Source organism: Toxotes jaculatrix, chromosome 8 (genome assembly GCF_017976425.1).
Source record: "Toxotes jaculatrix isolate fToxJac2 chromosome 8, fToxJac2.pri, whole genome shotgun sequence".
Lineage (NCBI taxonomy): Eukaryota > Metazoa > Chordata > Actinopteri > Toxotidae > Toxotes > Toxotes jaculatrix.
The window spans coordinates 21,837,005-21,962,995 of NC_054401.1; the positions used below are offsets into that span (position 1 = coordinate 21,837,005).

Consider the following 125,991-nt stretch of genomic DNA (forward strand, 5'->3'; position numbering starts at 1 on the left):
CAGTTTGCATAATCTGTTTGAAATAAGCATTTGAAGGTCTAATCATCACTAAATCATATGTCAGGCAAGAGCGCCAATAAAAATAAATGGAGTGGTCAAGTTGTCATATTAACATTTAAAGTGTATTGATTAATGTCATCTCATGTCAGCAAGAAAACTTTTCACCTTAAATGTTTTTCTACCTAGCTATCATTAATAGCAAAGGTAAAAAGGCAGAAAACCATCCTTTCATTCATCATTCACTCTACTTTATTTGTGATGCATTTGCACTGAAACATTACAGAGTCAGCCTATTAAACTTTGACAGCTTGTGCTGCATCCACAGCCTGCAGGAAATGAAAGCTTGTTCAGCTACGTTTTCATAGCCTGTTAGATGAGCTTGACCTCTGTCTGCACTAAAACTTTTCCTCAGAATGGATGTTTCCAAAGCAGCTTCATTTACTCGGCACAAGTAAGAAAATTAAATCGTTCAAAACACAAACTACTTGTGTTCATTCACTTTGCTTTACTGTTGCTTAATGCTGTGCTAATTACAACCCACTACATTCATGATATCATCTAATATGATTTAGATGTTTGGCTAACTGCTGCATAAAATTCTCAATATGATGAAACTATTCATAAAGTCAGTTTAATATCTGATTGTGTGGTCAAGTATAGTTAAGTAAGGTGTGGGAACTTGCCTCTGTAGGAACAGTGATTATATAACAAACCAAACATAGTCGTACAGACATGTGCACGTGTCACAGGTGCAGTCCAGGGTTAAAAATTACCTACACACACAGTTTCAGTTTGTGCAGGCAACAAAAGCCAAAGTCACTGACGTGTGTGAGACGGAGACCTTTGCCCTTTAATCAATACAGTATTATTACTGGTGTTGGTAAATCAGTGCTTGGACTCTCTGCAAGTGTCTCTATGTAAAGTGTGTATCTGTTTCTTTTTGTGCATCTGTGTTAGTGTGTTTTCATTTGTGTATGAATAGATTATGACTGTGGGGGTGCACGTGTCCTTGAGTGAGTGAGTGTGTGTGTGTGTGTGTGTGTGTAGGTTGTGTGGCCATGTGTGAGCGGCAGCGCGTGTTGAACATGTGCTGGCGTTCTCAGACGAACAGCAGGGCTCTAATAAGGACTAGTCCTGGATGGCAGCTGGTAAACTCTGTCCTCAGAATAGGTGTCCTTTATTCACACACAAAGGAATGCAAATTAGTCCCAGTGCCGAGTGGACACTGAGAACGGATCCACATGGCACACACACTCAAACGCGCATTGAGAGTTGCACTGCAATGCAACTTCCCTCAATCAAAAGAAAAACAAGCAGGACTAATGACAAGGGCAACCCGCACAGCTGTTTTGTGTGCATGAGAGAGTGTGTGCGTGTGCGTGTGAGTCCAAGCACGTGCGACCACCAAGGGTCATTTTCCGCGATGACAGCAGAAAGTCTGGTAGAAGTCTCAAGAACTCAAACCACAAACACACACACACACAAATCCAGACATACAATTAAAGCACTTCATTTTAAAACCCCACCTGAGAACTAAGTATTGAGTACCTACTGGTGATATCATATAAATATCAAGTGCGGGTTTTCCTAGCAGGTCAAATTATGCCATTCTTCATCCTGCATTCAAAATTTTCCAATTTATCTTATTCGAATTTTGTTCCACATTGATTTAATAACAGTGTTCATGGTCTATGTTAGGAACCCGAGGCCTTGAAATGAAGTTGATGGGTTGAGAGAGAATACATAGATGCATGTTCACATGAGAGCAAATGAGCTTTTGACAAGGTATACAATATGTTTTTGTGACTGTTTGTGTGTGTGTGTACTTCAGGGTTCATTAAGGAAATGTGATGTCTCTACATTCTGATATATTTTCAGTGAACTGCTAATGAGTGATCTTGAAATCTAATATATAGCCTGAACACACAAAACGCTGTATGTCATTGAAATGTTCTTCGTATTACGTGCTTTAATCAAATTTCTTATATTAATAATGATTTAATCTATTAAGTGCAAAATGAACATGGTCACTTGTCGTTATCTCCTGCAGTTCCCGTCAGTTTTCATGGTTTTGGTTTTACGGCCTGAAACAGTTCTGTTTCAGCTCACTCTCACTCCTCTCATCAGCCTTGTTTCCAGCAGGCAGTTCTTTTCAGAGAAAACAAAAAACTCTCCACCCCACTGTGCACCTCCATAGCACCAAATGACATAATAGAGTATATTGTAACTAAATTGATGGATATTTCCAACTTGTTTTGGTGGAAACCAAAACAGAACTAAAAGAGAGTGAATGTTTAACTTAAATTCATCAGGTAGTCAGAAACATGACTCTGTTTGAATGATGCATGATGGTCAGACAGGTTTTCAAACACACCTCCACATTAGCCAAACTTATCTGGAAGAGAAGGCAAGTAGTACAATTATTCTACACATCAGTCATAGTTTACAGATTGTCCTCCCCGTGCAATTTTGACCCACTTCACTTGTTGTAGTTGTGCTTTCCTTGCACACAGTTTTCCGAAAGATGCTGACATTTCAGTGGCGCTAAGTTTTGTTTTTGCCTCCTTTGATGTTTAGGTTTGCAATTTTTAAAAAAAGTCTCAGACTTTTGGAAATGATAACAGATGTATTTTTGGTGATGAGGACAGATACACTACAGACAGATCAAGGTAGTTACCACACAAAAAGCCAACAAAGTTTCATGATTATCATTCAACTTTTTTCAAATTCTGGTTACATGTTAGGCACCAGAAAATTTGTAACAGTTTGTGACCTGGTGGTTTTGCCTGTCTCTGTAAACTGATGGCTTGGTTACTTGTTTGATTGCTTGTTTCTCATCATGCTGGACATTGTTGCAGTGTTTCATTTTCTTAAGTGATGTAAATGATGAACCACAGCTTCAAAAATGAAAACCAAGCTGTAATAAACTGGAATTCACTTGCAACAATGGAAAACAATTAGAGATTTTTCCTGGCGGTGCAGAGATGATTTTGGTGGATTCTTTCATGCCCAAAAAGGATCAGCGGATTCTTTTGGCAGATGTAGAAAGAGGCGTTCAGTGGACAAAAAAGTCAAAGCATTTTTGTAATTTTGGTGAGCTATCAATTTTTAGGGTGTCAGAAAGCCGCACAGGAAGCCGATGATAGGCATTTGTAGCATGGTGCCATATAGAAAATGATTTCAGCGTCCTGAGAATAGCGTGAATAGATACCCTGTCAGATGCAGCAGTGAGGGTGACCCAGTGCGAGGCCAGTCAGACATCAAAGGGTGCCAGCTGTTTCCTCAAACTGAGGGTTGGGGGGGGGTGGAGGAGAGGAATGAGTAGGGCTGAAGAGGAAGATTGAGATGACACGTCGGATCTCCAGGAGTGTCACTTTGTGTAATAGGTGAGTGGCGGGTATTCATCTGCCTCGAGAGAGAGAGAGGGAGAATACTCTACATGGACTTCAATGAGACTTCAGTAATTACTTATTACTGCACATATGGATGAGATGGGCAATGAGAGGACTTGAGGCGTTTGCAGCTCTCTATCCATCTGAAAACCACCTCCAGGGTGACTTCAAGAACATCCCTATAATGCTCCAAGACAAAAGTCTCATTACAGGTAATTATGGACTGCCTATATGCCCCCTCCCTCCCTCCTCTCTGCAAAAGCCCTCACTACTTTTATCCTCTCATTCAACAGGAGAAGCAGCCTGGGAGAGGGACGCAGGGATGGATCAGGGGGAGGGGAGGGGGCTATTACCTGGAAGCAGACACTGATCATGGCCGCTGACGCTTTACTGCACTTTCATTCATGTGGAGTGGCTCACTTGTGGGCAGCAATTACCGACCAATGGGCCTTGTGATGAAGTAGCTGGACTGACTGAGTGACTAGCTGCACTATTCTTCTTTGCTTGTGTGCACGGTATTGTCCTATATGCTTTTAAACAGAGTAGAACTAGTGGGTAAGTATATGAGTATGCGAATGCACTGTGTATGTGTGTGTACACTTTGCATGGACTAGAAATAGTCTGATTAAAGATTGAGCTTCCTCTGTTACAAAAAACACCCACTGTACTACAAGCTATGTTTTTTTCTGCCTAGCTTCATCATACAGTATCACACAGAGATGCCTCCATACTAACAATGCTAAAATTCAGAAGGTAATCACTGAAACTTCAAAATTTCATATAGATGCAAAACACTGTTAATCTACAATCTCATACCGAATATCCTGGTATTGTTCTTTCATTTTAAAAGCCCGTGTTGGTCACACTCAGCATGTACTGTACACGTCCCTGCACACACGCCCTGCTCCCCTCTCGCCATGAGATCGCCAGTGTGGAGCTGGTGCAACAGGCAGGGCTGTCATCCACAGATCAGAGGCAACAATGGCGCCTTCCTCAGCCGCCTTTGAATATGTCACTGTGGGAACAGCATAATCAACCCCGTGTCACCACCAGCTGCTTCATCCAGACCACATTAGAATAAACAACAGGCGAGGAAGAAGCAGAGGTATAAAGAGACAAGTGGGTAGGAAAGACAGCAATACACTTGTCTGCCTCCAATGGAAAGATGATATTGTTCTGGGTTATTTGGCCCACTGACAACACTGCGCTCCATCTGTGGCCGCTGGTGAATGAGGAGGCATGAAGGACAACTCGAGCCAGTAACTGAAGGGTGGAGGGGCATGAAGAACCTCCTCTGTTCATCTCTGCGGTGCACCACAGCCTTTGAGAGCAGACACTGGTCATGCTTTGTTCAGGGACAAGTGCTCAAGCCTATAGCATCTTACGTTAGTGTAGGTCTCTCCTCGCGCAGCTCACCTTACTTTTGGATGTACTTTTTCAAGCACATAAATGTGTGCAAGCATTTTGTTTAATATAGCGCTAAAGACTTACCGGTATATCCTTGGATGATAGATAACGGAGAAGGCAAGAGAAAGAGGGATGAAAACAGAAGCAGTCCAAGCACCATGACCACTAGAGAAACCATTGTTCTTCACAATGAAAGATTTCAGGCAGGGACATGTTTGACGACAATGGAGTGTCCTTGGAAAACTCAGACAGATTATGAATAGAGGTTTTGTCAAATATTTGACAAAGGGCCAGTGCTACCTGTACAGAGGAGGCTATGCTTCCAATTTCTCTGAGGTCAAACACAGGTCATCCTCAAACAGACCAAAATGAAACATTCTAAGGCGAACATGGCTCCAGAAACTCCACAAGTCAAACTGTGTTGAAGTCCCCTTACATAAACACTGAGGAAGTAAAATTTCCCACCAGGGTCACCCATATACAGCAAATTACATTAAATATAGGTTGTGTAATGCATATACCGCTCCCCATTCATCCCGTTTGAAGTGCCCTCTCACTAGCCAAGATCTCGTCTCATCTCCAGTACCTGTGAATTATACAAAATGATGCATTCGCCATTGATTTCATCAGTCCACTGTAGTCGCTAGTAATCCCATTATAACATGTCTGTTAGTACAATAGCCAGATATGGCCTGAATAAAGGAAGCCTTTCTTTGCCTTGTCAAAGGTAGGCTGTCTTCCAAATTACTTCTTCAGAAGTTAAAAGGCCCACTGCCTAATCAGTCTATTATACCAGACTAATAGATGACCAGTAATTGCAACTAATAACTTATTACTCATCTACACAAATATTCTAATAGCTTGTATTTAGAAGCCATTTTTTTCAATGGACATAGTGAGAGGGAGGGGGGTCCTATTCACAAGCCAGACAGACAGCAACACAAAGAAATACTCCCACAAAGGAAGCCTAGAAAGCAACCTGTAGCATGTTTTTTCTTCTCTTAGCTGGATTAATATCTAACCTTATTCATGGGGATGTGAAACCTCAGCCTCGTCTTCATCTCCAAAGCTGTCTAGCAGCAGGGCTTTGTTTGGTGCCCCAGGCCCTTTTGAGAGAGAGACGGCATGGGGAATTACAGATAATGTCCTCTATCCTCTCCCCCTGCAAGCCTGCTAGGCCTCAGACACAGAGCTCAGTGGGGACCAGAGGCGTGGACACACTGTACATGATTTGAGCCACAGCAGCCATTGTAGTCTCGACAGGGCTCACAGGTGGAAATGTATTCAGTCACAGCCAGGCCGCAAGGAATTACCTACGAGACAAAATAATAACGTCTAGTGCGCGGTACATGGTGTTCACATTTGTTACGATATCTGCTCATACTGACCATCAGCGGCACTGAGCAAGTGAAAAATGTAATCAGTTACATATCAATGAAAAAATAATTACATTACTTTAATAATTGCTTAATGTTATTATTTACAAAGCCTTCACATCCACAAGTCACAACTTTTGTATTTAACACATGAAAAACCAGATAATGGGACATTATGGTTTAATAAGCAGCCTCCCTACATTTTACTGACAAGCTAGCTGAATGTTAGACTGCGTGACTGCACACAGCATGTGTTACCAGTAGGTAACAATATCAAGCTTGCTGAGAACACACAACATATAGATGACAACTCTGTTGTATCAGGAGCTGTTTGTGTTAGGAGTTCTTTTGGCAGAGGGTTGTCTTTGAGAGACTTTCAATGGACCATCACAACCTGCAAGGCATCATGTGATCAATTAGGGTTGTAAAGCAATGTTTACTGCTGCCTGACCACTAATGGCTGTGCTAAGTTTCATATTGCATTTGCCTGATGGGCTTTATCAATGGCCTCTTCTACAGTTCAAGCTGGCGAGGCTGCCAAAAATTAGCCTTTGGCTGTTCCTGTCCACTGTGTGACTGTTGCCCCTCAGGCTGTTGAAGCAAAGGGGCATTACTGGGTTTAGTGATGTGAATTAGTGAATTAGTGAATTTCAAATTTAAATTCTTGACTCATGACAGAAAAAAAAATCACAGTGGATCACATTTCTAAGAAATGCATTACAATGTTACAGTAATCTTAGATTCTTAATCAAGTAAAAGTTACATGTTTAACAAACACATCATGGTGCATAGTATGTAAACACGCTTTGGACTGAATCGACACTTGGGGGGAAGCATCATTAACAAATATGTTTACTGACCACAATGCTCTGAGGATTGAATGGGCAGAGTACAATGGGTGTAGTTAAAGGGGCAGGACACACAAAAACCCACTGGGAGTATACAGCCCCTGCTGATCAATGACCTCATCCAGAGTCAGTTTCTCTTTCAAAGGCGGCGAGACCAAAGAGCAGTGGGGCCTTTTCAGCCCCGCAGATAACAAACCAACACCAGACATCCAATAAAGAGACTTCCACTTCATTTAAAAGCAATTAATATTCTTGGTCGGCCGGCGTGATCCCTTTGGTGTGGCAGGTCTGTACACGCCCCCTGCACTGTAATGGAGTTGACTGGTTAACTTTGAGTCTGTGGCCACAGTGTTGGCTGCCTGGGTGAGAGCGCTGATGCGCAGTGGGACAGAGTGTTTAGATCAGAGTGAATGGACCTGTCTCACAGCCCACTGCACCCCAAAGGAGCCTCCTCTTCTCCATCTCTTTCTCTATACGCGTCTCGCTCTTACCGTCTCTCTCTCTCTCTGTCTTTCCCGTCCTCTTTCTCTCCTCCACGTTCTCTCAGAGTCTATCATGGCTTTTGTTTCCTTTTTTTCCTCCCTGTCTTTCTTTTTTAGTTCTCTTCTTCAGTCAGTATGAATTGGCTTTCAATAGGAGCAAGGGTTTAAATAGTTTGCCTTTGTGATGTTTGATAATGATTGTCTCCTGAGGATGTGAAAGACAGGCTGGAGGGAAAAATATTTTGTTCCTTTAAGCACACGCACCTTTGCAAGAGGTTATCAATGAAGACAAATAGTTGAGTGACAGAGCTCACATATTACATACATACGTACATTTACTGTACATTTTCTGCAAATGAATATAGGGCGGAAATATAAGAATACAATCCATTACAACTTTGTAAAGCCTTTGATGTTTCACATAAAGTGTGGACTTACTTGTCTGACAAGTGTCTTCATTTTAACTTTTTGCTCCCAGCTGCTGCTTTTAGGTGAAGATCTGGACCTTTCCCAGTTGAGCAGCTGAGAAAAACACAACCTTGTTTGACATGGCATTGACACTGTGAGTGACAGACACAAAACAGTGAACACATACACTTGAAAGGAAATATAAATAAAGTCAATTCACTGTATTTAAAAGTAAAGAAGCCTTGGCTGTCCTCCTGTCTGCAGTAAAAGCAGATTGTGAATGTTAATCCATCCAGTTTTTATATTTCCCTTAACCACACAGGGATACTGTGAAAATACAAGAAGTAAGAGTGACGTGATGAGCTGAAAAAACCAACCAGCTTCTGAGGAGGAGTTAACTAAGTGATAAGGAACATTATTATTACCTTAAAAAACACCTTGATATAGTTCAGTGTTACATAAACTCTATCCATCCACAAGTATTTGGATAAACATTTTATGTTTCTTCAATGTGTATTAAATCACAATTCTGTATACCTAGTTTCACCTCAAAAACCACCATACCTAACTCACTGCGTAGTCTGTGACCCTGATCAGACACACACAGGAAGTTATAAAATTCCACCCTTTAGGCCTGGAAATCCCTTTTCTGTCGAAACCATTGTCTGTATGCAGAACATAGAGAGAACCAATATTCCTGTTTAGTAAACCTGAATAGGACCAAAATGCCAAATCCAACCATCCTGGATCCTGTGTTTAAATGTGCACTCCACATCAAATGTTCTGATGCCACTACCATCACTGTAGTTTGTTCAGTGTGAATAACAAAACCTCTTTACAGCTAATTATCAGCTCATTTGCAAAGTAAATGATAAAGTAAAGCAAGGAGTAGAAAAGATTTACTGAAGTATTTGTGATCATCAAAACTATAACACGATTTTCTATTTGGAATAACACATCAGCGCACAACAGATGTATTTCATGGTTTTCAGTTCAGACCAAGCAGCTACAGTAATTTAACATGAAACAAAGATTGACTGTTGAAGGGTTTGCCTTAAACAAAAGTGAAACCTCTGCTTTGATTTCCAGTCTTTAATGTAAACCTAGCACACATATGGTGTACAATAACACAGCGGTGAATATCCTCGGGGACTGTAGTGAGAGGTTTGCCGTCAAAGACCTTGTCCAGCAAGTTGAATGGTAATGACTAGTGCATTAGCAGTCACCTGGTTGTTTAGTAGGCTGAGGGTAATGGGAAAATCAATGGACCACATTTCAACACTGTTTTAGCTACAGACAAGTGAAAGATAAAGAGCTTTTCCAGCAGTGGAGCTCATTCACTCTCAGCACCACATATATCTTCTTAGCAATCAAACATCAAACACATAACACAGATTTATTGTCTCACGCCTCAGCAATATCAAATGGGATGTCAAGTTGATCACTTAACTGTTATTCTGTTATAGACTGGCATGCGCAGCCTGTTGATAGTAGCTTGTAGCTGCCCGAGGGCTTCAATTTAATCCAACTTTTAACCCGCCAGTTAGTCGATGAGAGCTAGACCTGCTACTTTTACTGCCTTTCACTTGTTTCACCCACTGTGCTCCACATCAATGCAGTTCTCCATCTTTATACTGAAGAACTGAGATCTATCACCACTGTACAGTAACAGTTCATCCCGATGAATTTACACATTTTCTAGAATTCATTTGGATGCCTCAGAGTGGCTGAGAAGTTAAAATATTATGGCTTCAACAATGCATTGCTATGTGTAATTATTTTTACTTTATTCAGCGGTACTGCTGTCATAGCAAAAGAACTTGCTCAACATTTTGAGAAATATGCTTGCTCACTTTCTTGTTAAAAGGTAGATGAGATCATTGATGTCCGTCCAGAAGTTACAGCCAAGAGACAGAAGCAGAGGGGACAGGGACAGTAAGCCTACCTCTGTCCAGAGGTTAAAAAAATGTACCTACCAGAACCTCTAAAGCTAAGTAACATGTAATATTTCTCATATATCTGGTTGCCTGGCCACTTCACGGTGAAGGCGAAGCTTCCAGTAAGTGATTGCCCACAGCCAAAAAATAGTCCTGAACATAACCCCCATAAAACCACAAATAGTTGTCTACTTTACTTGGTTTAACTGCTCCAGGAGAGCAGGCTGCCAGCAAGAAAGATGCTAATTCACACCCACTTTGTCATTATATCCATCAGGAGGTCCACATGTCTACCTCAGATGGATGCCTCACATACTCTACCCAGTTACTTGATGTGCCAATCCTTAGAAAGTCAGTGTTTGTCCTCCATACTAGTGTGTAGCCACAATATCTGCATGTATTTCACAAAATCTCTTTAGATGTGGGTTTAAATTGTGTGTGTGTTTGTAACTTGGACATGAATGGACTCCTGAGCTCACATGCCTGACTGCTTGATGTGAAGGACCTAAACAATAGGCATTTTAGTTTTCAGAAACCTGCGCAAATGAAAATTCATCCTCATTATTCATGACATCAAACAGGACTGGGGCCCAGAGCGGGCTCATTTGCAGCTGAATGTGGGAGGCAGCGGAGACGGTGGCCTGTTTAGCATGTGTTTGTGTTGCAGAGGTGGTGGAGGGACGGAGGAGGAAAGGGTACCAGTGGGCCCCAGCTGGTGTGCCACAGTCTCAACCTTCTACCTGCTGCTATCGTAACTGACAGGCTGGGCCACGATCAGGGACTAATAGTCTCTCTTTGACTGAAGTTGAGGCTGTGGACTCTGCCCACACACCCACCTCATTACCTTCATGTCTGCTTGTTTATCCATCTGAGCCAAAGTTGTCAGCTTGTTTCTTCTGCTGCTGTCGTTCATGTCAGCCTGTTTGCCTCCATCAGTGAGGGGGACTAAAAATTCCAGTACACTGTCCTCCCCAGCAAAATGCAGGGGAATTTTTTCCCTTAAAAAACAGTTCCTCTTACCTTTATGCTATAGGCAGTGAAAGGTAGATGTCCAGCTGTCCATCTTTATGTTTACAACTTGTGTCCCTTCCTTGACCTCCTTATATAACTACAAACAGTTGTGTGCATGCATGCCAGCATGCATCAGTTTCCTGTTGTGCTCCTCTGTGCTTTTCTTCTTGCATGTGTGTGTTTCGTCCCTCCCTGCTGCTCTCTGAAACCAGCTGCGTGTGTTTACTCTACCTGGTTTACCTGCTCCAGGAGAGCAGGCTGCCAGCCGCTGCCCTGTCACTTCACATCCACTCTGTCAGGCCCACATCATTGCCAGGAGGACAACACGTCTCCCTCTTGATTTATGGTCACTGTGTGTACAGGCCACTTTTACTTGACGGTTGTGTGTATGCGTTTGCCTGTACGTCTCACGCATGTGGAGCCATTTGTTCCATCTCTTTCAGCTCTATCTGACCAGTTGTGCGTGTTGACTCTACCTGCATTCATCTCCTGGTCTACCTGCTCCAGGAGAGCAGGCTGCCAGCAGCAGAGCAGTCACTTGCCATCATCTCTGTCAGAGATAAAACAGGCTGAGAAACTGAGACAAGCCCTCGCTGCCTCTCTCCTGGAAACATGTTTATTTTACCAACCATGCTTCATCAAATATCCGAGTCAACTTATATATTCATCTGAGCAGCAAATATAAATCTTGTGCTGCAGGCTAAAAGAAAAAAAGCAGTTTTTTTCCTGTTCAGAGCGGTAACAACATAATGCCATCATATTATGTTTACCAGTTCTTCCTTTGCCTTTGTCTGTGCTCCACAGTGAGAAAGCAGGTGCTGCAGTACACTGAGAAAGCATTAATGTTGCTGAAAACTATTCAATCTATTTCCTAATAACCAGTAATGACAGATGTTGTATACTCTACCCAGTGGCGTGGTCCTGGTTCTCAAGGAGAGTGTGCTTTTGGTTTTGAAGTTGTTATCCTTAAAAATGTCATCTTAAAAAACCCTTATTAATTTTAAAGATCCCCCTCAGGCAACATGTAAAAATACTCTGCTTTGAATAATAATTTGTGTCTGACATGATTTCTTCACAAATAAGTTCAGTTATCTTGTTGAAAAATTTCAAAATGATATCTACTCCTTCTCCCTCATTGAAAAATTCCTGACCTATGAATGTGCAAATGTTTTTTGTTCCAAAAGTTGGACTACAAGACACAAGACATCTTCTTCTACTTCATTTAAAAGCTCCTCTGGTTTTGGTTTGATTTGTCAGGTTTTGTCTCCCACATTTCTTCCTCCACCCCAAAACCTGGGCAAACAATACAAACGTTATCTGCATGGATAGATGCTACTAGATCTAAGGTCTATCACTAGTTTGTCAGGCGTTTGGTCAGGGTTAGGGTGACTGATGTCACACCCAGCCCTGCGACCCAACCCTGTCCAGGTGTACCCTGACTCTCACCTGACATCAACCAGGAATTGGCTCAAACCCTCCTTGCAGCCCTCAGAGGATATGCAGTATAATAAATGGATGGATGATTTCACACCACAACATAGTCAGTGAGAGGGGGAAAAGATAATTTTCTGTTGTCATTTTGTTTCTAGTCTCATTCAGCCAATTAAATACACAAACACATTTAAATGTGTCTTCTGTATCGCCTTCTATATTTTAGTACTTCTAATAGTTGATCTGTGTCTGAATAATTCAGTATGTAACATACATACCTCACAGCAAACATATTGTAAAAGAAGTTCTTCTTTTCAGTATTAAAGCTGTACTTTCTATCTTTTGAAGGGTATTTGTTGAATGATGCAACAATACATTTTATTCAAAACTTAATTTCCACAAGACTCTTCTGAACACTATGAGTTGAATAAATTCCTCTATGAAACATTCACATTTCCTTTTCAGCTCCACAGCACCCAGGCTTTGCAGTTCACATGTGACAAATAATGCATAAAGTATGTTACTGTTAATTTTACACAAAAAAAAGGGGGGGGGGGGGGGGGGGGGGGGTGTGGCGCTGAATAGCCCACTACTATTTGGCCCTGTTTCTCCATAATACAACATATGCAGTCTAACATCGCCTTTTTTTTCTTTTGTGATTTCAGCTTTTGTGTCCTTGCTGTAGTCATACTCTTTTTTTCTGTGCACATGCCAAGAACTATTGATTGGGTTATGTATGATGATTGGTTCAGTTTAAAATAGCTTCATATTCAGCCTTTTGCATTGAAAGAACATTTTAAAGGCTGCTACAAATGCAGATTCCAAATATTTTGAAGTGATTAAAGTCCATAAGACCATTTCGAATTGATTTATTAAAAATCGTAGTGATAACCTTATGCTAGTCATGTGAATGCAGTGAATAGCGTGTTTAGTAGTTTAAAACCTCGACATGAAGCTGGAATATCTGCTGTCTTTATCATGTCTCATCCATTTGTTGGTCAGTTTACTAAAAAGGATTCCTATGATCAAGGATACCCACACCAGGCTTTAGAAGAGACTCAATTGTAGCCTGGAAACAAGTCGGCTTCACTGCGGTGGTTGGCCTGCTGGTGAAGTCTGGTTTTGGATCAAATTCTAGGCTGGGAGTCAAACTATTTCAATCAAACTCTTTTTCCCCAATGTTCCCACTAATGAACGGCACTAATTGATTGAAAACGCTGGTGGGAGGGGATGAGCGAGCAGGGTGTTGTAGTGTGAGAGAGTGAAGGGGGTTTGAACACAAACAGCGTCTGGATCCAGGCCAGACCGATGCGGGGGCCCACAGTGGCGAGCCATGACTATTGTACATAGAGGACAGAATATAATACAGGGTACAGTGAACACAAGGGAGTGGACACATAAAGGGACAGTCAGCTCCAACCCTCTGAAGCTGCTCTCCCGCTGAGAGTGAAAACATTTTGTGGATCATTACAATAATTCCTGTGGGTTGAATCACTGTGTGCATTTGTGGTCAATTATAATGAGAATATGTGCATAGTATAAATTTTGGTGGCAGATTTTATCACACAGGACATCACACTGGGATTTTCTTCTTCTTGTGTTAAACTCAACATAAGCAAGGGAATCTGAGCTACCTAGAAAATAAATGCATCACATCACAGTTAACTTCAAAGCAAAGCATCTTTTTTATTTTTCCCAGATATTTCCTCACAACCACTCTAGCTTGGGCATGCAATCACTGAACTCCCCTGTTCAGAAGAGTGGGGTCAACACCCCCTTGGAAAAAGCTAATTTGTACGTTGGTATCTTCAATCACGTTCTTTCCAACACTATCCAAAGGTTGTGACCAGTAGGTGAAACAAGATCAAACAGCAAATCAAAAGCTTTTCTTTGTTGCTTGGTTCTGTCTTTACCACTGTGGGCACCTGACCTGTACTCAACCCCCACCATCCATTTTCCCTGCACTGATGGAAAAACCTCAAGACATCTGCGCTGCTCCACTTTGGGCAGCTGTTAACTGGGTGGAAAAGGCCACATTTTTCTGAGAAAGCTTCCACTCGAATCCATTGAGGTGTGAGATACAGTGCTTTTAGTACTTGGGTACCAGCATGTTAGATTTGTGTCCAAATTGTTGCTCATTACCACCACTTTCCAGTGAATTTTAGTGCTCCTGGTGTAGCTATTTTTGCTACACCAGAAAAATAGGCCAATTTCTTGCACAAATAAGCCACAAATAAAAGTAAAAACTATGCAGCTGTGTGGGTATTTGTGTAGTTTGCCTTGAAAATTCAAAAATAGAAATTTGGTCTGTACAGAGTCCAGCAGGTATCTGGTGAATTTTTTTTTTCTAACTTATCCACAGAAATTACCACATTACTGTATTACTTAGAACCACATTAGAGTAATATTAATAGTTTTTGAGTAATGGATTATATTTTGAAATTCAGTAAGTATTCTGAGGGTATGTTCACCTGTCACACAGAAGTAAGCTATTGTACAGTGTTTTGGTGAACGGTAGGAAGTATTTCCTGAAACGTTTTTTTGTGACAGCAGAGCTGAATGAGTCTGTTAGATGATGAGCTCCACTGTCTCTGCAGTGTGTAAATAGGGGGATGTAGTGAGCCATAAAATGAGAAATACAATTCATGCTAACCCCAGAGTTGTTGCATTTACAGGCTGCATGTTCTTCACTGGCTTGCTAACGTTACCTGCATCTTCGCTGTAAGGAAGTACCTTGTGGAGTGGTTACTAAATGTAGAAGATGTATTGAAAATGTGAGAAATGTCAGATTAATAAGATCCAGACAGAGGTATAACCCAGATAGCCTGAACACTACGGGAAGAAAAAGGAAAGAAATATGTGTGTGACTCCTCTTATAGGTGTGTTTGAGTTGAAGTGTTTTTCCAGTGTCACCACCATGACAATATATTCAACAGAAGTGACAGGGACAGAGGAGAATGAAAATAGTGGCACAGTATAGGTTGATTCTTTAAAATTATTACAAATGGATTCACTTTGCCACATCAAGGTCATACCTACCATTACTGCCTGCACAGCTTATAGAAATGAGACGGTCATTCACCAGCGGTCAATTTAAAGTATTAAATTGCCAGTGACTGTCATTGTGGGTTGTCTGCTCTTTATTTGTCTGTTGCACACAGCCAAAGGGAACTGTGTGCAAGAAAAAAAAAAAAACGAACGCCAGGTAGTTGTAGGGTGAAAGAAACTCTGCAACAGCTATCTGTCAGAGTTTATCTGAAAATATGACACAAAACATAAAGTAAACTCTAGCAGCAACTGAAATAAAGTCAACAGAAGTGAAGTCTGTTTTACTCAAGCCTATACCTATACTGCTTTAGATTTTATATTTGTTCGGATTATAATAGTGTGTGTAACAACTGGATTGAACAAAGACTCACAAACAGCAATGTCTTCACAGTATGGCAAGATGATCATACACAGGTAATCAGTCCTGAACAGCCAAACAGTCACAGTGTATCCGAAAGAGACCTAGTGGTCTATAGTGGCCTCCCAGACAATCAGGCATTGGAAATCTCTTTAATGAACCATCAACAAATGATTCACAGTGAAGGCAAGTTCTCCATCAATGACCCTGGCAGTGGAGGACATCGGTCCCACACGGTAGCGAGTACCAGGAGAGTGATGTTTTTCAGCCACTGTCTTGTAATGGCCAGAAGAGAGCAGCCTGGACCTTTCTCCACATGAGGTGATATTGGCACACCAGTGCCTGAGTGGATGGCACAGAAAATTCACCCTCTTGTCCCGGGTATAGGGTGGTTGGTACCCATAAATGCTCATACTTAATCTAGCATACTTAATCTATAATATCTATCAAGTCCAGAAGGATGGGTTCTCGGATGCCAAATATCAGTGGCCCATTTCCAGTTCTTGGATAATGTTCCGTTTGACAATTAGACTGGGGGTGAAAATCAGAGGAGAGGCTAGCTGTGGTGCCAATCATTCAGCAGAGCTCTTTCCAGAAGTGAGAAGAGAGAACTGGGGATCCTGCAGAAGACCAAAACATGATACATCATGACCTCTACTGTTTCCTTGGCAGAGAGAACTTAAGAAATGTTCAATTATTGCAACTGTGTTACCCTGAGAGGGGTCCAGTGGGAGTTGTCTGGCTGGGGAGAGGGCATCTGGTTTGATGTTCCTAGAGCAAAGTCGACAAGACGATTGAAAAACAGAGCCAGGAGTTTTATCTCTTTGCAGATGTACTCCAGGTTGTTGTGATCTGTCCACACTAGGAATAGTTGTGTGAAGAAAAGCATGGGGTGAACCTTATTGTCTTCAGGAAGGCACTGAGAGGAGACCACCACCACCCCAACATCCGAGGCGCTGACTTCAACTGGTTTGAGGGACCTGAAGTCCTTGTCGGTTTGGGGGTTCCATCAGTGCTTGATGATAGGGGATGTGAAGACATGAAGAGGTGCAGCTATAAAGTTGTTGTAGTCTCGAATGAAACATCTGTAAATTTTTAGCAAACCCAAAAATCTTTGTAACCTGCCATTCCATGATAGCACATACCTTGGCAAGGTCCATCTGGATGTTTCCAGGCAACAGGACTGCTGGTGGAATTCACATTCCTCAGCCTTCACAAACGGTACTTGCTGCACAAGCTGCACATCCTTGGAAAAAAATAAGAATGTCATCCAGATATACAAAGACAAAACGATTCAACGGTACATTGTTGACCAGGGCCTGGAACACAGCTGGAGCATTAGTGAGACTAAACAGCATTACCAGGTATTCATAGTGACCACTAGGAATGTTGAAAGCCGTCGTCCACTCATCCTCCTCCCTGATGCAAACTAGATAGTAGGCATTCCAGAGCATTGTAGCATTGTTTGTCCCACTCAGCTGTGGCCCTCTCTCATGCTCTTCCTATGAGGTCAGTTATCATGAAGGTGACCTGGGTCCATTCAGTAGGCAAAGACAGGGGCTGAAAATCTAAATTCATGGAGCAAGAGCTGGTGTTGTGGTCACTGTCATACCTTTCGGTGGTGCCAGTGGTTCCAGTGGTTCCAGGTGAGGAGATGGCTGGCTCTCAGACATAGTAGAAGGGGTTGGAGTAGTCCGTGTAGTCGCCAGTGGAGCTCAAGGGTTGAAGCTTGCAAGCACTTCTTGTGTCTGGGTGGTGAGTGTGAGAAGCTGTTACATCATGGAGGCTTGCAATGCACTTTGTCAGACATGAAGCTCCTGAACTCTGCAGAGTTGCTATTGATTTGCTTCTCTTGGGCCTGGAGAACAGAACAGAGAATGCAATTCTTTGCTAAGTCAGTCAGGACCAGATCCTACTTTAACAACTCTGGATCATAGATTCAGATGCAGAGCAGTACTGAGGAGACAATGAAAAGTTCCAAAAAGCAATGTCTTTACTGGATAGCAAGGTGGCCATGCACAGTTAATCAGTCCAGGTCGATGGGCAAAAAATCTAAGAGTCTAAAAATAAGGCAAAACCACAAACCATGATGACATGAGTTTAATGCTGGAGCGCAATGAACACACTAGGTAGAACAAAGACAATCTGGCTAGAGGACAGGGGAAAAAAGGGAGGTATATATATGACTTTAGCACCAGGGGCAGGTAAGTGACTGGAGGCAGGTGAGGATTATGGCACACAAGACACACAAGGGCATGAACTGAAATCACAGAACAAGTGGGAATTACAAAATAGAATAGGAAACAATATAGAAACGTTAATGGGCTGTTACAGTGTGTACCACATCACTGCTGGAGCCTGCTGGAGTCCACCACATCCAAACAGGAGGTGGCAACCCCCGCATTTCATTTTTTATATCAGTTTAAACAGTTTCTCAGGAATTTTCCTATGAAGATGAGTTCTCATATGATTATTTGCAAAACCATAAAACCCCCTGACCAAGCATTTTCAGAGTACGTCTTTTGACAATTTTTATAAATTTTTTTTTTTTTTTTTTTTTTTTTACCAAATTTTATCTGACTGGCCAAGCAACTGGAAGCTTCTGCAGATTTTAGTAGACCATGGCTGTGTTTTTTTTGTTTGTTTGTTTGTTTTTTTGTTTTTTTGTATTTTGTTTTGTTTTGTATTGTTTTATCTCAAAGTGTCCTCTGATCAGCGGGGATTTTATTTATTTTATTTTATTTGGGTTTTTTTGTTTGTTTTTTTACATCTGGTGTTATATGGGGCCATGCCGAATGTAACTAAGAGCAATTAGTCCAGTAGGCTCTTGTACTTAAGTATAAATTGCAGTTACTTGTACTTCAGAGTTTTCATTTTATGCCGTTTTTAATCCAAGTATTTATTTATTTATTATGCATGCCTGCGTGCTTGCAAAAATGTTAACATCCGCTCTGCTCTGCATGCGAACAGCAAAATGCTAATTGCACATTAATGCATGAGCGTTAATGATTTAATGATATAAATTATAATGTAGCAGTTAATAAATTATAGTGTAGAGTTTTGCACTGAACACTTTTACAGTTAAAGCTGTTCAACAGTGTGCTTACATAGTTTTGCAGGACTTTTATTCTTGTAACAAAGCATTTTACATGGCATTACTGTATAATTACATTGCAGCAGATGTAAGGATCTCAGTGCTTCTTCTACCACAGGAAAAAAGACATCGCATTATCATCATCATCATCTTATTATCATTATTATTATTGTTGTTGTTGTTGTTGTTGTTGTTGTTGTTGTTGTTATTGAAAGGCGAAGAATAAAACCTTGCTCTCCTCCTTCGTCTTCCAGTGCAACAGGCCCGACATCGCTGCGGATTTATTTCTGCGTCACAGCAGGAGGATGTTGCACTGTGCGAAAAATCTCTCTCAATGTACGTTTTTAAACCGACAACATTTTCTGGTCCATCTGTGCGCTGTCTATCTGTTCAACTTAGGGCTGATTTTGTCACACACAGCGTGGACCATCACGGCCCGGTGAATTATAGGATAGTCTTCTAAATCTAAATCACAATAACATGAATGATCGGAGACACAGAAATTAAAAACCTGAATAAATAAATAAATATTTGCGTACATATTCTACTGTACAACTCTAATCGAATTTTACAAGGAAAACATGAGGATTAGCGGTGTTATTACTACTGAACGTCTCATTGTTGGGGGGAAAAAAGGAACAGCTCACAACAACTCTTCTCATTTTTAAAATAAATTTATTCAAAAACCAATGATTTAATGGACAGGAGTAAAATATTGTCCTCACAGACAATATCACTTATAAACAAACGTATACAACACGTCTCCACTCAAATGTGAAATATCATACTTTACACTTCTTTACATGGCCTTTAACTGCAATCAATACATTTTCTTACTCTAGAAATAATTCCTTAAATAAACTGGGTGCTGCTGCTGGCTGCTTCTTTAAGAACAGCATGCCTCCGCAAGAAAGTGCAAGTTTAAGTACAGTGTGTTATTCAGCGAGGCGCAGGGATTAAGAGAACTTTAATGAAGTGGTGAAATGAATCATTTCGACTAGAGTAATTGTTCCGCAGCTGATTCGTTGAAATGAAATGCCCATTGCTGTTTTTAAAGTGCAACTAACAGTTTGGAAGGGAATATGGGGATATTGCCAATGCGCTGCGCATTGTCATTCACAACAATAAAATTAAAATAGAAAAAAAAAGAATCATATTCTTTTGCTGCTCATAATTTCCCACAATGTGTCCATATCCAGTCTGATGGAATGTAATGCTTTTTTTTTCTTTTTTTTTTCTCCTTTTTTTTCGTTTTTTTTTTTTTTTTTTGTGCGGGGGTGGGGATTTGGCTTTTTAATGAAGTGGCTTTTTCAAACTTATACGTCTTTTCTGCAGGGAGAGGCTTATTTTAAAAAAAAAACAGTTCTGGTACAATTTTTACACTGCAAAATATATCTAACTTAAGAAGTCATTTAGTTTCATATTCAGCCTTGATTTTTTTTTTCCTAAGAAGCGACTGAAGATGTCTGTGAGGCTGGATTGGATCATTGTTCTTCTTTTGTGTGCAGTTGTTTTGCTGGTTTTGTATTAGTGTCAGGATTTGAAACGCTGCAAATAAAGACAGATTCCTCCGTTTGCATCCAAAAATATGAAAACAATTGCGGTAATTTGCATTTCAAACAAAAGAAAATGTCTGAAACACGGGCAGATTTTGTCCTGTGTTTTTTAAGCATGGTTGGAGAAAGCACGTCAAAACCCAAAGGCCACAGATATTTTTTTTTCTTCCTAAGCACTGAGACATTGTTGAAGTGTTCTTGAGCAAGACACCGAACATTTTACCTGCCCGGTTGCTGTAAATAATATCTAAACATATGGCCAATTTTAGGTAAATGTGTAAAAAAAAAAAAATCATTTTCTGTCATTTTTTTCTTTATGTAAACCCAAACTAAAACTTTATTTGGGGCCACATGTCCCCTCTTAGTTAAACAATAATATTCTAATTGTAAATTTATGATCAATTTTGAGATTTTAGTGCGTGTTGTGTAGTTCAGACGAGTCTCTGTCTATAATGTAAAAATTGAAGACCTGATACAAGACTAAATGACATGTTTTGTTGTGTAAGCCATTTAAAGACAACGGACAGTCTCTCCATGGGCATGAAAACATCTCAGTCATTATTTTTGCTGGACTCTTGGTCGCTCTGGTCGTCAGTGAAGCACACGTCTACATCACTGTCATTGTCGCTCTTTTGCTCTGCGTCCTCGAACAGGCCGCCCGGTTTGTCGTCCAGTTTCTTGACGGTCTGTCCTGGGTGTCTGGACTTGACGTGCCTCTCCAGGTCCCGCCTCCGCACCAGCACCTTTCCACAGAAGTCGCACCTGTAAGGGGTGTTTCCCTCAGCGTGGAGCCGGATGTGTTTGTTCAGGTTGCTGGGGTCTCCGAAGGGCCTGAAGCACACCTTGCATTTGAGCGGTTTGTAACCTGTGTGAGTCCTCATGTGGATTTTCAGGCCGTATTTTCTGGAGTACAGCTTGCCGCAATACAGACACAGGTGTCCCTTTTTCGGTTTACCAGACCCGGGGTTGCTGGTGCCCCCGGCAGGTATCGAGTCCAGCCTCGTCCGGTTCTTCTCCGCAGCGATTTCGGACAGCTGTTGCGTGTGCATGGCGATCTCCCGATCGATGTTGGTGATGGAGCCCAGGTCTTGGCTCAGTGAGGGCGCACCAAAGTAGGACATGGACTCTGGGTATTTGAGGAGGTTGCCGAAGTGGAATTTCAGCGGATAATAAGGTGAACTGTACAGGAGTTCCCCGTTATAGACAGTGAAGGGCATCAGTGGGATGTTACAGTCTCCCCCATAAGTCTTTACACCGTCGAAGTGAGGGAGCGAGAATCTTTCGAAATGGAGTCCAGGGGGCATCTGGGGGTAACGGGACGGGGACAGGCCGGAGTGCATCCGACTCTCTACGTGCTTAAAAGCCGAGGTCTCCTCCATGTGAGGCAGCAACGGGAACCCCCGGATAGCGTTTGTGCACGGCACCATTGGAGATGCGGGGTCCATAATTGCAGGTGCGCATTTTGGAGGATGGTTCCCTCCTCCATTTAGAGTTTCGCCCACATTGCGGATTGGTTTCATGTTCCCAATCAGTTTGCTGAATCCCAGACCGCTCAGCTTCCCGTTGGCGTCCTCTCTTGCGGCCTCCGCGCCCGGGACTTTGGAGACGCCGGTCGGCTTGAAGGCAGAGCGCACACCGGGGTGGAAGCCCATGCTGCTCAGTACTGAAGATGTAGCGCCCAGGCTGAGGAGCTGTCCTTGGTTTCTGGCTGAGGTAACGCTCATGTCGAGGGCCCTGTCCTGCTCCTCAGAGCTGCTTTTCTTTGACAGTCCCGCTTTGTTTAGAAATGACGAGGAGGACACTGCCCGCCTGCCAGAGTCTGAGATGGAGGAGTTACTGTGACCGCTCCTCGGAGAGGTGGAGGTGTTGGGGATGTCTCCAGACTTTGGTGACCTGCTGAATGTCTCGGTGCCTCTGGCCTGCTCGCTGTTCACAAACCCCCGCCCGTTGCTCAGAGCGCAGTGGAAGTGGACGTGGGCCTTGAGTGTATTCGGGTATTTGAATATTCTCCAGCAGTACCAGCAGATGTAACGCTCCTCACCTGTGGAGACGACAGCAAACATTGTATTAATGATGAGATGGATGCGGATCATTACCTGACACAACACAGCGTAAAACAGGTTAATACTGATGACATGACAAATTACATACGTATATTTCCGTGCGTAAAAATGTGAGGCCCGTGCGTAAAATGAAAATAACAGGTTTGGCAACCTGTAGAGACACGACCTGTGGGCGCCTACAGACAAGGACCACTCCACTTCTCCAAATACCACCATAACCACACTCAACATGCGCACATCAACTGAACAGAGGGTGATATAAAAGACAGAAATTTTGTACCGTGTTGGCATCAAAATCGAGAGACTTTCATGTGAAAACATTGACATTTTTAATCGTTTTCCCCTGGAAAATGTCTCCCTAAAGAGAAAGATTTTCATCAGTCACCGCCGCACTTCACCTCATATTTAAATTTGGGCCTAATGGATATGATCCGTTTTCTAAGATCTGGTGCCAAATGGTAATAGACCCAGGGAGCCATCTTAATGACCCCCAGTCGAGCACTCAGAGGTTAATATAGATGTAATGATTTTGTAATCCTCATACGGGTCATTGTTTATGATCGTCATCAAAAGAGCAAACGCCCTGCCCAATCTGGCGCTCAAAAACCGATGCATTGAATGCGGGGGACTTTCCCTCTCTGTGCTCTTTCCCGTGGAAGTGACAGCAGCTGTTGCTTGAAATCGCAAGTCTCCAGAAACAATGGCGCCGGCCCATCTGTTGACGCCTAATAATGGGAGCGAGCGTATGTCCAGGAGCGCACACGGTGTGTTGGGCCGGAGAATCAGGGCAATATACACCCCACATAAAAGTTAGCATTCATTAGGCCACAATACCTTAACGCACCCACCTAATTCACCGTGAAGCACTTGTTTTTGAATTTATTTGCTTTTGACTGGCTACATGAATATTAATGACACCATGGCATTTGTTAACCTCCGTCTCGTGACTGAATCACCAGCCTCTTCTTCTTCCACGGTCACCCAGACACGTCAATTTCTGCTTTTAATAGCTTTTTTTTATTCCGTGTTTCAAGCACCGTAATTACTTGATCACATTTTTGTTCTCGACGCAAGTTTGATATCACTTCAAGCTTCGCCGTTTTGCTTTTACGTGTATTCAGAGGGTGAAGAGACAATTCTAACTCCAAACAAAATGTGTAATCCAAAATCATCGTCTCTTGAAGGAATTTCCTGCAAAGGATCAGTTGATAATAATCTTTTTTTAAACGGATTAGTTCCTGCTGAGCGGGTGTTTTGCCAAGATTAGACATTAATCCCCAAGCGCAAATTACAAATCCCCAAATTATAATTACAGCCCAAACAAATGGATTAAAAGTCCAAACAGAGGCCAAAGACAAAATTCAGCCAAAGGAGAAATCATTCAAAAAAAAAAAAAGGAGGAGTGATAAATAATATTGACATTGGGCCGCAGTGCCTTGATTGCGTTTTATATTTCAGGCCCTGTGTTGTTGATCTAATATTCCTACTGTGCGCTGAAAAACAAATCATCTCTCTTCATCTCTTCCAATTTGACGAATCAGGCTCAAACCTTTTAGTTTTTTCTTCCAAAATAATACATTTCTAAATTTTTCATTTCTCATATTTAAGCTATTTTCAGAATTCTATATTAAATAAATTAATAAATGCTAAACATAAACGGATGCCTAAAGGAGAAAAAAAAACATCCAATTGATCTCTATATCTGAGCGATAAAGAAGGGACATCACGGGTATTGGCAGTCATTTAACTGTGCAGTGATGGACCCCTCAACATGTCGATGACACGGTCAGACCTATCTGTAGCCTGTAGCCTGTAGACAGGACTGAAGCTCTCCTGACACGAAATCTGAGGCTTTTGAATGGCCTATTGAATTTCGTTTCACTAAGTTAAATAATAATAATAATAATAATAATAATAATAATAATAATAATATTACGCCCCCCCCCCCCCCCATTATTAACAGTCTGATTTACCTTTCTCGTCGTGCGTGGGAGTGGCCGTGGTGGGGATGTCGTACCACTGGGCCAAAGCGTTGGAGTACCAAACACTGAGCTCCTCTCCTGCGGGGATTTCTCTCAGCACACGGTAAAAAATCTTAAAAAGGAAAATGAGGCTGGAGTTAACTGCAGGGTCTAAATGCGGGTAAAATAAATAAATAAATAAAAAGAACATTCAGAAACTGCACTAGGTTCATGTGTGACTGGGTGAGAAATTCACCTGTCCACCAGGTAAGTCCGACACAGCCTCCAGGTTTTGCTCTTGACTGTTCCTGGCGGCGCGGATGAATCCGATCCAGTCTGGTACGGGACACCCAGACTCATCCACGAACTCCCCCCGTACCAAGCGGATCTAAGAGAGGACCAGAAAATGAAACGGATGAGAACGAGTTTCGGAAGTGGCCATACAGACTGATAGGAATGATGGGAAATTTGAACGCAAAGGCCTTTTAACATGTCCCCCCTGACAGAAAAACAAAAACATGATGAAATTAAGTAGTTAGAAACACATTTGGCCTGTTTTACAAAGTGCAACTTTTTACAGTTTCCAAATGTATTAACACACATATTTACCGTCTTCAAGCTTTTTTTTCTTTGTATACGTTTTATTTAACGAATTCTGCTTGAAATATTATCTCTGAAATGTTGACTCTGGTAAAGTACCTGGAGGTGTCGCGCCACGCATGACCAGAACGCGCTTAATGCGTCTTTATCCGCTCGGCTGATAATTTACTAAAGAGAATGACACACGGGCCTAATTGAGTTGATATGGGAAACGAATTTGAGGAGTGTCAGAGCGTTTCTAAACTGTTCAAGGACATTAAAGATCGAAGCGTGACATTTGACACGGAGATTGCACCTGATGATCGCCGGCAGCCCGGGGGCCAAGCATTTAGACGCATCAATCACAGCCGCTGACAGCTTCAACAATAACAGGGCGCGGTTATAGATGCACTCACAACAGCAAATTGTTTACCGCTGTTCATGTAAAATAAAAAAATGGAGAAAGTATTTGAAAGTTTGTTGGGGTTTTTTAATGACCTCTGAAGACTTTTATTTTCAAATTCTTCGCTCGACTGGCTTTAAAAATATATATATATATATGTATGAACACCGGGCTGCTGTTAATCTGAATAATTCCAGTCCAATAACACGAATGCAGTTTGTTTGATTTCATCTTTTATCTTTATTATACTTAGTGTTTGTCTCAGCCCCCAGGCACAGCGGGGCCTCGCACTCAGTGGCATCTTTCTGTGGCCGGCTTACATTAAAATTAAACGGCTCATCGGGATAACGGGCCCGCCAGGCAGTGAAATGTGAGGCGGCTGAGGGCATGAAATCCCACACTGCGGACCCAGGTCGCCCATTAGGCCGGTTAAGTAGAAGCACAGACTGACAAGTCTGCCACTAATGGAGCTCAATTATTTCCAGCGTGACAGGCCAAACCAATTAATAACCGAAGGCCCGATGGAGTTTGACAGTGCAGCTTTAAAATATAAATCCAGCCGGGTCATTTTTAATATTATACGATCTTAAATGTACAAGGTTTAAAAAAAATGTGTTTAGATATTTAAGGAGTTATTTTTGTATTTAGAACTTCGGAAAAAATATAGACTAGTCAAAAAAATATATATATCTAATTCTCTTTTCGACTACAAGGGTTTGATTCAGGTTTGGAATAAGTAAACTGGTTAAAGATTAAAGAATAAAAATATTGATTAACCCTTTAAAATGTTTCAAAATAAGACGCATCATTTGGGCTGCATAAAAACCTAAAATTAAACCCATTACTTCAAGGTAAACATGTTTTTAAAAATTTACTTGTTTTAAACATACCTTCTTCTTGGGTCCAGCTTCCTTACGATCCGACACGTACTTCCCCAGTTTGAAGATGCCCGGTACCGGTCCTATCCGGAGCCCGGCCGGGATGCTGCAGTCCGCAAACACACTGACGGTGGTGGACGCCCTGGTGGCTTGCATGGCGTGGGGTGAGATCAGAACCATGAAGACTGATGGATACCAAAGTAGGAGAGTGCAGGGAAGGAGGAAGAGGAGGAGGAAGAGAGGAGGAGAGGATGAGGACCGGCCGATATCCGCCCTCAAAGTGACGCGGTGGCGTTATGCTCTCCTGCTTTTCTAGTGATGGTGCAAGCAAGGTGGCCCCCCCTCCACAACCTCCACACCCCTCGACCTCTCCAACTCAGGATGCAAGTGTGTGTGTTGGATGGGGTGGGGGGTGTGCGGAGAGGTGATGCTGTGCTATGTTAGGTAGTTTAAAGGGGGAGGAGAGGCGGGGGAGCGGTCCTGAGTTTGCAGCGAGTAGGAGTGCGTGCGCATGTGTGTGTCTGTGTGTGTGTGTGTGTGTGTGAGTGAGTGAGTGTGAGAGATTTGGGCTCTCCCAGCAGCTGTGAGGAGAGGGAAAACGGGCCGGCCTGGTCACATGGAGACTTTCCCTCACCCCGCCGTATAATGAATTGCTCCAAAACGGTCAAGAGACACAAAGGACCAGGCGACCTTCCCATCCCCAAAATCCAATTTGTCAAGGGCAGAGAAAAGAGGGTGCAGAATCAAAGGTCCAGAGCGACCATTAATCCTCAGCATGTGGCTTTGTCCTCCAGACAGTTCCGATATTTTAACTGACAAATCCACTGTATAATTTATCCATAAATCCTCACCCTTTTCCATTCTTTCCTTTCAAGCCAGGTTTTGGAAATCAGTGGCTACTTTAAATCTACTTGGCTGGCATTCTTTGGGTTTTATATACTTCAAAGCTTCTTTATTCTCCCTCCTCTTTTGTGTCCTTACTTTAACAAAAGGAGCAGGAAAGTTTAGAGGACTTGTTAACTTCTATTGACTCTCGGCGTGTGCCGGGTTGAGATCAGGCAGGTACTGAAAAGGCAGAACCACCAGTAGGAAGAAAAAAAAACCCAGAAACTAACCATCACCATCTTCCCAACGCTCACTTACAGACGCACTTGTGGTTTTCTTGTCTCGTCTTCCTCATTCAACACGTTTATTCCGCTGCGTGATTCTACAAGAAAAAGGAAAAATAACAGTTACACAAATCAGTCATGATATTCTTCTTTATAATTAGGTAATTTAACTTTATGTGGTAGGTCATTCCAGTAATTTATTATAATGAAAACAACAATAATTATTATTATTATTTTCTGGAGAGATGTTTCCCCATAAAATGAATGACCAAGAAATCGAGCAGTGCTGTAAAAAATAGGACAATTTTCACATTACAACATGCAGCAAATGTCCAGCAGAGATGTTGTGTATGTGGATTATTAAAATGCAGATATGTAAATAATATTAATAATAATGATATCGATAATATTAGAAAAATATATATTTCAGTGAATGTAGTCACTGTAAATCCATCATCACATCCCAGAGACACCTTTGATACAGGAATATCACACCAAATGTTCTGATTAAATGATTCATATTGATTTGACTAACTGACTTGAGTGACTTGATTGAGCGACTGATTTAAAAAAAAACAATGCGTACAAAATCTCCAAAGTCTCTCCAATGATTTTCACAAGTGAAGAAATTTTTTTGTGCATTTTTTAAACACTTCATTTAAAAAAAATAGTTTGTCATTTCAAACAGAAGTTTCTCAGACGGATCATTTTATTTAATCCTTCAGTTTGTCTGTAAAGTTCAAACTTGCTGAATATGGAGATCTCTTGTTTTATACAGTCTAGATGAGGAAATAAGAAAAACACTCAAATGTGACATTCGACTCAAAACCTTTTTTGGAAGAACTTTGATGATGAATTGTAACCTCATTCAGATAATCATATACCTAATATAATAAGATTTGCATTTCAGACACAGGACTCTAATGACAAAAGGATCCAAAAGCCTTAAAATTGATTCCCTTGCTGGTTGGCAGACAACACTCAGGAGGCTGAGTATTCATGGCATGACTGAAGGGAGAGGGAGCCTCCAGCATGTGGATCTGTGCAGCAGGTTGTTTAAAGTCGTTGGAGCCTTTTGATGCTGCAGCGATGAGTCTGAACAGAGGAGAAGAACAAGAACCTGTGGGTCATCAATTCAGACCATGAACACGTTAACCTCTGACCTGTCCGCGGTGGGTTCTGAATCTGAATCAGGACAAGTAGCACCGGCTTGTGATATTAAGGACTGCAAACGTCCACGGTTGAGGCTCTTGTTGTTGTTGCTGTTGTTTTTTAATGAATCAAATGAAGACTAAATGAGCAAACATTCAATAACTCTACACTTCAGTTTAAATCAACGAATTAGGTTTATTAGAATTTATTGTAGATTTGCTTTTTGTTGCGCCTCAAAAACATCTAAAAGCCTCAGGCGGTAAATATAATAAATATGCTGTAAACAAACAATTAATACACATTAATCTCTCTCCCACTCTCCCTTTCCCTCTCTCTCTCTTTCTCCCTCTCTCCTCCCTTCGCTCCTTCACAGTCAGTCAAAGAGCCTGAACGACACGCGAACAATCTCATCAATAGGCGCAATGTTTGCACCCGGCTGTGCTGAGGGGTTATTTATTAACGCCTCGGCATTTGCGGCAGGTTCCCATCCACCCCTGCGCTGCTTTAAAGCCCCGCACTTCTCCACAGTGAAATGAATTATTCTCCGAGGAAGGGGGGAAAGAAGGCGAAGACGTTTTCCTTTCTGTTAGCGGAGAACTCGCCGGGGTGAATCCCCGCTCCGCTGTGCGCTCCGGAGCCCCGAAGAGCAGTCAAAAGGCTCGGTGTCAGAGTGAAAGCAGTGTTGGAAGCAAATGGGATGGAAAATTAAATGAAATTAAATGGCTTGAACGGCGTTATTGTCCCTCCTCCTTTTTTTTTTTTTTTTTTTTAAAAAAGACACATTAATTACATGCTTGGATCTTTACTCTGGGACAATATTGCGGAGTCAATCAACAGCATTTTGCATGTGCGCTTCTCTTAAATGAACTCTGCGTCTCTTTAATGAACTTAAATAACGACCTGAGAAGAATCGGAGTTTGGGAGAGGAGGGAGACGTTTTTATGGGCGGCCCTGCCTGGCTCTTGCCAGCCTTTTTGTTTTTTGGGGGGGGATTTGAGCTGTCTAAACGGTGGGGCTCTGATTTAACTGGTTGGCCATTAATGAGCCATGAATATAGAGGAACAACCTGTCTGCAAAGCAACGCGGTTAATACAGAGAGCAATGCCCCACCAGGGATCACCATTCATGCACCCTGACTATACCTCAGGGGTGCCAAGGGTTCACCACCACCTCTCCTGGACTGGTTTCAATGGCCTACCATTTAAGATCCCTGAGCTGAGAAGAAAACACATTTTTTATGTCGACCCATAAACTTTGTTTGGGCCTATTCATGAGAGCCCAATCATTGTCCCACTTAGCAATGTGGCCTATTTCTCACAGATTCCCACGTCTTAGAAATGACTTTGTATTTGTCTAAATCCATTTATTTCTCCACATGTAAGCCAACACCTTCTGTACCTCTCACATTCATTTGGTCACACTTCTTTTAATTAAAAAAAAGAATAAAAAAAAAAGAAAAGCAGACTTAAAACCTCATAGTTTTCTGGAGCAGCTTGAACTCTGCCCGGCAAAAGAATCTGAACTTGTTATTATTCCTTTCAGATCTGAGCCGCTCTCGAAACAGAAAATAGGCTTCAGACAGGCCCTTTTTATTCCCTTTCTTCGTCTTTCTTTTCTTTATTTTAAAACAACCCCGCTCGTGTTTAAGGTGTTTTACTTCTCTGAGAAACCTGGGGAAAGACGCAAGCTGCACCAAAAGGCAGACCAGCTGCCTTGATGCGGGTGGGACATTTGCGACGCGTTTGAATAGTAATTATGCTTGTATGGGACTCCCACCAGATGACATGATTGGGATTTTAACCCAGACTAATATTCAAAATCGCATTAGAGAGGAGCCGAATAAACGGCACCTGATTCAACGCTGTTCATGCGTGATTTCATTCAAAAATGCCTTCTCTCCCTGTTTTCCCCCCCAGAAAGGGGGCTGCACCATTTCGGTATTCAAAGTCTCCCTAAGTTTTTGCGCCTGGCTTTTTCAGGCCACATTTCCCTGACTTAAACTCACTTTGTCTCGCATGAGAAGACGCGGATAAAAGCGCGTGAAGTTGCGTGAATTGATATGTTTCGGTGTACCTTATAAATTCATACCTTTTCTCACTCGAGCGCCTCAGAAAGAAAGTGTCACTCAGGCCGATTCTCTCTGCTGTCCAACGCATTTAGCAGGAGATCTATTTGAGAAGTTCATTCCTAGGCAAATGTATGCAGGCAGGGCTCTGCGTGAATAGAGCAGCGTGTCAGCCGACCCTAATTGGGATTTAGCCACCCAAAGCATATGCACAAAGTGACAGAAAATCGCAGGTTTCAAAGAAAGTCCCAACTTTTGCCCTCTTTGGTGAATATAAGGAGCTCTTTCCCTCGCCTCAGAGTAAAACGCCATTTTTCTCATAAGATGAAGGTTAGTGACCCAGTTGGCTGTGCGGTGTGTTTCTGCAAACTCAAAGTGGGAGCAAAACAAGGAAAATGGCAAAGAGCGTGTTTAAAGACATGTAACCTTGACCGGCTCATATGTTTGAATAAGGTCAGATATTTTAGCCGAAGTCATGGTTATTACCTGAACAAGCATCTGAATAATTGTATAACTTTTTTTGTTTTTTTTCATATAGTAAGAATATAATGATTTTTAAATTAAATTTTAAATTAATGGAGTTTTGAGTTTGTTGTTCCGATCATTTCACAATCACTAATTGATAATTATTATAACAATAATAATGACAATAATAATAGTAATAGCAAAAGTTGGTTAATTTGCATATTTTCTTAAATTAAAAACTGTCACATTTCCTGATTAGATAGAAATGTAGGCGAAATTTGAGGAAGAGCTTTTTGCCTAATCTCTTCTCGTATGTGTGAATGCTAAATTCGTGTATGAAATTAGCAACTGTACGTTTTATTTCTTTATTTCATTGTTTTAATGACCAGACTACGCTTCTCTTTTCGGTTGCGTCAGTTTTTTCCATTGCTGAGGACGAAGCACCATGGAGAGCTCCGCATTCCACACACACGCGCGCGCACACACACATACGCGCGCGCACACTATACAGTTAATTATATTGATAAGAAATTCCATTCCTTCACACAGACGAGAAGCGCATTTGTCTCCCTGAACTTAAACCCAAATATATAGGATGAAATTATGTATAAACACCGTTCGGGTCGGATGCACATTAATAATTTGCGGTAACAATATGTGATCTAATGATACATATGGCCGGCTCGCGGCTCCTCATTATATCTCCGATTGACAGTTTTAGGTTCAAACTAATTGTATCCTGTGTGTTCGGGTGGGATGAGCTTGTGGAAGTGATGCCCGAGAGAAATATTGATTATTTAATATGAATCATCCGCATAATCATTATAAAAATAATTTACAATGCAGTGATTTGGCTTTAAATAAGCTGCTGGTGGTGTATTCTCTCCCAGACTAAGGTGGGCTTAAGGTAATTATAGTTTCTAGTTTTTATTTAATTTTCCTTGTTTTACATTAGTTACTTGAATCACGTGTGGCTAAGTTAAAAAGTGAGTATTATTATTGATTAGTTATTAGTTTTTGTTTTTATTTTATTTTTTAGATTAATAATGTAAATACCTATATAGATATTTTTGCCTTTCTGTTGAGTGGGAAATGTGTTTGTGTTTGATGCACAATGTGTTAAATCAGGAAATCCAGTCCAAAATATTCTTGTAACAAACACTGACTGAAACTGTTCATGTGAAATGAAAAACATTCAAATTTCTGCTTTTTCCCCCGTTACTTTGGAAATTTCCATTTTCATCAAAAGCACACACACACACACACACTTTCAGGTCCCACCACACGTAACGTGGAGGCATTTCACTGTGGAATAAGAACTGTGGTTGTTGACCTTTAGTTGACTTTAGTCAGTTGTGTCCCATTATAATAATAATGACACAGTAATGTTATTGCTGCCACAATAACGCTGGTCCTCTTCCTATCTTTGTTGCAGTTTTTGTCAGAGGATTGGTGTGTTGCATCTTTCTGCTCTCAGCCCTTGAGCAGGACACTGAGAGTGTTTGGCATCTGCTGGCCAGATCCAGTCGCTCCCAATCAGCAGCGGGAGGAAAAGGTGTGGATGTGGATGGAATGAGGACAGAAAACGGCTGTGTGCCGTCAGTCTGCTGCAGAGCAAAATTTGACTGACGGATTCCTCAGCCCTCCAGAAAGTGTCAGGGCAACCGACTTGACCCTAAGGTGACTCTGTCTCTCTCTTTCTGTTTTGCTTTTCCTCCTCTACTTCCTTTCCTTTTTTCCTCTCTTTCTCCCTCCGAGCCAAAGCTATGAACACAAGTAACATCCCCCTCAGTTGAGCAAAACTATATTGTTTTTACCAGCATTTCATGGAACTAGTATTGGATAATATTTAGTGTTCTTAAAAGGCTCCTCAAACAAAAACCTAAAAGAGACATCGAATCAAAGAAGGACAAGGTGAATAAATGCTGATAGCTTTATTTGCAGTGAGTAGAAAAAAGGGGCAGTGTAAACCCTATGAGGTGAAGGTTTAACTTTGTAGCAAAGGGTCATTCATGGTCATCATGTCCAGGGCAAAGGGGAAAGGTCAGTGCCCAGACATGGGGTTTGGTCAGTGCAAAGCTCAGAGGGGCGTGGAGGCTTAAGGGTGAGAGGAGGTCACTTGGGAATTTGTGCTGCTCAGTCAGCATCAGAGTCATCGGCTGCACCGGTGATGGTGTAGGTTTGTTCTTGGTGGTCCATCTCCACCACGTCACCTTCGTTTTTGACTGTTCTGTCGGGGAGGAAAGAACAAAAAGACGGCCAAAAGAATCGTGTTACAACCTTTAGGTAGCTGTATGCTGGGTCTAACTCTGTCATAAAGCAAGTTAAGGCACTTTAAGTCATTGCTTCTTAATCAAGAGTATGTCTGACTTTATTTTCTGAGTCTGACTGCTGTGATAAAAATAGGCTTTGTTTAAGAGAAACTGAAATGATACCTGATGGTACCTTTACCTAATGAGCACCGTCCTCCTCTCCGTCAGCTCCACAGCCTGCTCCGCGTAGGCCTCGATGTTGCCATCATATCCATCTGATCCATATTTCATCTCGGCACCACTGGTGTCATCCACTCCACCTATCTTCCCTTTTCCACCAGTGTCTGACAATGCAACGCCTACATTATCCCCACCAACACCCTCAGTTCCTCCGATTCCACCGCCCATTCCAGCAAGACCCATTCCACGGTCTTTGCCTCCATCCTCGCCTATTCCTCTACCAGGTCCATCACCCTTCCCTTCACCTACCCCACCATTTCCTCCTCTGAGCCCTGTGTCAGCGTCACTGATGCCACCTAAACCTGTGGAGCCGCTACCTGTACCCATTCCGACACCGCCCATGCTGCTGTTACCCTTGCCTCCAGCACCAGTGCCTGCACCTCCAGGGCCCAAATCAGCCCCTCCAGGCCGAGTGACCCCACCTTTAAGTCCACCAACTCCTCCAGCACCCAGTCCACCAGCACCAGTGCCGACACCGCTCATTCCTTCAGCACCAATTCCTCCACTACCTCCACCAGTACCCACACCCCCAGGACCAGTACCTATCCTTCCACCTACACCTCCAGCTCCCAATCCATGACCACCAATCATGTCTGCCCCACCTGCCCTACCAGCATGACCCATCCTGTCATCGGTACCTCCAGCACTCATTCTTCCACCCAGTCCTCCAGCAGCACTGCCTGAACTTGCACCCATACCTCCTGCACCCATTTCTCCTCCAGTGCCCTTGCCTCCAGTGCCTGCACCACTACCTCCTATCAGTCCACCACCTGTTCCACCTGCACTGCCCATGCCTCCTCCACCAAAGCTTTTCCCAGCACCAGCGGTGCCCATGTAAGAGGTGGTAAGAGAGAGAGTTTGCATCATGCCAGACAGCCGCAGGTCCTCTCCCTCAATCAGTTTTCTGCAAAGAAAAGACAAACAATGACAAAATTATTACGTATATGATTTAAAATAGATGGCACCAAGTCAATTTTCAGGTTGCTTTTCTTTCACCTGTAAGTTGTGATCTCAATCTCCAGAGCCATCTTGACATTCAGGAGGTCCTGGTACTCACGCAGGTGCAGTGCAATTTTCTCCTTAGTGGATTTCAGCTCAAGCTGCAGGGCCTCAATCCGAGCCTATTAGGTTAACAAAGCCATGAAATTACCTTCCAAGTGAACCGTTGTAGCGGCTTTGTGTCTGCATGCATAAAAGTGAGCAGTGTGTGCTCGTGACTGACTCTGGTGTGATCAGGTGTGCGCCCTGCAACTACATGAGTCTCCATTTACCTGCAGTTCTTCCAGTTCCTTCCTGTACCTTTCTTGCATCTCTCGGATCTGGGCCTCAAGAGCTTCATTTCTGGTTCTCAAGGCATCCAAGTCACGTTCTTTGCTTTGGATCTGGAGATATCATAGCAGATTTATAGCCATTCAATATTGATTCTTAATTAATATTCACCCATTTATTTTTCACTTTTGACACTCACGTCCTTTTTGGCTCCAGCTATTTCTTCTCTAATGCCTCGAACCTTATCTACGTGCCTTGACGTCTTCTTGGTTATATCCTCAAACTTGTTTTTATACCATGAATCCATCTCCTACAAGTGAAGGAAGAATTCACATAAATTAATTTGGAATACAGAGTGTTTTGCTGAATTACCCTGGTGCTGACGTGTGATTATTGTACCTGGAGATTTTTGGCTGCAATGTCGTCATACTGGGTTTGGATTTGTTTCAAAGCAGCTGCCAGATCAGGCAGGGTGAACGCACTCTGAGCCCCGACGTGTGCTGCATAGATTTGTTTCATGAGCTCATCTATTTCCTGGGGGAAAAAAAATCTTTAGAAATCGTCAAAATTAAAGACAAACTAAATATGTAGTTCTTACATAAAGATTTCATCCACCTGTTGATGAACCCGTTTTAGGAATTCAATTTCAACCTCCAGTTGCTCCAGCCTCTTCTCCAAGGCAATGCGTGAGGAGGTGGCTTTGTCAACATCCTGAAGAGCACACACCATGATCATCACGTGGCTTTACGACTATAAATTAATATGATGAAGATGGAGATGGATTTTCTAATTAAATGTAACCTACTGGACGGAAGGCTTCAATGTCTAACTCAGCTTTCTTCCTCAGCTCCACTGCCTCTTCATATTTGATTTTGATTGCCTCTAGTTGAGCAGCTGTGGACTCCTTAGCAGCCAAGGAAATGTCCTGAAAACCAAGAAGCCATAAGTAATATGCTCGTCTATTGGATTTGAAGGTGTGTGCAAGGGTGTGTGCAAAATGCAGATCAGCCTCTTTTGCATTTTATATTTTAACTTCAAACCTGAATATATCTATGTATGTGTGTGCGCGCGAGCACGTGTGTCCCGTGTCTCTGCAAATGCATAATCACGTCATCTCATCTGTACATATAACATAGCTGAAGACAGCTGTACTCCATGACACCTTAACACGCTGAGGCACTTCTCCATTTGCCTGCCAGAAATAAGCCTGTTAACAGGTAAGAAACCTTGAAAACACCAAGTTGACGTCTTGTATCATTGCTTGGATGGATCCTCTGCAGATTAGTGAGGTGTAAACCTCGCCAGAAACAAAGAATTCAGTCTTTCTGCTCTATTGAGCATCTGAAATGTGAAAAAAAAGGAACAGAAGCAATGTTCAGCTTGAATAATTCTGTCTCACCCGCTGCACTCTCATCTGGTCAGCAATCTTTTTTAGCTCCCTCAGCTGTTCCTCATACAGGAGGCGCAGACCTGTTGGCTTCTCAAAGCGGTTCTGGTAGGCCTCTATCTCTGATTCAAGCAGCTTGTTCTGCTGCTCAAGTGATCGAACCTGTGAGCACAAGAAAACCTCAGCTGTAATATTTCAAATGCACCTGAACCAGACAGTATATTTTTCCTGTTCATGTGCTCAAAGAGAGGAGAATAAAATGCCCCTATTTTTCAAGAAAATATATTTTTAGCCTGTTGAACTATTCATTTGCACTGATGGAAGACATACAGTGTAATCAGTGTGAATGCTGTTTTACCTTGTCAATGTAGACGGCCAGTCTGTCATTGAGGACAATCATCTCCTGTCTCTCACTCGTGCGGGTGTTGAGGAATTCGTGGTTCTCAGCAGCAGCCGCATCCAGGTCTATGGCAGGCTCTCCACTAGGCCCAACGCAAACCATAGCTCCGGCACCCACACTGAAAACACACATCCATACTCATTAACCGCAGAGCCACATACCTCAGCTTTGAAGGAGGGAATATGAGACATCATGAGACAATGTGAATGTTTTGTGAAATAAAAATGGCTAGTGGAAGTTAAATTTAACTTGCATATTATTTTTTACAACAAGCTCACCTAAGGAAATACTAAGCTGACTGTATAACCTTCTTACTAATAAACCTTACATTAGTCCATCTATAGGGACTGTTCTGACCCAGCTTACCCTGCTCCAACCACGCGAGACCTGCGTGCAGCGGAGACGGTCCTTCTTCCCACTGACTCCACACGCATGCTGCCAGTTCGGGCTCTGCAGGAGTAGCCGGCGGAGGCATGACGAGCCTCTCTCCTGGTGGGGGATGGGCTGGACACCCTGACCTGATGGGACAAGCTGCTGCTGTCCTCAAAGTGACGGCGGTAGGACGAGATCCTCTCTGGGCTGCTGCTCATGGTGGCGGCAGCGACTGTGTTTCCTCTGATTCTCCGAAGGGAAAAAAAGAAATACTAAAACAGAGCCTGTCTGTGGTTTACTGAACTTCACTGCTGCTCCAACGTCCTTGTTTGCACTCTCTGATCAGCAGCTCCTTCTGAGGTTTTATACCCCCTATTGCCTGTCATGCCCTTGCTCTGTCCAAGACAGCCCAGTTCATGAGCCAACACCTGTGGAATCTTGAACCTCTGCACTAATACAGACTTGACCTGCAGCTCATATATTTGTCAGAAGCTTGTGAGGAGCAGATCTGGGCTGAGATAGCAGCTGATGGCATCAGTGGAAGGTTCAGCTATTAGTCTCTCTGCAATATACAGAGTCTGATCATGTATCAGTGTCCCTTTCATCCAAACCAATAATGGGCTTTGCTGGGATCACGGTGCATCCATCTCCTCAGAGTCCACCACAGCACTGGGCAGCAGACAGTCAGGCAGGCATGCATGCAGGCAGGCAGGCAGGCAGGCAGGGTCCGGTCGGTCATAGCAGCCAGTAGGTGCATCACTGATGTGATCTGCTCTGATGGGACGAGGGACTTTAATTGAATGTTGAGCAGAAGCTGGAGGGTGACCTGATGAGGCTGCGACTGCAGAGGAACAAAGAGCCTTGGCAAGATTTGACATAAATTAGTACTTATTAGTCTGGTTTGTTTTCAACATATTAAAACTGGAGTATGCAGAAAAAAGAAAATGGAATTAAGAGGGAAAATATGGAGGCAGAAGAAAAGGGGGAGGGAGGGCTGTAGTCTGGAGTTTACGGTTGACATGGCACGGTGATATGAGGGGAGAAAACAGTGGTCAGGCCTGTGCAAGGCAATTCTTCATTTACACTTACAGGGTCACTTGGTCAGTAATCCTTAAGGTTTACTGTAAACATTAACTGCCAGCAACAACTTCATAGAAAACCTAACAGTCAAGTTTCACACGGAGAGAAAATAGAAAAAAACAAAATATAACCTGTCCTAAGGCCAGATAACACTGGCAAGACTTAAAAAACCCTGTCAAATTCAACCTCTAAAATGCTTTTCAATGTATTGTTCTTGTAAACTCTGCCTTGATGGATTGAGTGAACATCTATTCTTTTCCATTGACCTCAGATCTTGCAGCAGTGTGGGACTTTTGGGAAGAGGTGGAAACTTTCATTCATGAATAATTCATCTGCACTAATTCTCTTCGTGTTGCAACCAAATAATATCAGGAATCACTGCGGTATTTTCATGTGGCACATTACAGTATTTACTGTCTCAGCTCAAATGCCAGCACCACTCCAGCACCTTCAACATTTCATTTTACTTTACTTTCATAAATACATAAAGCTTTGTTATTGCACCAAATAAGGATTTACCTTTTATATTTTATGTATAATACAGTGTTATGTACAGTACGTCCTCCCATTTGGTGATGTTACTTGTGTTTTAAGTCAATTAGACCCAAGAGATGAGTCACTTCCAATTAGACCTCTTATGAAATGTGGGAGGGATAGGGCTGCAAATATGCGGCATATGAAAATTCACTGTATTCAACCAGATTTTACAGTGGAGGTCTCTTAGACCCCAAACAGGAGAAATGATTTGATTTGATTTGTGAAACAAAGCATCAAGTTTATAAGTTATTTTGATAAATTAGATAAAGTCATTAAGTATAAAGTGATAAAACTATGTAGTATGTTTTTTAAAGAGTGCCCAGGGTCTATAGGAGAAGAATTAAGCCAAAAAATTAAACAACCAATACAAGGGGGCATGGGCATGCTGTCTTTAAGAGTCATTCATTACATCTCATGTTTTCCTAATGTAACAGGCCAGATGAGAGGGTGAAGTTAGACTCATAGATCTGCTTTAATAGCTTAATCTAAACAATCGTGGAGGATTCCCTCGCCTGCTTGGATAATACTGTTTAATACATGCAGAAATAGTATTGATTGACACGTCTGAGACAGATTATTTACTCAAGCATCAAGAAAGTCACTTAGAGGTCAGTTTCCTATTCACTCATTATCAACAAGCTGCTTCCAAGCTTTGTACTAGGATAATTTATAAACCTCAGCTCAAGCTGTAAAAGGGGAGCTTAATGGGGAACAAGGTCCATGGCCATGGTCGACATAGAGGCATTCTTCACAGCTGAAAACAAACACATTCATTATCATGGCTGACGAAGGAACCTGTGACTGTTCCATGGAGGGTTGGTGGCAAATTCATAGTGAGAAACTGTGAATATTAAACATAGCCCTTCAGTACCATAGATCATCTCAGTCCCAGCGGCTGTCACCTCAGCAAGCCTGTGCAGGCCTATTTATATCACAAATTATCCAAGTGAATGTCTGCTTGTGTCATTTTTATTTGACCACTGTTAATCAAAAATGTCACTTTATTTACTGAATGACGTTGGCAACAACTGCATCCACTGCTGCGTCTACAAGCAGCACGCTATTCAGTATATACATCAACCTTAAAGCTTCATAATATGAAATAGTCTCAATAACTTACAATAATACACAGTTATGGAGTCATTTGCATAGTTAGTCTGGAAACAAAAATTTTAGCACATTCTGTACATTACCTATTCATAACAGGCATTGTTTAGAACAGTCATCGGTTTAATGTGTGTTTGTTTAGAAGTTGTACAGGCTTTATAGGTACTTCTATGTTGAAACAAGTTTACAACAAATTTCAAGTCATTTTACAACAGTGTTGAAAACCTTATGCAGCAGAAGTGATCACTGATATGTTGAGCCCTCTGGTTTCAGTCTTTGGGATTCACAGATGAGGGAAAACAACTTAAATCATTGGCTCTTTAAACAACAACAACAAAAAAATAATGTATGAACTTTTTAAAAAGCCTTTACAAGACTCGTCGTTATGCACTTCCACTTTCAAGTTTGATAAATTTTTAAAAAAGAGCTTTAAATAATGCTTTATCTCTTCGGTTATCCCTGGATCACTTATGTTGTTCATGCATCACCCAGTCTTGCCATCCACCCGAGTAATGCTGAACACTGAAAAGGAGAAAAACAGTCAAAAGGTAAACAGAACCGTTGCATAAACAGAGAAGCATCAAAAATAAAACTGCATTTGTGTTTGACTTAACTTGTTCACACAGTAATACACTGCATTTTAAAATTTCAATGTTGGCTTCTTAAGTTCAGTATGTTTTTCTCTCCTTTTCAATCAGATACCGGAGATTTGATATTTGGCATCTTTCCAAAGAGCACTGCATGATGGGTTGGCATTATGCAACGACAGGGCAATAACTTCCAGCTGGTGAGACTTAATGCTGTCTTGTGATGAAATATAAAAGTTAGTCAATCACTTAAAAGTCAGCCAGCATCAGCCTTGAATCTGTACTGCTACTCTCACCTTTATCCAGACTGAAAAAATATTAACTTTAAAAAGAAACAACACAATATCTTGTTCATCGTTTTCCATACATGAGTGTAATAATTCAATAATTTGTGGAACAATGTGTGACAATCAATGATTTTGACAGACATATGCCAAATAACCATGTCTCACTCTCTGTATCCCAGCGAAGCAGCTGTGTTGAGCGCGTTCTTGCTCCGGACTCCTGCCAGACAGGTGAACACAATGTTATCTGTCTGCTGAGGCATTTCACCGCCATACTTTTCTTTGAACTCTTCCGGACCCAGCTGGAGGGCAGTGTTCACCTGTCCCACTGCAAAGACAAAGGAGGCCAGACTGGTCAGGTGGTAAATATGTGCAACCGGGTAAAACAAAACATTAATGGGTTTAGTGTAGTAGTAGGAACTGTTGTAGTAGTAGTCTCGAAGCATTGTAACTACATTTATCAGGATGATTTATGGAAAACCATCAAAAAAATGATGAAGCAAATTCTCCTTAATATCAGGTTGTCTGCAGGGGTCACCCATACTGAATGTAAGGGTTATGTAAAATGTAGGGAATATTGCTTTTGAGTGAACTTACCACAACAAAGGCTGAAGCCTATTACTCATCTCTAAAGGTTAATGTATACTTTGTAAGACAGACTCTATGATTTAGGACATTCACAAATTTGTTCATGACCAGCAGACAACACAAACTAATGCTACATTATGATAAAATGAACCTTCATCCCTGCCAGTACAACTCCGCATGGTGTATTTAAAGTCAGAACAACACTCACGGGGAACGTTTATGGACCCGGGGATGAAGCCGTACTCCCTGAGCTCCCAGGGCTCTCTGACATCTATTACTACAGCTTTCCGACCGGCCAGGAGCTGCTTCAGCTGCTCGTAACTCACATCTGAGCTCGGTGGCGCTGAACTGAACCTGCTATAGAGCAGCAACTGCGAGACTGAAAGCAAAACAAACAACTTGTCGTTTTATTTATGTACAAAACATGATAGTGAGTCGCGAGCTAACGAGCTGACACTCACATAGGCAGCAGATAAGCGAACATAATGAACAGCGCTAAATATAAAACTCACTTTTGCAACCAGGATGAGTGCTGACAAGGCTGGACACAGAGCCTCGTCCTCCCGGGATAGAAGCGCCTGGCAGGACGGTGCTGTTCCATAACAGCCGCGGGACAATCCCTGCAAACCTCCAGCACCTTCTGAGAGCCATGTGCGATTACTTACACTCTATATTATACTCTATATCAGGACTTCGTCAACATTAACCCGTAATTTCGCAGTAATACTGCGTGTGACAACTATTTAAAGTCACACCGATACGGGCTCACCCTTTCGATAACGACCTGCGCGTGCGCAGTAGTACGGATCACCTAAAGGACAAATATACTCTTTCCTTTGACTTCGTGCCAAACTCAGCCGCACGTTATTAATCTGATATCGCAAAGGTCAGAACATTGTCAACATAAATGAGCGATATGTGTCCTGGGTAGTGCAAAGTAATGCACTCAGGCATTATCAAAGACATAGTGTCTGATGCATTCCAGGTCGTGGGAAAGACGGTGAAGGTGGAGTTTGTACAGATCTGACTATAGATTTACTTTAGAGTAGTGGTAATTGATCCATGCCCCCGTGTCGCTCTTAGAGGCAGCAGGCAGCTACTTCAGCCTCCCTGATCAGTAAACCAACAAATTACCAGACGTATCTATAACATCACCGATGATGTTGAAGTGAGCCATATCTATTTGTGTTCAAACTACACCATCTAAATGAATGCTTACTCTTATGACACGAAAGGATTGAATTTGAGAATGTTGATGATTTCACTTGCTTCACATCAAATTTTCCCCGAAAGCCATAACCACACTGAACTCACACATGCACTGAACCCCACAGTCTATTCCCCTGACCCCCCGGATTTCCTTCCTTCTATCCACTCACTGTGCAATATCCGTATTCTGTGCAATACTCATTAATGTGCAATAACCCATACTTGAACTGTGCACCTTACCCCCCCTTGTATTTTTGTTTTTTTCTCTTCATATTGTTGTATAGCTTTCCTTTTACATTTTGACTTGCACTAAACTTATTTAATTTAATCTTATTTTATTTTATTTTATTCTATTCTATGTTGTATATTTATACATGTTGCACTGGAGAAGGAGATGCTTTCCATCTCGTTGTACATGTAAAAGATGTCCAATGACAATAAAAGGCATTCTATTCTAAATAAACCGAATGACTTGAGACAACACTTAATAAAATTCAGTTTGCAAAGCAGCATACCTGTTCTTTTTTTATTTATTACCTGTTCGTTTTTAATTATTTATGTATTTTTGTCTCAAACAGGCTGATCACACTGTATATGCACATATCTTACAAAACACCGGAAAAGCTCTTGAGTGCAAACCTGTAATGTGTCACCTCCTTTGGTTAGATTGTCCATTGTCCCTGAATGCAGCATTAGGCCTAACTGAGCTGCCGTAGTGCGTCACATGTTGGCTAGCGTTGCCAGTTGATGCTACCGAAAGCTTGACAAAATTTAGAAAGTCAAAAACGAAGAGTTATTGAGACACCATTGTGTTGTTGCGGGCACCTTCTTTTGAGATGCCGTAATATCTCCGTGTATCGTTGGATGAAACATACCTGTTAATGTTTTATTTATTCTGACAGGCTAATGTAGCTAGCCTGTTTGCTAGCCAGGAAGATTTGACATCCACTGTTGGCTTCAGGTTAGCTAACACAGTCAACACAGGAGCTGAAATATAGAGGTGAGTTCATACTACTTTTTCTCCAAATCCAAATATGTAAAAGTAATTACATCGCTGTTTAAATTTCTTAGATAAACAATAGTAAGGCATTTTATATTCAACTAAACTGGACGGTTGGGGATAATTGAGGCCTTTTAACCGTGTTCTTGCCCATTAGCAGGTAATTATTCTTGATGTAACCATCACCTTTCTACTGAGTGTCTGTATTTATTCTCAGTGATTACGCATCCCCAAAGTATTTACAGAGTTACACGTTTTCTACTTCTCTTGCTTTCTGTACAATGATTTTTAAATGAAAATGAGAAGTAATTGACAGCTCTAAGGATGCTCGAGGGTCGTCCCCATCTCTATTGGGTGAACAGTTTAGAGATAGATTCAAACATGACACCACAATTTTAGGACAAGGGAGCAGGATAATCAGCTTAAAACCATAAAATACCATGGTCAGGCCAAGTCATTCACCTGACCTCAGTCCACCTGAGGAGGTGTTTCTGGGGGTTTGTGCTGAAATTCAAATGCAACTTTAAAGAAATGTGTTGCTGTACAAATACTTACGGACTGAATTGTAGCTAGTTTAAAAATATTGCGTGCTACAACTAGTGCAATGACAATTTCACTTATTGTTTGCTTAATTCACGTGTCATTGTTAAAATAGTTATACTGTGGTAATTACATTTTGTGTAGTAACACCTATATTTATCCTCCATGTTCACCTTTAGAGCTCCAGATGCGGCTAAAAGACCCTTTCTCTTTGAAAGCCGCCGATATGACTAAGCGGACTAATAAACCAAGGAAACCTCGAGATGAAGAGTCATCAGATGAAGTCAGCGGTAAGTCGCTGAAGCAGTACTGGGCACTAGACTGTTAAGTTTAGGCTGTGCGATTTGGTAATTTGGTATAGCCCTGTGGATAGTAGTGGACAGTAAATGGGCTTAACACTTTAGTTAAGCTCAGAAAGTAGGATATGTATTTATTATACCCTATAGTACTTTTTGTAAAAAAAAAAAAAAAAGTAATGTACCAAGTACATCCGTTAACTGTCTGTGACTGTTTCTGTCATTGGACACACAACAGTAGTTTCAGATGAGCAAAACTAATGTTGTCATTTTAGTCTATTTTGTCAATCTATGAGTTATTACACACTTGTCCTTCTAAATCACAACAATGATCTTATGTTCACCAAAAAAAACTCATTACTCTAGTGGAATATCCTAAACAATAAATGAATCTTGTAATGAATAGACTATAAGCTTGTTTTTGGGGGAATATCCCTCCTTGTACGATTTTCTGCAAGTGCTGCGAACATTGTATCCCTTAACAAAGGAAAATTCCTCAGAAACCCAAACTGGTCCCTAAAAGATATTGTGGAGTAAATTTATCATTATAGTGTATTCCGTTTTTTTTTTTTCAATCAGGGTTGACTTGCCAGCATGTGAGTAAGGCAGTGGACCTGAGCTCAGTGAAGAAGTCAGTCCTCTCTAGCGTGTGGTTGGTGTGCTCTGAGTGCCTAAAGGAGAGGACCATGATCGATGGAGAGCCAGCAGCATCACATGACATCCTGGTGTGCTTAAAGTGTGGTTTCCAGGTGAGATTTGTTTTTACACCCCCCGATCACGATCAGGCAGACCAAAAGTGACCACACCATCAGGAGATCAATACATTGAGCTTAGTTCCCTGAGAGATAGAAAAGCAACTTCATCACAGATATGAAATTTGCTAAATAAAGAACACAACACTCCAGTCATCTGAAGGACTCTCAAAAGAAGGCTGTCTTGTAGTGGTCTCAGAGGACGAGAAGCAGTCTCTAAACCATTTTTCAGGAGGGGGAACAAGGCCAAATGCTTGGTGTGGGCTAAGATATACCAGTACTTCACAGTGGATGATTGGAAAAAACTCATATTTACTTATTCCAAGCTTGAGATTTATGGCAGCGACAGAAGTGTGTATGTTATGAAACAAACAGGACAGAGAATGATACCACAGTGTGTCAAACAGACAGTGAAACATGGTGGTGGGAATATTCAGGTCTGGCCTACTCTGGAGTTGATCACCTGACCTCAACCTCACTGAATATCTATGGGGGCACTTGGAGGCTGAGAGAGCCAAGCATCCCATGACACCACAAGAAGCTCTTTGGAACATAAGCAAATCATGCAGGGTTAATATGAGCTGCCATCAAGTCCATGCAGATTAAGTGCTGTCATTAAGCAAAACGGAGACAAACCAAATGCTATTTTAAAGATAACATAAAATTAAATACCTGATTATAGTTATCTGTTTTGAAATTGATTTACATTTTTCAAAGATTCAGCTTTTCACTCAAATTGTTAAGCTTTATTATCATCTGTAAATGAAATGGACCCCACTGTATATATTATTTTATTTTGTATTTATTTTTTGATCATACATATATGCAGACAGACATTATCAACCTGGAGCAAGAGTATTGTCAATATCATGGTCATTGAAATTCTTTTGTATATTTAATTGGTTGTATATTTAGTTGTGAAAGGAAGTGTTTACTGCTCAGTACTGTGTCAGTCACCGGTATGTTTTGTGTGACTGAGAGATATAACAATAAGTTGTTGATCCATGAATTATTACACCAGAGATCACAGACAAGTAGTCATGATTGTTCCCTTTGTGTTTCTTTCATTAAAAGAATCAAATAAATATGATAATGATATATAATAAATAATGGACATGTGTACTGTGGGTCTGAGGATGCTTTGTGCTGGTTAACAAAGATTTTTTAATAAGAATTTTGAAATGAACTATCTTGCAGGGCTGTAACCAGTCGGGGATCCAGCACGCTGTCAAGCACTATCAAGCTTTTCATCCGGAGTCTCACTGCATCACCATTAGCTTGAGCACATGGAAGGCCTGGTGAGAAACCTAAGAGCTACATTCATTGTGAACTGGAATGAAAAAGGAAAGACTGCATACACTGTCACTGCTAGTCAACTTGCACTGACACGTGTCAAGATGCTGAAAGTGTGTAGACTTACATAGAGAACAATAGGCGTACTGCATTCACTGTAGGTGTGTATCGTGCTAATGTTGTTCTTGATCTTGACTACCACAGTTTTAAGGGCAGTGTCAGTTTTTGCACCTGCATGTTATTTTTCTTCATTTTCATTGTGTAAAGAATTTTTTTAACCAATAACCTGGTATTAAATGCTTTTTCACTCCTTTGTATTTGATGATGATGCTTTTCCACTTCAGCCAAGTAATTGCGTTGTCAAATAATGGTTCATTTCAACATTAGTTTCTTGAGGGCTATTGAATTCCACAGTAACTTAAAGCCTTTCTGCATCTGTCTATGACCCTCTCTCATTATAACAGGTGTTTTGAATGTAATGAGGAGCTCTCCACTCACTGCAACAAGAAGGCTTTGGCTCAGTCCCTGGACTTTTTACAAAAGCACTCTGTCAAGGCAACATCAGGTAAGGTGTAACATTCTGGAGGTTTGGCCACCTACTGATGATGAATTAAGCTTTTATTGGACATGTATGTCCTCAATGCAATTTCAGCAAGGCAGAAGTCAGTTCAGGCGGAATTTTATACAAACAGTCATTTAATTTAGAAACCCTGTCTTCATCACCAGCCACTATAGCAGGGCTGGTATTGTTTTTTGTTTTTTTTGTTTTTTTTTTTTTGTGTGTGTGTGTGTGTGTGTGTGTGTGTGTGTGTGTGTGTGTGTGTGTGTGTGTGACTGCGCTTCATTATGGCAAAATGTGGTCCTGGAGACACTGTTGTGGGAACTACTGTTGTGGGAGGTGGTTTTGAGTGAGTTGGCAGGTGTATGTGGACAGATTTTGTCACTGTGATAGTATCACAGCTGTGCAAGATGCTGTCACGAACCTTTACATGTGTGTAGTTGAGATCCAAATAAAGACTAAGTTCAAGGATGGGTTTGGTCTGGCCCATTAGTACTGAGTACATGTAATAATGTAGTAATGACTACTGAGTACTAATGGGTAGTAACACCCACATGTTGATGGACATTGTGGCTGGTGTGATGCCATCGCAAGATGGTTTTGAGAGGAGCCCCTTTTCATGCCTTAAAGCCATACAATTACAATACTGCATCTTTGTGGCTGTTACTGCAAAGTATTAAAAATATATATACTTCATGATTTTACCGGTGAGTAATATGCATGATATATGTACATATATCATACATATATGAAAATCATGAAGCTTTTGAGTTTAAGGAGAATTTTAGTTTTGTTGCAGTAGGTTGTGTTCATACTGATGTTTGGCATCATGACTGCCTACTTTCAGTCTTATGTCCTTTCACCTTACTCGGGCCACCTGAGCCCTCCTCTCTCAGTCAGTCAACCATATATGTATTACACCCCCACTGCCTCTCTGTACTTACACATACATTTGCCTTCTGTTGCTGTCTTCCTGTACCTCTCCTAGTTTGTGCTGGCATGCTGAGAGGCCTCCTCACGGGCTGTAGCTGATCAGGGCGGTGGGCATCATCACTTTTAGTCTCACGGAGTGCCTCAGCTTAGGCCCCTGCCCGGTGCCTAGTTGCCAGTGGCCAATGGCCAGCCACCCAGGCCCTGTCAGGCTGGTCCACCCTTAGTCTCTCAGCCATGGCTGCAGAGTTGTGGGTTTGATGCTGCAGCAGTCCCCCACCCTCACCCCCACCCTGCACGTCGCATGACTGCACACATTAGAGGAATTAGGCGCTTGAGTGATGCTTCCCGGCTGGGTTCCCTGAAGAACAAGAGCAGCTGCGTGGGGTTCAGCCTCTGTTCTGTCGTTCTTTGTCTTTCCATCACTATCTGTTTCTGTCCCTTGATTCCTCTGCCGAGCTGCTGTATGTCTCACCACCTCTGGGCCTGTGCGCTGCACTAGTGAGAGCCAGGGTCCTCAACAAGTCAGAGCGACTAGATCCTAACAGCTGAGCGCGCTAACTCTCAGTGGACACACACAGATACACATGCACAGAATGTTGAAAAGAATGTTCAGCTGAAGCCAATACGCCTATTTTCTGTCAATCTGTATTATATGTTTGCTGACCATTACAGGTGATTTTAAGTTCTAGTAATAAACTGTGTCTAATGGTATAATGAATCCTTTGCAACTGAGAGCACAAACTCTTTCTGGAGCAGATTCTGAATAACTTTAATTTTCCACATACATTACATACCTGAGGGATTTTCACGTTCTTTTAGTGTAATGTGCTTTGAGAAGGCCTCTGTGGTTTGTGTAATATTTCAGGATCAAACAGGACCTCCAAGAGTACAAGAAAAAAATGGAAGTATTGAGAAATTAGACCTAAAGTTGTTTGACGTGCACATTTTCGTTTATATTGAATGTTGTTTTCCGGGTGATGCTGCATTCATCTGTAAATTCATACATACCAGCTCTGTGTGTGTGTGTGTCTGTGTGTGTGTGTGTGTGTTTTGTTCTGTGGGTCAATATGTTGGTGGAGCTGCCCTTTAGTGCGCATGCTGCCAACCAGGGGTCCACTGTTGGTGGGAAACAGTCTGGATGAGCTGGACAGTCGCTCCCCACAGCTGTCCCCTTTGCCTCTTTAAATTACCTGTCACCTTTCTTGCCACCCAATTGTCCCACACCGGTCGGCCAAATGGGTATAGAAGCGGGCAGCCACTGTTGCAGCAAAATAGGCGGTTGTCGTCTGTTGAGGAGCTTGTGAAATTGCATTTCAGTGTGAAGGCCAGGTTTTCAGAAAAAGCTGCTGTTGTACTGTTTTTCCTATAGACCCCAAGCACAAAAGAGCCCCAGAAAGGATTTTTTTTCAGAATCCATAATAATTTTGCACAACAGCAGCTCAGGGAAGAAAGAAAGTCGATTAACTGTGCTCTCTCACCATCAAGGCCTTCAGCTCAAGTACCAGAGTCCCAGTTAAAAGCTAATTGACCTCAGGGAGCTAGACTCCAGCTTGTAACACAGCTGGGGAGTCTTTGTGGAGCAAATTAAAATGTTGGTTCTGAATAGACATCAGAGCTCGTTTCTCATTGGAATCTATCAGTTCTTTCTTGTTTTATGTTACTTATTGTCATAAATCATCATATTACTGTATCGATGTGTTGCTATAATATACATATATTATATATATATTTTAACATATAAATTTTCTTTTTTGTTGCAACATTTACAACTTCGATAATGAAAAACTATGCTTTATTTTGATGTTGTAGGTATAATTTAAAATTTGATTGCCAGTGTCTTAAGTATATGGAGACATAGTTTGTAAAAATTGTTATTCCATTGATTTGATTCCCAGCACTGTGTTTTGAGACAGAGGGCGTATCTATTAAACAAATGACTTTCCCCTTCGTTCAGATAAAAGTAAAATAGATAATAAAGCAAATAGATAATAATAAAATAGATAAGCAAATCAAGCAATTAATCTAAATTTGTGTATGTGGTAGAGCAGGCTAAAAATGGCTTAGAAAATTATAATATCTGGATATTTTAAACCCTTTTACAGTAAACAAGCAGTAAATATCTCTCTTTACAAAAGATTTAGGGATTTTTCAAATCAGAAAAATAATTTAGACTGGATCCCTATAAACATTGTTTTATGTATATATAATAAAATATAAAATAAAATAATGTTAATTTTATGTGATATATTTATGTCTACTCTCCACTCAACTCAAAATCAGGTTCTGGCAAAAACACTCATATGGCCCTGCAAAGCGCTGTTACAAATAACCAACACTCGAAATCATCAATGTAAGATGTCAGTCACAGCGTGGAGCACATCTGTTGTTTTTCAGTTTCCTCTCAAACAAAGAATTGTTCTTTTCCTCAGAGTTCCCTCATTCCCAAAATGCAAACACAATGACATACCTCCACAGACAGTTACATGCCGCTCCTGACAACAATGAAATGCACAGTCGAGTTGCACAAGTTTGGTAAGAGTTAATTAATCCCTCCTCTTCTCGTGTGACACTCTCTCGTACACACATACACATACCTACACCTACACTTTATTTATTTCACCTTTGAAAGACCATTGACGTTCACCATTTCCACTAAAATTGTTGAAATAGGAAACAGTTTACTGTAATATGGTCTGATGTTACTTTCGTGTCAGTCATAATCACATTAAATGTCTGGAGGGTCCGTTTTACACCTTGTACATCAAAGTTCCACATTTTTAATAACATGAAATTTTTCTTCTTTTAGCCCAATGCTGACCACATCCTGTTTTTTTTTCTTTGGCTCTGAGGTGTTCAGTTTTTTCCTGGTCTCAATTTTTTTTAGGATCAATATCCCCATTGACTTCTCCTTTGAGCGACCTTGGTGAAAGGCTGAAGTGGAGCACACAGTGTTTTGTCATCATTGCACTTTCATTCACCTGGTTTCCTGCCTCGGGTTGCTGATTCTGGGAACCGTAATCTTACTGTCAGTTTAGCTGAGCTGAGTCAGTAGCCAGTAAGATGCTTGTCCCCTGGTGGTGCTTTCATGGAGGTAATCAAGGGTGATTTTGTCTTTATTCCCACCACCGCACATGAAAGTAGGCCAGATAGTGGGTAGCAAAAGCTGTGTTTATATATGAGTGTGTGTGTGTAAGTAACATGGCACTGGGTTCTCTTGGCCTCAGATGGCAAGGAAACAGGCTTTTCATGCCCTGCAGTCACAACAAATTAGCGAATTAATAAGACATTTGGTGTTGCCTGGCCTTCCTCTTGACTGCCTGCTCTGCATGAAGGGAGCTGGCCTTGACCCTCCACACTGCTGCACTATGAGTGAACATGGGGGCATGAAGCCCACTGGCCATACAATTTGATGGTTTCTCAGCCCAACTGTGAACCACATTTTAAAAAAAGAAAATTTTTTTTTTTGCAGATTCTGACAGATTCATGCTTTTGTCTGGATTATCTCAGTAAAATATTTACAATATGCTTGTTAGACAACAAAATGCCAGTGTGTTAGATGTGATTCACTTGTAAATTTAAGAAAGCAGCAAACATTGGTGGAAAGGAAACTTTGAAAGAATACATTTTGTTTATGGCATTGTTTCATCAGCTTGAATTTTCTTGCATCAGGTCTGGTGTTGGCCTTTCTTAAAGCTTGACAGAATGTCAAAAAATAATGCAGACATAAGCATGACAGAACAATCTTCTGTGAGAGATTTCAGCTAAGCTTGCTCGTTTTTTTTTTCTTTTTGAAGTACTCTAGTACTGTTCTCTGTAAAAGTAAACAAGTCCCATGTTTCTTTGTGTATCTCTTGTGTGAAAACGAGCAGGGAGTGCAGGAGGTGTTGGTGTACATGCATGCATGTGGATGAGCCTGAGCACCGTGATGCTTTCCTCTACCCTGGGGAAAGGCTCCACAGTGTCACTGCTGCCCATACGCGGTGGCTGAGCAAGGAGGGCCAGGTGGTGGTGCCGAGTGCAGCACAGTCAAGCGTGGACGCAGCGCATGCTGACATTTGCCTTCGCTGACTGCTGCAGGGAGAGGAAAAATCTGCTTTTCCATATGCTTGTGCTCGTTGCAACCCTTCCCTCCACCCACTGCTCCCCCACTGCCCTCTTCTACCCCCCTCTCCCCAGTCTCAACCAGATGGCTCCCTGAACATTGTTTACCTTGGGTGACGGTCCCAGATGCAGAGTGTGTCCGTCGGCATCCCCATTCCGCCCAGTTAGTTTCCTCATTCCTCTGCTCCCTCTTAGCTCGAGTGTCATTCGTAGCTCTTAGACCCAAGTTGCGTTAAGTCTGTTGATTTTGGGTCTCTGCTCACAAACACCATAACAACTAGACACACTCATTTACACACTCTTTCTTTCTCTCAATGACTTTCTCTTTGGCTCAGTTGTTCACACTTGCATAAACACATCTTTTCACACCTTCCCAGCGTCACACCAAGTCCAATAGTACAGTTTGTTTTTTTCTGATCGGGGCTGCAGTCTTTCCCCATCTCCGCTTTTTTCCATGCATTGTGTGTGTTGACATATGGGAGCTCCCTTACGGCAGCATATTGAAGATGGAAATGGGCTTCCAGATGTTGCCGGCACAGAGGGCCAGATGCATTTAGCACCACTGGGTGGAGCGCCACAACAGCATGTCGTCCCAGCAAGCTGAACCTCGCCCTTGTCTTCTTGACCCCAAAACAACCCACAGGACAACAGGACAATGCTGTCTTCATTTCTCATCAGAGTTAAACATTTTTCCATTACAGCAATGTAAATTTAAATCAAATCTGTTTGACAGAAAAGTTGCCCTTTTACATAGACAACTTTTGAGTGGAATTTGATTGAGTGTAAAAGGCAAATTGCCAGGCCACGAGTAAAAAGCCCAAGGTTCACATTCCACCGACTGTGACCAGGGCACTCCTGCTAATGTCCTTGGCCTTGAAGAGGAAAAGCTGTAGGTTGAATAGCTTTTTTAATAAACGTGTTGTGCAAAAGGAGTGGTTCTATGAATTGAATATGTGCCAAGGCAAGGCCATTTGTGTGCTGAGGAGAAGAACGGTGAGAGTAAAGGTGCAGGTTATGATGATGATGATGATGATGACGGTTTACAGTTCAATTGAATTTCCTTAGCTTGGACATGAGCAGGTTCAGACCAGTGATCTCTCTGCTGGCCTTCTCTCTTGACTGGCTTATATGGGTGAAGTACCAATGGACCAAACTCTTTTTGTGTTTACCAGCATTCAGTTGATTACTCTACAGCCTGTAGGCCTTAAGGTTTCACCATCAGGCCCTGCAACAATTTGCCATTTTGTGCTAACATGTTTTCAGGAACTTGTATTTTTATTTACTGTACAGTAGAAAATTCACTTAATAATATTCTCATTAATATGAAAGTATTGTTTATGCTTTGGTTTCTGCGATCCAGTCGCGATGTAGCAACTACTGCTGTGTATTCAAGACTGCTCCAGACTGCTGCTGAAAATGAATCAGTTTGCAGTGTAAAAACAATGATATATATATATATATATGAGTATAATGTGTACGTTGTCATATCTGGTATTTAAAATGTGTGTGTAGGCTTTTTAGTAAACCAATCTGAAATATTTATGCAACCTTGATCACAGGAATATAAAAATATAAAAATCTGCTCTGACAGAGAAAAGAAAAAACAAAACAAAGCCGTAGTCTCAGATGGGATTTCCTATCCCAAGAAAGCTTTAAATCTGTTAAATTAATGTTAATTAACATGTCTTGTGTGCATGCCAAATGTGATACAACTGATCACCACTTGTGGCTGGCAAGGTCCAAACATTGATCATGACAATGTCTATAACATCAATTTCTATGCCTATGACATCTCTGTAAATACCAGTAAGTTACTGTGTTAGTGCTATAGAGATCAGATGGACCATGCATTACTATACTATACTGAACTTGTCATCCATTACGGAGCACACGAAGTCCTGCATAAAGCCGAGTGTCTGTGCTTTTCTCGATCCGTCAAACGTCTCCAATATCACCTTGAGTGAACAGCTCTTTTTCTTAATTTGCACCTTCTAGAGCAGCACTTCTTCCATTCATGGCTTCATTCATCCCCTTACCTCAACTGTAAGTCCATTAGCACCACCTCCATCTCTTCATATTCTGTCTGAACATAGTGCCATGGTGTGTTCGCACATATTTTTTCTTCTTCCCTGAATGCAACTACCAATTTTGCATAGAAAACAAAAGGAAGTGGCGGCAGGACACTTAGAATGTGGCTCTTTAAAAGTATAATGTCCTATCCAACGCAGTAGTCTTGAAATAAAGTTACCTTTGTAAAACTTAAATGCCCCATATTTGTTGAGACTTTGTCAGGGAGGTATTTCAACACTATGACAGTTTTTATGGCTGTAATTTGTAGTTGTTGTGCAGCAGATTCCGTTATATTAGAATCACATATTTTGTTCTACAGTTCATTGAATTCACAGTTGTTTTCCTGTAGGTGCTGTGTATGTATCTGTAGGCTGTTACAATATGTAGTGTGAATATTAGGAATATGAGCAGATAGTCTGTATTAAATTACACAGACTAAGCAGAAAAAAAAACAGCTCAGTTATCTACAGTTTTTTGTACATAAAACACTGCTCAAAGCTTTAGTGATTTTTTGTCTCTATTATGGCAAAATACAAAGTTTAGCTAAAGGTGAAGTGGCCATTATCTCTGTGCATGAGGGCTTGAACCTCTTCTACTCTAATTCTGCATTTCTAGGATTCTTCACTAGTTAGTAAAACAGTAGCTGCTAACATGTATTGTTAACATGTTATTGGCATTGAGTCATCGTGGTGTTAGATTTGTTGTTACAGCTACAGTACCTACTCTCGTCTGCCCCCAGCAGATCTGTATGACACTGTTCAGTTCTGACCATCTGTGTCTTCGTTGCTGTTAAAGGTTAGTTTTCATTGGTGATCAGGAGGAACAGCTGGCTCTGCAGAGCCATCTCTCCAACCCCGGCGCCCACCCCTCCCTCGCTAACCAGCGGAAACTTTTACAGCTGTCATCTGCTTTCCCAAATGACCCAGCTTTCCTTCCAGCTGCCATCCCAGCACCCTGCTCCCAGCCCCAGTCTCGCTTCATTTTGTGTCTGTATCTAGCTGCAATCCCAATTTAAGGGAAGCTGAAAAATTTCCAGCTGCAAGGCCAACTTCCACCCTCAATCTCAACCAAGTTGTCAAGCCAGCCACCATCTCACCTGCAGCTTCAAGCTTGGCTGCCAAGTCTTGGTACAAAAATAACTTAGAATTAAACGCCAAATCAAGGTTTAGTAGTGAAATCTCTTGTCAGTTTCAAAGACTGTCGGCACACTGTGACCTCAAATGCCAGGCTTTTTTGTGTATTTCTGCTGCTGTGCATCACAGACCTGTTTTCCTTCTCTGTGTTCCAGCAGCATCACCCAAGTTCATCAAACTGCGAGAGGAGCCATCAGATTATACTGAGTTACCCAGAGGCAAGAGTCCAGTCATCAACAGCACCCTGGTTCCTGTCAAAGGCATCAATAACCTTGGTAACACCTGCTTCTTCAACGCTGTTATGCAGGTTAGTTATTACTGTTGGTTCAAACATAAATATTTTCTGGACGTGTTTGCCGGAACAGGGAACAAAGCAAATAAAATGAAATAACAGAGAAACAACAGAGAAGTAGGCGTGATAGCAGGTATCTGTCATTATCAATCTGAAGCATGACGCCATTTTAAAGTAGATTTCTCACTGCAGAGAACCTGCTTGCCAGTCATAGCTTGATCTCTAAAAACCCTCTGATAGCCTAATGAGTCACAGCGATTTCCATTCTAACATGGCAGTATGAATATGTATGCCTTTACAATGCATCAACACTCTTCGGCACTTCGTAGGAGTCTGGCCTGTAGTAACCAGATGATGTTCTTACAATGACTGTGATTGTAAACAAGCTGGACCTTGAGATCATTTTGAAGTATATTCAGTTGCAGCAGTAAACACAGTGCTGGCTTGGACACATTCACCTGCCTATACATGAGTGGCTCTCAGTTGGTACAGAGCACGTTCACCATACAACACAGCTATAGAGCCTCCCCAGTCTTTCTCTGGTCGTGTCATGGTGACTGCAAACTGACATGCCTCTTCAACAATGAAGCTGTTTTTTTCCGCCATTTTGTTAATCACCCTCAGGGCCTTCCTCGTTGATTGAAATTCGAGTGAGCACGCTTTACATGCTTTTCCCTCCCTCTCCCTGTCTGTTTGTATTGTCTCCTTGAAAATTGCAATCTTTCTGGTGAAAACACATAATTGTCAAAGGATGAGCTGTGTCTGCGTTCACAATGCCAGCTCCATTGTGTGTTTTCCATAGCAACTGTCTTCATTGCCAGGATGTGACAAAACAAATATCTCTTGAAAGGGAAGGAAAAGATGCTTCTCTAACATGAAGGGACAATGACTGCTTCAGGCCATCTCCTCACCAAGGATCTTCTCTACATTTCAAACTCACAGATCATAGATAGATTTGAAAGCCTCTTTCAGAGTAATGAACTCACCACAAGTTTCTTAAATCCTGCTAAAATGGAGATAACATTTCACAAGGGTATTTTAATTGACCACATTGAATTTCTACAAACTAAGTGCGGATACAGTTTCATATCTTTGAAGGATTATAACTTTTTTGTTGCTGATATTTCTTTCTTGCCTAAGAAATTGTTGGTGGGTCTTTTCATTTGATGAACAGTAAGATCAGAACATATGACCAGTTTTATGTGCCACTGATTTTGTGAATGGTTTTCAGCTGCTTAACATTTGTTGGTCTTACATCATCACCTGAATAATACCTTTCCTCAGTGCCATTCAGTGCATAGTTAATGGTTAATTCATTGTTATTAAACATTGAAAATAACTGTATTGTGTCCCCACAGAACTTATCCCAGACACACATGCTCATTGACCTTATCCAGGAAGTGAAGGAGAAAGGGTACAAACTGAGGATCTGCCCCCCTGTCGAGGCCAATCTGGTATAGTTTGCTAGAGCATATTCTTTTCCCCTCAAAGCTCAGTCCTCTCTAAGCCGAACCACAGACAGGACAAATTCTAATTACTTTGCTTTTCAAATGATCATCATATCTGTCATGTCTGTTGCATTCGTAATAATAAATTAATTGAAAATATGTAAAGACCTTTTATTCTAATGTAAAAATTTAAGAGAACTGTTTTTCAGATGTTTTTAGGTAAACATCATACATATTTAAATAGTAAATACACTATATTCACTCCGAATTTTTGTTGACCTCCACAGTTCCTGCCATAACATCAAATTTCTAAACAAATGTGATTTGTTTTCATTTTGTCTCCACGTCTTCCAGAGTCAGTTGACGGTAACACTGCCCAGTCCAGAGCCCTTGACTGCGGCCATGTTTCTCTTCCTTCAGAGCATGAAAGAACCAGGGAAAGGCCCAGTTAATCCCAAGATCCTTTTCAATCAGCTCTGCCAAAAGTAAGGCTCTCTTCTTTGTACCAGTTGCTACTTCTGTCAACCTAGATCCTCTTGTTTGCAAGCGCTCATCCATGGAAAATGTATGGGTATCCTAACACAAAGCTTAGCTACCCTGCAGGTAGCTAAAAAAAAACATAAAACGTACAGTAAACTGATTTATGTTGTTGTTGTGGGACTAAAACAGAAGTGACAGTGTGAAAGATACCTGCAGCACAAAGTGGCAACAGTTTGTCGGTGGGAAGTTGATGGTGTTTTCATATCCTATAGAGGACATAGGTTATTTAATAAACATTCAGGAGGTTAGAACAGCCATGATCCGCTCACTTTCTACTCTGTATGCAAATATTTTATCTCAGGGTCAGTGAAGTTGTCAGACTGTGCCGTAATTTGTTACTATTGCAGTTCCTCATAATGACAATGGCAATGTATAACACAGGAGCCACAGCTTTCCTCTGCTTTCATCCCCTCACTGTGGTGGTGATCATTTTAACCAGCCAGACCCAGGTAGCACCTGGTCCCAGCTGAATGCCTTTCACGCACTTCAATCTCAACATACACTAAACACACTAAGAGCGGTGTACCTTGGTAAATGCCTAGCAGCAGCTAGCTATTTGTAGCTCTTTATGCTGCTTGCCACACTGATGTGCCACCTGTGTCATGTTTGATCCAGAGCAAGGTCTAACAGGCTGTTTGACAGGCAGAAACATGGCTGTACTTTTGTGCACTGAACACTTGTTTTTCTCTCTTTTATGAACAGTGTGAATGTTTGGTTGGCTGGGTTCTTGTTTGAGCATGGTGCACTGCTGGTTGGGTCCACCCTGTGTGTGTGTGTGTGTGTGTGTGTGTGTGTGTGTGTGTGTGTGTGTGTGTGTGTGTGTGTGTGTGTGTGTGTGTGTGTGTGTGTGTGTGTGTGTGTGTGTGTGTGTGGGTGGGTGGGTGGGGGGGTGGGTGGGGGGTGGGAGGCTGGGGGTCTTGCACTGTTTAGTAGTGCAGGTGGGTGACCAGGGTATTTAATGTTGGGTGACTGGGTACATCTCTGGTGTGGCTTTGACAGTTATTCTGGTACCTAGCTTTCATCAGACAGGCCTGTGTGTGCGTGTGGGAATGTGTGTATGAGGACTGCCACCTCACCTGATACCACCTCACCCTGCAACACACATGTAGGCAATTGTGCGTTCAGACAGCAGGCATTGCACACACCTTTATGCACTCACATGCATCTAATTTTGAGTAGAGCTAATCTATTCAACTGACATGCATTTGAATAGAGAGAAATGAATTTAAACCTAAATATTCGTACAGTAAATGTAAATATGAAGCCTGAATATTCACTCTGATAGAAAACAAAATAAAATGGGAAGAAGAGATTTCAAAACAAAAAATGCGGTGCAGCCCATTAAAAAAAAATCAGCATTTTCTTATTAAAAACAAAGTCACAGTTATAGAGCAGAATCAATTTGTCTATTGACAAAAAAAATGATAACTGAAATTTATATAGAAAAAGCCAAGAAGTGAGTACAGCTGTTCATCACTTAACGCATTCACGGGAGCTTCAAGCATCCATGTTGATATTAGGTGATAAAATTCTCTGAACATCTTTAGCCAAGAAGTCACCAGTGGTGGCTTTGTTCTGTGCGACCTTGTTAATTTCTTTAAAAGAGTTCCTGCTTCCAAATAGTGGTAATGAGAGAGCTGAGCACTAAGAGGGAAAAGACACCAACAGGTAAAAAATTCAAGAATTGCTGCACACCAAAACGTCTGCATTGGATCAAAGGTTCTGACTGGGAAAGTACCAGAAAATCAAGACTGACAATGAGTGGGATTTCTTGGTTCTCAAACAGACTTTCTGGTTTGTAAAAGCTTTTTCAAATTTTCTCTGAGCAAAAATGCCAGTAATTCTCTGGTCCCAGCTTCTGACATTTGAGTATTTTCTGCTCTTCTTTGTTTTATATGACTGTAAATTGAATATCTTTGAGATTGGACTTTTTATCTGACAAAACAAGCAATCTTGAAGACATTACCTTGGACTCTGGAAGCTTGTGATGAGAATTTTTCAGTTTTCTGGCATTTTAAACATTTAATCAGTAAATCAAAGAAAGAAAAACAGCAGATTAATCGATAATAATCACTAGTTGCAGCCCTTTATAGGTATGGCGTTTATAGATACTGGTGTAAATGCTGTACTTGAGTAGCTGAACTCCTCCTTCACTCAAGAAAGCCAGTTTGCTTTGTTTCCACCAGCCTGTGAAGCAGAGATGTGAGAAATGTGGCAAAATGTTACCACTGATAACTTGTAATCTTGCTTGTTTAACAGTTTAGAAGAAATCCTGATTTCACTGATTTCAGGAGCTTTTTTCACGAGAGCAGCTTTTCGCATTCGGGGCTCTCTCTACACTATCAAGGTCTTACTCACTTATACGCTATTCCCTCTAACATCCACAAAGTGTACCGTACATGATTGCAGTCGGATTCTGAAGCAGCCTTGAGCTCTTACATGTATCTCTTTTAGACTCCTCCACACAGCAGCTCGTCTGCATTCAGTCAAGTCTAAAGCTTTGAGGTGAAACGACAGGGTCAAGAACTGCTCCTGTTTACTGAGACATTTTTCTCCATTGTAGTGACCTTTATGATGGCTGTATTCTGTAAATATACCCTGTCATCCTCACTAGCCACTGCCAGCTCTTGTCACTCCAAGAGGGTTGGGTCTGCCCTTGACCTCTGTGGACTGAGAGCGCTTTTCCATTTCTCTTTCACTGTCTTACCCTGTATGTTTGTGTTGACAGGCAGGTTAATAAAGCTTTCTGGCTCAGATAGGGGCCAGTTTGAGAGTGAATGTGCAACACTGGAGCCCTGCTGAGCTCAGTTTTGTGCGAGTGTATGTGTGTTTCCGTGTGTGTGCACATGCATTTGACCTCAACCAGCTGAGTACCCCACAGCCTGCCTCTCCCTCCTCCTCCTGCCAGCGGAAGTGGTCTGGTCTGTGCTCGGACCCATGCCAGGCTATGTGGGTTGGATGGTCAGCACCACACACTGTATCTGGTGCCAGGGAGGGTCTCAGCCTGCTGCCTAAGCTAGTCTGGGAACAAATGGCATTTAATTAATGTCAAAAATATTTACTGAGAACATTACAAGTTATTATTACTATCACTTATTTGGATGCACTCTTCATGCATGTCTAATGCATAAACTGGACAAAAAGGCCACACAGAGCCATTCATCTACATCTGCTTCTCTCAAGGACTGATTACATTTTCAGAACAGCCACTGGACTCTTACATTACAAAAAATGAGAAGTGACCTGGCTCTGTTCTCCCTCCATGTGCTGTGTATGGATGTCCACATACCCACATCTTTCAAATATTGTTCATAGGCCTTTATGAGAAGCCTTACATCCCTGATAGAAATTGCAGAGGACAACAATGGATTCCATCTAGTGCTTCAGTGTCCAAGACACATACACACACACACATACACACACACACCAACATGAACACATGTACACACATCCACACACAAAGAGGCAGCGCCAGCGTACTGGTCTGCTGAGGAGGAAGACCTCTTTCAAGTTGAAGAAAGGAAGCAAATATTCACAGTTGGTTGTAAAAATAATACAAATATTGGCTTGTGCACATTTGCTGAACCGAGAGCTGCAGTCCAGAGATTCTAACTTTACAATCTGATGATTCAAGTCCATTCCCTTTAGTCTACCTGTGAATGTTTAGAAACCTGAAAATAACGATGTTGATAACCCTTTCATGTTCAAAACAGGAAACATTAAAAACCTGTGCAGATGAACATAATTTGATAACAAATACATTATTTTAAAGGAAGCTGACCGTGAATCCTCTTTTAAGGCTGGTGCCACACGCTTCATAGCTTGAGACACTGTTAGTGTTGTGCATAAGTTAACTTGTTGAAAGTTGAAAATTACTGTCAAAGTTCAAATGAATTTTGGTCATGTCTCAGTCATGAAAAAAACATTGCAGCTGGAGGGAGGCACGCAGCAGATGCTTTTTCTCATTTGTCAAATGGCCAGATTCATAATAAAATAGAATAAAAAATGCCAGCAGAACCAGAAGAGCTTATTTCTTGACTCCTCTTAAAATTGAATATTTTTAAAATCCTTTTGTACAGTGTGAAAACATTTTTCTGAGGAAACAGAAGTTGTGCTAGGTTTTATAGAACATTTCATTTGATGTGTAAGTGTTAATGTGAATTATAGGATCATCTCAACTGAGGACTTAATGTTTGAATCTTGACATATCACAAATGATATGATTTTATCTGGTGACTGTCAGCACCAACTGAGAACAAATCATATTCATCATCAGTTCAACAGCTGTAATGTTTTTATTGTTGGTAAATATAAATTAGGCATTAGTTGAACAGATAGTTGCATTATGAAAATGTCGCACAAGTCAACAGTGTTGTTTTATTTTGTTAAAAATATTCTTTGTCTTGTATTAATTCAAAGCAGAAAATTAGTGAACTTCTTTGAATATGTGTCATCTATTTTACATAGGAGTACTTAGTCAGGCTAATATGTGTATAAAACACATTTTCTGAACATATTATATTACTGAGGCAGATTTCTGTCATTTATGGCTAAATGCTGAATGAATTTATTTTGTGAACTGTGTGTGGGCGCATTGTGTTGTTCATACATGTGTGTTTTTGGGGGGGGGGGGGGGGGGGGCTTGTGTGGTCTTGTGTCTGGTACTAACTCATCCGGCTGTTAATTGTGTTAGCACCGCAGCTGTTTGCATTGGCCAGATTGAGAGCAGTGCTACAGGGCCCTTCTGCTTCTCTCCACTGGGATGAGCTTCCAGACCTCCTCATTCCCACTGATCCCAACCAGGCTTTTCATTTTTTCTCCATATCACCCTGCGCCTGTTTCTCCCTTTTTTTTCCCCGTCTCACTCATTTCATCTCATACTCTGTTTGCTTTTATATTTCTCTGCGTGTGTGTCTCTCTCATGGGAGATTGACAGACTAGTTAGCGGAACAACAGGGAGACATTCCTTCAGATGCTGTTCATTTTTAGAGCTGGCGAATAAATGGCATATGTGCTCCCCACCATCCCCACCCCTCTACCCAACCCTCTCCATGTGTCTGCACGAAAAGGGCATAAGAGATGGAGATCGTGTCAGCATGTAGGAGTTTAGGGGGGGGTTGAGTGACATTTGTCTCCTCCAGACTTCCTGGTTATGACCTGTGTTGAGGGCAGGTGGTTGGCCCTCTGTCCCCCAGCCTTGGACATCCATTCTTGGACCACGTGTCTCAAAGAGATGATTCATTTTATGTGAATTCTTTCGATACGTAGGATTATGAGTGACATTAATTGGCTACAAAACACTTCAGCCAGATTTCCTCAGCATAAAAAGATTGTAAATGAGTGTACTTACCTATATTGCAATGCTTTGCATATTATACATACATATTATACATATATATAAAAGTTCTGTTACAAAGGTTGTATGAACAAAATCTGTCAGTGTAAGATTCAGTCTGATCACAAATAAATTTACAGCAAAAAATGTACTCACTGTACTCACTTACTGTGTTTGCCCATCAATATAAATTGCTCTGAAAAGACATCATGGATGAAAAAGGCATAAATAGCTATAATGTAGAGGCATTAATAAATCATTATCAGATTTGTACCAGCCATCTGTTTTTCAAAGAACTGATGATTCCTATCCATTTTTAAAAATGTCTCATCAAACAAAAGAGGACATGGTCTTTGCCTTTTCAAAGTGAGAGGCAATCTGTTAATACTAGACCCTGAAGACCACTGGTCATGAAGTACCAGTACAGGGCCTCCAAAGCGCATACACCCTCCCGAACATCATCAAAATTTAACTGATGGCTTCTCTAACTATAAATATGGCCTTTCGCTGTGGGTTGTGCCTGTCGGACCAACCTGTCCTGTGGTTGTGTGGCTGGCTTGGCCCAACAGGTTGCAGTGGCTCTAGCCTTGGCTGCCCATCTGCCCCTGGCATCTGTCCTCACATCTGCTTCGCCATGGATGGCCAAGGGACGGACCCAAGGAGAGCCTCCCCTCTAACCACTCTGACATTAATGTCAAGGATGGATGTCCACCCTGCTTTGCTATATGACTGCACAGCAAAAAATCAAGGAAATAAATAATTTTACAGCCAGCATGGTGGAGCTGTGGTTTAACTTCTCATTATTCTTATCTTTGGTATGTACAGTCCACTTTGGCCTTGTATTAGACTCCAGTATTCTCTAGTAATAACCCACTGGAACAAAGGCTATTCATTTTATTGGACTGTTTCCATTATAAGAATTTCTGTCAGCATAAGTTATAAAAATCTGTAGAATCATTGTAAATTGAAGAATTATAGGAAACATCATGAAGACAGGATCTGATATATCAATCACACAACTCATTATTGTAACTGAGTCGTTTGGAGTTTTTGTTGGGGAGGGGAGTCATGGTGAGCTCAATTATATCATCAGATGTTTCATTCATTCATATTTATCAAGGTGCAGTTTAAGCTTAGTTAAATATTTTTTGGGTCAGCCCTTTAAATGCAAGTGTCTGTCACTGACTGAATAGGTCAAAACCTAGATTTTACACTAACTGTGTACAATCAAGATAATACATGGGGACAGTGGCTACAGTGCATACTCTGCTGTTACTTTGATTACATTTGTGCATTTATTCGGTGCCTTTTTAGCATATATAATGATTTGACATCAATAATTTCTCACTTTCCGTTATATTACATACTGAGCTTACTGAGTACATTATTTTATATTGCGTTTGTGCCTTTTCACAACAAATTCTTTCCACATCATTAGGTGTACAGATGATGTAAAGACAAATGTAAAACATGTACATATTCTGATACCTTTCCCTTTCTTTTCATAAATCTTTGTGTCTCTATTGTTCTTGACTTTCATCTGTGTCTGATCTTGTTTTTCCAGAGCTCCACGCTTTAAGGGCTACCAACAACAAGACAGCCAGGAGCTTCTGCACTATTTATTGGACTCCATCCGAGTAGAAGAAACTAAAGTGAGTTTATATACAGTCTAGAGTTTACACATATGCCTGTATTTGACCTTTGATGGCTTTAAAGCGGCATTTTCTCACATCTTTCGACGTGTTCTTTCAGTGTTTGCTGACAGAAAGGTCCTTTATATCTCTAAAAAGTACTCTTGTATTTTAAGTTTCTTTGCTGGTCCTTTCCTACGGAGCCCGCCATGTTGTATAGCCATGTTTGAGCCTTTTCGTGTTTTTGCTTTACCTGAAGGCCACCGTAGGTTCTCTTATACGCTTGGAAAGGGAACTAAATCCCACATACTGTTCATTTAAATTAGATTTACCAAATTGTATTTTATATTTTAATTTAGCTTTTTTCAAATGATGGACTGGATAGATGGAAGAACATTATTGTGTATTCTGGACTGCACTCAAAAATGTATAAACTAGAACAACACTTTGAGAGTGCGGACCTCCGCCAAGTCCATTGTCAAACAACATAAAATTCAGATACACAGTGAATGATCTGCCCCAAAATTTAATGAGTTCTTCAATGGTCCACATCCCATCCCTCCATTAAAGCCATCCCTGATTTCAATCATAATATATACATAATGTAATACGTGTTTGTGGGCGGCTGTGTGCACTCACATAACCCAGCGGCTCTTTTTGCCTGGCTTGCCAGTTTTTGTGTTTTAACCTTATGGTGCCATGTTTGGCCAGAGAACCCTGAAACCCCCCCGTCCCAAACCCTTCACAGGGCAATTAGGAGACCCCACAGCAGAGCTGGCCCCCGTGGCCCCACCAGTGGCTCCCTGAACCAAGGAGGAGAAGTTAGCGGGTGTGTTTAGTGGTCAGCCCCAGGCCCAGGAGGGGCCACAGGCTGGCCTCCACTGCTCCCATTCAAACTTGTGAACGCTGACAGTTGTGCCACTTAGAGGACTTGCAAGTGGCACGACCGGCATCATTGTGTGATCTTGGGAAACCCACAGCTGCTGAATGAGCTCCAGGGCTGTCCCATTGTGTTTGAGGGTCACCCACGGCCCCCTCCTGCACACACACACACACACACACACTCATCAGCCTGTCTCCCAATCCAATCAAGGAGGTATGGAGGGAGGGGGTACAGCCTCCTCTATTCATTGACTCAGAAACTCATTTGTACATCCAAGCTCATTCAGAGATACAGTGACATTTTAGATACGATGTTGAATAATTTTTTAAATAAACACATACATTATAACAAACGTATTTTAGGAGTATGATTAATAAAGCTTCTGCTCAAGCTTTGGGTGAACATTACTCAAACTTTTTTTAATAAAGCCAGCAGTAATTAATCTGTATCTTCCAAACTTGGAGAAGGACAATGATCGTGGATAGGTACATTTGAAGTAACACATAAATACAGAACAATAAACATACACACACTGTCCTGTGTGAGTGTGTGTGTGTGTGTGTGTATCAGAGAGAGACTGGTATTTTTACAGTGGGTGGTACCAACCTTTTAGAGGCCCTAAGTGTTTGTGTTCATTGGCCATTAGTATCAGAGATCTTAATATGCTAATATGGCCCCAGTCAATTATCACCAATTAGCTGAGACGGTAGGTATTACTCTCCCAGGGCATGGACTGTCCTTCTTCGCCCATCTTAATTTTAGTTTCCACCCCTGCACCCTTTCACCAGTAACCCTCTCCAACCTCCCCCCCGCACAGCCCCCCCTCCAACAGCTCCCCCCTCCCACAGCCCATCCTGTGTCGGGCAGTACACACTGTTACTCTGGGGAGGGAGACAGGGTTGTATGGGGGTTACTGGTAATTAATTAGTAGGAGACCTCAGCCTGGTTTGACTGTGCTGGCTGAGTGGGGTGCAGACTGGCTAGGCTGGGATTAACAGGGCTTTTTGACCTAAATAGCCAGTCCAGTGCGTGGGTCCCGGGACAATGGGGACTGACTGGTTTCGACCGCAGACACAGACCATGGCCAATTATCTATTGATTGGTGCTTTACTGTGGCTGTGCCTCTTCACAGCTCTCTCACCAACATACTCACTGACCATGTCACCTTCAATAAGAGTGCCCCGCGAAGAACTTATACACACACACAAACATGCACAGTTAATTATGCGATTTACGTGTTAATGTTTTTAGACAAGCACAATAATTATTTTACACTAATGATGCTTATAATAGGTATACCTGTCAATCTCAGATATTGGCTGGACTGTGATATGTCAGTAATGGATGTAATCGAGAGAATTCAAGAAAAAAAAAAAAAACCCAACACAACCCATAGAGTGAAATTTACTTTAATTTATATAATTACTTTTGCATTAATGAATGTCAATTAAACTCTGCATTGTTATTTTTCTGTTTCTTTGCAGAGGGTGAAAGCAGGCATTCTCAAGGCTTTCAACAATCCCACAGAGAAGACAGCAGATGAGGAGACCAAACGCCAAGTCAAAGGTTGATATGCACACTGCACCAGACAGATGGCCAAGATCAATAGTCCCACCTTGTGGCAGTTATTGGAAATACAGCTCAGATATTAATGAGGCACTTGAACGTGCAAATTTTGGCTATATTATCAGGGAAATCATTTTATATAAAACCTAATCATCTGACTCTAACTTCTGATTTATTGGCCTGTGTTTTGCCTTTGACACTCAGAATTAAGACCTTTTTGACATTAAATTTATTGCAGAATGAGTAATATGACAAAAATGTTTTAGTGGAGTACATTGACAGCTAAATTATAGTGTCTAATGTTCATAGAATGAATTAAGTAAAATTTGAAATGTATAATTGGTGATTAAAAATTGTTCAAATATGTCATTGTGAAAAATTTGTCTTTCTTTTCCACCAGCATACGGGAAGGAAGGTGTGAAAATGAACTTCGTTGACCGCATCTTTGTAGGCGAGCTGACCAACACAATTATGTGTGAAGAGTGTGAGCATGTAAGTGTGTGTGTGGGTGAACTGTAGCAAAGGACCTGAATAGTCAGTATTAGTCAATCAGGCATGTGTATTGTCCTCAGTGGAACACATATGACAGCAGGGTTGACACGTTCACAGTTTGTTATGAAACCTTCTCAACCATTCTCTCTCTCTCTCTATACATTTTTGTGTGTCTGTATACATAAGTATATACACAAATGGATAAATGTAGTTTTTTTTTGATGTTGTTGTTGTTGTTGTTGTTGTGATTGCTGCAGGAAGCACAAAAGATTGCCAAACAATGTCCAGCAGCACTGGCATTCACCATTACAGTCAGAAATTGGCAGATATTTGTTACTGGCCTGAAGTGAAGATCTCTACTAGCTGTCAGAGCATTTCTCACTTTGATGCGCACAAAAAAACAGCTAAAAAATAAGTCACAGGGAATTGAACAGAAATCAACAGAGCCATAAAAAACAAAAAAAAGCACTTAAAAGACCAGCTCGAACACCAACTGTTTGCTGCAGGCATTTACAATAAAATGTGGGAGCTCTGGGATGTTAACAACAGAAATCCCACTATGCAAACTACAATATCCTTGAAGGTAAAGAGTACCAGGTGTGGAGCTGGAGAGGAAAAAACAGAGAAACACACATCTCCTCTTGGATCTGTTAACAGCTGGCTATGATTTTACCTGTTAATGAAGATCATAAATGCATATGCTGACACTGGCTTACATGTGATTCCTCTTTCAGATCTCCACTGTGAAGGAGGCTTTCATAGACATCTCTTTACCCATCATAGAGGAGAGGGTGAGTTGCTACGATTGTCCATAAGAAAACCAGTATAAATAATGCTAACACAGGGATACAGTACGAGTAATGCATTAATGCTATAGTTTGCATTTGTTTGCATGCTTCATGCATGTTTTCACTGATAATTCTTTTTTGTTGTGCTCAGATGTCAAAACCTACCAATCCTAGTAGGCTGAGCAAAGGCAGCAGGGAGCAGGACGCCCACATGGCTCACACTGACCAGGTTCTGCCTGCAGTGCACTCTGTCAACCGAAACACCAGGAAGCTGGGTGGACAGGTAAGGGTGTGTACAGTGTGTGTCTGATTGTATTTGTAAGTGTTTATTGGTACAGTAGCTGCTGTATCTCCTATTCTGTGGAAAGGGTTTTTCTTGACTGTTCACACTGTCATACTATTTTTTTTCCTCTGCCTGTAAACTGATGCACATAGATATATCTTTGCAATGTGCAATGCTGGGACCACATGAAGACATCTCATTCACTCATGTCAGTTTCCGTTTTTTTTAAACTCTACCACCAATAGAAATACAAGGTAGTTACATGTTAAATGAAACATGGTGTAATAGTGGGTAAGATAGTAGCTGATCATTAATCAAATTTTATATTTAACCTCTGAACAGGGTGTCTGCAGGATGTTTAAAGGTATTAAAAGTCAAGCGAATATCAATGCCTTTAAAAAATATCAAAACATCTTAACTGCCATTTCACGAGGCATTCATTTTGTAGCTATTCTTTCAATGTAATAGCATATTTGTTCAAAGAGTTTGTATGATAAACAGTTGCGTGAATCTATTTATTTATATTGCTCGGTAACGTAGTGCTGCACAGAGCAGCTTGAGCCAGGCAGGAAGTCAGACACGGGAGCAGCAAAGAGCATCTGGTCAGTTAAAATAAAATAAGTCAAAATAAAACATTTGTGCAGACTCTGAAACATACATGTGCACAAGTTGCACAGGGCCCCGCAAATTTCGCAGGGATTAATGTGTCTGTTCTCCTTTCTCCAGAAACAACAGAGCAGGAGGGCATCAGGCTCTGTGGAGGAGAAGGGAGCAGGCTGCAGTGCGGAGCGACCAGAGGAGGAGGGGGTAGCTGGTGGATCAGCTCGTGGTGTCACAGTCTGCAAGATGGCCACTGCCGGCAGCCTATCAGACGGCAGTGAAAGAGACTCAGGTGCTCAGGACAGCAGTAACGACGCTGACAGTGAGGCCTCAGAGAGTGAGTGGGCCCCACGCACCTTCTCCTCCAGCCACGGGCACGGGCACATGTCCACCCCATCGTCCACTTCCACCCTCACTCCATCCCCTACGCCCGTCTCTGCCTCCTCCCCCTCGTCGTCATCCTCCACAAGGCAAGGCGGCGCTGTAGAGCAGCTAATTACTGCAGTGTCTAAAGTCAACCTGGGCTTCAGTGGGACTGGGGACTGCTCACCTTCCACGCATTGTTCGCCGGAGGAGCAAGGAGAAACACAGTCACGAGAGAACCTCCACCATCAGCACCACCAGGGAGCCTTCCAGGCGCTGTCCCACAGTTACACACCCAGCTCCAAGGAGTGCTCCATCCAGTCCTGCCTCCACCAGTTCACCTCTGTGGAACTGCTGATGGGCAACAACAAGCTTCTGTGTGAGAGCTGCACTGAACGCAGACAGAAACAGCTGCGCAAGAGCAGCTCAGCTGGTAAGATAAAACATCTGGAACCCCCATGCAAAGAGCTATGAAGATGAACAGCTAGTCAGTGCTGTCTACCTGCAGATGATTCATATGGTGCAGTTTCACTTCAGATTATTACCAGATCACACTGTATGTCTGATTAACACCTAACAGAAATGATGAAAGTGATACACCTTTTGAATATCACACTCTCATTATGTATGGGTTTGGTAGTTGGCTGTGAAAAGTTTGCGGTTTTGTCCTTAGTTTTGTTGCGACTGTAATCAGCCAGTTTTAACACAACAGAATGAAATGTTTTAACAGTGAAACCTAATGTTTCTCTGTATGTTGTTTTGTTTGCATAGACAAGAAGACGGAGAAGATTTACACCAGTGCCAGGAAGCAAATGCTGATATCCTCGCTGCCTCCAGTCATCACATTGCATCTTAAACGCTTCCACCAGGTTAGTAGCCACACTCAACCATTTCATCACTCTCCATTTTAGCCAACATAAAGTCAAATACCGTTATATTTGATGTAGTTCTCTGTGTTTTGGGGTTTTTTTTACATAGTCTAAACAGTGATACTGGGTCATGTGTTTTTGCCTAAAGCCCCAAATGGAAGTTTGCTGTAATTCTGTGTTTGTATTTTAAGGCAGGGATGAACCTACGAAAGGTGAACCGCCATGTCGACTTTCCTCTGATCTTGGATCTGGCTCCATTCTGTTCAGCATCCTGCAAGGTATTAAACAACTAATCAAAGGTCAATTAATATACTTTGAATTCTGAGAATATTGAATCTCCTCTACATCAAACTTATGATTGAGGTTTTTAAACTCTCTCCTAGAGTTAGCACTGTTTCACTTTTACCGTGCTTACGATTTCTGTTATTCCTTGCTTCAGTTAGTTCAGTGTGTAATGAATGTCCTTGGTTGGTACAGAGTCTGGAATCTTCTTTCTCTGTACCTTTACTTTTTTAGCTCTGTTTCCCTCCTTACTAATCTGTTTACTCTTTTGTGCTAGAACCTTGCAGCCGGTGAGCGTGTCCTCTACAGCCTGTATGGGATTGTCGAGCATAGCGGCTCAATGCGGGGGGGTCACTACACTGCGTATGTAAAAGTGCGCACCCCCCAGAGGAAAACAGAACCACACCACAGGAACCTGTCAGGTCAGGGTTCAGCTCTGTTGAGCTTTTGCATCTGTGTGTTTGTGTGCAAGTTCATGAAAGCGGTCAGCATTTGTGCAGCAAAGGCCTCACTTCTTGTAAGCTTTGTCCTTAGATGTCCTCTATGAAGTGTATAGAGACCTTTGTGTTCTATAGATCCATGTTGTTTTCTCTTCTTCTCAAGCAGTGTCGGTTGTCACGGTTGTCCTTGCTATTAACAAACTATTATAATTGGAGACATTGGTTGGAGATGACAGAATGTTTGAACACTTCATAATGACTGTTTACAGACTATAGTCTAATCATGTGGTACAGTATCTGCCTTCTGTAACATCTACATTATCACAGCTTTGTCTTTTATCATTTGTGTCCATTCTCTCTGACGTTTCTTCTCCTCGCTTCACCTCAATGTTGTTTAGATATACTTTACTTAAAAGTATTAAGTCTTCAAATTGCAAAATTCTCAGTTTAATTAACTGATGATGAGCCAGGTCGACCAGTTTATATCCACAACAGCATCTTAGGCAAAAGCACTTGTTTGTATTTACCTCATTTGGTAATGAAGAGTGACAAAAATGTGTATGAGGCTGTTTTTTCATGGTCAGCTACTCACTGCTATTTGAATTGTCTAAATGACTAGTCAGATATTCCGTGTCTGAAAACTTTATATAGGCTGAGATGGTTTATGGACAGCATGTCACATTTTCTCCCTACATTGATGGCCGTGTTTGTGTTGTATAACAAACATGTCAATAAGTCAAATCTGGGCCACAGTGGCTGAGTGATATACAGAGACACCTGTGAATCAAGTTGGCAAACATTTTTCACTGTAGAATGATGTTACAATCCTGTCCAGGGGAAATGTGAGCTACATAAAAGAAGGTCTCCTTCCCTCCTGGCTTCCCAAATCAGGCCTTGTGAGACTGGAAAGCTACAGTTTGCTCATTTATTACACAGAATCTTATCTTCAGGGTGAACCCTCGTCAAAATCACAAAAATAAATCCACTTTCTAATAGCTATACTAACCTTCCTACTAAACGGAATAAATAAAAGAAGAAACAAATAACACAAAGTCCTTAACTAAAAATGTACAAAAGAAAAGGGTGCATGAAAGAATAAGGCCATTTACCCATACAGCTCCCAGTGGAATATAAAGGCAGGAACGATGGTGGGACCCAGTTGGCAGCAGACGCTTCTTTAGCTGCTTCCACGCTACGAGCCAGTCCATCTAAACCACATGCACATACTCACACACAGGCAGAACATTGGTAAGGTTTGTCTAGGTCCATCTTTCACGTGGGATCGCATGATTTGTTCTAGCTCTGTTGTTGAAGAACCATGCTATGAGAGCTCTTCCATATGTCTGTGCCTTGGACAACATTGTGTACCCTCAATGGGGATGAGCACAAAACAACACTTCCTATTTGTTTTTTTTTTTTCTTTATTTCTGCATGTTTTTATGACATCCCCACCCCAAGACAAAGCATAACACTAAAACATTTCCATTCTCAGCTGAAGTTTTGTGCCCCGTGATATTGACACTTTTTTTTTTTTTTTTTAGGGGCGAGGGAGGCCAGTGGCAGCTCCCAGGGCCAGTGGGTGTATGTCAGCGATACCACTGTTCAGACAGTACCAGAGTCACGGGTACTCAACTCTCAGGCATACCTGCTCTTTTACGAGGAAATGCTGTAAAGTGACCAGTAAAAGTAGTTTTCCCTAGAAATCTGTTTTGCTCTGTATTGTTTGTACAGCCTGTACTCCTCTTACTGTATCCGTGAGTGGATGAAGGGAAGAAAAGGGAAAGACTTCACTGTACACTCACGTCTGTTACAGGAGAGGAATGGCCATTGTGCCATTTCTGCACAAACTCTAAATCTCAAATTGGCACTTTTAAATATTTTAGATATATAAAATATTAACATCAGATTTTTTTTTGCTTTGGTATAGCCCTGATTTGCATACATGTTTCTATTATAAAAAATCCTACCCTTTAAAAAGAGGTTGGGCAAAGAGAGTGTTATTGAAGCTGAGCTGTTCTAAATTTATGGTCTGTCTCTGTCACGGTCACGTGTCTGAGATATAAACTGCATGAAGGAGTTTGCTACAGTAACTAACAGGAAATAAGCAGAATTGTTGCATGCTAAACTGTGCTCAGCACTGACCAGTTGATGTCAGTAGTGTGTGTGTGTATGAATGTGTGTGTGTGTGCATACACACATGAATGAGTGAGTGAGTGAGAGACAGGAGAATGTAGTTTTAAGGTGCTGTGTGTACCATTTTCACATCAGTAAACGACTGCCAGATTAAATCGGGACAGCTGGTGTGATTAACGTAAAAACTCAGGACCATCATAAAGAAGTCTGGCTCCTCCGTCAGCAATGTGAAAAAGATTTCACATTGTGTGGCACTGGCTCTGATTTGGTGAGAAATGTGCTTTATTATTTCTGGTAATGGCAGAAAAATAAATTCAGACATGTTTGTCCATCTCACTAAGAACATCTGATCGTGAGGACAAGCAGCAAAATCAGTCATGACAGTTTATGGGAAATGTGGTCATACATTTGAGAAACTCAAGCTCTAATGGTGTTGCATAGTGGCTAGTAATTGTCTCAGCCTTGGCCCTGTTTATTTGTGAATAATAATAAAAATGTAAGTTATCGATTGAAATTGCTGCACACAGCACCTTTAAAGAGTAGCACAACAGTTATTTTACAGCCTACTTTAAATGGATTGCTGTTGTTTTTTTACATCAGAATGTATAAATGTAAGACTATCAGTCAGTTACATTTGCCAAAGACGGGTTTTGCAGCTGCATGTCAGAGCAGAAAATCAAAACCAAACAAACAAGGAGTTTACTTCATAGAGTTTCTTCTTCTTCTTTACATTTGTTCTTTCAACATCATCAGTATGGTTCTCGAGTGTCGTTGCACTAACACACTCGATGTTTATCACCCTGACAAAGCACCTTGTTTGCCTTTCATTGTGTTCCAGCTCTACTGTAACTCTGTAGGCACACACACGAACCCATTAAGATGTTTGACAAACAGACTGACTTTTTATTCCCTAATATTGTCAATAAGGTTGAGCAAATAATAAAACTGTATAAGAAAAAAAACCTTGAGGGCTTCAAGCCGTATTAGAAAAACATCTTTGCTGCGATGTGCATGGGTTAATGTTCTAATGAATGTATTGCCTATTCTTGAAATGTTTGTCGGATTAACTGTTCATCTTTTTCTATGAAAACATTTTAGATGAAAACATTTTTCTTGCTTGTTGGACATTTGCCAAAACAGCAGAAGGGAAAAGGTTTAAACATATGCTTCAGAGTTTAGAGGTTTGTTGTTTTCTTTAGAAATGAGGACAAATTCAGTGCCTGTGCTTCAGGTTTAAGAAACCTGTGCAAGGTGAGAAGAAAATCATATGCAGAGTCAAAGGCAAAGAGGGACATGTGTGGCATATTTATGTACAGTATAACTTACTGTAAACAAAAATAATAAAGAGTATATGTAATTGTACATACTAGTAATAATACAAAATCATGGTGCTTCAGGCCAAAATATCGAATTTAATTTCTGTTTTGAAAAAAAAATAAGCATTTGGAATGAGTATAACTACATACTGTATCAAAATAAATCTAATTTATGGACTGAATATTTTACAGGACTCGTCCGTCTTACTGTTTTATCCTCTCTTCTGCAACTTCACTTGTAGACGAGCGATCACAATGGATTTTGTGTTTTGTGCTTTGGAATTGATGTGATCCTGTTTTTATTCTAAGCAAGACGTTGTCCACCGTTGCTCTCGGCTGTCATTGCAGATCCCGGGGTGCCATATTCAGCTTGTCTTTGCCAGTGATCAGCCCTGACGGGTGCAGAGCAGCACTGCTTCAGAACATGTCGCGAGCTGGTGAAGAGGAGGTGGGTGTGGAATCAGGAAAAGGGCAACGTCTAAAAACATCGCCTTGCGCGTCCTCTTGTTCCCACACGCTGTGACATCCGAGTCATGCTGCTGGAACATTAAAAGCAGGTTGTCAAGCCGCCACCAACAAAAAGATCAAATCTTTTCTGAAATGTATTTGTCCACTGGAGGGTTGACTTTTTGCTGTAGGACATGCTGTTGAAGCATCAGATGTGATTTAATCTCAGTTAATGAAAAGCACCCTCCCCCCTTGTGTGAGACAGTTGTAAGAAACTAATAAGGTGGTGCTGTAATGCTCATCTACCAGCAGTGGAGGTTAAATTTTGCTGCTCTCACCATGCGAGCCCCTGTCACTGTCAGTCTCACCTACCCTGACACCAAAACCACATATATGCATTAACACACAACACAGTAAACACATTTTTTCCTCATGTAAACATCTACAGACTTAGACGGCACATGCCTTAGGCTGTGCTCTTCACAGTGCATACACATCAACAATACAATCTAACACCAACATGGTACATGACAGAGAACTGAACAACACCTGCAAATAACCCTACATTATGACATAGTATGTGTATTTCAGACATGTTTTAGGAAAACAACCACACGAGGCTCTCCACCTAACACTGTAGTTACAAGCTAAGAAGAGGCTCCATATTTTACCACAGCCTTTTTGTTTAAATCACACACGTCGGTCTGGCTTTGAAAAGTGGTAAACCCCCCCCCATTTTGACCTGTCGGTCGAGGCAGATGGCCGCCCACCCTGAGCCTGGTTCTGTCTGAGGATTTTCTTCCTGTTGTGCTTGCTTGGGCTTCTCTCTATAATGTTTTGGTCTTGGTTTCAAAAGCAGAGTCTGGTTCTGGGCTGAGTGTTGTCCGCTGGCTGATGGCAGTGTGGGTAGAGGAGCAATGACAGCAAGAGTCTGTTTCTCTGATTGGTTCTCTGTCCTCCTCCAGGACTGTTTTTTGTCTTTGCACCATCAACCATCTCTGCTGGCTGGGTGCAAACTTTTCTTGGTGTTCAGATTTGGAAACACTTTTGTCTGTGACTGAGCCTGAAACAGCTCACAGATCTCTTATGGTGCTCAGCACCACTGCTGCAAAGCAGTTGAGCGTCTTCACCAGGATGTCTTGGATAGACAGGACCATGTTGTCCCAGAGGGAGATTGGAGGACAGAGCAGTGGAGACCCAGTTCTGAACTGCTTTTGTGACTCCAACAGCCATTTTACTGAACTGCAAGGAGAGTTTACAAGAGCTGATGTGCCAGCAGATCTGCAGAGCCCGGTGGGTTTTCCTGCTTCCTCTGGATGCTCTCTGAGTAGTAGTAGTAGTAGTAGTGGCAGCAGGAGCATTACTACATGCATATAATGTATTTGATATAAAAGATGACATCACAATATCAGGCCTTTCATACTGGATCAAATGAGAGCTGAAACATTTGCTTGATTAACTGATTAGTTAATTAACAATCAGGATGTATTTTGATAATCGTTTAGCACATTTTTAAGCAAAAGTGCAAAAATTTCTCCACTCAAATGTGAATATATGCTGTTCTTTCTGTTTTTCAGGCCAGGCAAGATAAATCTACTTTCTGTAAGTACTCAGATTAAAATGCCTTATAAGACCCGCATCCCTCCCCGTATCCAGTCTACTGTGCATTGTTGACAGTACTTCAAACAGCTCCTGGTGGTTACCTGGTCAACCACAAATTTTTGATTTATTTTGAAATCATATGTCAGTGGAAATAACAACGATCCTCTGACTAGATTTTGACACAGGGACCCTCTACGTCACAGGCCCTCATTATGAAGTAATAAAGCAGGGTCTATCTTAAGGACCTCATCATGTCAGTGCCACTCAAATAGCGTTTAACTTTGTTAACAACCCAGTACGTTACTCTTTGGTAAGAGCTTAGGAGAGGAATAAGTGCTTATTTTCTTGCATGTATCTGTTTGTTTGTAAAAAGGCCAAACCCTGGTTTATATGTATCAGACGGGTACAAGCAGACAGTCATGCATTTTTTTACTGACAGCATCATTTTAGATTTTAATTACACCAATCACCTGACTGACTGTAAAACACTTCTTTTAGATGGCTCAGCTTCACTGTGCTCATTATCACCAATCTCGTCAGTGCCTGGAACTCTCGCGGTGTCCATGATACCTTTACGTGCTGTTCGTAAATTCTTACTTCTAAATGAAGAAGGCTTAGGGAAAAGTAAAACCCACTGGTTTTAGGAGAAACCACCTTATCTAACCAGTGTGGAGGTGGTTGTAGGCTACAGGCTACTCTTGAGGCTACATATGCTTTTACAGTAGATAGTAGATTTTGTAAATGTGTTAGTGACTAATTTACACATTTTAGACTCAAAACTACACTACATGCAGAATCAGAGACCAGATGGAGAACCTCTTCATCTTTCAATTTCTAGAACTTTAAACTAGTCGCCCGTTTGTTTTAGAATACAGGCAGCGTCACGAACTCATTACAATACATAAAGTTACAATATTCCCGGCAGTCTCTGAAGGCAGCAGCAGTGCCTTGGTTAACACTTCCTTCGAGCACCTCACCAGGGTAGCCATTTTGATTTGAATCCGCAGCGCTGGAGAGAAACTGTCTTGAAAAGGTGGGGGTAATGTTAGTGAAAGCACAATGCTGATATAAGTTTCCTTCATGCTCTCCCATTAACACTGAATGAAATTTAAATGTAAAGGCATATTTGTTCACCAGGTAAGAAAATGGTGCTGCTATGTGTTGGTGTTCTTTTCTATCATAGCTAACGTTAGCTCACGTTAGCTTGGGTGAGCTTCCTTCGTTCACAAACGTATGACCAGAAGCAGAAGAGGTTGGGATTTCACCGGCCCTGAATTTCATTTGAAAATCACGAGTCAGTAGATTTTCAACATTTCACAGCGTCATTTTCCATCCTTAACAGTGGGAATGGTCTCTATCTAACTGGACTCGCTAACACACAGCTAGCCGGTCAGCTTGAGGTAGCGTTAGCACTATTACCGAAGCTAACGCTGACTTTTTTTTACCTGCCCATTAGACTAGATGTGTAATGTTAGTGTAATGTTACAGTTCATAAATTGCACTTGTCGTGTCAGCAGAAGAGATGCTAAGTGCTCAAATTAAAATCTAAGTGTAGCTGGCCTGGATATTTCAGGTGTAAATCCAGAGGAGAGTGATGTGGGACCAGGGAGGACAACCCTGGCCGCAGTGGCCTCTGAGCCAGCAGCAGTGGATGCAGTCTTTCCAGCACCAGCAAGATCCAGGTCAGTGAGTGATGCACATGCACATGAAAGCATTTTTCTCCAAAATAAATCTGCAGGTCTTCTTTGCATATCTCAAACAGCCTTGATAATCAGACTTTAATTAGATCAGTAGCACGTTTTGTATGGGTATATGTTCAAGTGTGTATGTTTAGTTTTATTTTTTGGCTTTGTGCAGGTCAAGTGGACTGGGCTGCTCTGGCACAGGCATGGATAGCCCAGAAAGAGTCGACAGGAGCAGAGCAGCAGGCCATTCAACCCAATGGCCAGGATATCCCGGGCCTTGAACCTGTCGGACAGAGCAACCATGGTGCCTTCCAGGGTGACCCAGCATTTGGCAGAATGTGGCAGCCAGGTACACAGTTATGCACTAGAGCTGAAGAAAGTTGTTTCCCTGTTCCTCACTTACTTTTTTCTTATCTTTTGTTTTACAAGTTTTAGGGTGTTGTCACAATATATGTTATCTGGTACACTAGCATTTTTTTTTATTTATTTTAACTTAGTGGTGGTACTGTATATGTCTGATTCGTGACCCTTTGTTTTGTTTCAGTTTGATGCTTGATGGTTCAGTTACATAAGAGTAATGTTGTATAAAGTGCTTCTCAGAGTTTATCCTGGAAACTTGAGTTTCTTCTACTGACAACAAGTGAGCAAGACTGTTGTTTTCTTGAATATAAGATTATGTAAAGTGAACATCACAGACTAAGTTGTAAAGTAATTTCCTGGGTTATAAAACTTTTTGTAAAAAAAAAAAAAAAAAAAAAACAGTGAAAAAATAAACTGGATTTGCTACGAGGTAGACAGCTAACCATCCTGAGTCACAACAGCCCTGTAAACTATGCCAGGTCCAACGGTAATTACTTACGTCAAAGTTCACGGGAATGTCATGACTCAAAGCGGCTAACATAGCCAGCTATCATCTACATGTTTTTTCATTTAAAATAATTTTGTGCACATTGCAATAACTCAATTTTCACAAAGCAGACTTTTAACACATCATGTGGCCCTAACCGAACCACTTGTAACAAGTAACCTCTGCATAGACAATAACATTTAGCATGGATGTACATGTTAACTAAGAAAAGCATAAATGCAAAGATAAATCTCGGAATTTTAAGAATCAACATTGAATGACTCAAATAAAAACCATAATCAGAATTTTAGACATGATTTGAAGTTTAAATATAAAATCTCTCAAATCTGAGTTGGTCTGGGCATACGTTGTCATGTCATAACGCAGAAATTCACTTTGTGGTTAGATGAAGATATTCATATTGCACTGGCTTTTAACAACTCTTTAATTTCCGTACGTGTGCAACAGAATGGGGAATGCACGGACAGCCCCCTCCTCCTCCACCCCCTGACCAGGCCTGGATCCCCCCGGGGTCAGGACCGATGGATGTGGTGAACCCCAGCGAGGACAGCAACAGCCAGGACAGCGTGGAGTTCAACTCTGAAGCCCACCACGGGGTTTACCCCCAGAACAGCCATGGGTATGGGGCACAGCCCGACAGCTACGCCATGGCCCCCATGGCCATGAACCAGTTTGATTATCAGGTATGCAGATGCCACAGTAGAAACTCTTGAAGCGTTTGGGTTTTAGTGTGAAAGCCAAGTAACACAAGGAAGGAGCAATCCGTAAACACTGTGCCGGGTCCCTGCATCTAGGTGTATCAGTCATTGCTTTCTTGATGCGGTGCAGAGGAAAGTGTTGGCTTGTTGGAGATCCAGCATGGTTTGGTTTCATTTTACTTGTTGATTTTGTTCTTTTTTTTTTCTTTTTTAAAGCAAACAGACTTTCTCACAGCACAGTTAAGAATGATGGATGAATGTCAGCTAAAATAATCTGGGGAAAGACAACAACGGCCCAGTGAAAGCCACATGGTGGCAGTAACAGAACCTTCTGTGCTTGAAACGTCCTTTAATTTTCAGTTTGTGCTTTCTCTCCACAGCATGGAGCTGCTTCATCCTTCGCCCCCACACCCGCGGGCTTCCACTCGCCATACTGGCAGGGTCCTCCTCAGAACAGACGAGATACCAGACCACCCGGGTTCAGAGACCGGCCCAGATCCCCCATCCAGCTTCCTGTCAAACAGGAGGCCCCAGCACCCCTAGGTGTGTATGTTTTCACTCAGCAGGCAGCATTCATTTTATTTCATTCATGTTTTGTGCAACATAAAATAATGCTCCAAATTTTATTGACTAAGTAGGAAAATATTCTCTCTGCTGCCAGCAGCTATTAAGTCAGAATGCTGTGAATCACTTTCAAATGATTGTACTGTTATAACATTAGAGCTAAAGCAAGTAATTGATTAACCAATTAATTTATAAATTTGCACAAAATTAATGGAAACTATTTTGTTGGTAGATTAATTGTTTATTTATTCTTAATTTTTAGTCAAAAAGGCAAAACATTACCATGGTCCCTCTTTCCTGTTGCTCTTTTCCCAAAGATTTGCTGCTTTTCTTTTTCTTGTGTGATATTACATTGAAAATCTTTGGACAACATAAGCAATCTCATGACATCATGTTACACGTCAGGAAACTCTAATGAGCAATTTTCTGTAATAAAATAACCAAGAAAACTATTGTCAGCTTAACTGTTCAGTAATATAACTGTTAATTGCAACTTATATAATTATATAATGTACACCATATACTATTTTATGGTGAACCAGTACACGGGTGATTTTACACACTATTATAAACATGAGTGTAAAAGCTCAAAAAGGGTTGCAATGAGTAACAATGAGTGAATAACTCCTTTTTACTTTTGACTTTCATCCTCAGATGCTGTAAAAAGACGCACACTACCTGCTTGGATCCGTGAGGGCCTTGAAAAGATGGACAGAGAGAAGCAGAAGAAGCTGGAGCGAGAGCGAATGGAGAAGGAGCGTGCAGAAATGGCAAAAGATGATGGCAAAGAGCACGAAGCAGACAAGGAGGGAGATGGGCCACGTGTGCCCCGCAAGAGCAAATTTGTAAGCAACCCATTTGTGGCCTTGACCTCACAATAGTTTCCTTAGAAAATCAGTCCACACTCAGTGTGTGTTGTGTTAGTGTTGAAAGGAGTCATGAGCACACGTATCAGAACTGTGGCAATGATAGCCTTTACAAATGATGTTTGCTTTGCTGCTTGACTGAAACCCGGTCTTCTGTCTGTATCAGGACAGTGACGATGAGGGGAATGATGACAATGACGATGAAGAAAAGCCGTCCATGAAGAAGGAATTTTCTGGCCGGAGCCCATCCCCTCCCGCAGAGGACAGCGAACCTGAAATGACCGAGGAGGAAAAGGAATTTCAGCTGGTCAGTTTGGCCATTCAGATAACTTTTTACTTTGCATGTACATTTTTGTTGTTGATCTATTTTTTGAAAAGGTTTATTGAAAATAATATTCCTGTGTTGTTGTTTTTTTTTCCTTTATTTTAAGATGATCATCACCAAAACACTTCTGACAGAGATCCTTCTCGAGGTGACGAATGAAGAGATCCTGCACGTGGCCAAGGAGACTCACCGAAAAGCCACTCGAGGTCTGATTTTGTCTTTTCCACTTTATGTATCATCTATGCTTGTCACCAAGACATTGTTTGATGCTGAAGAGAATCCATTTTGTGCATAATAATCTCTTTAAATTAGACTTAACTGTGCCCCGTAAACTGGGGTGATTGAGCAGCAAACATGGGAGTATGTCTGATATGCATTTTCAACCATTCTCTGCTAATGCATCAGCAGGAGAGAGAGCAGAGCAGTGTTTCTCACAAACTGTATTTGAAAACGAGTTCATCGTGGTATTGAAGGTCCTGCTGAAAGACTGTATGACTGAGTAAAGTCTCAGCATTGACTCTGACCAGCAACCACACTGAAATATATATATATACAAGTGACTTCCTCCATTGAAAGAGACTGTGCATTAGTACAGATTGGTTCTTTCCCTCCAGTCCGACTGTTTGACTTGGATTGTGTGACAGAAGTTTGTTTGTTAACCCTCTCTCTTTTCTCCATTTCTTTGTTTTGTTTTTATTTTTATTTGTTTTCTTTTTCTCTTGTTACCAACGGCAGCTCTTGTGAATAGTGCTTTATCTGTGACCCCCTTCTCTAGCGACTCTCTTGCCTTTGAGAAAATGGCAGTATGTGTTTTAACATGTTGTTCCTGTTGTTGATGTGAATCAAAGCTCCTGCAAAACAGCTGGCACAGTCAAGTGCACTGGCTTCTCTGACTGGTCTCAGTGAGTATCCCTTTTTCTGTCACCGGGGGGGAGGGAAGGAGATTATTTTTAGTTTTTAAGTCATGGCGCGGTGTTAGAAGGTACATGAGAAAAGCTGTTAACAAAAGATAAAACATCCAAATGCGTCCAGATTTTTTTAAAGACTCATTAAGAACTGAAGTGTCATCCTGCTGATTGACTTGGGGTATAGTTTTGCACTTTGATGTTAGAAGCATGCGCTCAGATATACAGTATTTATATTAATATTATTTCTTAAGGGCCATATGTGTGTACTAGTTTGTTTTTAAGGGGGTTGTTAGTGTGAAATATAAAATCATACAGGATAAAGTGCCTTTCTGTGGGATTGGAAGGGACCTGGGGTTGGGATTGAGTGGTTTCAGAAGTGCGAACCTGATTGTGAGAATGGATCTTGGTGGAAGGATCCAACACTCAACAACCTGGGGGCTCTGTTATGGCAGGCGGGCTTGGTGACTATGGTTCAGATGAGAGTGAGGATGAGGATGAACGCAGCGTGCGAGGGTCAGAATCCTCCGACACAGATGAGGAGGAGTTACGCCACCGCATCCGGGAGAAGCAGGATGCCTTCCGCCGCAAAGAACGGGAAATGCAGCAGATGCAAGAAAAACAAGCACAAGAGGCACTGCTTGCACGTGGTAAGACAAGATGTTTACACTAGGAACACACCACATAGCCTCACTCTAATGCCTCAAAATGTTTGAATCTGGGGTGAATTTATTATTATTTTCACTTATTTTTCACTTATCATAGTTAATTGGCTTTCTCTGTGTCTGTTGAATTTGTTATAATAATCCAGCAACAAAGGAAGATGTTCAGACTTGTCTGGAATTAAGTTGTGACGAGTAGTTAAAGTTAAAAGGTCCAAACTGCCGACTTGATCTCATCTTTAACGTCACTTAAAATTACAATCAGAATGAATGTGGGATTTACAGAATGTTTAAAATCATAACAGTGTCTGACGTTTCCTGGTTTATTTTTAACCTGTGCCCTTTGCTATTTGTTTCCACAGAAGAGTTGGCGAAGGAGAGATTGAGCAGAGAAAAGGGGGAATATGATGAGGGAAAGGCAGAGAATTCACACAAACAGGAAGTAAAAGAGAGGGAGGCGGAGCCCTTGGTAGAGAGGCGTAGGTCCCGTAGTGAAAAGGAGGGTAGCGAAAGCAAACACTCGGGTAAAGGGAAGGAGCGATCAGGGCGAGGTGGCAGTGATTCCCCGGCCAATGGTCACAGCAGCAGCTCCCCCTCCACCTCCAGCCGCAGCAGCAGTCGCTCTTCATCCTCCTCCTCTTCTTCAGTATCTTCCCGTAGTTCCTCTCGATCCTCCTCCCCACGAAGGAAAAGGAGGCGTAGTCGCTCTTCGTCTCACAAGGCGCGCCGCCGCAGCCGCAGCCACAGCTCCCACAGGCATCGCAGTGATCGCAGCGAGAAGGGCAGGGACAGGAGGAGGAGCAGCGCTGACAGATCAGGCCGTCACAAGAAAGACCGCAGTGATTCCAGGGAGCGCAGGAGTCGCAGGAGTAGGTCCAGATCCAGAGATAGGGGCAGAGCCAGGGCCAGAGACAGCCGCAGTCGCAGCAGAGACAGAGAAAAGGAGAAAGACAGGGATAAGGACAGGAAGAGGAGCCGAGAGCGCAGGGACAGCAGTCATAGTCGTAGCAGCAAACACAAGCAGAAGGCCTCCAGCAAAGACAGAGAGAGGAGGAGAGACAGGAGTCGTAGCTATGAGAAAGATAAGAAAAAGAAGGATAAGGACAAGGATAGGGAGAAGGAGTCTGATAAAAAGAAAGACAAACCAAAGGCCAAAGAGAAAGAAAAGGAGAAGGAGAAAGGAAGCTCTATAGTAACAGAGGAGAACGGCAAAACAAAGAAAAGGAAAGAGAGCGACTCATGCATGGACTCTCAGAGTGACAAGCACTCCCGGCAGGATAACAAAGCCAGCAAGAAGGGCTCCGCCAAAGCTAGCAAGAGGCGCTCAGACTCGGACTCAAGTAGATCCCCTACCCCTGAAGTTAGCAAGGAAAAGAAATCTAAGAAATCCAAACGTAGTCGCTCAAGGTCGACGGAAAAATCTCACAAGTCTGGTAAGAAGGCAAGCCGCAAACACAAGTCTAAGTCACGATCAAGGTAGTATTCGTTTTTTTCTCTTTCTTTCCTACTGTATGTTCTCATTGTATGTCTCAATGTGATTTCTCTGGATTCCTTTTATCAATATACTTTCAATAACTGAAGGAAAATTATGAAAATTGTTGCCCGAGTATTTTGAAAAATTGTCAACTGCAGTCACATCTGCTTTAACCGTGTGAAGTCAAGTCAGATGTAGTAAAGAGTTTTAGTGCATAATGAGGGTTTTATCTATCAAATGCAAATTAACCATGCTTCTTTAGAATCTGCAGAACAATTTTTATGGAGATGGAGATTATATATAGTATTTCACGCTCTGGCAGTATGTCTGGTGGGAGGGGGTATTTGTGCATGTGTGTATTGTATTGTATAGTCTGTGTGGGTAAGTGTACTTGATGCAGGATTAATGTTGTGTCCACGCCTCTCTTACAGGTCAGCATCCCCCTCCCGTCGTAGCAGACGCTGAGGAGCACAGTTAACCTCCTGATCTGTGCACTTTACCATTTTAAATTCCATGAGTTGAACAGGCTTGTCTCATTATAGAGGCAGTTGTGTAGGTGAACCCCCTCTCATACATTTCTTTCATCTTTGTAAATATGTTGTTATTTTTAAAGTGTGACTGAAGAACAAGACATTTTGAATGGTAGGAGTTTTCACTTGTTATTATTATGCAAAACTTAATAAGATTCGGTGGACACTAAAAACCCAAGTTGTATCATTTTAAATCGTAACAGGATTAACTTTTTTTTTTCCCCTCAAATATTATTGTAAAATGTCCAATAAAACAGTTTGTTCCTTGTTTTGCCTTACCGTGTCTTTCATCTTAACAGGAAACCATGTTTCTTACCTCTTCATTCGGATTTATAATATTAGTTTTGTAAGTCAACACAGGATCTGCTGCTGCTGCTGTGTGTCCTCTTAATGGTTCATAGTTCTGGGTATTTACCACGTGATTAAGAAAGAAAATACTTCAAGGTCATAGGGACTACATGTCTGAACATTGCATCTTCACATCAGTGCAGCTGAAGGGTTTTCAGATATAGTCGTAGGATGTGTGGTTCTGACCTTTAGGCTCCTCAGACAGAGGTCGTTGTCACACAGATCTGGTGAAAGTGACCTGAACTCTCTGAGGATGATCATGAACCTGAAGGGAGGATAACTTGTTACAGGAAACCAGTAGCAACAATGCCTGTACGTGAAGATGACATTTATCATGGTCTATGATACAACCTAAGATTAAAATAATCAGTTGAAATGTATTACACAATAAAATCGCCATATATAATTTTTTTTTTCTTCAGTGATTCGCGATTTCGTTCCTGTTGGTGTCGTGTTATTTACCATAAAAGCCAACAGAAGAGCGTTTTTCTGGTTAACTCCTTTATTGTCTGGCCACAGGACTCTCTTAACTTCCTGTTCTAGCGTACCGAACGTGTCCTTCAAAATAAAAGCACATGGACATATGCAATTCCGCCACATCTCCCCTTTTCCTTTTAGAAGAAGAAAAAAAGCATTTGAAGCCATACCGGTTTTATCCAACTATAATAAACTCTCTCAAACTCTTATGCCTTCATTAGTTGAACTCAAAACATCCTTCAGAACAAACTTTTCTCCATTTCACCCACTTATCCAACCTCCCCCAATTCTTTTTTTTTTTTTTTTTTTTTTTACAAGTCCAGTCTCTGAGGTTTTATCACCACTCTGCCAAACCTAGTTCTGGTAGGGACGGGTGCACATATCTTTTGAGTCTGGTGTGGGGACTGAAGGTGACCCGGTGTGTTTTGATCAGTCTCAACTGGCGGAGTAGGTGTGCAGGGTGTCCGACTCTCAGGAACAGTCTCTGGCATGGGAACAAGATGATGCCTGTTGCGCCTAATGGTGCCTGTAGGACTGTCCACTACATATGAGCGGGGTGTGGAGTGGGCTGAGACCACCGTGCCTTGAGTCTTGGTGTCGGTAATCCAGACTGGCTGTCCTGGCGTGAGGTGACGCAGATTCTTCACTCTGTGTCTCAAGTTGAATACTCTTGTGTCTTTTATCTTCCTTTCTCTGTCTTTCTCAGCAACCGTTTCTCTGTCTGGGAGCTCTGGGCTGAGTAGAAAGGGGTGCTGGGGCACTGGTGTACGAAGCCTGCGTCCCATTAGCAGTTGAGCAGGACTGTAGCCATTACACAATGGCGTAGCTCTATATGCCAACAGAGCGAGATATGGATCTTGAGTTTTCTTTAGCAGTCTTTTCACTGTCTGTACCTGTCGTTCTGCTTCCCCATTGCTTTGAGCAAATCTTGGGCTGCTCGTGACATGTTTGAATCCGTAGGCCGCTGAAAAGTCTGTGAACTGTTGGCTGGAAAACTGTGGGCCATTGTCACTGTAAAACAGTTCTGGGATGCCGTGTCTAGAAAAAATGGACTTCAAGTGTACAATCACATCCTCTGAACGTGTTGGTGTTAGTTTAGCAATCTCCACAAATCTTGAGTAATAATCTACTACAAGCAGATAATTGCAATTATTTAATGTGAATAGGTCTGCTCCCACCTTTTGCCACGGCCTTTCTGGGAGCTCACTGGGCAACAGCGGCTCCACAGGATTAGTGCGTTCTCTGATGCAAGTGGTGCAGTTTGTCACTAGTTCCTTCAGTTGGCTGCTTAGGCCAGGCCACCACACTGTGTCTTTAGCCCGTTCTCTGCATCTGGTCATCCCTTGATGTCCCTCATGAAGGGCCTGTAGGACAGAGCTGCGCATCGCTGTGGGAATGACAAGCCTGGAGCCTTTAAGTAACAGTCCATCATGTACAGTAAGTACAGCTCTTTCTGACCAGTATCTTTTCACTGGACCTGTGAGTTTACTGTAGTCTGGCCAACCTTTCTGACAAAATGACATAACTGATGAGCAAACACTGTCTTCTTTCAACTGATCCCTCAGCTTTGCGATGTACGTTGAGCTGGCTGGCATGTTGTGGATTACCTCATCAACATAGATGTTTGTCTCTTCCATGAGATCTTTGTCTGTCCTCTTAAAGTTTGACCTAGTGGTGACAGGTGCCCGTGAGAGAGTGTCTGCTGTATGTAGCTCTTTGCCAGGTGTGTGCGCGATAGAGTAACTGTACCTCATCAGCCTAAGTCTAAATCTCTGGATTCTAGGAGGGAGCTCTGTTAGTGTCTGGTGACCTAGCAGGCTAACAAGTGGCTTATGATCTGTCTCTAGGACAAAATGTCTCCCAATAAGGAAGTCTCTGAATCTTTCACATCCCCATGTTAATCCTAACGCCTCTTTTTCCACCTGAGCATACCTCTGTTCAGTCTCTGTCATTGAACGTGAGGCGTATGCAACGGGCCTCCACTGTTCTCCCTCTTTTTGCAGAAGGACAGCACCTAGTCCATATGAAGATGCATCCGCTGACAGTTTCAGCTCTTTGTTGGGGTCGTAGAGTGTCAGCACTGGAGGTGAGGTGAGATCGTTTTTTAGCTGAACAAATGCATTTTGTTGTGCACAGCTCCAGATCCACTGATTTTTCTTGGAGAGAAGGTCTCTCAGTGGTTTGTCTTTCTCTGCCAGTCCTGGGATAAATTTCCCCAGCTGGTTGACCATTCCAAGGAAGCTGCGGACTTCACCTACATTAGAAGGCTCTTTCATGTCTCTTACAGCTTTTGTCTTGTCTGGGTCTGGCTGCACACCCTCAGCAGACAGGATGTGGCCAAGGAACTTGACTTTGTCTCTGCTCAGCTCACACTTCTCCATATTAAGCGTGATGCCGGTTTCCTGGAGCTTGTGCAGCACTGCATGAAGCCTCTGGTCATGCTCCTCTTGATCTTTTCCCCACACAAGAACATCATCCATGTGGCAGACTACTCCCTGCAGCCTGTCGAGGATCAAGGACATCCTGCGCTGGAAATGTTCTGGAGCAGAAGCTATGCCGAAGGGCAATCTGTTAAAATAAAAACGTCCAAAGGGAGTTATGAACGTTGTGTACCGTGCTGACTCTGGGGACAATGGAATTTGCCAAAACCCTCTATTGGCATCTAATTTGCTGAAGAGTTGAGCTCCTGCAAGCGATCCGAGCGTCTGCTCTACAGAAGGTAGGATATATTTCTCTCTGCAGACTGCTTCATTAAGGCGGGTGAGGTCTACACAGATGCGCACTGAGCCATTTTTTGAGGGCACTGGAACCATCCCTGAGCACCATTCTGTTGGCTCTTCCACACTTGAGATGACTCCCAGACTCTGCATTCTCTCTAGCTCCTCCTTAACTTTACTGAGTAAAGGAATAGGGACACGTCTTGGTGTCGTAAGGGAAAAGGGAATGGCATCTGGCTTAAGCTTAATTGTGTATGGCTGTTGCAACATCCCCAAGCCATGACAAAGTTTTGGATAGGATTCTGCCATCACTTTCTTGTCTATGCTATCTAGTCTGGAGACAAGGTTAAGCTTCACGCTAGCTGGCCTGCTTAACAAAGCTATATTTAGGTCTTTTATCACATACACATCCTCTTGAATCACCTGCTCTCCCTTGCATAGTGACTCTGTGTATTTGCCTATGACAGAGAGTGGTGTGCCACCTGGGCCAAAAAGTGGTCTGTCTGTTTCCATTAGAGGGGAGTCTCTATCAGCGATGGAGTAGTATGTCTGGGCTGGAATGGCTGAAACATCAGCTCCTGTGTCTATCTTGAACCTCACTTTGTGGCTTCTGATAGTTAAATCTGTGTACCAGGGGTCTGTGCCTGCGTCCACTGAGCCCAGGAACAAGGGTGTATCCTTGCTATCTGTACTGGTTTCCACTGCATGTACTGCTTTGGCTGACTTGCAGACTTTACTGTAATGTCCCTTTTTTCCACATGTGTGGCATGTCACCTCTTTAGCTGGGCACTGCCATTTTCCATGTGCAGGGGCTTTTCCACACCTGTAGCACAGCTGGCGATCGGTTGGTGTTTTTGACTTTGTTGTCATGTTTTTATGCTGAAATGATGTCTTAGGTGTGGGTTGCCTTTGTTTCTTGTGCTTTGCCATCACTGCATCAATTTCTCCTTTTGCTTCACCCCTGAGATCTGTTTGCTGTCTTTTGATCACTTCCGACTGCCGTGCCATGTTCACTGCCTTTTCCAAGGTCAAGTTTCTGTCTAGCTGCATCCTCTCTGCTAGACTTGTGTCTCTGAGTCCCACTACAAGGCGGTCTCTTATTAACTCGTCGTGAAGTGCACCATAGCTACAGTTTTCAGCTAAGGTATGCAAAGCAGTGATGAAGGAGTCCACTGTCTCATTAGTCTGTTGTACTCTTTGGTTGAATCTTGCTCTTTCGTATATTACATTTTTCCTAGGCACGAAATATGTTTCAAAAGCGTCTTTTACTGCTCCATACTGTTGTCTCTGTGCGTCGGATAAAGCTTGGCCCCGTAGGATATCATCTGCTTCATCCCCCATGCAGTAGATTAACGTGTTTACCTGGTTAGCTTGTGAGCTAAGATGCAGGTTGCTTGCTAGTCTGAATCTTTCAAACCGCCTGATCCATCTTTCCCAATCTTGGGGTTTTGCAAAGTCGAATGCTTCTGGTGGTTGAATCGTGAACGTTGCACATGGCGGTGGAGTAGCAGGGTCGGCTGCAAGCTGGGGAGCCTGTACGATGGGAGCACTCGCGTCGCCACCGTCGGTCGTCATTTTCTTTTCTTTTTCGATGTAAATTTGCAAAAACCTTTACTCTCCCGCTGCCTTTCCTCTGCTTCCTACTGATATCCCACTTCTGACACCATGTCGTGTTATTTACCATAAAAGCCAACAGAAGAGCGTTTTTCTGGTTAACTCCTTTATTGTCTGGCCACAGGACTCTCTTAACTTCCTGTTCTAGCGTACCGAACGTGTCCTTCAAAATAAAAGCACATGGACATATGCAATTCCGCCACAGTTGGTACCAGCGACTTTTAGTGTCCGACCAGTAGGAACTAAAGATGTGTTTCGTTTCTGCCCGAGCAGCAAAAGTCGAAGCACTTAAGGTCCCATTGGCTAACGTTGGTTAGCGAACGTATTTACACAGTCTAAATACAGAACAGTGTAATGTCATGTACTCTAATAGGTTTGGCCGCCTCGTGTTGGGCCTGTACAGCCGTAAACGGACCGCTGTCTGCGGGGTGGTCCGGAGCGCCGCGGGTCGCAGCCTGTTCAGCTGGACCGCGGTGTGTAAACAGCGGTCACTGAGGCTGCAGAGCAGCGTCTGTCCGTGGATGCAGCACCGTGGCACGTCCTGTCAGTTCAGGTGAGCAGCGAGGAGGGTTCAGGAGGACAGCAGTACCTCTTTGTTCACGATGCTGACTGTGTCCCTGTCTGTCTTTCTTTTTTTCAGTATTCGGTCAACGTCCCAAACCACAGTGGACCCCGATGAACTGAGGAGGTTCCAGTCACTGGCCAGAAAGTGGTGGGATGAACAGGGAGAATTTGCAGCTCTTCATGCCATGAACGACCTGAGGGTGCCTTTTATACGGTGTGTGTCTGTATAGAAAATGTGTTTCGATATTTACCATGTTTTTGCAATGCGAAGTGGTCAGAGTGGTGATTGATTGGCAGAGGCATCGAGCAGTTGTGGCAAACTATACCCTGGAGCAGACCCAGCCTTGTGGGGTTTGAGAGGCCAGAACACATCAGGAAGCAAGACAAACTGAAAGCGACAGGATTCCTTCACACATCAGCACATTTTCAGCCACCCTTACTCTGCGTATGTGAATGTTTTTGGGGGGCTGGCTGCGGCTGTTTTGATTGATAAGATCTGCTGTTGGGGCCATGCATGATAATCATTATATTACTCTTCCAGACAAGAGTCCATTGGTGCTCCCCCCCTTCCCCCTATATGGTCCTGTTGGCCATGGTGATGGGTGTTTATGCTGACAGTGTGACAGATCCAGTGCCAGTGTATGTCCTGATACGGCTCTGCCCTGAGGGTGTGTCTAAATGAGATGTAGCAGCACTGCTGCTACTGTTGCTGCTCTACCTTTAGACTCTGACAGTCTTACTGTGATGTAGTTGGTGCTGCTGTTTCCTTGATGATGGTTGTAAAGACGTGCATCTTCTTCATGAAGCCATTTGGAAGAAGAAATTAGCAGTTATGTTGCAGTGCTGCTCTTCTGGGTAGTGTCAAAATAAGGAGTATTGCATGTAAACACATGTTGCATTGATACAGTGGTCTTTATGCTTAGTAAGAAGCCTGTAGTGGTTTGCTATCTGCAACTAAGAACAACATCTTGTGTTTAAAAGTAAAATTTTAAAAGGTTAGTTTGATTTTATTTATTTATTTTTTTTTTTTGGCACATTGAAACACGTTGAAAGAAATTGTAAAGTATTATAATATTCACATAGTTTACCATCAGAAATTTGGTTTTGATTTGGTTTTAGGCAAATCTGATTTCAAAGGAAAATGAATGACACGTAGAAATCACAAAATAGATCTTTTTTATTTTTAGTTATTTAAAAAATATTTAGTTATTTAAGTAGTTAATTAAGTAGGAATATTTTTTATCTTTAGCATTTCTTTCCATAATACTAATAATGGTTTATCATGGGTACTCAGTCCACTCAGGCTGTGGCTAAGTAGCTTTTGTCGTTGTCTTTGTGTGCAGTGGTGATGTGAGGACCTAGTTAGGTGGATGTCCGCCAACATCTAATCTTCTTTCCTTCACTGTTTGCACGAATGCTCTTGTACTGCAGCAGAACTTTAATGAGGATGATGGATAGCGAGATCTTAGCCTGTTCTGCATGTTTCATGCCTGAGGCGGACAGCCGTTAGACAGCGTGTGAGGGGAGGAAGGAAGGTAGGGAGGAAGGAGCAAAGCACCAAGGTAGGGTTTAATATGTAGCCAGAGGATAATTTGTGGTTGTCAGCTGCATGACGCTGACAACGGGGGTTGTTGTGACCGAGGTGTAAGGAAAATGTGGAGATTGTTTGGGTCTCCAGCGTGCCGTGCACCTCAGTATGCTAAGCAGCATTATGTTGGCTGTGGATGCTTAAGAATACACGCATCTTCGCTTCAGATTAGACTGCTTGTGACCGTAACATGATGGGTGAGTGTTGGACAGCAGGAGGAGGATGTGAGGGGTTTGAGAGACGTTTTAATTTGAAATTTCACCTGCCTCGTTTACCCTTACAGAGATAATCTGCTGAATGTGCACAGAGCACGTCACCCTGGAAAACCACTGGCAGGACTCAGAATACTGGATGTCGGCTGTGGAGGAGGCCTGCTCACAGAGGTAAAGTGTGTTTGTGTGTGTGTGTTTTGTGAGAAAGGCGCAGACCCAGTGAGAACAAAGACATGTAGACAAAAATATCTTTTCCCCCTACACATAATGTCCAGTTGCAATTGTTTCAATTGCTGCCTTTCACGTCACACTCAGTCTTGTTTTCCCAGATATCTGGAGTCTGTTTCAGTATAGGATTCTGCTTTCAGTGCATTATATTTCCAGTCCGTTCACATACATACCAGCGCCCAAATAAACACTTAAACGTCAGCCCAGTTCTCGTTCCCTTTTGATGTGACTGGTCACGGTGTGGTGGATCGGACAGTCAGTCGTTTACAGTTGTTTATCTGTTTGTTAGTGTTGATAGCTGCGCAGTGAGGACAGAGCTCCTGTCTCTGCCTTCATTTGAACTGAGGATATACCAGCTGTGTTGTGTGATTTGGGAAGACAAAATCAGGTCCTGTTATTTACATGGCTCCGTCACCCAGGCTGTCATATTCAGACACACACACACACACACGCAAACCCAAAAAAAGTGTCTGTTACAATTTAAACTGTGGTTGTGTCTCTGGCTGTCTTGTCACTATAAGTCGTCCCATCAGAAGGGATCAGCTGTGGGAGGATGGAGATCGGCCCCTGGGCACACACGTGCAGCTCTCAACACAGGGATGTGTTTCTATGTTGTGTCCAGAAGAGGGCACTGTAGTTCACATCCAACCATGATATTTATTGCATCCATCATGCTGTTAATTGAATAATGGTGCATAAAGCTGTGAGAGTATTATTATTTAGCTGTGCAGGGATGATCCTCCACCAGTTGTGTTGTTTATTTTCACTGTCACGTGTTTATATCTGTGCTTTAGGTTTAAATGATGGTCTTATTTTGTGGATTAGACCACAAAAATATTCCATAAAGGTGGGGTGTCAGTGATGATTTCTCCAAATACAGGTACATCACAACATACCACTTTTTTAAAATTGCTATTGTTGATTTTTTTTTTTTTGGTCCCAGGGGGCAATGTAAGACACATGTGAGCAGCATGACATGGAAAACAAGACACTAAAAAATAGAACAAGCTCATTTTATCCAGCAACGCACTCAGACACTCCTGATGAACTGCTGAGCTGCAGTTAATGGCCAACTTAACTTCACAGGCAATACTGAGTATATTTTTAAGACAGCCACACAGAAAGTTAAATGATTTTGAGTTTATCAAGCAAAACCTAAAAATGTGTATAAGAATCTGGTGGAAAGTGTTTTATTTTTAAACATGGTCATGTGGAATGGGAACCTGAATTGTAGGAATAAAGTGAAATTGCAGACAAAAGTAAAATAAAGCTGGTTAAACTGTGTTGGAAGCCACAAATTCAACCAGGAAAGAAAATGAAGGAAATATAAAGAGCTAAACTTTCCAGGTTGTGAGTGAGTGAGATCCTTCAGAAAAGCTGGAGACAACAAACTGTGTACAGCAAGTCTGTGCACCAAATGCAGTTCATTTGTTGAATGTTTGGCAATTGTCAATTATTTTTAACAGTGTGGTGAAGCCAAAGAGAGTTTTCCAAAATGTGTGCAATAAAGTTTCTAACTAGTCAGACATTTAAAAACAGTTTGATGTAGAATACGGCCTGCTTTAACTTTCTCCACTCCCTCCCCTTCCTCCTGTCCTCTCACAGCCCCTGGGTAGGCTGGGGGCGGATGTATTGGGTATAGATCCAGTAGAGGACAGCATCTACACCGGCCAGCTACACGCGTCCTATGACCCGGACCTTCGTGACAGAGTCTCCTACCAGGCCTGCACCTTGGAGGAGCTCTCAGCTGAGGGGGAGGAGGAGCAGGGAGCAGGCCATTTTGATGCCGTCGTGGCGTCAGAAGTGGTTGAACATCTGGCCGACCTGGAAACGTTCGCCTTCTGCTGCAGCCACGTGCTGAAGGTGTGTCCTTTGGTAATGAGTGTGTTTGTGTTTTTCCTCCCAGCTGTTAACTCATGTCGGATACTTCTGCATCAATACAGTATGTGTCTGTATGTTCATCTGAGCGTATGCTAATGTGCATATGGTGATTTTGTTGTGTTTGCATCAGTCGTGCATCGCTGGGAATTGGTTAGCATGTGTTTTTACGTGTGCGGTTTGCATTAAACCTTGACGAGCTTCAGTGAAAGCTGTGCATCAATACTGAGGCCAGATGATCATAATCTCCTAGGTCAGTATGCCGGCGTGTTAAGAGGGAAAAAAGACAAACTAATCTTCACTTAATGCCTCTGCATTCGGCTTAGGCACCACTGGGCTTTCTCTCTCTCTCTCTCTCTCTCTGGCCCAAAACACTCATTTTTACTCATTTTCCAAAAACAACTGTAACATGTATCTTGCTTCAGGGCACTTATGCAGGGATGCTTTAGTATGGATTCTTGTTTTGTTTCAACTCATTTCATAGAAAAAGAACTCCACTCTCAACCTTTTATTTTCCATCCCTTCCGCCTTTCTCTACCAGTCCACCCTCCTTCTCCCTCCTTTCCTTGAAACTGTTAATCGTGACCGAGGTTGAACCTTGAGGTTGGGCAGTGTAGCTTTCCGGTCTCGTGTACTGGACTCTGTCCACTGAAAGCTCTAAATCCCACTCTATAAATATCCTGGTGACTCAGGTAGCAATGCACCTCACCTGTGTAGAAAATATTTGCAGGGATGTGTTACCTCCGCTAAAGCAATAATCCAGGAAAACAGCACGTCTTTCATATTTCATTAACTAAAACGGTCCATTTTCTCTGTGTGCAGCCTGGCGGCTCACTCTTCATCACTACCATTAATAAAACCAACCTGTCATACGCCCTGGGTATTGTTGTAGCCGAGCAGCTGCTGCACATCGTTCCCAGCGGGACGCACGACTGGGAGAAGTTCATCAGCCCAGTAGAGCTGGAGCGCCTCCTGGAGTCCAGTAAGTCACACACATGATAAAACACATTGCTTTGTTAATAATAAAGAGCAAGAAGGGTTAATGGTCAGCACAAGTATTTAAGAATCAGAATGACTCATGGAAACACTGCAGTCAGACTCTGACTCGCTCTGAAATTTGTTTCATTCTGCTTTAAAAATCGAACGTCTAAAGCTGTTTTTGTTTTCGAAAAACCCATAATTTTCTTTACATGTTCACCCACGTGTTTAGTTTTGGGGAGATTACAAACCATAACAGGTGTTTTTTAATAACAGCTGGAGTAATGAAAAGGTTTGCTCCCCATAAGTTTAAACTGATTGTTGGATTGTTTTTTTTTTTTCCCCCAGAAGAAAAACAAATTGCCCGTCACTGATTGGCTCATCAGGAGCAGCAGGTTAAATCAGGAATAAATATGTTAATGAGAGCACCAGATCAGAATTTCATCATTTAAGGGGCAGGACTCCGTGTCCTGTCCAAATCACTAAATTTGAGTTTAATAAAGCAAAATGTAATTGTCCTCTCACATAAACCACATATCACTAGTCATTATTTCTACTTATGGACTGTGAAGTAAATGTACATTGATGTTGGTATTTTACATAATTTAGTTTAATTTTAGAAACTTCAGAGGCTGGAGTTCAGTGACGTTACCAGCCACTGAAATTAGCTGCACTGTTATTATTATTTCACATCATTGCAGCAACCAGAGTTGAAAATGTTCTGTTAAAGATATATGTATAAAAACTAAGGAAACGTTGGCGTCTTCTGTGTTGTGTTGTTGCTCTAATCCCTCCAATCTCTTCATTCTTTATCAGATGGTTTCTCAGTGCAGTCTGTACAGGGAATGCTGTACAACCCAGTATCAGGAGCCTGGAGCTGGACAAACAGCACTGCCATCAACTACGCCCTCCACGCTGTCAAACAGAGGGATGATCCCGAGCCAGGTCAATCTGAGGAAGGTGGCCCCCACCCAGAGGACCACACTGGAGCTACACACAGCTGAGCCACAAGTCTGGAGAACAAGTCAGAAAATGGAAAACCAAAAAAAATTAAATAAATAAACTCAGATGTGTGGAGTCTTAACTTCACAGAGGCCAGAGGCTGTGATGGAGCGTACGAGGCGGTGGTTATTTAAGGAAAGGGACAAACAGCCTTGAGAGAGAATTAGAGATGTACTGCAGTTGCTGGTTTGGGCTCGGAGTGAGGATGCATTGTGTTGTTGGTTTTCTGTCGGCTTTTGCTTTACTATGAGCTGGAGTGTTACTAATGGTTTTAGTAGTGTTTGATGAGCTGTGCAAGGCGACTGTACATCCTCTAATTATGTAATTCAGTAGCAGAGCTGTGTAACCAACACAGCTGCACAGTTCACTTTGTTCACGCTGATCATTTTCAGTATGTCCCGTACTGAATCAGCTTAGTGTTTCATTTGGATATTTTGCGATTGGTCACATCCTTTATTAAAATGATCTTGTTGTGAAAGCACAACAGCGTAGAATCAGATTTCTTTGGCTCTGGCTTTTACCAGCAAATATGATTTCATGATGATTCTGGCTGCACATGCAAAATCCTTTTTAGATGCTAAAGCCTGTAGAAGCTGTGTCCACATGGGAGAGGGGACAGTCACTTCCTCTGGGATTATAATGGGTTTCCTGTGCAAGAATTATATAACACAAATCATGCCCATGACAGAGAAAAAGTCATGCTTACATGATTTTATTAAAGAGACCAATAACCAGGTTGGAAGAGCTGAGAATCATATTGTTCCCCCAATGCAGCAGATTATAAAACGGACTGAGGAACACAGGGTGTATTGTTATACTTTGTAGAGATGACTGCAGAGTATAAGACTGATGACAATCACCAGTGTATGACTATACTGTATTTATAATAAAGAGACACGGGTAAACCCTGAGAAGGCCCAACATATTTCACAGTTGTCTGCAGGAGACTTATTCCCACGCTAGTTCAGCTGTCTACAATAACAAACACTGCTGCTGTAATGCGCGCTCCCCAAAACCGCGGGAGTGCGCGCCTAACTTGCAGTAGCCATGGCTGCAGTTAAGTCTTTGATGCACATCACGGTGCGAATGATTAAATGTACACAGCCGGTTCATCCCGTCTCGCCTCAGCTCAGCTTGCCTCGTTGACCTGGACCGTGTTGCACCTGTTGACCGACACAGGAGACGGGATTTCAGTGGCACGGGCGGTGATGTAAGCTACAGCCATAGGACCTTTACGAAATCTTCTTTACTCCCAGGTTGTCTCCATCCACCCCTCGGCATGCTCGGCAGACAGGTTCACAGCACACCTGGTGGATTAACTGGACACGATGAACGTCTTCTTACACTTCCGAAGTTGCTCCAGAGTAAGTTCCCGTTTGCCTTCGACCACAGTCGTGCATTTTTGTCCTGTTTACTTTTACTAGTTATTTATCAGTTGAATATTAAAACAGTTTCCACCGGCAGCACAGATGATCTGTTTCCGGCCTCGGACGAATTAAGGCAAATTAACAATGAATTTAACAGACGTATGTGTTCTCTTATGCATAGTTTTTATTGGAGCATAGGCCTATGTGTTGAAATGTGATTACAATCTGTTTACAAGGATACACCCCAATAAGGCTGTGTTATTTATTTATGTTATTAGTTATTTATTTGTAGTAATTGAGCCTATAAGGATTAAACAAATCACGGATACAGACTGAAGCAGATCCAGTAAATAAGCGGGTGGAGTGAAGACAGTTTCTCTCTGGACCACAGGCAGTTTAATTTCTTTTATGAACGTTTTAACAGTTGTGTCGTCATGTTGTGTTGTTGGCCAATAGACTGTGTTTATCATGGTGAGCCACTGGTTTCACTGGGATGCGGGGGGCTCGTCAGGGCGGGGTTACTCTGCCACTGGAGTAGACAATAGGCCAGCCACGTCAAGTTACCGGACTTTAACACATCAACACCGGAAGTTGTTCAAATTCATCTTAGAAATAAAATAAGGACAGGTATTATATTAATGACATATATTAAGTGTTCTGTTTGTTCAAATTGTCCCAGCTCATTAGTTTGTTCAGCCGACTATTGTTTATGATGTATCCAAGAACAAGATAAGAAGGAAGACTCTTAACTCAAGGTCCAGTTACTTGCACTTTACAGAACTTTCAGAATATTTTCACTATCAAAACTATTTTGGAAAAGGTAAAATATTTTAGCTCTGTAGTTTTTTATTTGAACCTGTTAGAATGAGTAAATGTCACTGCTCACAGAGACAAGCAGTAACGCCCAGTCTGAACATTTAACATTTAAAGCTGAAACAATTTGTCAAGTAATTAATCAGACAAGTGTATGATTAAAGTGATCATTGTTATTGTATTTTGATTTATTTTCTAAGCAAAATGAAATGTGATGATCTGCAGCTGATGATCTGCTTTGTCTGAAATGATAGTAAACTGAATATCTGCATTTTGAATCATGATTATGTGGCTGGTGGCTCATACTCTGACATTTTACTATTCTGACATTTTATAGAAGAAATAATCAGGAAACTAATCTGCAGTTTAACAGTTAATGAATCCCAAAGAACAGAAGTTAACTTTCTGTCACAGTGGGGGGGTATGCGGTCTGTACTTTAGGAGTTTAGATTAGTTTTAAATAACTAAACTGGTTCAATAGCGGAGGGTTTTAAAATTGTAAATTCTGCTTAAGGAATATGGGGCCAGACGTCAAAATAGCGCTGCAACGCAACCCAAAATAGACATTTATTTTGAAATGTGTGACCGGAAGTGGGGTTGTTGTGTTTCTGTCAGTCTTGACGCTGATCCCTAAAACCTGCATAGGAAAGTGAAGTGGGCACTGAGCATCATTCCGGAGACTGGTGTCGAAATGTTTATGCCTTCTGATTTTCTGGAGGAGTATTAGCCACACCGCCGCTATGCCGTAGACAACCTGCCGGGCGTTTCGATGATGCCTAACGGGGACTGCTGCAGGGAGGAAGCGGGGTGGCTGTAACCGAGGGAGGGAGGATGTACTGGGCTGCTGGCTTCGCCTCTTCCCGGCCGTGTGTGGTTGAACTCGGGCGGAATCACAGCCTGCCCCTCGGGCTGTGCGCCTCCGAGCAGCAGCAGTCTTTGTATGGCTATATCATTGCCTTCCCTTTGCAGGACTACGGAGGCATCATGTCGGTTCTGGGCTCGGACTCCTGGTGGAAGAAGACCCTGTACATCACCGGGGGGGCCCTGCTGGCCGCTGCAGCCTACCTACTGCATGAGTTGCTCGCCATCAGGTAGGGATGCACAGCATGCCTGATCTGTTTGTCACCATCACATCTGTTTATTTAGCCTTCAGAGCTGCGGGTGTAATTACTAATCACACCTGAGGACAGAGTCGCTGGGTTTATGGGCTGTAATAAAAACCATGGATGGATGGGTGTTAGAAGTGCGCCTATGGGGTGTAATTTCTCTCCAGATCTCGCGGTGGTTGCTGTGGTTTCACTCCCTGTTTTCCTCCTTCCAAGGACGCGACAGTAGGTGGAGGGGAAAAAAATAATTAAAAAAAAAAAAAAACGAGTCACGCGTCCGCTCGTGTGCCAGCTCTCGTGCCATCTCCGTCGGCACCTGAGCGTGTCTAAACCAAGCGCTCTCCGGGCGCTGCGGAGTCACACCGACCTTTAATGAACTCTGCTGTTGATTACACATCTGCTGCTTAGAAATAACGCAAAAACACACACCTATATCTGCAGCAGTACTCTTCGGTGCAGGCGGATGAATGAGATTTGATCAGCCTCTGCGGTGTGTAAGTGATTAACTCGGGACTATTGTTAGAGCAGGGGATGCGTGCCTGTCAATGGAGGATTATTTTTGGGCCGGGCCAGTGCCGGGGAGTAAGTACATCCTGTAACAGTGGCCTGGTAGTTTCTCCTTTCACTCACCCTCCCCCATGATAATCTGCGTAACCTTGCATTTCGTGCAGAAACGCTGCTGCTGCTGCTGCCGAATCACGTGCAGGCTACTGAGGCTGGACCCGCAGCCTGCCGGCATCATCTGTTCATGCCATGTGATGTGTTGTTGGCTCTGGCAGCAGCTTCTGCCACAGTGGTCTGCTTTTGTTCTCTGTCCCTTCTATTAGAAATCCTTAATGTTCGCGGGGATCTTTAAGTGGCTCTTCGGGGAGATTTCAGCTCCACAAGGTAAATGGACAGAGTCCTCACAGAAAGGACAGGATGCATAAGACAGGTCAGACACAGTAATGCAGTGCATTTGGAATAGTTTCAGCACCACGTGAGTGTAGAGAGCAGCTTACACAGTTCTGAAATTGTTTCAGCACCACAAGATACGACAGCAGGCACAATGGTGCATTTCTTAGCCTTTACACAATATGGAGTCTGTGGTACAGCTACACAGGTGAACATAGGGTTATATCTTTTGAAAACCAGCTCTCCATCATGAGAAAAACAACAAACCACCACTGTGGTTTGTTGTTTTTCAAAACCAAAAGACAAAAAGACCCAGCCAGTCTACCTCAGCATCGGTTTTGTTGATATGGGCTCCCACTGCTGTCTATGTAAAAATAATAAAATAATTGTAGTAATAGTAATAATTATAAAAAATTCAATTTACCATATATGTATGTGTGTGTCTGTGAGTGTGTTTATGTATGTATATGTTTATGTATATGTATATAGAGAGTAAGTAATGTACAGTATCCTAAATGTCATCAGTTCAAAATCATGTTTTAAAGCAATTCCCATAAAAGTATAAAGCTGGCAAAACAGCATTATGTCTGTTTTATTGAGCTGTTAAAGAAGATCCAGGGTCTCCAGGCCCACAAACAGAACCTTACAGTTAAAGGAGCAGAGTTAAACAGAGCAAAGCAACAGTCAAACAGTGTTTTGATGAGTTTGATCTCCAAATTCATCCCCATTAGATTTTTCTAACCATTTTACACATAGTTCTAAAGATAAGAATTGAAAATTAACATAAGGTTTACCAGTGTGACCGCTTTGCCTATATATTATAATCTTATCATAAAATAAGTTGAAAATTAGAGTAGATATTGCCAGACCACTGTGCAGTTATATTAAATTATTCAAATTGAAAGAGCATTGGCCAGTGATAAAAGAGAAGCTAAACAGGGCAGAAGGGATCTGTCTGTCTGCTAGTGCTGCTTTGTAAAGTTTCCTTTTACCCCATCCTATGTGCTGCATGAATAACATCTGGTGAGAAACACGTTTAACGTCACAGATCAAACTCTATTTTTCTTTAATACAGCAGACAAAGCTTCAACAGGTCACATTTCCATGGTGTGATCAGGAAGACTATAATTAATTTGATTTTTTGATTCATTTCTTTTTGATTTGTTTTGTTTTGTACATGACCTATTTTATATCCTCCTTCATGGTAATTATAACAAAGAAATCAGTGTTGATCTGATCTGATCTCAAATGATTCAGTCCATGTTTTGTTGTTTTTGTTGCTCTGGTGTGGCCTGGCACTAATAACAAAGGGACACAGTGACAGCTCATAGTGTACATGCATATTGGAACAGTTATTACAGGGACAGCAGGACCTCACGTCCACATCCATCCAGGCAACACATCCGGAGCAAACATCACTTATACTTGTTTGTGTTCCGACAGTAAGTTTGTGTTCACTTCCTGCAGTTGCAGTTACACTGTAGCTGTACAGCTGCTGTGATTGGAAATGGACAGCATTGTGTCGGCTTCAGACTGGAGCAGTGTGATGACTCATTTAGTCAATAATTTCAGCTCTGACAGAAGCTCTTAATACCACTCAGCTGAGTGGGCATAGTGATACAGAAAATCAGTATCAGTGATCTTTTCCACATATACACACACACATCCTGATTTTGAATTCTTAGATCGCTCAGCTTCTCTCATTTCAAAGGACCAGCTGCCTTAGCTCTAACAGCTTCTGTAAATATAGCACCTTGGGTTTCTGGGGTAATTTTTTGTTTCCTAAACTTAACTAAACATAAACAGGTAAACAGAGGAAAATCGCTTACATATGACAAAATAGACAATATGATAGGTAAAGGTAACAGTAATGACTAGAATCATATAACAGCTCTTTATAAGAGTGCAACCAGGACAACAAAATGTAGGTCGGTACAAGGCTATTGTTTGAAAGTTAATGAAGTGAGGCCACCTGAGTTAGCACATGAAAAAAAAAGTGTAGGTTGGTGGGTTGTTGTTTAAAAATCCAGAGCTCAGGGACACAGGGACAGTCAGCACTGTGTCACTGAGCTATATTAAAGTCCACATATGACCTGTTTCTCCCAGGAAGGGTTTTATAGAGCCTGAAACTAAACAGCAACTCCTGAGTTCTGTTTGGATGCTGAGTTATGTTCAGTGTTTATCTCGCAGCACTGGCTGACCTGGAAAACAGGTAGTAGACAGATCCTTCTGCTGTCTGTGAATTTTGTCTATGTCCTCACTTCACTATTGTTCCTGCTTGGATCTAAACACATTTGGCCGAGTTGAAGATGTCAAAGCTTGTTTTCCCTCCCTGCAGAATCAGCCATTTGCTGCCAGTCAGTCATTTCTATAAAGCAATGAACTCGAGTGAGAAAATCCATTATAGTAAATATGAAGTCCTAAATTGGTTTGTCAGTGATTCTTTTGTTCCCTTATGTCACAAGTGCTTTTGCTGTCCGATTACTGTCCATCAAATAATTCCTTAAAAGCAAGCACTGATGTCTTTTCATATAATACGGCTCTGTTATCTGGGACAGCAGATAAGTTAAAATTTAGTTTCACTCCATCAAGTACAGATTTTCAAATTAAATGTACCAGTAAATGTTGTAAAACTAATTAAATCCAAATCGTGTTTACTTTTCTTCTACAGTACACACTGCAGAATGATCTGGGATTATATGCAAACTAGAAAAGAGACTAGTCCAAACAACGCTCTTAATTTGCTAAAGATTTTTGTTTTCTCCATCTGTGCTCTCTGTGTAGGAAGGAGCAGGAGCTGGACTCTAAAGATGCCATCATCCTCCACCAGTTCTCCAGGCCAAAGAATGGAGTTCCCAGCCTCTCACCCTTCTGCCTCAAAATAGAGACGTACCTGCGGATGGTGGATCTGCCCTACCAGGTGATAGGCAGCAGACTCTGCTTCAGTGTGTATGACTCACAAAGCTACAGAGGGGGTGGCCGGGGTGGTGGGGGCTTAAATGCTCATTGCTGCAGTGTTTGTGCAGAGATAGGCTGGTTATCAAACAGCCACAAATCTGGCGTCTTTCTTGTCTTGTTATGTGTTGGTGAAGCTTGAGTCTCTGTAGTCTGTTGTATGTAGTCGGCTTTTCAGACATTAATACCCAGTTCTTGCGATATTTATTCCAAGCAACACTCCTTCTACTGCTGCTGCCGCTGCCAGAAATGTAAAGCACACATGTAAAGCTTCCTTCCCACCAGAGGATTTGTCATGATGTTGTACCAAAGTGCATGTTCTCCAAAGAAGTTACCATGTTCTTGATTAATGACAAGTGTGCAAAGGCAGGGTCTTCTTTGCAGTTCATATATGTTCACAGTAAGCATGATTGTTTCTTGGACCATTTTTGGAGAATAGTTTTTGATTTGTTATTAGAAATGCGTTATTGTTACAAGTCTACAATGTTCTACGTATATACTAACATTTTTACAACATTGAGCAGACCAGTTCTAACCTTTTTGACTAATCATCCCTTGAAATGTCCACTTTTGACTCTCACTGTCACTGGTTGCCAAAGTCTGCAGTTCAATCGAGGAGAATTTTTTTTTAATTCACTTCTTTTTAGGGTCCCGAAGAGGTAAAATATCCCATAATTCACTACAGGACGTTAAATTAGAAAATCAGTTAAGAAAACCCAAACTGTTGAAGGAATTCTCCAGCGATTGTGTATTGCACAAACTTGGCTGACTTGAGAGACAAATCTATGAAACAGAAGAGGAGATATCCTGAACTTTAGCCCCTGGTACAGGAAATGTTCCTAAAACACTGGATCCTACAATTCCCATAATGCAAGTCAATAGCATCTTTTATTTCTGTTCTGACTTTCTGCTCTAAATTTGTGGTCTCCAAGCCCAAGCTGAGATGGTCTCATACCTCCAGGCTCTGAAATGTATCATTTGAAAAGTCAGCAACAGAAAAACAAACATCTACATCATCAACAACATTCTGTTTTTGCACAGAAAACATGCAGAGTCCGTTCATATTCTCACACGAAGCTGTTTCCCTCTGCAGAACTACTTTGATGGGAAGCTGTCGCCGCAGGGAAAGATGCCCTGGATCGAGTACAACCACGAGCAGGCCTCAGGGTCAGAGTTCATCGTGGACTTCCTGGAGGAGAAGCTGGGTGTCAACCTCAACAAGAACCTCACCCCGCAGGAGAGAGCCGTGTCCCGAGCCGTCACGAAAATGGTCGAGGAGCACCTCTACTGGTAAGTGACATTGTGTGTATGTGGTGTTGTTGTTGCCACCTTGTCTCAGTCGCCTGTTTGAAAAACAACAATGTTGGGTTGATTTTAACAGCTAAAACAGACATGTTGAGTCTTGATCTTTTTGTATCATTGAAGCATTTTTCATGCAGCCTGACTTGATCCTCACCATCACTACTGTTTTTTATTGGCCACCTCTGTCTGTGGTGAGTCACTCCTGTACCTTTGGGTGAGAAACACAGTGCTGCTAGGAAATCGTTTACCACTCCTCCCACGCCCAGAGAGGCTCAGAGTGTTTTCCATTACCTAAAAGCTTTATCCATCTCTCGCTACACACACACACACACACACGCACAGGCACACACACACACCCACACAATGATCTAACCATGTTTGATCCAGTGTGATGTGGCCTATTGTCCTCTATTTAATAATGTCAGGACCCATTTTGAACCGAAGTCTTCAATCTAAACTCCTCACATTCAGAACATTTAAAGGTTTTAACCATTAGGAAAGGGAGTAAATGAGGATGTGACATGTGTAACCTCACTGTTTCTCACACTGAGAAATGTTGTAATTGGAAAAAGAAATAGATATGAGATTGAACCATTTGTGCTTTGTAAAGAGGGAATTCCATAACATTTCTCCGAAGCAATAGAGGTCATTCATTTAACCCCCACCCCCACCCCCAACTCCTGCTCCCTCTCCTTGTGTCACCTCCCAGCTCTCTTTTCTCTGCTCCTCCATCCACCCTGTGCCATGTTTAGACCCACATATAGACCTATTGATTGAATTATTTATGTCAGGGAAGGGCAGTGGCAGACAGGCTAGTAGCAGCACTGAGATATGGTTAGATCATATATACACACAGTTTTCCACCAGCCTGTCTAATTGATGCTCCTATAAAAAAAAAACAGGAAACTGTAGAACTGCCAACAGAAGCAAATGTGCTTTATGCTTTATCCATTTCTTTCTAAGTATATTCTTGAATTATTAGTTACTAGAGACGATGGTCAACACAGACAAAATACCTTTTAAATGTATTATATTATCAATAATTCCTCTCAGAGCTGCACTGACCAGCACTTTTATCATAACTGTGTAACAGAGGAAAAGACCTAAAGAGACTTATTATTATTATTACCTGCAGTTCTGTGTAGCTGTAGAGAACATTTTAGCAAAGGCTAGTAGGGAAAACCAAACTCCCTTTGGCAGCTGTTTTTAGTGAAAAATCTCAGCTAAGCCAACTGTACTTTACCCGTCCAGTAAGCGACGGGCATTTGGCCAATGAGTCAGACGTGTCCCTCAGAAGTTGGTGGAGTGAAGAACAGAATGAAAAGGAGAATGAAAATTGGACTTAACATCATCAGGTTGACTCAAACATGACTTCTACTGAAGGCTGATGCTGAATGTGTAAATAGGCCAGTGTTTGCCACTGTTAGCCATAACAACATTGCAAAGTGATTAATCAATTAATCAATTAATGCTGATTTAAATTTAAAAATAACATGTGGAATAACAGTAGAACAGTTGAAATTCATTAGATTTTCCCAGAAACCTCAGTTGTGTTACGTATCATCCAAGGAATCCCTGCAGCTGTTACTGATTATCAGCATAACAGCATAGAAACTTCAGAAATAACTTAGGAATGAGCTTATTTATTTGCTGCCTTCAGAGTGCCTTGTTGGCCTTGATGTAGACCTGGACATTACTTAGCATTTCAAGTGTCAGTTCATATTCCTGTAATTGTTTGAAACTTCTTTCACATTTTCAGATCTTAACATAAATGCATTTAGATCCCAAAATATATTCATTGCTTCTTTCCTCTTTAAATCAGGGGCTGAGATAAGTAATGAGAACATCCTGTTTTGATTTAATCTTTCAGATGACGTGAGGTCAAATTGAGACTTATTGATGCTTCTATAAAGCCCACAGTAAAGATTTATCATCATCTTTTTCTCTCAGTTACTCACTGTCCACTAGTTTTAGCTCGACTCCATTACACATCTTGCAATGCTGAATTTGGCTAAGTGAAATTGAAATCCTTTCCTTTCTAGCTACCTGTTCTATCCTGCTCATGTTTTTTTTCCCAACTCTGGAAACAAAGGACAGTATATCCTCTTGGGATATCAGATAACAAGAACAGGAAGTAGTGTATGGCTGCTGGGCAATCACCACTCCTAGACGTAATGTAGGCCAGATGCTTTAATTCAATTTTCATTGAGCGACCAGTCATATAGAGTGATCCAGAAGACTGCAGGCTGGAGACACCAGGCTCCTTTACAGACATATCATGGCTCATGGGTTCATTGTGACATGAGGCTTCCAGGCTTTCAGACGACCTGAGGGGGAAGGTCAGTCTGTATTTATAGTGAGGTGGTGTGAGAAAGTGCAAGTGTGTAAGGATGGAGCAGCTTAATCCTATTAGCAGCTACACACACAAACAGCTTGGCTGCAAAAACATCAACAGAGCAGAAACGACACTGAATGTGCCAAATATCAAGGACAGTTACTCTTTTCATTATGTTTATTAATTAGGTGAATCCAGGCAGAACAGTTATTCTGTATTGGCTTCCTTTAGTTAAATGTGTTGCAGGCCTGTAGATAAACAGGACCAGAGTTAAAGAGGGATTTTGGGACTTTAGGTCGACCTTGTTTGCACATAAACACCGGCTCTAGCTGTCTACTGCTGTGAGACAAATGTCTGCTTGACGTCACGATGGTTCCTGTAGCTGCCCAGGTTTCTTTCTTTTTTTTTTTTATTTTAACACAAACAAGGGAGCATCTGAATGACTCAACAAAGAGACTGTACAGAGCAGCAGTGAGTGGATGTTTTTGTTCACCGGTTTTTCATCCAAATCCAGATGCGGTTGTGTGCACAGTCACCTTTTCTCCTCTAACCTATTTCTGCATAAGAGGCAGCGACAGACTGCTCCAGCCTTTTCCTCCTGTCCATAACAACAAGCTGACAGTTTGAGGGGCTGAATATATGATGCTGTGTCCTGGCTGCAAGTTGAGAGCAGTACAGCTGATGAATGGGCAGCGGGATGGAAGTGGTGCTGCACTTTTATTGATTAGGACGAGGCTAATTGTCAATAGACATAAAGCTTTGTTGGCAACAGGACACAAGGGCTGAACCTCTGACCCCTGTCTTATTGTTGACACAACTGTCCATCACTGCATGTTAGAGTCATCACGAGCTCGGTCGCTTCCTTTTTTCAGATTTGGAGTTGCTGATATGAGGAATTGTGCATTCACTTAAAAAAAAAGATTTTGGTGTAGCCCTGGATGAGAGCAGTTTGTGAGGACTTCTACATCTTAAAAGATTATATGAAACTCATTTGTTGTAATTAAAAATGTATGAGTCAAACATTAGCGCACAGTACTGTTCAGTGTCTTTTCTAGTTCCCCAGCTTTTTCTGTTTGACAGAGATATGGCACTCATCTAGAAAGCTGAATAAATGTCTTCCCCATCTTCTTTCATTATTACTTACTAGGAACTTTCTTAGTTCTTATTTTGCTTAGATAATTCTGGATATTACAGAAAGCTACACGGAAAATTTTAAATGCAGTTGCTTGATATTACGTGACTATTGTAAAAATATGGGATCTAATATAGTTTAGTATGTTTGTAATGCTGCCTAACAGGACCCAAATGCAGAGAACAGACGTGTATGATATCAAATTTCACAAACATTTATCAATCTTTGCTGAAGTCTACACAAAGCTAAAAAAAAAAATTAAAACTACTGCCAAAATGGGAAAAGAAGACCGACTGAACTGGCCACAGACATTCAGCATCAAACGTGAGACAGTGAAATTCCAGCCTGTTAGCACCAATGTTGGGAAACATCCAAGACCAGCTTGAACACATCTGTGTAGACTAGTTTCTACAGTAAGTGATGCTGTAGCATTGACTGGTGGGGCTGTTAGAAGGTTTACCATGTGTGGTCAGCTTCCTTCAGTGGCATGATCCTGATACCTGTCAGATTGTGTGTGTGTGCTGAGTGTGATAACCTTTTTAACAGTGTAAATAGCCTGAAGTATCTTGGTGTCAGACCCATTCCTGCTTTTACACAGTTGACCAATTTAACTTTGTGTACTCTTTTTGTTTGTAGGACGATAGCTTACTGTCAGTGGGTGGACAACTTGGAGGAAACCCAGAAGCTCCTTGCGATGAGCGGCCCTCTGAGCGACACACTGAAGTGGCTACTGAGCCACCTGAACGGCAGCATGGTGCGCAGAGAGATGTACGGCCACGGCATCGGACGCTTCTCCAAGGAGGAGGTCTACGCCCTGATGGAGAAGGACATGAGGACGCTGGCCACACTGCTGGGTAGGAGGGTGACCATGGTTTGTGTGTGTGTTTGGTGGATAAGTGTTTGTGCAACCTCTTGTCCAAACCTTTGCCATTAAAATGTAATTCATTAGAGCTAACAGTTGCCCCGTCACAGCTATGAGCAGTAACCTACGTATCTAAGGGATAATGAACGAAAACAGGGAAATATCTGGATGTCCGTCATGTGGATATATTATCAGTGTGTTCAGATGGAAACAAACAGTCAGATGCTGGAATGAAAAAGTGATTTGCAATGATCTGTTGGTGCCGTTTCAACTGAGCACCACTCGTTGTAAAACGGAAAGTCATTGGCAGAGTTAATGCATCAGTTCTCTCTGTGGCTTCTCTTTCAAGTGCCAGAAATGTGAATTTGTTGCTGCCAAAAGTGCCTTTCTTCCAGCTTCAGGATGAAATTAGTTTATTATAAAGTGCTTTCTGTGAAGGTGCAGGGCAGCAGGAGATAACTGATTTAGAGTAAATCATTTTTAAGGCCACAAGTATTTTATATCAGCTGTAGATTTCAGTGTTAGGAGTCATATTACTTTTTAAACCACTGGAGTGCTCTGAGTGCTTTATCTGGTAACTATAATAGAGTTTTCAATTCCAATAAACCATGATTAGATTGCTTATTACTTTCTAGCGTTATTTTTACTACCTACCCTGGTAGCTACCACTATACTTAGAGCATACCATGCAGTACCTGCATGTATCAGCATGTTAGCATTTGAATTTATCTTGTTAACACCTGTAAAACTACTTGCTCCTCTCTAGGAGATAAGAAATACTTCATGGGCTCTAAGATGTCAACATTAGATGCTACAGTGTTTGGGCATCTAGCGCAGGCCATGTGGACTCTACCTGGGACACGACCTGAACAACTCATCAAAGGTCAGTGGATCTGTTCAGTTCTCAGACATGAGTGAAGCAGAATATTTATAATAATTATCACCACACTATTGCATGATTACTGTAGATAATGCTGCTTTATTTTTAACTTTATAATTACCCTATGTTTTCAGCACACAAGCAATTTACACTGTCATTTACAGTTCTCTATATTTGTCCTTCCTGCCACTAGATGGCAGTGATAGTCCACTGCAGTGTTGAGCTGCTGACACAGGCTTTGACTGTTGCTTTTCACATCTTGCACAGAACAGATAACGCTCAAATTTCTTCAGAAAGCAAATCATAGCACATGATCACATATGAAGATTCTCTGTTGTCATTTTGAAACATCTTTAATGATTACAGAGGGACAAGACAAAAAAAACCTATCCCTATCCCAGCCTATCCCTGGTGTCTGCATTCTGTTTTTCTGCATCAAACTCACTATATCAGTGAGCTTCTGTGACACCTCCTGCTGGTTTTAGCTGTTTCTGTAACAGCTTGTGCGTGTAATCCCGTCTATCTTTACAGGAGAGCTGATCAACCTGGCCATGTTCTGCGAGCGGATGCGGAGAAAGTTCTGGCCTGAGTGGTTTGTGGAGGTGGAGGATCTTTATTACGATGGAGACAGTGAGAGCAGCAGCGGCGGCTCCCCTACAGGCCTGCTGGACTTTGGCCTCTTCTCCAGGACGGACACTCTGGACGACAGCGACGCCAGCAGCCACTCGGCCGAACACACTCACACACACTCCCCCGACTCCGACCACTCGCTCTTTGACTCAGACGTGGGCACGGGGTCTGACAATGACATTCAGCTTAAGGAGGAGTTAATGCCAGACCTGGAGGTTTGACCTGATAATGACCGTGATTAGCTGACAGACTGAGACTGACAGGAGGCTGAAACAATCAGGCTACTTAATTAACCTGGTTAAAAGAGCCTGTCCAGACAACAGCTCTCACAGCTGAAGAAACTAGTCCAGCTCCTCCACCTCCAGTACCTAACATGTTACAACTTCCTGACGGACAGACTGGGTATTTATATGCAGAGCATACAAACTTAACCTCATAATGCACATGCTACTGTAAAGTCTGTCCCCTCCCGTAACGTCAGAACTGTCCCTGTGGCAGTTCCTCTTTGCCTTATTTGTCTCGTCCTAAGATGCAGAAGCTGGTGTGAAAGGTTAACACAGAAGAAACATCTCATGAAAAGCGCGGCAGCGACAGAGGAGTGTTGTAAACAAGACAGGTGGCACTTCACTTGCTATGAAATGATGCAACTAATCACCACTCTGCCATGTGTCTTAACGCACAAACCCATTCAGACAGGTGGAGATTGATCATGTGGCTAAAAGGAACAGCTGTTGTGTCTCAGCTATTAACTATCCACGTGCTGAAGAGGAAACACAGTTGACACTGAACGCCAGTTTGTGCCCTAGGTTTATCCTCGTGTCATCTCCTTTATGCTACTGTACGTGGGAAGAGTCAGTATCCAAAAAAAGATGTGTATCCATCAGACCAAAAGCTTAGATCCACTTGTTGGCCTACTGAATACGAGTCAAGGATGAGCAGATTTGTGCCTGTTTCATTTACTGGTTATCATCCAAATTTCCCTCCATTAATTAATCATTTGTTTGCACGTGGTTATTAGTGAGCCTGGAGCTTTTGGTCGTTAATTTCAGTGTCCTTTAGGTCTCTAATTGAAGAGCTGTAGTTTTTATATTTGACCACTAGATGGAGTCAACAGTCAGCCTGATGTCTCCTTCATTCTGTAACATCAAGGTCATTCCACTCTGAGGAGCTGCAGAAGACTTAACACAGCAAATTATTTCTCCTTCAGTCCTTTGAATATTGTGGTTCCCATTCATAGGTAACCTATCAGTGTGTGTGTGTGTGTTTGTGTATGTGCGAGTGCATGCATACTTTGCATGCATACTGTGACTGAGCACAGCAACAAATCAGCCTTAGTGCTCAGGCAATTCCCTGCAACAGATTTTGTTGGAATATAATTTATCATCAGTGCCACTTGATTATTATTCTTTGTAAAAGAACTTATGTGTCAAATGTATATTTTTTTGTTAATCTTTGTTTTCTTATTTCTCTCAAAGAGAGAGATGTTATTTTGCACTAGTGGAAATTTATTTTCACCGTATTTCAGCGGGAACAGTCTGCTGGTGAGGCACAGAACGGAATAGGCCAAATGAATGGGAAGCATTAATGTGTATATCAGTAGTGCAGGTCGCTGAGCGTTCTGATAATGATTGTGCTGTGAGGGGGGACTCTGCTGCTTATGCTGGCTGTGTGTGTGTGAATGTTACTCCGTGTGAATCAGTGAGGCAGTTGATGAAAAAGTCTTTGCAGAGAGTCATAATACCAAATCAAACCGAACTGAACTTCAGTAAATGAAAAATCTTGGGTTAAAAAAAAAAAAGTGTTGGGAAGTGTTCACTTTTGTCTGTCATGTTAAGCTTTGTTGAAGTGCTCGTATTGGCAACACAGTGTGATGGCTGTAAAAAGATTGTGGTGCATATAGAGTAGGTGAGACTTAAGTTAAAGGATCAGTTCACCCAAATTACAGAAAATATTTTCTCTCATACCTGTAGTGGTATTGAGCCACGCAGATAGTTTTAGTTTTATTTCCCATGGTTTTGTCTCCATCCCAGTATAATAGAGGTGAATGGAATTTCATTTGTGGTTCTCGCAGCATTGAGATGCAACATTCAACATGAAACATCTCTTTCAAATTCCTGTTAGTAGAAAGTAGTTCCAGTGAAAACTGTTTGGAGTGAGGCTGTCATAAAGAAATCCAGTTTGAGCAAATGATAGCGAACATGTAAATGATTCAGTTTGAACACGTGTAGCCTACCCTTAACCTGTCTGGTAGAACTGATGTTCTGTTACATTTGCAGTGTCTCCGCTGCCTCATTAGAGTTTCAGGCTGACACGGGACTTCGGATTTGTTGGTGTGTTAATGTTACTATAAGGCAGTTGCATTTTAAACAGGCAGCAACCAGCCTTACTTTTATCCATAATTTTTCTATGGTATCAAATCCAAAATGCTTCCACACATTACTTCCTACATGGTTTAATGCCATAGTGTACCTGTACAACAGGATAATAGATCCTACTGAAACACAAAGCACAGCACTCATACTGTTATTTTTGAGCATGGATATTTATTTTTGACTGGTGCATGCATTTAATTTTTGGAAAAGCAAGAAATTTGCATTGAGGTCGTTGGTCAGACACACTGAATTTTGAATTTGAGCAGATCGTCTCAGATAGAATGTTTAATTCTTTTTCCCTCAGTTGAATTTCAAATGAAACGTGGCAGCCTAGGTTCCCACTGACGTCTGTAGATTATTTGGACTAATAGGGACACAGTTACCATAAAGAGATGTTTTTGTTGAATTATTTAAAGCTGCTATAATCGGAATTTTTATCTTAACAATGGACCAAATAAATATGTGTATTATGAAAGGGTTCGCTCATTGTAACAAATCCATAAAGAATTATCATCTCTGTTATCCTCAGCTCTATGAGGAGTTTTACCATCTTTTACCTCTGGGTCTTGGTGTGCAGGTTTGCAACTGCACTGTTTTTGTTTGCTTTCTACAGTGTTGTTGTATACAGACATAGCAGGCAGCTGTTTTCATTGAAAAAGCTCTGATAAACCCACTGTAGCTCCCTGCTCAGCACCAAACAACAGACAGACAAGTTAGCATCTAGCTGCTGAACTTAGTGGAGCGTTTAGCAGCTAAAGAGCTGGATGTTTCCCTCAGGAGCTTGTGAAGAGTGAACACTGGACTTACATTCAACAGGTGGACACAAGCATGACTTCAAATGAATAGTAATGTTAATGCAGCTTTAAATGTTTTTGCAGCACTGTGAGCATCACATAAAAAATTTATTCTCTTACACTGGAGTGGAGACAGATCTTATAATTTCGTCTTACTAATGTCTCAAAACCTGGACACATAGAGCTGAAACTGTTTGCATGGCTGTGTACCACTTGGCTTAAGATAAGATATAATCTTTTTGTAATATGGGTGAACAGATCCTTTAAAATGCAAAGCCTAAGTAGGTGAGTTAGTGACAGAAGGCCAGAGTTTGAACCAGTGACTGAGACTCTAGTAACAACCTTCTTCCATCATGTCGTCCTTTGGTTTGCACCCCGACCTGCCCTGACCTGGGTCGTGTGCGTTTCAGTTGCCTCACCCAGTCGGGGCATCATACACAGTTGGACTGCTTTAAGCCATATTAAAACTAGAAGTCTTGTTATTGGAAACCTTGTCATAGCATTACTGCTGGGGTAATGTAAATATTGTATGTGTGACAAAGTATACCATACTGTATGTAGAGCTGACTGACTGATCAAACTACCTGTGGATGTGCAGTCTTAAAAACTGGAGCGACCGGATGATTTCAATAAAGAATAGCTGTGACAATTTTAAACATGCAGTCGTTATGCATCCTTATCGTGTGTCTTGGGTTAATAAAAGGGTGTTGATGTCGTGACGCAGCTTTATGGAGCTGCACGCTGTATTTTAGTGTGTTGACTGCGTTTTATGTGTGTGGTTGTGTGGTTGTTTTCAATCAGACTAACAAGTCGCAATCATTCAGGTGCGGAGGGGGGCTGATTAAGACTCAGCCAGATGCTGGAGGCAAGACAGGAGGAGAGAGGAGGGGAGGAGGCGGCAGAAGAGAAGTTACGGGGGGGCAATGGAGAAAGTTGAGGCTGGGCAAAGAGGGAGGTAACCAGGAGCAAGAGGAAAAGGAGGGATGAGGAGGAGAGCAGGTGGTGGAGAACAGGGAAGGGGTGAAGAGGCCAGGTCTGAGGAATGGAGGGATGGAGGAAAGTCGCTGGGGAGGAGGAGAGAGGAGAGGAGCATCAGGAGTTTTTGGAGGGGGGAGATGGAGGGTTTACTGGGCTTCCTAAAAAGTCTTTAAGAAAATAAGTTATTTCAGAGCTCTGCAGCCCGGATTTTGATTAATACAAAAAAAAAAACTACCTACCGAAAAACTACCTCCATCTTTTAGAATTAATTTTAAAGTCCATTTACTTGTCTATAAAGTATTCCATAATATAGCACCTTCCTATACACCTCCACCACCACTGGCAAACTCTCCTCTTATTTTTGAAAAGATATTAAAGACCTGTCTTTTTAATTTGGCTTTTAATTTATGGTAACGTAATTTATTTTAAATAAAGGTTTTATTTTCATTTTAGTTTTTGGTCTTTATTTGTAATCTTGTTTATAAAGCACTTTGGGCTGCATCTTGATGTGAAAGGTGCTCTACAAATAAAAGTAGTATTATTTTAAGAGACAGCAGAAGGGAAAGGATATGGTGTGGAGTCGATGGGGAAGGAATGAGAGGAGGAAAGAGGAGAGGAGAGGGTGAGGCTGGGCTAGGGACCCGGGGAGGAGAAGCGAGGGCCACGGATCAGGAACCAGGCTCCCGGGGGGACGGAGCAGGTGCAGGCTGCGAGCGAGGCCTTTGGGCCTGAAGGGGCTGCCAGAGCTTAAAACAATCTGCACTGCTCCTTTTTTAATTTGGCTCTCTGAACAGCCCACCCTCCACACTGACTGTCTCTCCCTCTCTCTCTCTCTCTCTCTCTCTCTCTCTCTCTCTCTCTCTCTCTCTCTCTCTCTCTCTCTCTCTCTCTCTCTCTCTTTCTCTATGCTTAACAGATCAGCGATCCACAAAGAGGGGTAAACACACACAGAGCAAAATTAAAATCGGAACTCCCCTGGCACGGCAAAACAAATTAGAGCAAACAAATTACAGAGAGTCAACACACAAACAGTGGAGCATCTGTGGCTCTCTGGACTACTGGAGCCGGTGGCTACCTCCCACACCACCACCTATAGAACATGTTCACAATAAACTCTGTGTCAATACCACACACTCCAACATATTCTCTTCAAATCACTGTGACTGTCTGTGTTTAAAACAGTGTTGTTCTGGGCTGAGTTTTCTTGTTTTCCTCTGTTGCATGCTTGGAATCGACTGCAGAAAGTTTAAAAATGAGACTTGATGATTGGTGGATGCGTGTCTGTGAGCATCGGTGTGTATCATACATAAATACTTGTACCGTAGTGCAGCTGTGAATACTAATGAAAGTGTTTTCTGTTCTGTTCTGGTTTTTAAATTTAACACACCTGCTTCTTCTCTTGTTCTTTATTGATGTTATTCATTTGTTAATTCTTCACATGTATTTCGTCTGTTACTGTGTTTTTTTGTGTGTAATTTTTTCTTCTTTTTTTTTCAGTGTGTATATGAACTCAGTTGGTCTTGGCTGGCCCTCTCCCTCTCCCTCTGCCCCATGGCCCCCTCTGGCCCTCTGGCAGTGGCTGTGGCCTGTCCATCTGCCTCCTACTGTCTGGGTCTGGTGGGACAGGGGCCATGGAAGACCCCCCGCACCCCTCTCAAACCTCCTCCCTCCAAACACCCTCACCAGCCCCCAGGCCAGCTGCTCAGGCCCCAGAATCTGCACTGCGCTGCCAGGTGGGCCCCAGGACACACAGTTGGACCCCTTCATACACACACACGTACACAGAGGAGCACACAAATACACACACACTCTCACAATACCAACACATATGCTCAGTAAGCCTCTTTACAAATGGAAGCCCTGAAACACACATGGTTACACGGGTGGCCCACATGAAAAAACTTCCTCTCTGTCTCACACACACACACACACATCGTGCGTGTGTGCCAACCCTTTAACACACAGCCTTTGCAGGCTCAGGTGTTTCCCACAGCTCCCTATAATGGCCTGAGTTCACAGGGGTGAGACACCAACAGGTGGCGCTGTTTTCTTTACTAATTACAGCTTTATTTATTCATTGGCATGTGGAAGCTTCCAGATGACTTTGGCTGGCCCACTCATTCGCAGGATAAAAGCCTGTGTGTGTGTGTGTGTGTGTGTGTGTGTGTGTGTGTGTGTGTGTGTGTGTGTGTGTGTGTGTGTACAAGTGTGTGTTTCCCAGGATGCTTTTTTTTTCTCTCCTGTGGGACACAAGCAATTACCTGCTTTGTAGCACTCCTATACTTTTCCGATTGTGTTTTGATACTTTCTTCCTGTGAGTATTTCCTCTATTGGAACAAAATGAATGATATTATGTGAGATATTGTGTCATTTAGAACTTATTCTTCCTGTGCCAACAGTCCCAGCAGGACGCTTATATGAGTTAATGATGACTTAATAAACCTGCACGTAAGTAGACATAGTCATATCTGACTTAATATTTTATATTCCTGCTTTAAGTTTTAAATATGGCGTTCCACTGGGATCAGTGCTTGAGCCACTTCTGTCCTGTGTGTACTTTCTGCCACTTGGTCAAAAAAAAAAAACAACTTGAATTTCTATTCTATGCCGAAAGCACACAGATCTATCTTCCTGTAACTGTCAGTGACCCCTATCATCTTGTGACTGTAGACAACTGCTTGTCCAAAGGTCATCACTGGATGTGTAACAACTTCCTACATTTGATTGTCCAGAGGACTGAAATGTGGCTTTCTTGGTTTTCTTGATCAGTTTGAATGGATGTTTCCATAAATCACAATGGCTGCATAATTTCTCAGAGAAGTCAAGAAATCAGGAATAGTTTTTGTATCCCTCTCTTAATTTTGAACCTCATATGAAGTCACACAATCTTACATAACACACACTTGTAACAGCCACAGTTAGACACCAGTTTGATCATCCAACACCTTTGCTGGTGTCTTGTCTGCACTGGCTACCAATACAAGCCAGATCTGATTACTAACTCCTCCCTCTGACTTGCCAGAGTTTAAATTGACTGGCTCCTTTTGAGATCTCCAGCCTTCTCTCTCCATACTCTCCACCTGTACATTCCCTTGATGCATGATATTTAATTGTTCCTAGGTTTAATACAATAATTTAACACGGTAGAGCCTTTGCATATTGAGCATTTCCCCTTCAGAATAAACTCACACTGCAAATTTGTGAGGCAGCTTCTATTAAGATTTTAATGCCTGTGCTCATCTTCTTTCTTGTATATGGTCCCTTTAAGTTTCACTTCCTGGGAAAACATTCAACTTTGAAAGCTTGCTCACTTCTGATCTTGTTGTTTTAAACCTGCATTTTGACATGTCACCTTTAATGTTGATATGACTAACTTGTTAGCAAACATTTACTTATCCAGTAGACACGGAATAACATTATCATTCATTTGGAGCTGTCTTTCTGTCCACGTGGAAACTGTAAGCCCAGTATTCACTCTCCTCTTTGCTGTTTTTGGTCTCCGTAATTCAAAAGTAAAGTAAATATCAGCAACTAGTCATCAGCTTTGTCTGTCTGCTGTTTGGTGCTGGGCAGATGGCATACAGTCGCTTTAGAGATTTGTTTTCTCTTTACTGAAAACAGATAATCTGTGAGGTGTATGAAGGTGAACCTGTAACTGTTCTACCATGGATGTGGTAACTTCAGTTCTCCTGCACTTTCTGATCTCATTCGATCCATAAACTGCCCAACGTTAGAAACTTTTCCTTGTCAAGTTTCCTTCACTTTTCAAGATCCTTGGAGACAGGGTGAGTCAGTGAGTCTCCTGATACTGTGGTGTGTTGTAGCACAGAGACAGAGACACCACCATGGACCAGACCCTATCATAGCTTACCTTCTGTCGACGCATTATCTTTCTCCCCCGTGCTTCTCTTCCTTTCTCTCCCCTTTTCCCTCCCCTCGCCTTCCTCTGGATGTTATCTCCAGCCGCTTATACCCTAATACCCCAATTGTTGTGCTCTAAAAACAATAATTAGCAATCCCAAACGAGACTGAGGGGCGAATTTAACAGCTTTCTTCTGATGTGGTTCCCCCCCTCTTTTCTCTTTATCTCCCCCTCCTTTTTTCATAAGAGCAAAGAGAGGTGGAGGGGGGTGGTGGGTGGTGGTGGGTGGTGGTGGGGGGGGGGGGGGGGGGGGGGTTCAGGGAGGTGTTGGCAAAGCCTCTTTAAACTCTCTGGTATTATGGAGGATTATTTTGTGCCGAGATCCTGGCTTGTGTGTCTGTTTTTTTCCCCCTCCTTTTCTCTTCCTGGTTGTGGCAGACACGCTAGGTAAACAGTTTGTGTCACACTTGATTGCGTTTGAGAAATTAAAAAACAGGAATGACAATAGGCCAGGGCTGGGGATGAGGACTGGGGGGACACTGACACCATAAGACCCTGGCTCTTTGGGGACCCCTGCTACACCATGTGACAGAGCGGCCCTCGCAGCCACAACAATACAAGACCTCGTCCTTCAGAGAACACTTCTCGCTCCCAGTCTCTGAGTCTATCTGCACTGGGCCATCTGCTCTGCTTCTCTCGTCTTCCTCCTCCTCCATGATTCCTTGTTTGAATCTGGCTCAATTATTCAAGTGTTTACAACCACAAACACTCTGCCAGGTTGGAGGTGTGTATGTGTGTGTGCGAGTGTGTTTTCTAGACATATTCCCTGTGTGATTCACATACAGTCTGTGTATATACACACAGAGAGTGCAACATCTGTGCCTGTCACTGAAATCAGTGCAAAGGTTATAATACGGCGAGCCGTTTACAGTTTACACTCACTAAAGCTCAGCTGAGGAAAAGGCTGCTTAAAGCTTCTCTACAAAATGTGATTCTCTCCGTGTTGAGATGTAGATCTGTATGGTGCTGAGAAAACAGCTGGGGAGGGTATTTGACTGAAATACACATCTATGTGTTGAGAGCAAATCCAGTGCACTTAGGATCCAGCCCTATAGGGGGCAGTGTGATACTGCAAAAGAAAACTGATAGTGAACATCATGATTTCACAGGCAGGAATTTAAATGTACTTTTTGAGGTCCGATATGAGGAGGCTGCTCATACAAGCATGTTTGTGTTTCTTTTGCTCGTTTGAATTATGTTTTTCCCTAAAGTGTTTTACTGTATTTGTGCGTGCAGTTATAGCTGATTCAAACTATCAAACCTATGGTTATGTGCTAAATCTAAATCAAGTTAAAGAAGAGTCAACTAGTCAAAGCTAAAGTTATAGTTACAGTCAAACCAAAACTTAATAAGATAAGTAATAAGTCAATTTCATGTAAAATCCCAAACGTGAATAACCCGGGACAAAGCTAAATCTACAGCTAAACTTTCAAGTCACACACCTGAGACTAAATGTGATGTTAAAGCAAAACCTAAAATTTAAAAAAAAAAAAAAAAGTTAAGCTTGAAGCAGAATGCGAAACCCAGGGCACATGAAATTTTGTGAAATGAACGGAGAGAAAATTACTGTCTGTTTCCACCACCCAAAAGGACTGAGTGAGGTAAGACACTCCACAGACAGGCAGCCGCGTGACACTGAAAAGTTGCTGTAGAAAGCAGAAGTGTCAGGGTGGAGGAGAGGTGAATGCAGTTCAACTCCGGTGACACATATTTGTGTCGCACTGAGGGAAACTTTTCCTAATCTTCATTCACACAGCAAATTATTTCAGGTGCCTCACCTAACCAAAGTTTTAACTGCCTATAAAACCAACCCTGCTCTTATTAAACATGATTTCATTAGATTAAAAAGGTTAGCCAGCCTGTCCATATGAAAAACACTTCATATGTGTGTCATCTCCACATTCTTCACGTTGTATCTGTTTATTCTGCTTTTCAGTGGAGTTCATCCACATTTCCCACAAGTATAAAAACCATGTTAATATGACTGTTGCAGGAGGCTGAAACACTCTCCAGCTATTTCAAACTAGTTCATGTCGGCCTCAGAGAGCCATGCCCTGTTTCATTTCCTTTAGTGTTCACTTTGTGTAGAAGGATTTGCTTGTGGCCGGCCAGAACCACAGAGTCTAGCTTAAAGCCAAACACGGGCACTAACCCATTCATCACCCTGGGCTTTCTTGCCTCTGTTTGTGTTCTCCCTGTGTCACAATCAATCATGTTTAATTCAATAGGCCTCACTTTGCTAAATCAAATCTGGAGTTCTGGATAAGAGTTTGTGTTTACTCGTGCAGCACATTTACTTATGATTATTTGCATTTGACAATTTAGCAGGAGTAAACCTGAGACAGGTTCCACCCAAACTGTCACACATTGCACCTCTGTCGAGGGACCAACCTGTACCGGCCTGCCAGCAGCTTGCAGGCCTCCCCTAATATATAATCTGTTGTTATACTGTCACCGCAAGGAGCACAACCAACCCCACAGAGACGCAGACCGAAATTCATTAATCTAATTAAATATGTCGTATTGCCCAAATGAGACGCTGGTATGGCTTTGCTGCAGGATAAGTGCAAAGTAAGGCTGGGTCCCACAAGAGTAGTATACAGCCGACGTGCGCTAACGCTACTGCGCTTCATTACACTCTTAATTACCTATTGTTTCTAACTAGTTGGTGGCGTTTTAATGAGAATCTACAGGCAGTTAAATGTAATCTAAATTTTCTAATCTACTGGTCCATTACCAAGGAGTCAAAATGTTATTGGTTTTGTGAGTAATCAGACTTTTAAATGGTGCTGATATCACTCCCGGAGGGCAAGGAGTGGGTTTTGACTGTGTAATTGAATTCTGTTTTTTTTTTCTTTTTTTTCTTTTTTTCTCTTCCTTCTACTTCTTCCTCTTCTTTTTCGTTGAGCTGAGAGGAAGGCTTTTCTGTTGCGGCTGGTCGCTCGGGTCGGGGAGCATGTCTGCGGTTCCGGTTGGATCACAAGCTTTTTCCGCTCATGGGTCACCATGGCGACCCCTTCAAGAAAATGTGTGCTTGCGTACGTGTTTATGTGGACTGTGAGTACGTGTGTGCGTGCATGCATTTCCATGTGTGTTTCAGTGTGTTTGTGCCCCAGCCAGCCTCAGTGCTCTGCTGTGCTGTCACCTGCAGCCAGATAAGCCAAAGGATTTATCACCCAGTGAATTGCCTTTGAGTGGTGGATAAAATGGCTCCAATACATTCTCATATGAAAACGCTGCGAGGTTAATGAGAGCCAAATTCACAGAGGGCTAAATCTATTAGGTTTTCATGGACGGAATCAATCAACATGCACCACACCGGCTGATTTGTCATATTGAAGCATTGCCCGTTTGAATTCCAAAACACAGTCCTCCTCACGGAATGATTCACTTTGATTTTGATTGCCTCTTCATCAAGGAGATGACAGCTATGAACTAATTTTCTTTTCTATCATGTTACACACTTATTAGCTCCGGCTGTCCTTGGCAGATGACTGATTCTCTCCTTTTACAGAGCTACAGTTGGATTTTCTTCAGGTCTGTTCAAACAATCACAATGTTCCTGTTTTCTTTTTCAATCAAATTATTTTGTTTTCACAATTTTTCATTTTCACAACAGATTAGCCTTTGACTAATTAAATTCCTTCAACGCTATCCAGCTCATGCAGGCCTTGCAGATGCATCTGCCTGATACTGGAGCTGCTGCTTATAGTGCTTATATAGCTTTACATCCCCAGTGGTTCAGTGTTTGAAATGGTCAAGTTCAGTGTTAATTCTGGCAGCTCCTTTTCATTTAGTGTTTGTCTTAAGTCTTTTGGCAAAAATGTGTATTAGTCAAACTTTAGTCATTTGATTGTTAGTTTTCGTCAGTGACATGTTAGTTTGATGTTCGTCATGCAGTTTTAATTTTTATGTCTTCAGTGCATTTTGAGGTTACAGCTGTTGCCCTCTTTGTGTACACTTACCATGGTTACAGGTGTCTCTTGCAAGGTGTCCATGTCCCTCTGTTCTGCAGTAGCACAGACTGACTCACCTCAGTAAATCCAGTTAGCATTTCCAAACTGTCTGTTTGAACAGAGCCGCTCTCCCTAATTTAATGTAGAATAGTCATTCCTGCTAACCTGACATTCCTGCAGCTACCTGTGCTGTTCACTGCAGAGCAGTCAGTCACTCAGGAGCTGGATTTACTCACCTGTTCACTAAAATAGATGTTAATTTTCTGGGCTTAGTTTGAGAGGAGATGCTGTATTGTCCCATAACAACAAAACTATGATCTTTGTTCAGCAAACATCTAGAGGATGATTTAGATGGCAGGCTCCTGATAGCAATACTAAAGATAGCTGACTGAAAGAAACATTCGGCCTACTGTCCGCACGTTTTTGTAGTTTGTCTCAGTTGTTTTGTGGCCGCCTCTTGTCTAAATTTCAGTCAATTGTGGATGAATATGGATTTCAAGGTGTTTCCTATTAATAGTACTGCAACAGGTCAAGGGGCTAAATCATCTTCTGAACAAAAGATATTTTGGGCAGCTGAGGAAACCACTGATGCAGATTGTTGAATAAGACTTTGTATTAAAACGTGATCATTCATCCATCTTTCATAGTAATGTTTTTTGTTCGTTGATGAAATGTGTAAGACATTTCCTCACAGTTCTTGTTTTCAATGATTACGTTTCATCAGTTTTAGTCTTGGTTTTGTTGTGAAAAATAAATCAATGAATGTTTTTAATCATAGGTTTCATTAATGAATTTAGCACTGGTCAAGTTAAAGGAATAGTTCCTTTGGGAAATGCTGCTAAAAGTTAGTTGAGAAAATTGATGCCACTCTTATGTTTGTATGAGGAAGATGACGCGACCACCAGCAGCCAGTTAGCTTAGTTTAGTATGAAGACTGGAAACAGGGGGAACACTGAGCCTGGCTCTGTGCAAATGTGAATGTCCATGGGTAAAAAAGTGACATGTTGTGGTTTTATGTGGGGAACCTCAAAAGAAACCTCCTGTTTGGATGGAAGATAACTACAATGCATATTTTAGTGGCTGGTGCGTCAGGCTGTTCATTATTGTGTGGTGTGCTGATAGTGGAGTTGATAAAGGCCTTCCAGCAGCTCAAGTCTCCTCTGGATTTTCAGATCTTTCTTCAATACCTCTTTTCAGACGGCACTATGTATAGTACAGGAAAAGCTGGCATCATTTTATTCTCTGTGTGCGGATGCTGTGATGCTTCACTAGAGAAAATGTCTAATCATTTCAGTGGAAATAAAAAACGAAAGAGGCATTTGTCTTGGGCGTCTCGTACCTTTCTCTCAGTGCGGTGATGGATGACAACCTTGGTGTTGAGTGTGTGTGTTTGTCTATCGTAGCAGTGCAAAGTGACCAGGGACAGGCGCCAACAGAAAAAGGCCCTGTCCCCCAACTAATGAGCAGCATTATTCAAATGGAGTCTTTGTTGTCAGTGTACTGCGCTGTAGTCCACACACTGCTGTCACAGGCAGCAGCGCCTGATGTGCCGCTTGCTCATTTTGATGCTTTACCGGTTTATCTCTTATTGAAATGCATGCGGGAAAATAAGGCACCTTGAAACTGCTGGTAGGTCAGATTTCACTTACTGTACACGACCCCGCTGGAGATTGTTGAATAGTGATCACTTGCTTAATAGACTCATCTTCTAAAAATAATAAAAGGAACGGTTTTGTTGCACTGCAGCCTCAGAGGATTCAGATGAAAGCTGTTTCAGAGGAGGATTACCCTCTGTGCTGCCAATACATGGTGTCAGCACAGGATCAAACAGCAGGTGGGCACAGAGCAAAAGGCACAAAAAAGACAGCAAACACAAAATGTCAACAAATAGAGGAATATCACCCAGTTTGTCTATCACACTGTGGAGTCACATGAAAAAAAAAAGTGAGGAGAGGAGCTTTCAAGGCCTGCGCCAGCTGACAGGAGGAGCAGCAGTGAATAAAGGAGGAGGGGAAAAAAAAGATAGGAGTCGAAAGAAAAATCAGCCTTTCTACAAAGAAAGACGGGTGGAAAAAAGACGGCAGGGTGTTGGGAGGAAGCTCCTCCGACCGAACCCATCTCCAGCTGTCACAAATCATTTCTGCTCGGGAAGTGAGGGGAGGCGAAATGTCAAAATATTTGAATAAATTCCACAGAAGCCTGTTGAGAGTGGGGCGGTGCGGTGAGAGGGGTATTGTTAGCGCCAATGGGGTGGAGAGGGGATGAGAGGGTTGGGGAATAAAAAGAGGAGGCTTGTGGGGTGGGGGGGGGGGCAGTTGTGTGTGTGTGGGGTGGGGGGGGGGGGGGGTTTGCATGTGAAATAGCCTTCACGGGCCTCTGGAGGAACACGAGTTAAATGGAAATCAAAGGTTTGGCCACTGCAGTGATATTTTGGCTCATTTTAAACAATTTCCTCCCTTGGCTTAGATTACTGATAATAGCACTGACAACACACAACAATGCAGATATGCTTTGCTCTCTCGCTGCTTCTGTGTACTGTATACAGCACTGTTCCCCACTTTCAGACAGCTTGAGTCTGTGCATGTTTACTGCTCCAGTGAAAGAAATACCTTGATGACATGTATGTCTGTATTTTTCATACCTGCATTACTGCATGTATGTTCTGTAGGCTCCTGAGTAATGTAAATAAGATACTTGGTATCTGTTCATGTTACATGCACACTGTGCTACTGTGGTTTTTACTTGTTTCTTTGAAGACCATCACAATGCCATTATCCATACCGTGTCATATTGTTAGTATATTCTGTCATTTATTTGTTTGCTGCCCTCAGGTGTCTTTGCAGCTTTTTATATAATCTTGATGTTATTTCTGATATGACTGAAAATCTTCCATAACACTAGATAATGAAGGTTTTATTTCACAGTTGTTGGGATCTACCTTGTTATAAGTGCTGTTTCCAGGTGAGGGTGAGTGATTGTGTTGGTGGTGTACTGCTTGACTCTTACAGTTACTGATAGGAGGTGAAAACTTTCTGACGTTTTGCTTTGGTTCCTCAACAACCATAACAGACTAGCAGCTGTGAAACAGCATACACTTTACAGTTTCCTCTATGGTATAAGTGCCTGTTAGTGTTAATAACAGTTTTGTGTTCAAATACTTTTGTAATCTCCAGATTATTTTTAAATTT

At 42.0% G+C, this 125,991-nt stretch overlaps 7 protein-coding genes across 11 annotated transcripts; 4 read left to right on the forward strand and 3 right to left on the reverse strand.

Annotated features, from left to right (window-relative positions):
* Nucleotides 1-20,899: 20,899 nt before the first annotated feature.
* Nucleotides 20,900-26,412, reverse strand: prdm13 (PR domain containing 13). The gene is made up of 4 exons (XM_041044980.1): nucleotides 26,245-26,412; nucleotides 24,629-24,760; nucleotides 24,385-24,505; nucleotides 20,900-22,389 (listed from the first exon to the last, which is right to left on the reverse strand). Exons 1-4 carry the CDS (start codon nucleotides 26,410-26,412, stop codon nucleotides 20,900-20,902), a joined length of 1,911 nt encoding a protein of 636 aa, XP_040900914.1.
* Nucleotides 26,413-33,159: 6,747 nt separating this feature from the next.
* Nucleotides 33,160-37,161, reverse strand: zgc:172323 (uncharacterized protein LOC564165 homolog). Its single transcript, XM_041044932.1, has 12 exons — nucleotides 36,938-37,161; nucleotides 36,530-36,689; nucleotides 36,184-36,333; nucleotides 35,590-35,709; nucleotides 35,400-35,495; nucleotides 35,184-35,318; nucleotides 34,984-35,094; nucleotides 34,787-34,897; nucleotides 34,512-34,636; nucleotides 33,950-34,419; nucleotides 33,475-33,895; nucleotides 33,160-33,253 (listed from the first exon to the last, which is right to left on the reverse strand). The coding sequence occupies exons 1-12, from the start codon at nucleotides 37,159-37,161 to the stop codon at nucleotides 33,160-33,162; spliced, it is 2,217 nt and encodes a 738-aa protein (XP_040900866.1).
* Nucleotides 37,162-39,543: 2,382 nt separating this feature from the next.
* On the reverse strand, nucleotides 39,544-41,936 carry tstd3 (thiosulfate sulfurtransferase like domain containing 3). Its single transcript, XM_041043438.1, has 4 exons — nucleotides 41,639-41,936; nucleotides 41,335-41,505; nucleotides 40,707-40,866; nucleotides 39,544-40,189 (listed from the first exon to the last, which is right to left on the reverse strand). Exons 1-4 carry the CDS (start codon nucleotides 41,775-41,777, stop codon nucleotides 40,132-40,134), a joined length of 528 nt encoding a protein of 175 aa, XP_040899372.1. The 5' UTR covers nucleotides 41,778-41,936; the 3' UTR covers nucleotides 39,544-40,131.
* Nucleotides 41,937-43,055: 1,119 nt separating this feature from the next.
* On the forward strand, nucleotides 43,056-73,238 carry usp45 (ubiquitin specific peptidase 45). Of its 2 annotated transcripts, none has more exons than XM_041044899.1 (18): nucleotides 43,056-43,335; nucleotides 44,055-44,165; nucleotides 44,751-44,920; nucleotides 46,121-46,221; nucleotides 46,681-46,781; nucleotides 55,168-55,319; nucleotides 56,663-56,758; nucleotides 57,107-57,237; nucleotides 64,192-64,279; nucleotides 66,626-66,707; nucleotides 67,108-67,199; nucleotides 67,934-67,990; nucleotides 68,139-68,270; nucleotides 68,997-69,666; nucleotides 70,005-70,102; nucleotides 70,294-70,380; nucleotides 70,662-70,806; nucleotides 72,366-73,238. In XM_041044899.1, exons 2-18 carry the CDS (start codon nucleotides 44,063-44,065, stop codon nucleotides 72,494-72,496), a joined length of 2,436 nt encoding a protein of 811 aa, XP_040900833.1. In that variant the 5' UTR covers nucleotides 43,056-43,335; nucleotides 44,055-44,062; the 3' UTR covers nucleotides 72,497-73,238. The 2 variants fall into 2 exon arrangements, with proteins under 2 accessions (XP_040900833.1, XP_040900834.1); XM_041044900.1 differs by having other exon boundaries at nucleotides 55,171-55,319.
* Nucleotides 73,239-77,282: 4,044 nt separating this feature from the next.
* pnisr (PNN-interacting serine/arginine-rich protein) lies at nucleotides 77,283-85,167 on the forward strand. Of its 3 annotated transcripts, none has more exons than XM_041043719.1 (12): nucleotides 77,283-77,355; nucleotides 77,896-78,004; nucleotides 78,180-78,356; nucleotides 79,323-79,558; nucleotides 79,954-80,116; nucleotides 80,792-80,982; nucleotides 81,170-81,310; nucleotides 81,435-81,534; nucleotides 82,177-82,230; nucleotides 82,689-82,883; nucleotides 83,258-84,371; nucleotides 84,801-85,167. In XM_041043719.1, the coding sequence occupies exons 2-12, from the start codon at nucleotides 77,917-77,919 to the stop codon at nucleotides 84,832-84,834; spliced, it is 2,493 nt and encodes an 830-aa protein (XP_040899653.1). In that variant the 5' UTR covers nucleotides 77,283-77,355; nucleotides 77,896-77,916; the 3' UTR covers nucleotides 84,835-85,167. The 3 variants fall into 3 exon arrangements, with proteins under 3 accessions (XP_040899653.1, XP_040899654.1, XP_040899655.1); XM_041043720.1 differs by having other exon boundaries at nucleotides 83,258-84,328; XM_041043721.1 differs by lacking the exons at nucleotides 81,170-81,310; nucleotides 81,435-81,534; nucleotides 82,177-82,230; ... (1 more) ...; nucleotides 83,258-84,371; nucleotides 84,801-85,167 and having other exon boundaries at nucleotides 79,323-79,494; nucleotides 80,792-80,925.
* A 5,168-nt stretch (nucleotides 85,168-90,335) lies between these two features.
* coq3 (coenzyme Q3 methyltransferase) lies at nucleotides 90,336-97,241 on the forward strand. The gene is made up of 6 exons (XM_041045141.1): nucleotides 90,336-90,608; nucleotides 90,696-90,833; nucleotides 92,491-92,590; nucleotides 94,253-94,510; nucleotides 95,348-95,507; nucleotides 96,320-97,241. The coding sequence occupies exons 1-6, from the start codon at nucleotides 90,415-90,417 to the stop codon at nucleotides 96,505-96,507; spliced, it is 1,038 nt and encodes a 345-aa protein (XP_040901075.1). The 5' UTR covers nucleotides 90,336-90,414; the 3' UTR covers nucleotides 96,508-97,241.
* Nucleotides 97,242-97,360: 119 nt separating this feature from the next.
* Nucleotides 97,361-114,584, forward strand: faxcb (failed axon connections homolog, metaxin like GST domain containing b). Of its 2 annotated transcripts, XM_041045140.1 has the most exons (7): nucleotides 97,361-97,869; nucleotides 99,655-99,776; nucleotides 103,470-103,605; nucleotides 104,734-104,930; nucleotides 109,046-109,263; nucleotides 110,038-110,154; nucleotides 110,683-114,584. In XM_041045140.1, the coding sequence occupies exons 1-7, from the start codon at nucleotides 97,834-97,836 to the stop codon at nucleotides 111,000-111,002; spliced, it is 1,146 nt and encodes a 381-aa protein (XP_040901074.1). In that variant the 5' UTR covers nucleotides 97,361-97,833; the 3' UTR covers nucleotides 111,003-114,584. The 2 variants fall into 2 exon arrangements, with proteins under 2 accessions (XP_040901074.1, XP_040901073.1); XM_041045139.1 differs by lacking the exon at nucleotides 97,361-97,869 and having other exon boundaries at nucleotides 99,517-99,776.
* Nucleotides 114,585-125,991: the final 11,407 nt, after the last annotated feature.

What these genes read in the sequence shown, in the direction of transcription:
- zgc:172323 (XM_041044932.1), bottom strand. Translation starts at nt 37,161, where the DNA reads ATGAGCAGCAGCCCAGAGAGGATCTCGTCCTACCGCCGTCACTTTGAG. An exon ending in ACTGGGTGCTGGAGGAGTTG is followed by an intron (nt 33,896 to 33,949) that starts GTGGACTTAAAG and finishes TGGGCCCTGGAG; the next exon opens with GTGCAGGCACTGGTGCTGGA. An exon ending in AGGAGGACGGTGCTCATTAG is followed by an intron (nt 33,254 to 33,474) that starts GTAAAGGTACCA and finishes CCTCCCCGACAG; the next exon opens with AACAGTCAAAAACGAAGGTG.
- tstd3 (XM_041043438.1), bottom strand. Translation starts at nt 41,777, where the DNA reads ATGGCTCTCAGAAGGTGCTGGAGGTTTGCAGGGATTGTCCCGCGGCTG. An exon ending in CGGGTCCATAAACGTTCCCC is followed by an intron (nt 40,867 to 41,334) that starts GTGAGTGTTGTT and finishes TTGTCTTTGCAG; the next exon opens with TGGGACAGGTGAACACTGCC. An exon ending in GCTTCGCTGGGATACAGAGA is followed by an intron (nt 40,190 to 40,706) that starts GTGAGACATGGT and finishes TCTCCTTTTCAG; the next exon opens with TGTTCAGCATTACTCGGGTG.
- coq3 (XM_041045141.1), top strand. Translation starts at nt 90,415, where the DNA reads ATGTACTCTAATAGGTTTGGCCGCCTCGTGTTGGGCCTGTACAGCCGT. An exon ending in GGCACGTCCTGTCAGTTCAG is followed by an intron (nt 90,609 to 90,695) that starts GTGAGCAGCGAG and finishes TCTTTTTTTCAG; the next exon opens with TATTCGGTCAACGTCCCAAA. An exon ending in GAGGAGGCCTGCTCACAGAG is followed by an intron (nt 92,591 to 94,252) that starts GTAAAGTGTGTT and finishes GTCCTCTCACAG; the next exon opens with CCCCTGGGTAGGCTGGGGGC.
- usp45 (XM_041044899.1), top strand. Translation starts at nt 44,063, where the DNA reads ATGCGGCTAAAAGACCCTTTCTCTTTGAAAGCCGCCGATATGACTAAG. An exon ending in GCTTAAAGTGTGGTTTCCAG is followed by an intron (nt 44,921 to 46,120) that starts GTGAGATTTGTT and finishes ACTATCTTGCAG; the next exon opens with GGCTGTAACCAGTCGGGGAT. An exon ending in GACCAAACGCCAAGTCAAAG is followed by an intron (nt 66,708 to 67,107) that starts GTTGATATGCAC and finishes CTTTTCCACCAG; the next exon opens with CATACGGGAAGGAAGGTGTG.
- prdm13 (XM_041044980.1), bottom strand. Translation starts at nt 26,412, where the DNA reads ATGGTTCTGATCTCACCCCACGCCATGCAAGCCACCAGGGCGTCCACC. An exon ending in AAGCTGGACCCAAGAAGAAG is followed by an intron (nt 24,761 to 26,244) that starts GTATGTTTAAAA and finishes GTCCTCTCTTAG; the next exon opens with ATCCGCTTGGTACGGGGGGA. An exon ending in TCCCACGCACGACGAGAAAG is followed by an intron (nt 22,390 to 24,384) that starts GTAAATCAGACT and finishes TCGTCTCCACAG; the next exon opens with GTGAGGAGCGTTACATCTGC.
- pnisr (XM_041043719.1), top strand. Translation starts at nt 77,917, where the DNA reads ATGTGGGACCAGGGAGGACAACCCTGGCCGCAGTGGCCTCTGAGCCAG. An exon ending in GGAGGCCCCAGCACCCCTAG is followed by an intron (nt 80,117 to 80,791) that starts GTGTGTATGTTT and finishes TTTCATCCTCAG; the next exon opens with ATGCTGTAAAAAGACGCACA. An exon ending in TGCCCCGCAAGAGCAAATTT is followed by an intron (nt 80,983 to 81,169) that starts GTAAGCAACCCA and finishes TGTCTGTATCAG; the next exon opens with GACAGTGACGATGAGGGGAA.
- faxcb (XM_041045139.1), top strand. Translation starts at nt 99,517, where the DNA reads ATGTACTGGGCTGCTGGCTTCGCCTCTTCCCGGCCGTGTGTGGTTGAA. An exon ending in TGGTGGATCTGCCCTACCAG is followed by an intron (nt 103,606 to 104,733) that starts GTGATAGGCAGC and finishes TTCCCTCTGCAG; the next exon opens with AACTACTTTGATGGGAAGCT. An exon ending in ACCTGAACAACTCATCAAAG is followed by an intron (nt 110,155 to 110,682) that starts GTCAGTGGATCT and finishes CTATCTTTACAG; the next exon opens with GAGAGCTGATCAACCTGGCC.